At 44.3% G+C, this 144,179-nt stretch overlaps 2 protein-coding genes across 2 annotated transcripts in view; both read right to left on the reverse strand.

Moving 5' to 3' along the window:
• Positions 1 to 3,533: 3,533 nt before the first annotated feature.
• bmerb1 (bMERB domain containing 1) lies at positions 3,534 to 94,202 on the reverse strand. Its single transcript, XM_070856728.1, has 5 exons — positions 94,079 to 94,202; positions 34,903 to 34,976; positions 19,158 to 19,272; positions 18,046 to 18,128; positions 3,534 to 4,192 (listed from the first exon to the last, which is right to left on the reverse strand). The coding sequence occupies exons 1-5, from the start codon at positions 94,180 to 94,182 to the stop codon at positions 4,074 to 4,076; spliced, it is 495 nt and encodes a 164-aa protein (XP_070712829.1). The 5' UTR covers positions 94,183 to 94,202; the 3' UTR covers positions 3,534 to 4,073.
• A 48,298-nt stretch (positions 94,203 to 142,500) lies between these two features.
• The window catches only part of LOC139281604 (mpv17-like protein), a 12,513-nt gene continuing 10,834 nt past the window's right edge, over positions 142,501 to 144,179 (reverse strand). Inside the window, 2 exon segments of the mRNA XM_070901754.1 lie at positions 142,501 to 142,671; positions 142,744 to 142,773. Coding sequence (XP_070757855.1) covers positions 142,501 to 142,671; positions 142,744 to 142,773 — 201 coding nt within the window.

Below are 144,179 nucleotides of genomic sequence, written 5' to 3' on the forward strand. Positions count from 1 at the left end.
AGATAAGGGGCTAGAATTTGCAGTGGCTCACCGCCCGGTTTCTTGGTTTTGGGCGATAACCAGGTCGGCGAGAGTTCCGCCGGCGGTTTCGAGGTACTGCTGGGGAGCGGACCGCCGGCATGCACCATCCACAGATCACCCTGGCGTGATATTTGGCTCAACGGTGACACATCGGTAAGTATAAAAAAAACACCTATGAGAATCAGCAGAGATGGCCGATAGGTGAGTAGCTCTGCAAGAAAAAGGTAAGTAATTGTTTTTTTACGAATTATTTTAAAATTCTGCTGTGGTGATTTAAGTTAAATGGTTCCTGAGAATGTTTTAATGATTTTTTATGTTATGTTTTTTTCTCCTCGTAGGCCCAACCCACAGCATCAGGGTAAATTTTAGTAAATTTATTAATTGCCCATTTTCTTCAGGAAAAGCCCAATCGACCCAAAATTCACCTTTTTGGCCGAGAATCGGGGTGCAACGCCCATTTTCTTTTTGCTGGGCGGATTTTTTTCTTTTTCTTTGGGAAGTTTTTGCCGGTGGCGATAATCTTGGGAATCTTAGAGGTCTTTTGGGCAGCAATTGGGCGCTGACGGGTTGTTGGCAAATTCTAACCCAAAGTGTCATAGGATTGAAAAGCTAGTAAGAGTTGAAACCTAATCAGCTGTGAGCTATCACATGTGTATGTGTGGGGAAAAAGGTATAGGAGAAATAGCTATTGAATCCTTAAGGCAGCGCAAATATAGAGGAAGACTGGAGGAGACCTACAGTCAACAGAACACAACAAAAGACAGCGCCACGGTCACTCAGTGGGATTCTGCTGAGGTTTCAAGGAACAGATGGTCTATCGCCTTGTTAAGTATTATTTCTTTGCACTGGAAGTAAACTACTTAATAAAGCTGTTGTGCTTATTTACAACATACCTGTACCCAGCGTGGTTTGTTGTGGTCACAGACGGGTCTCTTCAGACAGATTTTATAGAACTTAAAGTCCAACCAGCGCGTTTGCCAGCCAATTGAAGGAAGCTGGTCTAATGATGTCATTTGATGACACATCAGCCGGGTTCCTTAATGGGACCGTGCGCAAATTTAGCTTGACATTTTTGCTGTCCGTGTTCTATAGCATTGAGGTTCTGCAAGCACTGCACAAAGGTGCACGGCTGCACACAGGCTCTCCCATGACTCCCTCCACCATATGCTTATGGAGGGAGTCACAGCATGCAGGGAGGTTCTTCCCTTCCAATGGATGAAAGAGACTTCCCCAGGAGAGCAATGCAGCCTGGTTGCTCATTGCACAGGAGGGCACAAGCAGGGATGTCATCAGGAGGTCCTGGCTGTAGTGGCGCAAACCTTTCAATGATCTCATGATCACAAAACGCTACTGCAATGCCACACTCAACCTCATTCTGCTGTGCCACTCATCACATCCCTATCACTCTGCTTTCCCTACCCTACACCTGCACATCCTTACTCACCAAATTACCTTGCACCTCCACCCACCCCTCTCTATCTACATTATCACCTCCCCATCTCACTAGCCACCCCTCACACTCACTCATCTTAGTGCAATCATACAAACTAACAACACATAAGGGTAGGCACTTGGGTATTTTATGCGATGTTCATGTAAATTTTCTGTTAATGTGGTGTCATACATTCAAACCTTTATTTTCAACACTTTGCTTCCTTGGACAGATTTGTGTGCACCTTTGGAAGTGGCTTAGTGAGTTGCAGTGAATGTTGAGACATATTGGTACCCCCCCCTCCCCTGTCCCCGCAACGGCGGTGAGTGTGAAAGGAATGGCTTGGACTCTATAAGTATGCTTTATGGTGTTGGTGTGAGGTGGTGCCAATTTGGCACATCGCATGGCAGCCAGGGTGTACAGCATCAAGTGATATAAATCTGGCCATGGTAAGGTCATCCCTGGCCTCCCAGGTAGCAATGTGGTCGGATGCTGGTGCCCTCTGTCCTGTGCAGCATCAGTTGATTGCAGAGAAGGTTAGTGACGATTGGTGCTGCTGATGTGCCTGGTGCTGCTGGTTGTGGTTGGATTCTGAGGTCCAACGTGCAATAGTTTCAAGGGCACCGATGCGGATGTAATAGATGGCAGGTGAACTTGAGATGATAGAAGCGATCTGTCAATGGTGAGAGCGGTTATTCCAATGAGGTGGCATGGGATAGACACTTTACTCCAAACATTTGCAGCCTGCATAAAGCTCAATCTGTCTTCCAAATGCAGTAAGCCACAGCTTCTGAGCTTGGAAAGTGAACAGCTGTGAGATGGGAGCGTTTATAGCACATTTGCAGCTGTCAAGTAATGAGATGATTCCGTGGTTACACAACTCCCGACCTGCTTACCTGACATGATCCCCGAGCAGCCTGGACCCTGTGGGCGATCTCATAAAATGTAAAAGTGAGTTTAAAATACATCTTAATAGTTTGTTAACAAGGTCATTATGATCTGAACTGCCTCTCCCACTGCTGGGTGTCAGGTCTGTTCAGCGCTGACAGACCCAACAGCTGGGAAAGGCGCGTGGCGGCAGGTTGACAGTGGGGTCCCGACCCGCTGTCAAAACAAAATTTCCCACCTGACCCACCACTGAGCCCCCCCTCCCTGAAAAATTCCCCCAAAGTCTTTTAGTGTGAAGTTGATTTGTCTTTCTCCAACCCCCTAGACAGAACTGCATAACTAAAGTGAATACTGCAGTTACCAATGTATAGTAAAGAAATGCTTATTCCCAAGCAAATAACTTTATTGTGTTCAAGACCTAATCTCACAACTGTTTAATTAGCAACATTTCAACAATTGTACATGTAATTAAAATAGAGCTGCCAAATGGTTAAAAGATTCAACATTAAACCAAGTCAAGATATTAGATTAGTGAACAGGATCTTAAATATACCACTATGAATCAGGAGAGAGACAAAGTTTACTTTCCTTTACAAGTTCTATAGATACATGCAACTGTGCTTTAAACTCCTTCAGGAATTAATTTCAGCACTAGCTAGCCCTCTATTCATCACCTTTCATCAAGCCATCACACCACCTTCTGACAGTTTATATAGCTGGGATAGTGCCACTTGACGTGCTGCTCCCAAAGTTACTTCCGATAGCTTCTGTGCTGAGGTGGTGTGCGGCAGGCAAGAGAAGGAATGGACTATATAAACATAAAGAGTGAAAAACAAAGTTAAGAAAGATCAACACTTTAAAAACTATTTATATGTGCTTTAAGGGACTTGGGGTGAAATTCAGCTTTGGCGGGGTATTTAACGGACGGCTGATCTGCTGGCACCCAGATTGTGTCCCTGCCAAAATAGAATTTCACCCCCCTTGAGCTTTTTAAAGAGACCCCTTTAGTCTCTGAACTTAACTTACTAGATTCTACCAACATCTCTGCTCCACATGATTCTGACAAACCTTGATTTACTTTTATCGTACATTAGTAATACACTTGATTGCAACACACAGAATTAAAGCATATTTTTAACTATTTTACATGACAATCATACATTAATCTCTACTATGCCTCTGTACATTTTTTATATGGGACAGAACATGACTCTGCCCCTGTAAAAGTCGCTGAGTTTAAATTTGTAAAGTTTGTTACCTGCCTTTGTGTAGATGAATGTGCTCTTCTACAGCAAAGTGTTGTGACTGCTTGTGAGGCCCCAGTTGAAATGCCTTGCAGAGTCTGGAGCATCATATTAAATAACCCTGGGAGAGTTGTTCCATGAAAAACCCTGTAAAATCCTCTCTGTAGGTAGGAAAGTGGTATGTCGTATTCTATCATTACCTCTGGAACAATTTCATTAAAACTATTTTATCATCACACATGCCAGGTATAAAACTTCTCACTCTACCAGTGAAAACGTGATGCATTTTCCTTTTCTGCATGCGGAGATTGTGATCCATGCATGAAGGGCAGACTCACTTCAACACTAACAGTGTTTTATCGCAACTCTGAATATGGTAGGTCATAGTCTGTTTGAGCACGGTTACTATTCAGATGTTTCTGAACCATCTTGGGTACGGTTCTCTTTCACAAACACATTATAGACATGTCAGACTTGGATGGTGAGAACTACATAATGCTGCACTGTGTAGTACCACAGCAATCCTTTATTAATGCAATTCCAGCTTTGGTAACAGACGGTTTGTTTAGAGGAGGTTCGGTAACCGTTGACTTCTCTTTTGGCGTCTCTGCAACATTAAAATGATGAAAATAAATCAGTGGGATTTTGTTTCAAGTGCACAATCATTTATCATGTATAAAAAATCAAGGAGCCAAAATCCACGCTGCTTCCGCCATATTCCCACAATAATTCTGGTGGGAGTGCTGTGGAAAGGGCACAAATTAGGTTGAGGATTTCTGTCTGGCCTTGTAGGGCTGGAGCCTCCACCAACCACAAGTAAGGCCATTGATGCAATGGGAACACTCTATCAGGAGTTCCCACATCCCCAGCCTCAGACATTGCATATGCCTAGTGTTAGCCTAGATTTGTAGCATCAGTTACAAACAGCTATTAAACAGCGGTACAACTACAGTAACACCTCAAACAGCTATTAAAACAGAAATACTACAGCCTCTACATAGGATTACAGAAACACAGAAAATAGGTGCAGGAGTAGGCCATTTGGCCCTTCGAGCCTGCACCACCATTCAATAAGATCATGGCTGATCATTCACCTCAGTATCCCTTTCCTGCTTTCTCTCCATACTCCTTGATCCCTTTAGCCGTAAGGGCCATATCTAACTCCCTCTTGAATATATCCAATGAACTGGCATCAACAACTCTCTGCAGTAGGGAATTCCACAGGTTAACAACTCTCTCTGAGTGAAGAAGTTTCTCCTCCTCTCAGTCCTAAAATGGCTTACCTCTTATCCTTAGACTATGTCCCCTGGTTCTGGACTTCCCCAACATCGGGAACATTCTTCCTCTATCTAACCTGTCCAGTCCCGTCAGAATGTTATGTTTCTATGAGATCCCCTCTCATCCTTCTAAACTCCAGTGAATACAGGCCCAGTCAATCCAGTCTCTCCTCATATGTCAGTCCAGCCATCCCGGGAATCAGTCTGGTGAACCTTCGCTGCACTCCCTCAATACAAGAACGTCCTTCCTCAGATAAGGAGACCAAAACGGAACACAATATTCCAGGTGAGGCCTCACCAAGGCCCTGTACAACTGCAGTAAGATCTCTCTATACTCAAATCCCCTAGCTATGAAGGCTAACATACCATTTGCCTTCTTCACTGCCTGCTGTACCTGCATGCCAACCTTCAATGACTGATGCACCATGACACCCAGGTCTTGTTGCACCTCCCCTTTTCCTAATCTGCCGCCATTCAGGTAATATTCTGCCTTTGTGTTTTTGCCACCAAAGTGGATAACCTCACATTTATCCACATTATACTGCATCTGCCATGCATTTGCCCACTCACCTAACCTGTCCAAGTCATCCTGCAGCCTGTTCGCATCCTCCTCACAGCTCACACCGCCACCCAGTTTAGTGTCATCTGCAAACTTGGAGATATTACACTCAATTCCTTCATCTAAATCATTAATGTATATTGTGAATAGCTGGGGTCCCAGCACTGAGCCCTGCGGCACCCCACTAGTCATTGCCTGCCATTCTGAAAAGGACCCGTTTATCCCAACTCTCTACTTCCTGTCTGCCAACCAGTTCTCTATCCACGTTAATACATTACATAGGATATACAGCACACAAACAGGCCATTCGGCCCAATCAGAAAATAGCAGCGGCGTTTATGCTCCACTCGAGCCCCCTCCCGTCTTTCCTCCTCTAACTATCAGCAGAACCCTTTCTCCCGTCTTCCTCATAAGCCTCCCCTTAAAGGGTGGTAATAACAATTCTAGAACCCCCTGGATGTCTAGGGACTTACAGGGGTGGATAAAGAAAAAAAGGAAAGCTTTTGTCATACACTGACGGCTAAATACTGTAGAATCTCTGGAGGAATATAGAAAGTTCAGAGGTGAAATTAAAAAAGGATATTAGGAATGCTAAGAGAGAGCATGAAAAATTCTTGGCAAGTAAAATCAAGGGAAACCCAAAGATGTTCGATGAATATATTAAGAGCAAGAGGATAACTAAATAAAGGGTAGGGCCTATTAGAGATCATGAGGATAATCTGTGTGTGGAGGCGGAAGATGTGGGTATGTTTCCAAATGAATACTTTGCATCTGTTTTCACAAAGGAAAGAGGCAATGCAGATACTGCTATCGAGGAGGAGTGTGAAATTCTGGATGAAATAAACATGAAGGGAGAGGAGGTATTAAGGGGTTTAGCAGCTTTGAAAGTGGATAAGTCCCCAGGCCCAGATGAAATGCATCCAGGCTGTTGAGTGAAGCAAAACAGGAAATAGCAGAGGCTGTGACCATCATTTTCCAGTTTTCTGGCCACAGGTGTGGTGCCAGAGGACTGAAGGACTGCTAATGTGGTACCCTTGTTTAAGAAGGGAGAAAGGGATAGGCCGAGTAATTACAGGCCTGTCAGCCTAATCACAGTGGTGGGAAAATTGTTGGAAAAAATCCTGAAGGACAGGATAAACCTTCATTTAGAAAGGCAAGGATTAATCAGGGACAGTCAGCATGGAAGATTGTGTTTGACTAACCTGATTGAGTTTTTCGAGGAGGTAACCAGGAAGGTTGATGAGGGTAGTGTGTATGATGTAGTGTATATGGACTTTAGCAAAGCTTTTGATAAGGTCCCACAAGGCAGATTGGTCACAATGGGATCCAGGGCAAAATGGCAAGTTGGATCCAAAATTGGCTTAGAGATAGGAAGCAAAGGGTAATGATTGATGAATGTTTTTGTGACTGGAAGGATATTTCCAGTGGGGTTCTGCAGGGCTCAGTACTGGGTCCCTTTTTGTAGTATACAGCAATGATCTAGATTTGAATATAGGGGGTATGATTAAGAAGTTTGCAGATGACACTAAAATTGGCTGTGTGGTTGATAATGAAGAGGATAGTCATCGACTGTAGGAGGATATCAATCTATTGGTCATGTGAGCAGAACAGTGGCAAATGGATTTTAATTCGGAGAAGTGTGAGGTAATGCACTTGGGGAGGGCTAACAACGAAAGAGTATACACATTAAATGATAGGCCATTTAGAAGTGTAGATGAACAAAGGGGCATAGAAACATAGAAAATAGGTGCAGGAGTAGGCCATTCAGCCCTTCTAGCCTGCACCGCCATTCAATGAGTTCATGGCTGAACATGCAACTTCAGTACCCCATTCCTGCTTTCCCGCCATACCCCTTGATCCCCTGAGTAGTAAGGACTTCATCTAACTCCCTTTTGAATATATTTAGTGAATTGGCCTCAACTACTTTCCACAGGTTCACCACTCTCTGGGTGAAGAAGTTTCTCCTCATCTCAGTCCTAAATGGCTTACCCCTTATCCTTAGACTGTGACCCCTGGTTCTGGACTTCCCCAACATTGGGAACATTCTTCCTGCATCTAACCTGTCTAAACCCGTCAGAATTTTAAACGTTTCTATGAGGTCCCCTCTCATTCTTCTGAACTCCAGTGAATACAAGCCCAGTTGATCCAGTCTTTCTTGATAGGTCAGTCCCACCATCCCGGGAATCAGTCTGATGAATCTTCGCTGCACTCCCTCAATAGCAAGAATGTCCTTCCTCAAGTTAGGAGACCAAAACTGTACACAATACTCCAGGTGTGGCCTCACCAAGGCCCTGTACAACTGTAGCAACACCTCCCTACCCCTGTACTCAAATCCCCTCGCTATGAAGGCCAACATGCCATTTGCTTTCTTAACCGCCTGCTGTACCTGCATGCCAACCTTCAATGACTGATGTACCATGACACCCAGGTCTCTTTGCACCTCCCCTTTTCCTAATCTGTCACCATTCAGATAATAGTCTGTCTCTCTGTTTTTACCACCAAAGTGGATAACCTCACATTTATCCACATTATACTTCATCTGCCATGCATTTGCCCACTCACCTAACCTATCCAAGTCACTCTGCAGCCTCATAGCATCCTCCTCGCAGCTCACACTGCCACCCAACTTAGTGTCATCCGCAAATTTGGAGATACTACATTTAATCCCCTCGTCTAAATCATTAATGTACAATGTAAACAGTTGGGGCCCCAGCACAGAACCTTGCGGTACCCCACTAGTCACTGCCTGCCATTCTGAAAAGTACCCATTTACTCCTACTCTTTGCTTTCTGTCTGACAACCAGTTCTCAATCCATGTCAGCACACTACCCCCAATCCCATGTGCTTTAACTTTGCGTATTAATCTCTTGTGTGGGACCTTGTCGAAAGCCTTCTGAAAGTCCAAATATACCACATCAACTGGTTCTCCCTTGTCCACTTTACTGGAAACATCCTCAAAAAATTCCAGAAGGTTTGTCAAGCATGATTTCCCTTTCACAAATCCATGCTGACTTGGACCTATCATGTCACCATTTTCCAAATGCACTGCTATGACATCCTTAATAATTGATTCCATCATTTTACCCACTACTGAGGTCATGCTGACCGGTCTAAAATTCCCTGTTTTCTCTCCCTCCTTTTTTAAAAAGTGGGGTTACATGGCTACCCGCCACTCGATAGGAACTGATCCAGAGTCAATGGAATGTTGAAAAATGACTGTCAATGCATCCGCTATTTCCAAGGCTACCTCCTTAAGTACTCTGGGATGCAGTCCATCAGGCCCTGGGGATTTATCGGCCTTCAATCCCATCAATTTCCCCAACACAATTTCCCGACTAATAAAGATTTCCCTCAGTTCCTCCTCCTTACTAGACCCTCTGACCTCTTTTATATCCGGAAGGTTGTTGGTGTCCTCCTTAGTGAATACCGAACCAAAGTACTTGTTCAATTGGTCTGCCATTTCTTTGTTCCCCGTTATGACTTCCCCTGATTCTGACTGCAGGGGACCTACGTTTGTCTTTACTAACCTTTTTCTCTTTACATATCTATAGAAACTTTTGCAATCCGCCTTAATGTTCCCTGCAAGCTTCTTCTTGTACTCCATTTTCCCTGCCCTAATCAAACCCTTTATCCTCATCTGCTGAGTTCTAAATTTCTCCCAGTCCCCGGGTTCGCTGCTATTTCTGGCCAATTTGTATGCCACTTCCTTGGCTTTAATACTATCCCTGATTTCCCTTGATAGCCACGGCTGAGCCACCTTCCCTTTTTTATTTTTACGCCATGTTGTAGTTCATCCATGCGGTCTCTAAATGTCTGCCATTGCCCATCCACAGTCAACCCCTTAAGTATCATTCTATCCTAGCCAATTCACGCCTCATACCTTCAAAGTTACCCTTCTATAAGTTCTGGACCATGGTCTCTGAATTAACTGTTTCATTCTCCATCCTAATGCAGAATTCCACCATATTATGGTCACTCTTCCCCAAGGGGCCTCGCACAATGAGATTGCTAATTAATCCTCTCTCATTACACAACACCCAGTCTAAGATGGCCTCCCCCCTAGTTGGTTCCTCGACATATTGGTCTAGAAAACCATCCCTTATGACCTTGGAGAGCTTGCCCACAGATCCACAGGCCAGGTGGATAAGGCGGCATACGGAATGCTTGCCTTTATTGGCTGAGGCATAGAATACAAGAGCAGGGAGGTTGAGCTTAAATTGTATAATACACTGGTTAAGCCACAGCTGGAATACTGCATGCGGATCTGGTCACTGTATTATAGGAAGGATGGGATTGCACTGGAGAGGATGCAGGGGAGACTTACGAGGATGCTGCCTCGAATGGAGAATCTTAGCTATGAGGACTGATCGGATAGGTTGGGTTTGTTCTCCTTAGAACAGAGGAGGCTGAGGGAGACCTCATTGAGGTATATAAAATTTTGAGTGGACCTTGATATAGTGGATAGCAAGGGCCTATTTCCCTTGGCGGGGTCAATTACGATGGGGCATAGGTTTAAGGTGGTTGGTGGAAGGTTTAGGTGGGATTTGAGGGGAAGCTTCTTCACGCAGAGGGTTTGGGGGGCAAAAACCCTAACCACATTTAAAAGGTGCTTGGATAGGCACTTGAAGTGCCGTGATCTACAGGGTTACGGACCTCGAGCTGGTAAGTGGGATTAGACTGGATAACCTCTTGTTGGCTGGCACAGATACGATGGTAAGTACTTTAGGGAATCTAATACAGCCAGAGTGATCTCCTGGACTAGTTTCGATCACCTGAATGGGTCGGAGAGAAATTTTCACAGAATTTGTTTCCCCTATTGGCCTGGGTTTTTATCTTTTTTTTTCCCCTCTCCCAGGAAATCGCATGCCTCCGGTTGGGATGGAGTGTAAAGTTTTGCGATACATGGGGTGTTGCAGTTGTATGGGGCGGACTGGTTGGGCCGGATGCTCTTTACCTATCCGCCATTGTTCATTGGTTTCTATGTAACCTTCAGTGCTACTGACCGAGGGCCATGTGGCTCTTTGTCGGCCGGCGGAGGTACGATGGGCCGAAATGGCCGCCTTCTGCGCTGTATGTTTCTAAATGCATCTACACTATTTGCTGCAACCAGTCCCTGTGGTAGCGAGTTCCACATTCTCACCACTTTTGGGTAAATAAGTTTCTTCTGAATTCCTTTTTTGATTTCTTGGTGATTATCTTATATTGATGGCCTCCAGTTTTACTCTTCCCCACAGGTGGAAACACTCTCTTTGTGTCTACTCCATCAATACCTTTCATAATTTTAAGACCTCAATTAGGTCACCTCCTCAACTTTCTTTTTTCAAGCGAACAGAGACCCAGCCTGTTCATCCATTCCTAATATGTATACCCTCGCATTTCTGGTATGGTCCTTGTAAATCTTCTCTGCACCCTCTTCAGTACTTCTATATCCTTTTTATAATATGGCGACTAAAACTGTGCGCAGTACTCCAAGTGTGGTCTAACCAAGGTTCGATACAAGCATAACTTCACTATTTTTCAATTCCCTCTAGAAATAAACCCCAGTGCCTGGTTTGCGTTGTTTATGGCCTTGTTAACTTGTGTCACTACTTTTATTGATTTGTGTATTTGTACTCAGAAATCCCTTTGCTCCTCTACCCCACCCAGACTCTCACCCTCCAAGTAATAAGTGACCTCCATATTCTTTCTACCAAATGTAATACCTCATATTTATAAGAACATAAATAGGAACAAGAGCAGGCCATACAGCCCCCTCGAGCCTGCTCCGCCATTCAATAAGATCATGCGCACATTCAGAGTCTGAACTCTAGGACATAGTCGATGTATTTACTGGGGCGTATGAAAGCATGGGCCTTACGCTAAACATCTGTAAGACAAAGGTCCTCCACCAGCCTGTCCTCGCCACACAGCACTGCCCCCTAGTCATCAAGATCCACGGCGGGCCCTGGACAACGTGGACCATTTCCCATACCTCGGGAGCCTTTTATCAATAAAAGCTGACATTGATGAGGAGATTCAACACTGTCTCCAGTGTGCCAGCGCAGCCTTCGGCCGCTTGAGGAAAACCAGGCCCTCAAACCTACCATCATGATCTATCGGGCTGTAGTAATACCCGCCCTTCTGTATGGCTCAGAGACATGGACCATATACAGTAGACACCTCAAGTCGCTGGAGAAATACCATCAACGATGCCTCCGCAAGATCCTACAAATCCCCTGGGAGGACAGACGCACCAACATTAGTGTCCTCGGCCAGGCCAACATCCCCAGCATTGAAGCACTGACCACACTTGATCAGCTCTGCTGCGCAGACCACATTGTTCGCATGCCAGACACAAGACTTCTAAAGCAAGCACTCTACTCGGAACTCCTTCATGGCAAACGAGCCAAAGGTGGACAGAGGAAATGTTACAAGGACACCCTCAAAGCCTCCCTGATAAAGTGCAACATCCCCACTGACACCTGGGAGTCCCTGGCCAAAGACCGCCCTAAGTGGAGGAAGTGCATCCAGGAGGGCGCTGAGCGCCTTGAGTCTCATCACCGAGTGCATGCAGAAAACAAGAGCAGGCAGCAGAAAGAACATGCGGCAAACCTGTGCCACCCACCCTTACTCTCAACGACTGTCTGTCCCACCTGTGGCTGGGACTGTGGCTCTCGTATTGGACTGTTCAGCCATTTAAGGACTCATTCTAAGACTGGAAGCAAGTCTTCCTCGATTCTGAGGGACTGCCTATGATGATTATTATGATGATGGCTGATCTGATCATGGACTCAGCTCCACTTCCCTGCCCGCTACCCATAACCCCTTATCCCCTTATCGTTTAAGAAACTGTCTATTTCTGTCTTAAAGGTATTCAATGTTCCAGCTTTCCACAGCTCTTTGAGGCAGCGAATTCCACAGATTTACAACCCTCTGAGAGAAGAAATTTCTCTTCATCTCTGTTTTAAATGGGCGGCCCCTTATTCTAAGATCATGCCCTCTAGTTCTAGTCTCCCCCATCAGTGGAAACAGCCTCTCTGCATCCACCTTGTCAAGCCCATTCATAATCTTATACGTTTCCATAAGATCACCACTCATTCTTCTGAATTCCAGTGAGTAGAGGCCCAACCTACTCAACCTTTCCTCCTAAGTCAACCCCCTCATCTCCGAAATCAACCTAGTGAACCTTCTCTGAACTGCCTCCAAAGCAAGGTATATCCTTTCATAAATATGGAAACCAAAACTGCATGCAGTATTCCAGGTGTGGCCTCACCAAAACCTTGCATAGCTGTAGCAAAACTTCCCTGCTTTTATACTCCATCCCCTTTGCAATAAAGGCCAAGATACCATTGACCTTCCTGATCACTTACTGTACCTGCATACTATTCTTTTCATGCACAAGTACCCCCACGTCCAGCTGTACTGTGGCACTTTGCAATCTTTCTCCATTTAAATAATAACTTGCTCGTTGATTTTTTCTGACCTCACACTTTCCAACATTGCACTCCATCTGCCAAATTTTTGCCCACTCACTTAGCCTGTCTGTCCTTTTGCAGATCTTTTGTGTCCTCCTCACACACTGCTTTTCCTCCCATCTTTGTATCGTCAGCAAACTTGGCTAAGTTACACTCAGTCCCTTCCTCCAAGTTGTTAATATAGATTGTAAATAGTTGGGGTCCCAGCACTGATACCTGCGGCACCCCACTTGTTACTGGTTGCCAGCCAGAGAATGAACCATTTATCCCGACTCTCTGTTAGTTAGCCAATCCTCTATCCATGCTAATATATTACCCCCAACCCAGTGAACTTTTATCTTGTGCAATAACCTTTTATGTGGCACCTTGTCAAATGCCTTCTGGAAGTCCAAATATACCACATCCACTGGTTCCCCTTTATCCACCCTGTTCGTTACATCCTCAAAGAATACCAACAAATTTGTCAAACATGACTTCCCCTTCATAAATCCATGCTGATTCTGCTTGACTGAATTTTGCTTTTCCAAATGTCCAAATATTTGTGTTGAATTTCATTTGTCAATTATATGCCCATTATGCAAGTTTATTATATCCTGTATTTTGTTGCAGTCCTTCTCAGTATTAACTATCCCCCCCCCCCCCCCCAGCAATTTGGTGTCATCTGCAAATTTAGAAATTGTGTTTTTGATTCCAAACTGTAAATCATTAATGTAAATTGGGAACAACAGTGGTCCCAGTACTGATCCTCGTGGAACACCACTACCCAACTTCTGCCACTGTGAATAGCTACCCTTTACCCCATCTCTCTGCTTTCTGTCTTAAAGCCAACTAACTATCCATTCTGCAAATTGTCCCCTGACTCCACATTCTCTGACTATATTCATTAGCCTGTTATGTGGTACCTTATTGAAGGACTTTTGAAAATCTAGATAAATTACATCTACTGTATTACCCTTGTCTATTCTCTTTGTACCTCTTCAAAAAATTCAGTGAGGTTGGTCAAGCAAGACTTTCCCTTTTGAAATCCATGCTGACTGTTCATTGTTATATTTTTGGCTTCTAGATGTTCTTCTATTTTCTCCTTTTAGTAGGGATTCCATTATGCTACCACCGATGTTAAGCTGATTGGTCTATAATTCCCTGGACATGTTCTATCCCCCTTCTTAAATATAGTTATTAAGATAGCTATCCACCAGTTCTCTGGCACTACACATTTTTCTAATGAATTATTAAACATGTGTAGTAATGCCTCTGCTATCACGTCCTTAGATTCTTTTAAAATGTGTGGATGCAATTCCTCCAGACCAGGGCTTTTATCCACTTTGCGTTTGATTCGTTTATTTAATATATCCCTTTTTTAATTGAACTGCACTTATCTTATTACGAATCTCATCATCCAATGTCATGTCCACCTGTTCTATCTTCTTGGTAAATATTGAAGCAAAATAATGATTTAATATTTCTGCCATCTCTCTATCGTTACCTGTGGTATTATCCTGTCTATCCCTTAATGGCCCTATTTCCATCCCAATCTTCATTTTCTTATTGATGTGCCTGTAAAAAAATGTACTATTTTGTTTTATGTTGATTTAATTTCATAGTTCCACTTTGCCTTCCTAATTGTTTTTTGACTTCTCTCCTAATATCTCCCTTATCATGCTGTCCCCTGCTGTCTATGTATTTAATGTACAGCTCCCCTGTTTTATTACGGCATTGCTGTACAGACAGTTTAACTAATTTTTAATAGGATTTCCTCTCACTTTCCTTAGCTTCAATTATTCCCTTATGGCTTTATTCATCCATGGAGTCTCATTAGTGTTTAGTTCTTTTTTTTCCTTTCAGCAGAATATATTTTTCTCTCTGTTGAACACCATTTTAAATGTTTCCCATTGCTGTTCTACATCGTTGTTTGCCAATATTGTTGCCCATTTTATTTTCCTAAATTCTATTCTCAGCCCCTCAAAATCAGCATTCCTCCAATTTATTAACCTGGCTTTCGTCATACTTGTGTCCTTCTCAATTATCATCTTAAAATGAATTATATTATGGTCACTATTGCCTAGATGTTCCCCTACTTTTACTTCTCTTATCTGCTCTGGTTCATTCCCCATTACTAGATCCAATAGCGAATCCTCCCTTGTTGGACTTTTTACATATTGGGTTAGAAAGAAGTCCTGTACACATTGTAAAAACTCCATTCCCTTATCCCTTTAGCTACCTCTTCTGTCCAATTAATATTGGGGAGTTGAAATCCCACATGATTATTAGTCAATGTTTTTTACTCATTTCCCAAATTTGTCTTCATATTTCTTCTTCCACCTTCCTTCCACTATTAAGTGGTCTCTCGACTACGCCTATTAGTGTGATTGGTCCTTTATTATCTTTTATTTCTATCCATATGGATTCTATTTTTGTCTTGTTGATAGCTGTGTCACTTTTTCCTACTGCCATTATGTTATTCCTAATAAGTAGAGCTACTTCACTTCCCCCTTTTCCCTCTCTATCTTTTCTAAATATATGCATGGGCCCAAGTTTCGGCTCGAGTTGCTCCTATTTTTTTGGAGCAACTAGTTTATACTATGGAGTATCTTAGAAATCGCAATTCTCGGCATTTAGCTGCTTGTGTTGCACTGCGTTGACTGTGAAACAGGCCTGCTGGACTCGGAGAATCGCGAGGTAAGTTTTAGGCACTTTTTTCATTCAAAAAATAGGTGGTCTTTCTGAGTACGCCGTTCTGGGAGGACATCCGAAACTTGGGCCCTATAATATCCTGCAATGTTTAATTCCCAGTCCTGATTTTTCTGTAGCCATGTTTCAGTAATCTTTATCTCGCAACACATGATTGCCTCCAGCTCCCCTGTTTTATTATGGACACTGTGCATTGCTGTACAGACAGTTTCACTAATTTTTAATAGAATTTCCTCTCACTTTATGTTTACCCATCTTTTTAGACTCCTGTTCTGTAAATCTATTTATTCCCTTGCCATCAATGTCCTCCTTTACTTTATTCTTCCCTATGCTCTCTTTTCCTATTTTGTTTATATTTGGTTACATTTGTTGTCGATCCCTCCCCTCGTGTTACTAGTTTAAAGCCTTGGCACCTCCCTATTTACCCTTTCCGCTTGAACACGGGTCCCATCCTGGTTCAGGTGGAGCCCGTCCCATCGGTACAGCTCCTTCCTCTTTCCTGTCCCAGAACTGGTGCCAGTGTCTCATGAAAAGGAACCCCTCTTTCCCACACCAGCCCTTTGTGTTAATTTTCCCGATCAGTCTGCTTCTATGCCAATTTGCACGTGACTCAGGCAATAATCCAGAGATTATTACCCTCGAGGTCCTGCTTTTTAATTTAGAGCCTAACTCCTGATATTCTTTCAACAGGACCTCCTCCCTGTTCCTACGTATATCATTTGTCCCTACATGGATAACGAAAACTGGATTTACCCCCCTCCCTTTCCAAGTTCCTCTCCAGCCGCTGTGAGATATCCCTTACCCTGGCACCGAGTAGGCAACACACCCTTCGGGATTCTCATTCTTGGCTGCAGAGGACGCTATCTATCCCCCTGATTATAGAATCCCCCATCACTATCACATTTCTAATTCACTCCGCCCACCCCCCCTCCGCTCGGGACAGACTTCTGAGCCACGGTGCCTTGCTCTGCATTGTGGCTGTCCTCCCTGTAGTCTTTGTCCTTGCGTCACAGGTAGCGAACACATCGTACCTGTTGGACAGGACCAGTGTTTGCGAGACCTCCTTCTCAACCTCTCCCACACCCCCGCTACCCAGCTCCCTAACAGTCACACCCTCCCTTTCCTGAACCTGTGCTTTCCTCTGGGGTGTGACTGTACTCGGGATGAAGTATGTGGAGGATAATAGATAGCTGGGCGTGATTACATCTCTTCTCCGGTTTCACATGATTGATTAACCATAATAATCTTCATGTGAGTCCCACAATTAGATTGCAGCCTTGAAATAACTCCAAGATATCCATTATTTTAATAATATTGAACATCATAGGTCATTTCCTTTAATTTTGGATCTGACCTTTTGTCACCTGTAGCTTTTTTGATGGATGACAATGTTGTTCTCCATGTCATCAATGCACATTGGCACACAAAGGAGCAATAATTATAATAATGTATACGTGGCAATCAACACCTGTTTACCAAGAAATTATAGCCAGTATTATAATGTTATAAAACTACACAACACACACAAAAGTGACAGTTACAGTTGGTACATTTATAGTTTTTGTTGAATATTTTTTGAAGTTCTGGGATGCCCAGTACTGCAGAACAGAATAATTTTCTACTTCAGTCAACCTATACTCCATGGCTGTCATCAGGCCAAACACAGACTAAAATCCATTTATTCAACCCCAATAATACTCCTTAACCTCAACCCCAAAAGAACACCCGTTTCCACAACAGTGATTTAAAAAAATATATATATCTTTCACAGTTTGGTATTTCAGCAAAGCTGCTAATTCGTGTAGTGACCAAAATCAAGTCTGTAAGATTCCTAAGTGGCTGCAAATTTTTCAGCTGGTAGTCAGGAGGCCTAATATAGCCTTACCTTAAAAATAGATTTAATGCTGATATTTTCAAGCTGCCAACTTAAATCATTCCAAAGCCCTGCTTACTCATAACATTCTATATATTCCAATTGCAGGTTCAATGTACAGCCTATCCCCCCTACAGAGTGGTAGGTGCATGCAACAGTAAAAGCGGTTAGTGCTGCGTTGATCAACTCCATCAATAATGAGTTGGATAAATATATGTTGTCAATGAAATTGGAGGCTATAGGGTTAGAGGTCACAGGTTCGGATAGTCAAATGTTCCAGGGGAGATGTTGTTTCTTGTGCTGTTCGACCAGGAGTTGGAGGATGTTGTATTTGAAGGTCAGCAGACCATGGTTGAAATGCGATAATGGATGAATATGCTAGAGTTTTACTTGATTATTTTTGAGGATCAGGGAGTATGTCTGTAGAACTTTCCCTCAGGAGATGAAATGGGTGGGTTGGAGTCCAAGACAGTGTAGACTGGACCTGGTCTGTATCAGGACCAGGCCTGAGAGGCTAAATGAGTTATTTTCCTTCCATGTTTTCTAAGGTCCTCACGATCAAAATGTTAATTGGTTTTCAGAACTAGGATAATGCTCGTCATGACTTACCTGTAGGCGCTTTAGTTACATGTTTTAGTGGTCTTAACTTAGATTGGAGAAATTCTTCCATTTCCTTGTCCTCTTCTCTTTCCCTGCAGAAAGCAAGTCATTTTATTACTCTCTCAAAATATACATTGTCAGAATATGTTTTTTTTGTTTGCTTTTGTGGTGAATTTCTATGCTCATTGAGCTGTGGTCAGCCAGGTACTGCACAGTCTCAATGCAGGGCAAAACATCAACTCACACTGAGTTTTAACCCCGATCTTAGCAGAGTGCCACATTTACTATTTCTACAATATGGGAGATCGTAATTAAAAGATTAATTTAGAACTTACCAGCCATCATCACCATGTAATCACGTCTCTGTAATGGATATTAGATCAAACCCTTTTATCTCTGTGTGCCAATAATTTGTCTATCTTGTTACAAATGTTTCATGCTTTCAGATAAAGTGCTTTTAATTTTAACTTTTTACCATTATTCCCTGCTTTCACCTTATTTGCTGATGCACTATTACCGTTAAACTCTCTGTCCCTTCCTGTCACACTCTGCTTTTCTTTAGCCAAATCGCTACATTGCTCAATGGCCTTGACTTTTCTCTTTAAATTTAAAAATTTCCCTTCACCTGAACCCTACACGAGTTATAGATAAAGTACTTACTAGATGACATCTAGAAAAACGTCAAATATTTGTTTTGGACAGAAATGTTCAAACAAGGCATTTTTCATAAGTGATGCATAATTAAAACCATAAAACTCCCATTGTGATGTGATACAGCATGGTGTGCAACAAAGGCATGTGGCCTGAACTGTCTACACATGTATAACTTGCTTCATATTGCAAAGAAGCGCTTTTCTTTTCTCATCTGCTGCTGGTAATCCATCTAAACTTGGCAACAATCAATGGCCTGCACCACGAGATTGAAATCACAGATCTCGGTAGCCAATGCTCTTGAACTATTAAATGAGTGACGTTATCAACAATATTGTTGAGTAGAATAGAACCTCATTTCTCTCCTTTGCTAGTTTAGAACATATACCCCCACATGAGGGGATGAAAGCAAAGAGATAGAAAAAAAAATCATAAATTAACGAGGGACTCCATCAACATCCAATTTTTACCGTAATCTCTCCACCTCTGCATCTTCCACCAGAAAGTCCCTTTTCTCTACTAATTTCTGGATTTTGTGGATCAGTACATCCTCTTTTTGTTTGTCTTCTTTGTATTTTTCCTTTTCTGTAATGAATATTGATTGCAAAGTGAAGTTAAGACTATTTCAATACTGTACTTTAATGCTGACTTCAACTTACTGCGATGGGAATTAATATAAATCTAAAATTGACTGCTCTAAAGCTGATGCAATAATTCATTTTCTTCTACGACCATGGTTGCTAATTTTACAGCCCACACAACTGGTACATCACAGTCTTAATTGATTTTAACCTGAGGCGGGTTTGGGTGGTGTGAGTTAGAAACTCATCCACTGCTCCAGAAATTAGGCCTGGGCTACTTTAATGCATGGGCCTCATTTAAATTCCGCTGGCCAACTTTCTGCCTGGAAATGGTGCACTAGACCAGCTATTAAAAAATGTACTTCAAACATGCTCTTTTAAGTACCCACTACAGAACAAGGGTGTAATACAATCTCATTTGACAATAATAACAATAATTTGAATAAGTAAAGCACATAGCTCATACAAGGTTTTTATTCAACCTCATTGAAGGGCCTGTTGCTTTTCCTGTGCTATCACTGCATCACCTTTGGTGCACTTCCAATTTATTTAAATCTTTTTTTAGAAACTAATTTATTCTTTGCATAAACAGCACAACATTTCCACTACTGCACATTGATTAAAGTATTTGAATCCTTGAAGTGGAAACTTTTAATCGACCTCTGGAAATTTGCACAGCCATTTTCTTTTATATAGATTTCCCGAGTTATATTCTCCAGTACATTAATTTATCCATTTTCCATGAACTATTGCAGCACCACGAATATATAATGCTTTTCTTGTATAACATAACCCCTTTCAAGAGCAAACATTACATTTGGAAATTATTTTTTTCAAGGTTCCAAAGTGACAGCCATCTGGAAGCTAACCACTTAAAACATGATTCTACTGTCAAAACCAATACAATCCCCAAACATTACTACCTATTTAACTCTCTTTCTCTCTCCACAGATGCTGCCTGACCTGCTGAGTGTTTGCAACATTTTCAGTTTTTATTACCACTGATTGGTGTTTGATCACAAGGTCACATTATAATTACGGACAAGGAAAACTATTTAGCCCATCTTAATTCAACCGTCCAGAGAGATCCTGTGTCCATCCACTGCAACATCCAATTGTTTCTTAAATAATTCCAAGGTTTCTGCCTCCATTACTCTACCTGGAAGCTTATTGAACATGTTGATCATTCTAAGAACATAAGAAATAGGACCTGGAGTAGGCCAGTTGACCCTTCAAGCCTGCTCCACCATTCAATAAGGTCAGCGCTGATCTTCAACCTCAACTCCACTTTACCGCACTAACCCTACATCCCTCAATTCCCTTATTTCCCAAACATTTATTGACCTCTACCTTGAATATACTCAATGACTGAGCATCCACAGCCCTCTGGGGTAGAGAATTCCAAAGATTCACAACCATTTGCGTGAAGAAATTTCTCCTCATCTCAGTCCTAAATGGCCGACCCCTTATTTTGAGACTGTGACCTCATGCTCTATCCGTGTAGAGAATTTTTCTGAAATCTGATGCTCAGAAACATGGCTAAGAGATTAGTTTTGTTGTAGCTTTCTACCTCTCAGGATAAACTTCTTAATTTGTGCACTGTTTATCAAAAAGCTCTGGGCTAGAAATTGCGTAGCGCCCGTTTGGGGCGATAACTTTTGCAGGAGCTCAAAAGTATAGCCGGGCGTTAAATATTTGATTCTGCCGGGAACTTCCGCTTTAGCGCTCCAAGAGGGAATTGGAGCGCTAAATTAAGCGCTACCATTTCCCTTAGAGCGCTAAAGGGAGAGAGAGGGGCGGAAGTGGCAGAGCGCTGAGCAACGTTCCGTGCAGTGCTGCCGGTTTTACAGGCTGCTTCCCTCAATTAAAGGGAAGGGCCAATGCTGCGGTCATTGAAGCCTAAGGCTGTGTATGTTCGTTGACGGCACCTACGATATGCCCAAAGCAGTCCCAAGCACTCTTGAGAGAGTGCAGGGCTGAGGAATCGCGAGCTCCAAAGAAATCAAAATGCAGCACACTGGAGCATAATTAAAGTTTGCCTTACCTGACCACCACTGCCTTTAATTAGCGCTCCCCAAGCGGCCAGTCGAGGTGACAACGTCTCCTGCAGCTGCCATTATTGACGCCTGGCAATGCTGCAAGGGACGGGAGCGAATTTTACACCCAGGGCGATAACGGGGCGCTGCACACCAGATGACGTTGCAATCTCCAGGGCGCAAGAGAGCGAGGCGGTAAGTTTTAGCGCCAGCGCAAACCCGCCAGGGTAATTCGCGCCGTCAGTGATTTTGCTGCGCCCGGTTGATAAGCCTTAGCGCCCCTGAATATGCTATTCATTTCCATTCTCTGGATTTAGCCATGTTTCTAATTGTCTATTACACCAGCAGTATAATCCGTACAGATCAAGTTAAACCATATCATTTTGTGGTATCTATCCCCCAGGAGTACTATGATTTTCATTTCCTGAATCATTAACAAATATCAGATCGAGATGAACATTGCCTCTCGTGGCTTCCTGGACACATTGGATGAAGAAGCAGTCATGCACTAGATTACTAACTCTGATTTCCCAGTTATATTAAATTGATTAACCACTCTCAACAAAATAACTTTCTTCTTCTCAATCTCTACATACAGCAAATTGTCCCATTTTTTTGATGCTGACCTGGTGCTCTACAGCATGGCCCAAATGTAAGCTTGGATTTTATAGCTTTAGTGAATGTCTGCCCAAAGTAGATCATGTTGTAGCTTTCTACCTCCCACAGGATCAATTTCTTAATTTGTTCACGGGGGTCAAAATTCGGTTCACCCCGTTTGGGCACGGTAACCGAGGAGAAACGGGACTTCCTGCGGTCGGCTGCAAAATTGGGGTTACCGCCCCCAAGAGGAAGTGGAGCACAGAAGCGGAGTGCCAGGCTGCACCATTGTGGCACGGACCCCGCAAAATGGGCAACGAAAGGCCAAACGTGGTAAGTCGGCAGAGCAAAAAAAACGGCACCGCGCACCTCCCCTTTACTTTTCGCCCCGCGAGCGGAGTGCGACCTAGTTCGCGACCCGCGAGGCTGGTGCTGACATTGCCCGTGGGGTGAGAACGGGTCGCTGTGTTGCCGATGACATCATCATCGCCGGCACAGCGGCCTGGGTCGCTGTCGGATTGCTCCTCCACTAACTCTCGCACAATTTCGTGGGAGCCGGTGGCGCCCCCCCGACCCCCCAGGGTGAGAAATCAGTTAGCGGTTGCTGCCAGGATAGCGGATATTGACAGTGAGGATTCACTGCGTGTGGTCGCACATCAACTGCACATTAAGTGAGTGGTAGCCTTTATGTTTAAGGAAGATCTCAGGACTGTTATGTGGTGCCGGCAGGGCCACGTGGGTGCAGTCTATGGTGCCCCGCACCATCAGGAAACCTGCAATGCTGGCAAAGCTACATGCACGCTCATCCTGCTTCTCTCTGGTGATCGGGAACCATTATAGTCCCTTCTCCTGCTGACGAGAGCCTCCGTGACTTTCCGATGCAGCAATGGATGGCGAACAGTGTGATGTTAGATATGTCTCCTGCTGCAGACTGGAAGGATCTGCTGGCGAAGAAATTGAAGGCCACTGTGAGAGCCGTGGTCACCCTGGTCTGAGGCTGGATGTCTGGTTGCAGGAGGTGGCAGAGTTCTGTGACCACCTCCTTGGTGAATCGAAGCCTCCTAATACATTGCTCCTCACTTAATTGAAGGTAGGAGAAGTGATGTTGGAATAACCTATGGCGGGGGGCGGGGCAAGGATTCCTGTTGAGAGCCCTGATGGCCCTCCTCCTCCCTCTGCACATGTGTTCCTGACTTTCTCGCAGCCTCCGCTCCCTCTGCCATAGATCCTGGAGGGCGAGGCCCACTACCAGGTGGGCCCCCATGACTTTTAGCAAGTGTTGTAGGTTAAAGCTTTTCAGAAATAATTATGGAGTTTTGTACTTGCCAGAACACTCCGTGATACCAAAGATCCTTGAAATGAACAAAGAAAACTCTTGCAGTAGCAGGAAGTAGTACATAAGAACATAAGAATTAGCCCCTAGAGCCTGCTCCGCCATTCAACAAGATCATGGCTGATCTGGCCGGGGACTCAGCTCCACTTACCCACCCACTCCCCATAACCCTTAATTCCCTTATTGGTTAAAAATCTATCGATCTGTGATTTGAATACATTCAATGAGCTAGCCTCAACTGCTTCCTTGAGTAGAGAATTCCACAGATTCACAACCCTCTGGGAGAAGAAATTCCTTCTCAACTCGGTTTTAAATTGGCTCCCCCGTATTTTGAGGCTGTGCCCCCTAGTTCTAGTCTCCCCGACCAATGGAAACAACCTCTCCGCCTCTATCTTGTCGATCCCTTTCATTATTTTAAATGTTTCTATAAGAACAACCCTCGTCCTTCTGAACTCCAACGAGTAAAGATCCAGTCTACTCAATCTATCATCATAAGGTAACCCCCTCACCTCCGGAATCAGCCTAGTGAATCGTCTCTGTACCTCTTCCAAAGCTAGTATATCCTTCCTTAAGTAAGGTGACCAAAACTGCACGCAGTACTCCAGGTGCGGCCTCACCAATACCCTGTACAGTTGCAGCAGGACCTCCCTGCTTTTGTACTCCATCCCTCTCGCAATGAAGGCCAACATTCCATTCGCCTTCCTGATTACCTGCTGCACCTGCAAACTAACTTTTTGGGATTCATGCACAAGGACCCCCAGGTCCCTCTGCACCGCAGCATGTTGTAATTTCTCCCCATTCAAATAATATTCCCTCTTACTGTTTTTTTCCCCCAAGGAATGACCTCACATTTTCCGACATTGTATTCCATCTGCCAAACCTTAGCCCATTCGGTTAACCTATCTAAATCTCTTTGCAGCCTCTCTGTGTCCTCTACACAACCCGCTTTCCCACTAATCTTTGTGTCATCTGCAAATTTTGTTATATTACACTCTGTCCCCTCTTCCAGGTCATCTATGTATATTGTAAACAGTTGTGGTCCCAGCACCGATCCCTGTGGCACACCACTAACCACCGATTGCCAACCTGAAAACATAGAAACATAGAAAATAGGTGCAGGAGTAGGCCATTCGGCCCTTCGAGCCTGCACCGCCATTCAATGAGTTCATGGCTGAACATGCAACCTCAGTACCCCATTCCTGCTTTCTCGCCATACCCCTTGATTCCCCTAGTAGTAAGGACTACATCTAACTCCTTTTTGAATATATTTAGTGAATTGGCCTCAACAACTTTCTGTGGTAGAGAATTCCACAGGTTCACCACTCTCTGGGTGAAGAAGTTTCTCCTCATCTCGGTCCTAAATGGCTTACCCCTTATCCTTAGACTGTGACCCCTGGTTCTGGACTTCCTCAACATTGGGAACATTCTTCCTGCATCTAACCTGTCTAAGCCCGTCAGAATTTTAAACGTTTCTATGAGATCCCCTCTCATTCTTCTGAGCTCCAGTGAATACAAGCCCAGTTGATCAAGTCTTTCTTGATAGGTCAGTCCCGCCATCCCGGGAATCAGTCTGGTGAACCTTCGCTGCACTCCCTCAATAGCAAGAATGTCCTTCCTCAAGTTAGGAGACCAAAACTGTACACAATACTCCAGGTGTGGCCTCACCAAGGCCCTGTACAACTGTAGCAACACCTCCCTGCCCCTGTACTCAAATCCCCTCGCTATGAAGGCCAACATGCCATTTGCTTTCTTAACCGCCTGCTGTACCTGCATGCCAACCTTAAATGACTGATGTACCATGACACCCAGGTCTTGTTGCACCTCCCCTTTTCCTAATCTGTCACCATTCAGATAATAGTCTGTCTCTCTGTTTTTACCACCAAAGTAGATAACCTCACATTTATCCACATTATACTTCATCTGCCATGCATTTGCCCACTCACCTAACCTATCCAAGTCACTCTGCAGCCTCATAGCATCCTCCTCGCAGCTCACACTGCCACCCATCTTAGTGTCATCCGCAAATTTGGAGATACTACATTTAATCCCCTCGTCCAAATCATTAATGTACAATGTAAACAGCTGGGGCCCCAGCACAGAACCTTGCGGTACCCCACTAGTCGCTGCCTGCCATTCTGAAAAGTACCCATTTACTCCTACTCTTTGCTTCCTGTCTGACAACCAGTTCTCAATCCATGTCAGCACACTACCCCCAAACCCATGTGCTTTAACTTTGCGTATTAATCTCTTGTGTGGGACCTTGTCGAAAGCCTTCTGAAAGTCCAAATATACCACATCAACTGGTTCTCCCTTGTCCACTCTACTGGAAACATCTTCAAAAAATTCCAGAAGATTTGTCAAGCATGATTTCCCTTTCACAAATCCATGCTGACTTGGATCTATCATGTCACCTCTTTCCAAATGCGCTGCTATGACATCCTTAATAATTGATTCCCATCATTTTACGCACTACTGATGTCAGCCTGACCGGTCTATAATTCCCTGTTTTCTCTCTCCCTCCTTTTTTAAAAAGTGGGGTTACATTGGCTACCCTCCACTCGATAGGAACTGATCCAGAGTCTATGGAATGTTGGAAAATGACTGTCAATGCATCCGCTATTTCCAAGGCCACCTCCTAAGTACTCTGGGATGCAGTACATCAGGCCTTGGGGATTTATCGGCCTTCAATCCCATCAATTTCCCCAACACAATTTCCCGACTAATAAGGATTTCCCTCAGTTCCTCCTTCTTACTAGACCCTCTGACCCCTTTTATATCCGGAAGGTTGTTTGTGTCCTCCTTAGTGAATACCGAACCAAAGTACTTGTTCAATTGGTCTGCCATTTCTTTGTTCCCCATTATGACTTCCCCTGATTCTGGCTGCAGGGGACCTACGTTTGTCTTTACGAACCTTTTTCTCTTTATATATCTATAGAAACTTTTGCAGTCCGTCTTAATGTTCCCTGCAAGTTTCCTCTATTTTCCCTGCCCTAATCAAACCCTTTGTCCTCCTCTGCTGAGTTCTAAATTTCTCCCAGTCCCCAGGTTCACTGCTATTTCTGGCCAATTTGTATGCCACTTCCTTGGCTTTAATACTATCCCTGATTTCCCTTGATAGCCACGGTTGAGCCACCTTCCCTTTTTTATTTTTAGGCCAGACAGGGATGTACAATTGTTGTAGATCATCCATGCGGTCTCTAATGTCTGCCATTGCCCATCCACTGTCAACCTCTTAAGTATCATTCGCCAATCTATCCTAGCCAATTCATGCCTCATACCTTCAAAGTTACCCTTCTTTAAGTTCTGGACCATGGTCTCTGAATTAACTGTTTCATTCTCCATCCTAATGTAGAATTCCACCATATTATGGTCACTCTTCCCCAAGGGGCCTCGCACAATGAGATTGCTAATTAATCCTCTCTCATTACACAACACCCAGTCTAAGATGGCCTCCCCCCTAGTTGGTTCCTCGATATATTGGTCTAGAAAACCATCCCTTATGCACTCCAGGAAATCCTCCTCCACCGTATTGCTTCCAGTTTGGTTAGCCCAATCTATATGCATATTAAAGTCACCCACGATAACTGCTGCACCCTTATTGCATGCACCCCTAATTTCCTGTTTGATGCCCTCCCCAACATCACTACTATTGTTTGAAGGTCTGTACACAACTCCCACTAACGTTTTTTGCCCTTTGGTGTTCTGCAGCTCTACCCATATAGATTCCACATCATCCAAGCTAATGTTCTTCCTAACTACTGCATTAATCTCCTCTTTAACCAGCAATGCTACCCCACATCCTTTTCCTTTTATTCTATCCTTCCTGAATGTTGAATACCCATGGATGTTGAGTTCCCAGCCCTGATCATCCTGGAGCCACGTCTCCGTAATCCCAATCACATCATATCCGTTAACATCTATTTGCACAGTTAATTCATCCACCTTATTACGGATACTCCTTGCATTAAGACACAAAGCCTTCAGGCTTGTTTTTTTTAACACCCTTTGTCCTTTTAGAATTATGATGTAGTGTGGCCCTTTTTGTTTCTTGCCTTTGTTTACTCGGCCTTCCACTATTGCTTTTTACCTTTCTACCATCTGTTTCTGACTCCATATTACTTTGCCCTATCTCGCTGCATAGGTTCCCATCCCCCTGCCATATTAGTTTAAACACTCCCGAACTGCATTAGCAAATGTTACCCCTCGGACATCAGTTCCAGTCCTGCCCAAGTGCAGACCGTCCCTTTTGTACAGGTCCCACTTCCCCCAGAACTGGTTCCAATGTCCCAGGAATTTGAATCCCTCCCTCTTGCACCACTGCTCAAGCCACGTATTTATTCTAACTATCCTGCTCCCTCTACTCTGATTAGCACGTGGCACTGGTAGCAATCCAGAGATTACTACCTTTGAGGTCCTACTTTTTAATTTAACTCCTACCTCCCTAAATTCAGCTTGTAGGACCTCTTCCCGCTTCTTACCTATATCGTTGGTACCTACATGTACCACGACAACTGGCTGTTCACCCTCCCTCTCCAGAATGCTCTGCAGTCGCTCCGAGACATCCTTGACCCTTGCACCAGGGAGGCAACATACCATCCTGGAGTCTCGGTTGCGGCCGCAGAAACTCCTATCTATTCCCCTTACAATAGAGTCCCCTATCACTATAGCTCTCCCACTCTTTTTTCCACCCTTCTGTGCAGCAGAGCCAGCCGCGGTGCCACGAACTTGACCCAAATAATACCAACACTCTGCTTTGTGTTCGTTAGCCAATTCTCTATCCATGCTAATACATTTCCTCTGACTCCGCGTACCTTTATCTTCTGCAGTAACCTTTTGAGTGGCACCTTATCGAATGCCTTTTGGAAATCTAAATACACCACATCCATCGGTACACCTCTATCCACCATGCTCGTTATATCCTCAAAGAATTCCAGTAAATTAGTTAAACATGATTTCCCCTTCATGAATCCATGTTGCTTGATTGCACTATTCCTATCTAGATGTCCCGCTCTTTCTTCCTTAATGATAGCTTCAAGCATTTTCCCCACTGCAGATGTTAAACTAACCGGCCTATAGTTACCTGCCTTTTGTCTGCCCCCTTTTTTTAAACAGAGGCATTACATTAGCTGCTTTCCAATCCGCTGGTATCTCCCCAGAGTCCAGAGAATTTTGGTAGATTAAAACGAATGCATCTGCTCTAACTTCTGCCATCTCTTTTATCATTTCATCAGGACCAGGGGAGTTGTCTACCTTGAGTCCCATTAGCCTGACCAGCACTACCCCCCTAGTGATAGTGATTATCTCAAGGTCCTCCCTTCCCACATTCCCGTGACCAGCAATTTTTGGCATGGTTTTTGTGTCTTCCACTGTGAAGACCGAAGCAAAAATTGTTGAAGGTCTCAGCCATTTCCACATTTCTCATTATTAAATCCCTCATCTCATCTTCTAAGGGACCAACATTTACTTTAGTCACTCTCTTCCGTTTTATATATCGGTAAAAGCTTTTACTATCTGTTTTTATGTTTTGCGCAAGTTTACTTTCGTAATCTATCTTTCCTTTCTTTATTGCTTTCTTAGTCATTCTTTGCTGTCATTTAAAATTTTCCCAATCTTCTAGTTTCCCACTAACCTTGGCCACCTTATACGCATTGGTTTTTAATTTGATACTCTCCTTTATTTCCTTGGTTATCCACCCCCACACCCACTCAAACTTCAAAATGCTGTCAGATGCGAGTGATTGGTGATGATCCCTTTTAAATAGCATTACTGGAGCCGCCTTCCTGCTGCTGCACGCCACTTGAAGCTGTCATTGTTTTCTCCAGTCCGTAAGTTCATTGACTGTAATGAAGCTGGGAGATTGGGCGTCAAGTGAGCGTTGCACACACACTGACGACACTATCTCCGTAATGGCGAGGTCCGCGGTGATCGCGTTCAGTGGCAGCGCTACCGGCAACACCGATATGGTGTGTGGTACTGGAACTGGCACCAAGTGTCGTCCGAGCTCTCAACAGCGTTTTAGCGTTACGTGTGGCGCAAACCTCTTGAATTTCTCCCCCTTAATATCTCTGAATGTTATATTAATTTCCATTCTTTGGATTTAGCCATACTTTTGACATTCCCACTACATTGTGATTAAGTACTGCTTCAACAGTCTCCAGTTCTAACACTCATATATATATATAGCTGGGCCTCCTCTCACATTCTCCAGTGTCTGCCTGCTCCTGGGGGACAATTTTAACCTAACTTGCCCATCAGGAAACTGATTTTACTGAAGTCAGCAGTCAGTAATATTGGGCGGGGTGTGAAAACTGTGTTTTACTCAATCACATGGGTTTCCCATCTGGCAAGTTAGTTTAAAGTTACCCCCCTGGTCTCTGGTTCATGTATCTCTCTCTAAGTATCTGAGTGTGAATTATTCATAGAATCATAGAAATTTACAGCACGGAAGGAGGCCATTTCGGCCCATCATATCCGCGCTGGCCGACAAAGGGCTATCCAGCCTAATCCCACTTTCCAACTCTTAGTCCGTAGCCCTGTAGGTTACGCCACTTTAAGTGCACATTCAAGTACTTTTTAAAATGTTGTGAGGGTTTCTGCCTCTACCACCCTTTCAGGCAGTGAGTTACAGACCCCCACCATCCTCTGGGTGAAGAAATTTCCCTTCAAATCCCCTCTAGACCTCCTACCAATTACTTTAAATCTCCTCTGGTTCAACCTCCTGGTTGTTGACCTCTCTGCTAAGGGAAATACGTCCTCTATCCAGGCCCCTCATAATTTCATACACCTCAATTAGGTCTCCCTTCAGCCTCTTCTGTTCCAAAGAAAACAAACCCAACCTATCCAACCTTTCCTCATAGCTAAAATTCTCCAACCCTTGTAAATCTCCTCTCTGCCCTCTCTAGTGCAATCACATCTTTCCTGTAATGTGGTGACCAGAATTGCACACAGTACTCTAGCTGCGGCCTAACTAGTGTTTTATGCAGTTCAAGCATAATCTCCCTGCTCTTGTATTCTGTGCCTCGGCTAATAAAAGCAAGCATTCTGTATGCCTTCTTAACCACCTTATCCAACTGGTCTGCAACCTTCAGGGATCTGTGGACATGTAGTCCAAGGTCCATTTGTTCCTCTACACTTCTGTGTGTCCTTCCATTTATTGTGTATTCCAATGCCTTGTTAGCTTTCCCCAAATGCATTACCTCTCACTTTCCCAGATTGAATTCCATTTGTCACTGTTCTGCCCACCTGACCAGTTCATTGATATCTTCCTGCAGTCTACAGCTTTCTTCTTCATTATCAACCACACGGCCAATTTTTGTATCATCTGCAAACTTCTTAATCGTACCCCCTACATTCAAGTCTAAATCATTGATATATACCACAAAAAGCAAGGGACCCAGTATTGCGCCCTGTGGAACCCCACTGGAAACAGCCTTCCTGTCACAAAAACACCCATCAACCATTGCCCTTTACTTCCTGCCTCTGAGCCAGTTTTGAATTCAACTTGCCACTTTGCCCTGGATCCCATGGGCTTTTACGTTAGTGACCAGTCTGCCATGTGGGACATTATCAAATACCTTGCTCAAACATATATGCACTACCCCCATCAACCCTTCTTGTTACCTCCTCAAAAAATTCAATCAAGTTAGTCAGACATGACCTTCCTTTAACAAATCCATGCTGACTGCCCTTGATTAATTATTTTATAATCACTGTTTGAGTTTCTGTAGAAGAGCTTGTGCCAGCCTATGTATCCAGCTGGCAAAGCCATGCCTGAAATCACTTACTGACTGATAATGGGACTTTAATTATCCTCGTCCCATTACCCACAATCATTATTATTGAAGAATGTTCATGGATAATGGGAGACTGATGGGAGCTGGGGCTTCCATCACTTGTGTTAGTGCACAGGATTCCTGCCAGCAAGGTCAACTGGTTCTACACAGCTTATTAATCAACTGATCTGCTGGCTCACAGCTTTCCGCTCCATCCCCCCCCCCATACAGTTCCCTGACACTCCAGCTCTTGGACCGGCCACAGACGAAACATAGCCAGTCAAATGTCAACCTGAAGTGAGCGCCATCAGGATTACACCCTCACCTCCAACAATCTCATCAGTAGTCTCAACCATGCTGATCTCGGCAAGGCTGCTAACTTGCTACACCAACAACAACTTGTATTTATATAGTGCCTTTAACGTAGTGAAATGTCCCAAGACACTTCACAGGAGTATTATGCGATACAAATTCGACACATAGCCACATAAGTAGAAATTCCGGCAGATGACCAAAAGCTTGGTCGAAGAGGTAGGTTTTAAGGAGTGCCTTGAAGGAGGAAAGAGAGGCGGAGAGGTTTGGGCAGGGAGTTCCAGAGCTTGAGGCCTCAGCAGCAGGAGGCACTACCACCAATAGTTGAGCGATTATAATAGGGATGCTCAGGAGGGCAGAATTAGAGGAGCGCAGGCATCTCTGGGGGTTTGTGGGGCTGGAGCAGATTCGAGAGATGGGGAGGGGCGAGGCCATGGAGGGATATGAAAATAAGGATGAGAATTTTGAAATCGAGGCGTTGCTTAACAGGAAACCAATGTAGGATTGCAAATCTATATAATCTGTTTAAATATGCTCCTGTGTGGTTGAGGATTGACATGAAAGTCGGCAAGCTCTTTAAGATGAGCATTGTGTGGGGGTGTTGTGGAAGCAGTTTTGGTTGCGCTCCCTGGTCTGCCAGCTGGAGCGGTAGGTGGGTGTGTGGAGGAAGATGTGAGCCGGGCAATCAGCTGACTGACGGTAGCAGCATCAGCCAGTGTATGGCAGGAATAACGGAGCTTAATGCTGGGAAGAGGCAGAGCAATCGGCAGCCTACAGTGCTTGGACGACTTTCAATTATCTGCTTGGGGCGTCCTCCATTATGACAGATAATTAAGGTTCCAGTGTATTTTATTAAGTTCGCAAGTGCTACAGAATTTGCAAAAATTGACAAACACATAATAAAATTAAAATATTGGAAGGGTGGAAGGGCCTGGTTTAGCCTGCGATGGTGGCTGAAGAAACAAATGGGGTGTAAGTGAAGGGTATAGAAATTGGGTATTATCTGATTGAATAAGAAGTGCTGCTCATGGAATAACACTGCAGCTTACACTGAGCACACAGTAACATAGAAACATAGGAAATAGGTCTAGGAGTAGGCCATTTGACCCTTCGAGCCTGCACCACCATTCAATATGATCATGGCTGATCATGCAACTTCAGTACCCCATTCCTGCTTTCTCTCCATACCCCTTGATCCCTTTAGCTGTAAGGGCCACATCTAACTCCCTTTGAATATATCTAATGAACTGGCCTCAACAACTTTCTGTGGTAGAGAATTCCACAGGTTCAGAACTTTCTGAGTGAAGAAGTTTCTCCTCATCTGGGTCCTAAATGGCTTAGCCCTTATCCTTAGACTGTGACCCCTGATTCTGGACTTCCCCAACATCGGGAACATTCTTCCTGCATCTAACCTGTCCAGTCGCATCAGAATTTTATATGTTTCTATGAGATCCCCTCTCATTCTTCTAAAGTGCAGTGAATATAAGCCTAGTCGATCCAGTCTTTTTTCATATGTCAGTCCTGGCATCCCGGGAATCAGTCTGGTGAACCTTCGCTGCACTCCCTCAACAGCACAGAATGACGTATTAGAAATTATAGGCCTGATTTTAACCTGACAGGAACGATGCGGGCATGAGGTTATGACGGCGGGAGGTGGGGGGGAGCCGGCATTCCAGCCACGTTCCCAACACTTTCTCACCATCCATTTTAACTTGTCTCAATTCAGGTATGGGAAGGCTGCCTGCTTTAATTTAAATGGTGAAGTCTCAACTCAATGAGGTCTTCGGGATGCGCACACCATTTTAACTGCGGGCCCGACCAAGGTCAATACAGGTTTGCAGCCTCCAGCTTTTGCAAGCAACATCCTGGCCACAGGAGGCCTAGGTAAGTTAACTTTTTGTTTTACTTTTTATAGGATACTTGTGCAACCCCTGACCTAAGAACAACATCAGGGCATTCAAATGAGGTCCGGCAGTTAAAAGCTCCTGGGCCTCACAGCGGCTATATTGTTTCTATGTAGCACAAGGCATCAACACTCCACAAACCATGACAGCAGGCAATAAACACAAATTATTCCCAAAGCCCACAAAAGAACAAGGCAGCAATTCTATATAATGAATAGGAATGCTGGAACTTCTTTTAAAGAGAAAACAACCATAATAGTAGGGATGTCTTATCCACTGGTGCAACATGTATATCAGAACTTAATGGACTTTGGGCTTGAAATTGCCCTGCGCCCTGTTTGGAGGTGGTAACCTTCCGGGGCGGGACATTTATCGCCCGGCCCGTAAGTTCCACCCCCGGCGTGGAATTTGGCCCTTCCGCCCCTCAACGGAGGTGGAGTGCTATCGGAGGCGCTCCACGTCGGTGGAGGGGCACTCCTGGGGCGACAGCGTCCCGCTGACATGGCAGAACTCCCCTCCCCTTCAATTAAAGGGGAGGGCCTCTGCCCGCTTTGCAGTCCCTTTGGCGGACATAGCTGGGCCACCATGGACCCCCTCGACCAGGCCAACCATCCAGCGTCCATAGCAGAGTGCCGGGCTGCTGGATGGTGGCATGGTCGAGGCGAGGGCTGACAGAAAAATATGGCGACCCATGGCACAAACGGCCTCCCCTTTAAGGGGCACCCCATCAGCAGATGCTCGCTATCCTCGCTGCTCGCGGGGTAATTTCCCTGGAGGCGCTATCGACCCCTTCCCCTGGGCGATACCCTCGCTGCACCCCATGAGCACCCACCGGAGATGCTAAAGGAGCTATAAAAAAGGGCAATTTCATCCCCTTTGTTTCGGACAGGGTCGAATTTCTCCTTTAAACACACGCAAAGATTGAGATTTTGCACTGGCCCGTTCTATGATGCTGGATGAACGTAAATCCCTCCCACTCGTACATTACAGAATTGCACAGCAGTGACTGAAACGGAGTAAATTATTGGTGTTGCTACATAACTGCACCGTGACAGTTTGGCACCGACACGATGTTCTGTTGTACCGCTGTGAGATACATAGCTGCTGCCATGTCAAATTAGACATTTAGTTAAAGGTAAATATAAGTATTTGTAAGTCATCGCTTTGAAAAGAAAACACAATGAACCCTTTTCCATTTGCTTGAGTTATTTCCCCTGGGTGTATGCTGCAGCATTGGTGTTATCATCTCACATGTTGCTAAACTATCACTTCATTCGCTGTCTGACCTTGTATCTCACGGGACAGTGAGGTCATATTCCGGGGGACAGATAATGCGCATACAAGTTTCCTCAGATGAATTATCCTCCAATGATGTTAGAAGAGTTATCTTAGACTACCGTAAAATGCTACTGTAACTAGATCTGAAAACACTCCGGCCTTTTGTAATAGTATACTGCAGCTTAAGTACAAGTGAGCAGTCTAATCCATCTACCTGTCAACAACTCAGAATACACATGGGAATCCCGGAGTCTCGGGGAAACTTGTTTACGACAGGACTCGACTCACTATCCCCAAGCTACCAATTCTTTATGATTATACAGTGGTTAAAGAAAACTAAAAATCCAAAATGGAAAACAGTGCTGAAGGAAATATTGGCGAAGGTTTAAAGGACGGAATTACCTGAAATTGACACCAATTTCTGGAGCTCCTGCTTTAGATCCATTATATCTTTACACAGCTGAATATCATCCATCCTGCAATTCAACATCACAGAAGTGTTATTAGTCATTTACAGGTAAATCAAAGAGTAATTCAGCATGTCAAGAAAATTATTTAAATATTTTTTCACTTTCAATTTTTTGCCCTTTTTATCTTCATGCTGGAAGCTTTACTGAATGACGAGTTTAACAAAGCCAGTTACACCGTTTACATACAGGAATCCAAGACCAACCAAAAGAAAAAGGGTGATACCCCTTCTGCCAGCCGTGGCTCAGTGGGTAGCACTCTCGCCTCAGAAAGATGCAGGTTCAAGTCCCACTCCAGAGACTGGGGCACAAAATCCAGGCTGACACCTCAGTGCAGTGCTGAGGAAGCCTCTGTTAAACCAAGGCCCTGTCTGCTCTCTCAGGTGGACGTAAAAGATCCCATGGTACTATTTCGAAGAAGATCAGGGAAGTTATCCCCTGTCCCGACCAATATTTATCCCTAAACCAACACCAATAAAACAGATTATCTTGTCATTAATCACATTACTCTTAGTGGGACTTTGCTGTGCACAAATTGGCTGCCTACAATCTAACAGTGATGACACTTCAAAAGTACTTCTTTGGCAGTAAAGTACTTTAGGTCATGAAAGGTGCTATATAAATTCAAGTTCTTTCCTTCTTAAACTAGAATATTAAGGATCAGAAATTGCCCCATCTCTTAAGGCCTGTTACCGCCGGGAATCGGCGGCCAAGCTGTGGAGTGGAATGGCCGCCGATTTTTGGTGGAAAGACGCCATTTTGAAAATTCAGCTCCTGCAGTACCCAGGCGGTGAGCCACTCCCCCCACTACTGCTCCGCTGCTGCCGATCCGTCCTGCGTCCGCCAATGTTCCCCCGATCACAAAATTCTGCCAAGAAAATCTTGTTCCCGCCGCTCAGTGCCACCAACAGCCTTTTCAAAATGGTGGTGCTGCTGCCTTTAAAGGGGCGGACCTAGTGCCGCGATCGACATCTATTTTTTTTGCCGGCCAACCACCATGTCGGGCCGGCAATTATGTCCCCGGGTTCGGCCGAGCCGCCAACAGGCAGCCTGGCACTGCCTCTTGGGTGCCAGGCCGTTAGCCCGGCTGAAACCCTCCCTGGTGACCCAGTGGACCTAACTTAAATAATGGCAGCGGCTCTCCCCTTTAAGTGAAAGGGAAAGACATGGTGACCCACCAGCGCTACGCTGATGAGTGACAGCGGAGGACAATCCACCCACCCCAACTTCCACCCCTCAAGTGTGCGAACTTCCACTCGCTGCCCCACTTCCGATCCCGTTATGACTGACTTCCTGGCCGCTGGGGAAAAAAAGCGGAATTTCGCTCAAGAGGCCACCGTATCCACCACACCAGTAAAAACAGCTGAAACAGGGTAGGTGCGTCCCTTAAGTCTGCATGAAATGCCAGGGAATATTAAAATCAATTAAGATTCATATTAGATTTCTAATTGTGTTTCTGACAAGCACACACACACACACACACGTGCCCAAATAGCTGGTTAAATGCAAACTCAGTCGTATTCTCGTCCTGCTTTGCCGACTATTTAAACCTGCAGCACTCAGTTAAAGCAGCTTTATTATCTCCACACTTATCACCTCCTCGAGCAATGGGAACTTTTACATATTGAAGTGGAATCATTTTGTTTCACATGAGAAATGGTGTTGCCCTCAAGGGTTTGCTCTCAGCTGATGTGATTAACATTGACCCCCGTCCTCTGCTTCCCGCGGGCGATCGACAGAAAATGTTGTTAAAAATGCGCACCTACCTGTTCCTGCTGCACCCCACCAGTGATCCTGGTCCTGAAGCCTTCACTCATTGCGCATCGGAGCACGTGTATGTCTGGACGTCCGTGTTATCTTCAGAATAAATTCACAGGACTACATCGCAAGCTCAAACTGTTGTGACCTTGGTCTCTTTATTCAGACTCCAGAGTGAGGAAGCAGCATGGTGAATCACCGTTTATACCTGTTTGCCCCAGAGTGCACAGGTGACCCCTGGGTCTCCCACAAATGTGCCCCCTAGTGGCAAGTCTTACATTTGGGTAAGGTCTACATACATACATAACATCACTCCTCCTCACCCCCCAAAAGTCTTATTGTGCAAGTTGTTTGCAAGCTGAGGCAATCTGGTGCCCCGTGCCTCTGGATCGATCGCCTAGGTTGAAATCCTGACATGGTGGGTTCATCCTTGTGGCTGACGGCGAGGTTGATTGTGTTAGTGGGTCGCTGGGGTCCAGGTCCTGTCACAGTGGTTCCTGGTTATCCGTCGTTTGCAGTTTGGCCTTGTCCAACTGCTTTACTCGTTAGCCCGGTACATGGTTTCACAATCAAATGCTCCGTGTTCATCACATACACTCCATTCCCTCCCCTTGGCTAATGTGGTGCTAGCGGCCCAACTGGGGCCCTGAACATGGTCTACATCACTTGTTCTGATGTCACATGGAAGGGCCGTGCAATTATGGCATGCGGACGACTCGGTTCTGAATGATTCCGTCTGGTGATTGTGTAGCACCCAGGATAGCCAGGTCTGTAGGGAGTCTACCGTGACACGCGTGGTGCTGGGTTTAGTGATTTGGGCGCTGACCCTGAGGTCTGGCAAGCCCAGGATGGCCGCAGTGGCCTTGAGACTTTCGGTAGTGGCGGGAGGCCTAGTGGTCTCCTTGGGCCGTAGTATGGGGGCCCCGGACCAACAACTGTGTGTAGCCACCCTGCCTTGCTTTGCAACGTTGGGATGGGTCTTTCGTCTCTGCGATGGATAGGTTGCCACATCCCATCTAGCAGTTCACCTTTGGCAGGCAGTAACGTGGGATCCTGGCTGGTCCAGGTCCTAAGCTGGGGGGCCGTTACGGTTGACCACCCGCTTTCTAGCACTTCCACAACCGCGAGTGGGTCTGCAGGCTGCTCCGTTTCCACCCCGGGGTGGGCAACGGTGGCCAACTGAGAGCATGGGTGCCGTTCTCCGTGCCTGGCCCGTGGCGGATCATGTTACATTGCACAGACCGTGTTGGACATTCTCGAAAAATGCATCGATAATGGTGCCTCTGCTCTCCCAAGCTTGTGGGATAAGCAGCTTGTCTGACTCGAGCGCACATTGGGACACTCTTTGGTACGTCTCTTTAGTCCCATGAACACAGGCTGCTGCTTTATTTAACTTATTTGATATATGTTCAATCGTTTGGGGCTCGCCCGCTACTTAGGCTTGCTGTACAATACACCCGACCCCGTGTGATAACACATCACTTGTTACAAGTACTTTGGCAGATACATATACAACTGGTTGGTGTTCGCCTGCTACTTTGGCTTGTTGTAAGGTACCCCCAACCCCATACCATGATACATCATTGGCCGCGAAAGACCGCTCGCAAGGGTTACATGGTGCACACAATTTATTGGAGCGTAATGGGTTCCTGGCCTTCGCCGCGGCCGCTCCTTTACCTTTGCCCCAAACCCAGTCGTCTTCCTTGCTGGGTGACACATTCCTCCGTTCCGTTGCAGCGACCTTCTGTGGTCTGGACGCTCTCTTGTCCCGTGGTCTGGACGCCTTCTCGTCTCGTGGTCTGGTCGCCCTCTTGTCCGTGTCCGTGATGCCGACTGCTGTGATCTAGACCACCACAGGTATTTTGTCTCTGGCGTTGGGAAGACGCATTCGGATCATTTTGGCCGGAGTCCCACTCCACATGGTCGACCTGGAACCTCTTCCATCGTCGCGAAAGGGTCATCGGCTTCGGGTGGTGGGTACCGCACCTGTACCGCTGCTCGGTTGAGCTTTGCCTCCTCGTGGTTGTGATGAGCGGCCTGTGCCTCGGGGATCTGCAAATGGATCTGCACTTCGATGCCTGGTTCAGCTGGAAGTGGGGGTTTGTTTGGCCTTTGAGAAAGGGAGGCCTCGCTCGTCGGAGAAGGTACGCAGAGGTCTTCCCAGTTCCATCGAATCTTCCCCATCCACCTCCTGCCAAGCAGCGTTGGTCCATCACCTGAAACAATCCACAGTGGTAAATCGTACACTGCTCCCTCATGGAATACTCTTATGTCCGCGGTACCAATAACTGGTATCAGTTACTTGGTGTAGGTGCATAGCTTTGCCTGAGTCGGGATCAGCTCAGGTCATAGAAACATAGAAACATAGAAAATAGGTGCAGGAGTAGGCCATTCGGCCCTTCGAGCCTGCACCACCATTCGATAAGATCATGGCTGATCATTCCCTCAGTACCCCTTTCCTGCTTTCTCTCCATACCCCTTGATCCCTTTAGCCATATGGGCCATATCTAACTCCCTCTTCAATATATCCAATGAACTGGCCTCAACAACTCGCTGCAGTAGGGAATTCCACAGGTTAACAACTGTCTGAGTGAAGAAGTTTCTCCTCATCTCAGTCCTAAATGGCCTACCCCTTATCCTAAGACTGTGTCCCCTGGTTCTGGACTTCCCCAACATCGGGAACATTCTTCCCACATCTAACCTGTCCCGTCCCGTCAGAATCTTATATGTCGCTGTGCTTCGTCGCTCCACAGCCTCTCGAAAACCTTCTGGCTCATAACTGATTGACTCACCCCTGTGTCTAGTTCCATGGAGACTGGCGTTAAGTTCAACTTTTAACATTATTGGAGGGCTTTTGGTGGTGAAGGTGTGTATCCCATATACTGCCTCTTCATCCTCAGGTTCAGTTGGCTCGCCTGCTCGTTCATCATGATCCTCGCTGGATCGGTCGTCCCCTCCTGACTCTGCCACGTGTCCGTCAGAGATCATTTGCACATTTGCTGGAGGTGCCCCATTGTTTCACAGCCCTTGCACACATAGGGCTTGAATCTACATTGATGAGCTCCATGGCTGCCCCCGCAGTGCCAACATGGTGCTAATGGATATGTATTCACGCCCCACGACGGACTCTGAGTCATTCTAGGCCTAGGTCTGGCCTCTGCAATCGGGTGGGCCCTGCCCTGTGCCGTTCTGCCTGCTGCAAACATTATTTTGTGCACAGTGCTTGCCGGTGAGCTTCAATTCTGTGAAGATATCTGTTTCGTGTTATCGCTGGTGGATATGAAGGCTTGGGCTATCGTGATGGCCTTGCTCAAATCTAGGCAGACTGCAGTCTGTGAAGAATGACCTTGTGGCCGATTCCAAGCACGAAAAACTCCCGCAACATTTCCCCCAGGATCCTACAAAGTCGCACTGCCCCGCAAGGCATCTTAGGTCGGTGACAAAACTCGCCACGTTCTGGCCCTCGGAGTGACGGTGCGTGGAAAAGTGGTACCTGGCCATCAAGATGCTCTCATTTGGCTTGAGATGTTCCTTAGCAGCGTACACAGCTCTGCGTAAGATTTGTCCGTTATTTTAACCGGTGCCACATACGGTGAGGAGAATCGCCCTGCGCTTGGTCGGCGTCTCAGCCTTGTCCAATTCGTTGGCCACAAAATACTGGTCGAAGTGCTCCACGAAGGCTTCCCAATCATCACCCTCAACAAATCTCTCAAGAATACCAACAGCAGCCATTACCGCATGAAAGTTCTTGATCCGTTACTCGTCGCCAATTTATTATGTTCAGAATAAATTCACAGGACTATATCGCAAGCTCAAACTGTTGTGATCTTGGTCTCTTTATTCAGGCTCCAGAGTGAGGAAGCAGCATGGTAGATCACCTTTTATACCTGCTTGCCCCAGGGTGCACTTGTGACCCTTAGGTTTCCCCACAGGTGTGCCCCCTTACATTTGGGTAAGATCTACATACATACATTACAGTCTGTAAGCTGGAGCCGGAGTCACATGGCTCTGGGCAGCCAATCCAGGTACAGTATTTTCTCAATCAAATAATAATGGGAACTCCGTAAGTATGAGTTCTCATTATTATGATTGAGAAACAACCCCCAAACACCCAAACAAAAATAAAAAAATTGAAAAAATACACCACATATTTAAGATTAATTTAAATTAAAGTTATTAATGTCTTATAAAAATATATATTTTTCCAATTTAAAAAAAAAAGTTTTTTAAATTATGGTTTAAAATAAACTTGCCTTAATGGGCAGGGTTTTTAAACATTAAATGTGTTTTTAAAATCTTCTTTTACTATGTTTTTATATGTTTTAAAACTCTTACACCTGTAAAAGTGGGCTATGCGCCTGCTTTTATCAGGCGCAAGAGTTTGCAGGACATCCACTGGGCAAATACCGCAATCTTGCCCATGTGAATGTCCTGACTGGAGCTTGACAGATCGGAAAAGCCGGTTTTCAGCGCATGCGCATTGCGCGCTGAAAACCAGCTTTTGCAATGCCTTCCCGGGTCCATACGCAGGATTTCGAGCCCATTATCTCCCGAGCTTCGTGATCGAAGAGCAAGCTCACATCTTTTCAGTACCGCACCTAGTTAGAGAGCCAGCTTTCACCCTCCACCTAGCGAGGCGAGAATGCCCCCGGAGCTGCTCCCACTCCATCGCGGCAGAAATCTCGTTAGCATCCAGCCTAATTAGTTGCTGACAAGCATCACTACCAATGGTGGAGCACCTGGGTCTCTATCCCAGCCACCATGTAGGCGAGCCTGCTGTATTCATTAAGTTAGGTATTTCCGGACATGTATCACAGCACTTTGCTCAGGAAGTGTGGTCCAAGTTGCTGCAGTCTCGGGCTCCAATTCATTAGCTGTGATGATGCAATCGCCCCAGTTCTTCAATCTGGTATTTATGTGTCATTTCAATAAAAGTTTATTACGAGTTCAGCTCAATTTTATTTCATGCATTAAAGGATACAGAAATACATCATAAGCTCCCCTGGTAGCTCAGTTGGTAAAGACACTGCACAGTGTAGTACTAAGCCACAAAGACTTGAAAGTCCGAGGTTCAACCCAGCACTAGCTGATCAAGGTAGTAATTAAGGTACTGCATTCCTTGGAGGAATGATGTACAATTGAGTGCAGGCTTGATGGGCATGATGACGTACAAGAGAGTAAATTGCTTATCCCGTGAGCAGGATCTGAATTTCCAATGAGAATATTTACTTGACATCACTGTTGATTAGATGCACAGGAACTCATCCTCAGTAATGTGCTTATTCCTATTAGTCATGGCCAGCAGTAACTGCAATGTGGATTTTTATTGCTATACTAATAGATAAGGGGTGGGAAAATGGCCACTTTTGGGTCCAGACTTGGCGCTGCGCGACCAGCATCCGCCCGTAACAAGAGGCCCGAGGCTTCTGAGTATACTTGACACTGGCGCTGGTCACAACTCTAGGCAGCTGGCCAATGTTCCCTGTCAGCCTCGTGGTCTTGCGCTCTGGAGTTCCCCGCAGCCGGCTCACCGGTTTTTAAATGGGGACAAACCGCGCTTGCGCCATATTTTGAATGGGCCACGCGGCCTCTTAAAAGGGCCGCCCATTCCCCCCAAAATTAAAGGGAACATTGCAGCTCGCCTGAACGAAGACTTCAATTTCAGGCTACCAGCAGCCCCCTTAAGTAAGTCCCAGGAGTGGGGCAGGCCACAGGAGGGGCCTGTGGAGTCGGGGGACCTCTGGCTCCACAGGAACAGTTTTTTTTTTATACATTCTTTTTCACAGCCTACCTTTAGTTGGCAGTCACCAGGCCACTGAAAATTCCTGAGTGGGGCAAGCTGTCGGAGACAGATTTCTAAAAGGGGTCCTCAACAGGCTTTAGGCCCTTCATTTACATATTCAAGGAGCCTGTTTTAGGCATCTGCTTGGGATGTCTAAATAATCAGCCCCATGAATTTAGCAGTGGGACGAATGGCCTAAGCAAATTGAGCGCATGTTGAGGCGATCCCTGCTGAATTGGCATGTTTGGCACCCGTTTTATGCCTGAAAAATGGACACAATGCATTCCAATTTATACCCCACTATCTTCATGGAAAACTGATTGGAATGAATTTCTCTACTGATATTGTATTATCAGTTACAGTAACTCGATTTTCTAACCTGCCAATAGTGGCAAAAATGGACTAGAGTCAAGTGTCAAGGTTTCCCTTCTCCCCAGACACATCGATTGTTAAGCTCCAGGGAACTGAGGGACCGGGGCAGTCTGAAACAGGTCAGGTCAATAACCAAGCAATTTACACCATCCTGTGGAGGCATGATCAGAGAGTAGCAGAGATTACAATAAATTAGACCACTGCAGATTCATTTTCTTTCTTCCTCCTTTTCTGCCAATTTTCTTCTCCCTTTCTCCCCTGAAAGCACTGCCGTTTTGCTAGAAGGTGGTTCCACGAGTGCTGGTCACTGTCCAGTACTTCACAAAAGTAGCCGCTATTTATATGCGAGTCGAAGCAGGGAGCATCAGCCAGCTATTCTACACAGGAGCATCACAGCCAAGCCTCACCCTGCCCTTTTTCAGCATCCAGCTGTGACCTTCCAGCCGGGGCTGCTGGACAGAAATAGAGGCCGGAAGTTTAACATTTGACCCACTGGAAGCACGGAGGTTGAGGGTTGGGGGTGGGGCATGGGGAACCCGGAATTCAGTGCAACACATCTCGCAGTGGCTTTTTAACCCAGTCACTGTATTTGCATCTGACTTCCGGGTTTCCCAACCAATTAGAGTGAGTGGGCGTGATGACGACACGCGTGAGTCGATTGCAACTGCATTATTTAAAGGGACACTGCAAAGATGACAGCTGAAGGATTGTGGAGGTTGGGGAAACAGAGAAACGATCTGGAGTCACAACATGCCGTGCTTTTCAGCTGCGTGCCTGGAGCTGATGCTGCGATGTGTAAGGACCCGCAAAGACATACTGTCCCCTGCTGACAAAAGGAAGAAGCCTGCCAGTGAGCCCAAGGCGTGACTGGAGATAGCTCAGGAGTTGAGCAGCAGTCTGGGACACAGTGCTGGAAGCGCCTCAATGACCTGATGAGATCAGGAAAGGTGAGTACACTGGCACATTCAACTACATCCTGCTGTGTGCATCACACCAACCCCTCACTCTGCCTTCCCTAGCCTACTCCTGCACATCACGCCTCACACCAATGTACCTTCCCATCCCTCTCTGTCTCTGCACTTCCTCACATCTCCATCTGTCCATCCATCACTGACACTCACCCTCATCTTAATGCAATGTCACACCTCTACCTCATAGTCACCCTCAAGAAATGTTGTCCAGCCATCCGTTCGAAACATCCCATTAATCTTACTCATAGGTCTCTTCTTTCCCTTCTTGCAGGAGAAAAGAGCACAGAACACGAGAGAGAGGCAGAGAACCAGAGGTGGCCCTTCCATGCATCGCAACGCTCACAGCTGCAGAGGAGGATGAGCTGGGAATAAGCAGAGTATCGGCATGTCTGCCCATTGGAGATGGGGAGATGTGAGCCTCCCAGCTATTTGGTGACAGAACTAAATAGCACACGGCCAGATGGCATACAACACTCACTTGCGTTGATTTGATGTCAGCAGCCAGTGAAGTATGATCATGTGCATGACGTTCACTTAAAACATTCTTACCGTGACAGTTCTAATGCATGTCTTTAATCTCCCACAGGCCCATCAAATGTCCTCGAGGCGGTGATCCAGGAGGCCACCGCGATTCCTCAGAGGAGGTCACACACTCTAAGGGTGCACCATCACAGGACTCGTGCAGACCATGCACCTGCTCAGATACACTCACTTTGATGGATCTGTGAAGACAGATTGTTGGGCTTTCACCTGGTGTGTCACAACCCACAAGTGAGCAAGAGCAGATGACGGAGTCAGGGACAGCAAAGGAGAGTCCTCGTTGGGGGGCACAGGATGTAATAAACAATGCAGATGCTGAACCTTGAGGGTCATCGACGAAGAGGATAATTCTGGAGCAGCAACAAAAATGTGTGAGGCACTGACAGGCTTTCCAGCAGCATTGTGCACGCTTGCAGAGAGATTGGAGGAGTCTGTCTCAGGCATGAGTGGTACAATGTTGCAAGCCTGTGTGATAATGTGTTTGTCCATGGAAACTTAGCAACATAGAAAATAGGTGCAGGAGTAGGCCATTCGGCCCTTCGAGCCTGCACCACCATTCAATAAGACCATGGCTAATCATTCACCTCAGTACCCCTTTTCCTGCTTTCTCTCCATACCCCTTGATCCCTTTAGCTGTAAGGGCCATATCTAACTCCCTCTTGAATATATCCAATGAACTGGCATAAACAACGCTCTGCGGTAGAGAATTCCACGGTTTAACAACTCTCTGAGTTAAGAAGTTTCTCCTCATCTCAGTCCTAAATGGCTTACCTCTTATTCTTAGACTGTGTCCTCTGGTTCTGGACTTCCCCAACATCGGGAACATACTTCCTGCATCTAACCTGTCCAGTCCATTCAGAATTTTATATGCTTCTATGAGATGCCCTCTCATCCTTCTAAACTCCAGTGAATACAGGCCCAGTCGATCCAGTCTCTCTTCATTTGCCAGTCCTGCCATCCCGGGAATCAGTCTGGTGAACCTCCGCTGCACTCCCTCAATAGCAATAAAGTCCTTCCTCAGATTAGGAGAACAAAACTGAACACAATATTCCAGGTGAGGCCTCACCAAGGCCCTGTACAACTGTAGTAAGATCTCCCTGCTCCTATACTCAAAACCCCTAGCTATAAAGGCCAACATACCATTTGCCTTCTTCACCACCTGCATGCCAACTTTCAATGACTGATGTACCATGACACCCAGATGTCGTTGCACCTCCCCTTTTCCTAATCTGCTGCCATTCAGATAATATTTTGCCTTCGTGATTTTGCCACCAAAGTGGATAACCTCACATTTATTCACATTATACTGCATCTGCCATGCATTTTCCCACTCACCTAACCTGTCCAAGTCACCCTGCAGCCTCTTAGCATCCTCCTCACAGCTCACACCGCCACCCAGTTTAGTGTCATCTGCAAACTTGGAGATATTACACTCAATTCCTTCATCCAAATCATTAAGGTATATTATAAATAGCTGGGGTCCCAGCGCTGAGCCCTGCGGCACCCCACTAGTCACTGCCTGCTATTCTGAAAAGGACCCATTTATCCCGACTCTCTGCTTCCTGTCTGCCAACCAGTTCTCTATCCACGTCAGTACATTACCCCCAATACCATGTGCTGTAATTTTGCACACCAATCTCTTGTGTGGGACCTTGTCAAAAGCCTTTTGAAAGTCCAAATACACCACATCCACTGGTTCTCCCTTGTCCACTCTACTAGTTACATCCTCAAAAAATTGCAGAAGATTTGTCAAGCATGATTTCCCTTTCATAAATCCATTCTGACTTGGTCCGATCCTGTCACTGCTTTCCAAATTGGAAAGCGTCGGCGGCAGTCGGGAGCAGCGTGAGGAGGTGCGTGGAGAGGCGAGCTTGTGCAGCTACAGGGAGAAGGCAAAAAAGTAGAAAGAAACAGAAAGGTGACGTCACAGCCAAAGGGGGTAAGTGATTGGCTGGTAATTGGTGAGTAGTTTTCCTTTTTTCTCTTCTATAACAGTGAGTAAACTTCAGCATTGTTGTTGCCAATTTAAGTGTATCTAAGGGTTAAGTCATGGCAGGAGAGCTTGGTCACGTGGTATGCTCCTCCTGTACCATGTGGGAACTCAGGGACACTTCCGGTGTCCCTGACGACTACGTGTGCGGGAAGTGTGTCCGCCTCAAGCTCCTGACGGTCCGCGTTGCGGAATTGGAGCTGAGGGTGGATTCACTCTGGAGCATCCACGATGCTGAGAATGACGTGAGTAGCACATGTAGCGAGCTGGTCTTACCACAGGTGAAGGGTCCACAGCCAGCTAGGGAATGGAAGACCAGCATGAAGAGCAGTGCAAGGAAGGTAGTGCAGGGGTCCCCTGCGGTTAGCCCCCTGCAAAACAGATACAACGTTTTGAGTACTGTTGAGGAGATGACTCATCAGGGGAGGGCAGCAGCAGCCAAGTTCATGCCACCGTGGCTGGCTCTGCTGCACAGGAGGGCAGGAAAAAGAGTGGGAGAGCGATAGTGATAGGGGATTTGATTTTAAGGGGGATAGGCGTTTCTGCGGCCGCAACCGAGACTCCAGGATGGTATGTTGCCTCCCTGGTGCAAGGGTCAAGGATGTCTCGGAGCGGGTGCAGGACATTCAAAAAAGGGAGGGAGAACAGCCAGTTGTCGTGGTGCACATTGGTACCAACGACATAGGTAAAAAAAGGGATGAGGTCCTACGAGACGAATTTAAGGAGCTAGGAGCTAAATTAAAAAGTAGGACCTCAAAAGTAGTAATCTCGGGATTGCTACCAGTGCCACCTGCTAGTCAGAGTAGGAATCGCAGGATAGCACAGATGAATACGTGGCTTGAGCAGTGGTGCAGCAGGGAGGGATTCAAATTCCTGGGGCATTGGAACAGGTTCTGGGGGAGGTGGGACCAGTACAAACCGGACGGTCTGCACCTGGGCAGGACCGGAACCAATGCCCTAGGGGGAGTGTTTGCTAGTGCTGTTGGGGAGGAGTTATACTAATATGGCAGGGGGATGGGAACCAATGCAGGGAGACAGAGGGAAACAAAAAGGAGACAAAAGCAAAAGACAGAAAGGAGATGAGTAAAAGTGGAGGGCAGAGAAACCCAAGGCAAAAAACAAAAAAGGCCACTGAATATAAAGGGGCTGCAGGAGGGGTCAAAACTAGAAATCATGGTTTAAAAACTAGGATTAAAACACTCTACCTAAACGCACGCAGCATTCGAAATAAAGTAAATGAATTGACGGCACAAATCATTACAAATGGGTATGATTTGGTGGCCATTACAGAAACGTGGTTGCAGGGTGGCCAAGACTGGGAATTAAACATACTGGGGTATCTGACGATTCGGAGAGATAGACAAGAAGGGAAAGGAGGTGGGGTAGCTCTGTTAATAAAGGATGATATCAGGGCAGTTGTGAGAGACGATGATGACATGATAGGTCCAAGTCAGCATGGATTTGTGAAAGGGAAATCATGCTTGACAAATCTTCTGGAATTTTTTGAGGATGTTTCCAGTAAAGTGGACAAAGGAGAACCAGTTGATGTGGTATATTTGGACTTTCAGAAGGCTTTCGACAAGGTCCCACACAAGAGATTAATGTGCAAAGTTAAAGCACATGGGATTGGGGGTAGTGTGCTGACGTGCATTGAGAACTGGTTGTCAGACAGGAAGCAAAGAGTAGGAGTAAACGGGTACTTTTCAGAATGGCAGGCAGTGACTAGTGGAGTGCCGCAAGGTTCTGTGCTGGGGCCCCAGCTGTTTACATTGTACATTAATGATTTAGACGAGGAGATTAAATGCAGTATCTCCAAATTTGCGGATGATACTAAGTTGGGTGGCAGTGTGAGCTGCGAGGAGGATGCTATTAGGCTGCAGAGTGACTTGGATAGGTTAGGTGAGTGGGCAAATGCATGGCAGATGAAGTATAATGTGGATAAATGTGAGGTTATCCACTTTGGTGGTAAAAACAGAGAGACAGACTATTATCTGAATGGTGACAGATTAGGAAAAGGGAAGGTGCAACGAGACCTGGGTGTCATGGTACATCAGTCATTGAAGGTTAGCATGCAGGTACAGCAGGCGGTTAAGAAAGCAAATGGCATGTTGGCCTTCATAGCGAGGGGATTTGAATACAGGGGCAGGGAGGTGTTGCTACAGTTGTACAGGGCCTTGGTGAGGCCACACCTGGAGTATTGTGTACAGTTTTGGTCTCCTAACTTGAGGAAGGACATTCTTGCTATTGAGGGAGTGCAGCGAAGGTTCACCAGACTGATTCCCGGGATGGCGGGACTGACCTATCAAGAAAGATTGGATCAACTGGGCTTGTATTCACTGGAGTTCAGAAGAATGAGAGGGGACCTCATAGAAACGTTTAAAATTCTGACGGGTTTAGACAGGTTAGATGCAGAAAGAATGTTCCCAATGTTGGGGAAGTCCAGAACCAGGGGTCACAGTCTGAGGATAAGGGGTAAGCCATTTAGGACCGAGATGAGGAGAAACTTCTTCACCCAGAGAGTGGTGAACCTGTGGAATTCTCTACCACAGAAAGTAGTTGAGGCCAATTCACTAAATATATTTAAAAGGGAGTTAGATGAAGTCCTTACTACTCGGGGAATCAAGGGTTATGGCGAGAAAGCAGGAAGGGGGTACTGAAGTTTCATGTTCAGCCATGAACTCATTGAATGGCGGTGCAGGCTAGAAGGGCTGAATGGCCTGCTCCTGCACCTATTTTCTATGTTTCTATGTTTCTATATATTGGCTCTAATGAACAAAATGTTGAATCTTTGTGGGTGGAGATTAGAGATAGTAAGGGGAAAAAGTCACTGGTGGGCGTAGCTTATAGGCCCCCAAATAATAACTTCACGGTGGGGCGGGCAATAATCAAGGGAATAATGGAGGCATGTGAAAAAGGAACGGCAGTAGTCATGGGGGATTTTAACCTACATATCGATTGGTCAACTCAAATCGCACGGGGTAGCCTGGAGAAGGAATTCATAGAATGCATACGGGATTGTTTCTTAGAACAGTATGTTACAGAACCTACAAGGGAGCAAGCTATCTTAGATCTGGTCCTGTGTAATGAGACAGCAAAAGTAAACGATCTCCTAGTAAAAGATCCTCTCGGAATGAGTGATCACAGTATGGTTGAATTTGTAATACAGATTGAGGGTGAGGAAGTTGTGTCAGAAACGAGCGTACTATGCTTAAAAAAAGGGGACTACAGTGGGATGAGGGCAGAGTTGGCTAAAATAGACTGGAAACAAAGACTAAACGGTGGCACAATTGAGGAACAGTGGAGGACTTTTAAGGAGCTCTTTCATAGTGCGCAACAAAAATATATTCCAGTGAAAAAGAAGGGTGGGAAGAGAAGGGATAACCAGCCGTGGATAAATGTGAATGTTTAAAAATGTATAGAGACATTGAAGTTGAGAACGTGGGAATTGTATCGGGACAGTATAAGCTAACAAAGAATTCTTGGAGGAATAGCCATGACATCTCAGACTCGAGACTGCGAAATGTTACAACACTAACACGTATTGAAACAAAACCCACAGCTTGCAGAAAAACCTCAAGGTCTTATTAAATCATGTTATTAACCTGAAACATTAACAGAAGGTCTTTGTTTAAAATCAGACCATACTTAGGTCGGCTTATGAGTGGACAAAGGGAAAGAGGGATCAAAAGAGATAGGCTGAACTAGGATGTCACTGTAGCCCTATCTTGTTATCTTTTGCCAAAAATGTATAACCATCGTCCCTTTACAATGTAACGTCACTTTGTCCGTAGGAAGTGAGTGCGTTCGAACAGACTTGCATTCCTTCTGTCTGATAAAGTCCCCGATCGGGATTTGCTTTTTAAATAAAAGCTTGCTTTGTTTAAAGCACAAACGGTATTCGTTTCAGTAATTTTGCTGAACCAGATTGAGGTAAAAGAATCCAGAAATCAACATTTGGTGTCAGGAGTGGGATCTCAACGGACGACTGCCGAAAACTTGCGAATTAAGAGCCAGACTAGCCTTGGACGAGACGAGGAGAAAGTGGCCACTGGAGTGAGTATGATTTCAATACTGCTCCAGTTTCCCCCGGTTTCAAATTTCTGAGGAAAGTTTAGCCACTCGCTGGTTCTCAGGTAGTGTCTGAACGAGATCCAGGACAATCTGGTGAATACCTTTCAAACTTAGAATAGGGATAGAGATAGGGAAATTGCGCGGTGACGCAAACCAAGCGGCGACTTGGAAAGATAGGTTATAGTTAGAGCTAGATAGGGATAGATGATCAATCATGGATCCAAAAATTAATAGGAAAGAAAAGAAACTCTTGTGAGCGTCTGTTTAAATGAGAAATGCTTCTGTGATTTTTACTGTAAAAAAAAAAGCCGGGGAGTTGTGGTTTGTTTTATCTCCACCTACTTTTTCAAACAGAATGAAAGTTTTTTTTAACCCTTCGTAGTGTTGTCCTGAATGTGGGAAGTTTAAGAGTGTGAACCTTATTGAATTACGTATATTCGGATGATAAGTTACGGAGCCAGGAAATGCACAAAGGGTAGGTTTGTTGAGTAAAAAAAAAAGAAAAAATACATGGTCCCGGTGGTTAAAAAAAAGGATTTAACATGCTCACTTACTTGTCGAAAGAAAACATTCAGAGAAGGCACAGCAAAACAACTGGGATGGATTCAAAAGGATTCAAAAAAATATATTATATTAAATAACACGACCTTGAGGCTGGAACAATTGAGATAACGAAAAGCAGTCTACAGCCTACGTGCCAGACTTCTCTCTAGTTATGGAAAAGACAAAAAAAAAAGTAACGTACTAAATAGGTGCTGAAAAAAAATGTTCTGAGATTTTAAATTATGAGAAAAATTCCACTGCAGTCTAAAAAAAAAAAATCGCTCCTGTCCAGTTGGCAGAAAAACTCCATTAAATTAGAGCTTTCATTGACTGATTGGATTTAAACTGCGCAGTGACGCGAAAGGATAGGGAAATTTGTAGACTAAAAGAAATTAAATAAGGCTCATAAGAAATCAAATTGAGAAAATTAGGCTCAGAGGGAATTAAGTAAGGCTTATGGGGAATTAAATACAGGATAGGTGTTCAAGTCAGGTGTGACGTCGACCTCGTATATCACTTGGCCCGTCTAGGCACTGATTGGATTTAAATCACGCAGCAACTCGAAAGGTAGGGCTAGATAAGCGCGCGGCGGCGCGAAAGCGCAGCGGCGTGGGACGTGCGGCGGCGCAAGCGTGCGGCAGAATGAACGTGGGCCGACGCAGACGCGCAGCAGCGTGAAACGCGTGGCGGCGTGGGACGTGCGGCGGTGCGAGCGCGAGGCAGAGTGAATATGGGCCAACGCAGACGTGCAGCAGCGTGAAACGCGGAGTGATGCCGAAGTCAGTGCTGGTTTCAGTAAGTCTGTGTTTATTTTAAGTTTGTTAAATCGCGCGGCGACGTGAACCGCGGGGCGACGCGGAAGTCTGTGTTTATTTTAAGTGTTTCAAATCGCGCGGCGACGTGAACCGCGGGGCGACGCGGAAGTCAGTGTTAGTTTTAGTAAAGTCTGTTTATTTTGAGTTTGTTCAAATCGCGCGGCGACATGAACCACGGGGCGACGCGGAAGTCAGTGTTTGTTTTAGTAAAGTCTGTTTATTTTAAGTGTTTCAAATCGCGCGGCGACGCGAACCATGGGGCGACGCGGAAGTCAGTGTTAGTTTTAGTAAAGTCTGTGTTCATTTTAAGTTTGTTCAAATCGCACGACGACGCGAACGTGTAACGACACGGTAATTATAGTCAGTTTAAATACGAGGGGCAGCGTGAAAATGGGTAATCAGTTGGATAAAACAACGGATGTGGATAGTCCGCTACAAAAGTTATGTGAGGAATTCCCTGAAAGAGCTGAAGACTTTAGAAAATTATCAGGAGATGACCAGTGGCCTCTAGGTGGCACTAGAAGCGTAGAGGTAGCAAAAAAAGCATAGGGATTGTCAAAAATTAAAAGATGCATCACTTCTGTCAAGTTGGCAAATAAATGCTATTAAACTGGGACTCTCATTGACAGAGGGAACACATGTTAAAACTGTAGACGTCTTTAAAAAAAAGAATGTGCGCACGAGAAACTTACTAAGAGATCCTCTGGGACCTCTGAGAAAGGTATTGACCGACTACGTAGTCAAATGGCTGGCTTTGTGTTAACCGAGGCTGATGATGAAATTGATGAGTGGTCACTGACTCAGCACCCAACGGCGCCTCCCGCACCCCCTGGCCCCTTGCTCCAGTCCTCTTCCCAACACCTTCCACCTTACACTCCGGCGAGAGGAGTTAAAAATAACCCCATACCACCAAAGCAACAAACCCAAACTTACTCCTCATCCTCTGATAGCGATTTGGATCCCCAGTTCACAAGCAATATAGCTGAAAGGACCAGATCTCACACTCGAAAGGGCAGAACTATATCTCGATATCACAGACAGTCCCGTAAATCTTCTAGTCAATCTACCAGTCCAAGTTGTGAAAGACATAGCAAACCCCGCCGATCGAGACGCAGAACTGTCAAGCAGTCAGACAGCTCCGAAACATCCTCCGACCTAGAAATGATTTCCAAGATCCCAAAGTCCCGACACCAATTCCCTGTCAGACCAATGCCAAACCCTGAAGCACAACAAGCTGCAGACCACCCCACTATAGATGTCTATGTGATCTTCGAACAACTATTTCAGTTTATAATGCAGAATCAAGGGACCTGTGGGCCTTGGTAAAGCAAACCTTGAGCCCAACTGAACACACCCGATTTCTAACTCACCTAGGATGTGCTACTCATGATGCATTGTTGGTTGCTCACCCTAACGATATCCAGGATCACCTAAACGCTATCTTCAATTCTCTCACCACGACTCTTCAGAAGCCCATCAGTATGGCCACAGTATTAGAAACTAAACCCAAGCGTGAAGAAACTGCCGATTGAAATATACGGGAGTCAATCAGGAGATAATGCCTTCAGGGCAGGGGAGGATTCTCCTCAATTCTGCGCTATCCTACTTCAGTGCCTGCCCTATTCGATTGCTCACGCTATCCGGACAAATAATATGAATTGGGCAGATAACAGTAAAGCCCAGATGGAAAGGGCGGTTAGATATTATTGGCAGGAAAAGAAAGGGGAGGGGGGAGGTGCGCCCCCAACCCGGGTCAAGAACACCCAAATGGCCCGGGCCCTGCTAATTACGGACCGCCCTACTGTCTCCGGCCTGGTATGGGAAGAGGTCGGGGCTGGAAAAGACGAGATGGATGCTTTATTTGTGGGCAAGAAGGACATTGGAATAGAAATTGTCCCTCCAGTCAGCACGAAAAAGGAAGAGGAGGAAGAGGAGGGGGGCAAGGGGGGAGAGGACGGGGATCTTGCACTAACTTCTCCCAGAACAACCCCTTTGGCCAACCGTCCCCCGATTCGTATTGACTACGCAGGGACCCTCCCCGGATGACAAACCGATGATATTGTTAAAAATTCGGAATGAGTGGCAACCCTTCTTGATAGATACGGGAGCCTTCATGTCTTCTGTACAATCAAAGCTTAAACTCCCCGCCTTCACTGAAACACAGGGACTGTCAGGATTCCTGGGACAAGTCTCTACATTCCCGGTGTCAGAACCGGTTAAGATGGGTTACCAGGAAGAATCGGTGGAATATCGATTTGTTATCACAACCAATCTGGACTGTAACTTGATGGCTAGAGACCTCCTCTGCAAATTCCAGTTGCATTTGGAGTGTGGAGATGATGGAATTATTGTAAAACAGGGAACCCTTAAGCGGCAGTATTATACCACTAGAACCCCTCAGTGGTGGTCTCTGGACCTGCCGCAGGCACCCTATCACGTGACCCTAGCATACGATCCCAGTGGAAATGGGAAGACCTCTTCACTCCAGCAATCGATGTCCCCCATGCTCAGAGGCAGAGCAAAACCTCACCTTTGCTTGGGCCAGGCACCAGAGAACAGACCAGTGCAGCACCTGAGGCACAGACCATCCATCACGACTGCATGGCAATGATCCGACTGGAACGATCTAAAAATACCTTCCCAGCTCCAGTGGCAGGACTCCTGGGGAAGAAGATCAATTTCATAGGTACCCTTCCAGCGGTTGTGGCAGAATCGCGGGAGAGAAGGATCAAGGCAGTCGACCTTGAGGACAGAGGCAAGATGGCGTTCCTGCTGCAGCGAGGGGCAGCGTGGTTGAAAAAAGAGCCCCACCACGCTAAAGATTTGGAAGTTATAGTGCGCCAGGCTATAGACGAGGCTGACCCTACCAGCCGGGATGTGCAAATATCTGACTATGTGGATCCTCGTGTGGGCAGAGGACCACTCCCAAGTGGGTTATACTCCCATTGATCCGATTGAGATCCCAGTGCAGGGCAATGTGGACCGGCCCTCTATCCGACAGAACCCACTGAAATCACAGGCAATCCTAAACTGACCTTTCAGCACTGTACTGCAATTAATCCGGCCTGTTTTCTTACTGAGCCACCCCAAGATGAGGAAGAACCCAGTCATGATTGTTTATCTTTAATTTAAGAGGCCACATCAGTCAGGGACGATTTTGTTGATGTACCAATTGAAGATCCAGACTGTATTATGTATGTTGCCGGAATTAATCCAGAAGGTACACGAATCTCAGGATACGCCATAGTAAACCAGGAGAATCAGGTCTTGGAATCTGCCGCTTTTGAAACCGCCTATTCTGCCCAACAAGCTGAACTATTCGCCCTCACCCGAGCCTGTATCTTGGCCAAAGATCTCAAAGTCAATATCTATACTGACTCTAGGTATGCCTTTGGGGTGGCCCATGATTTCGGACAATTATGGAAAAATAGGGGATTCCTAACCTCACAGGGGAATGAGATATCCCATAAGCAACTAGTATCTGATTTGTTGCAAGCCCTCATGCTCCCCAAGCACATTGCCGTTGTTAAATGTACCGCCCACACCACCGGAAAATCCCCGGTTGATATAGGGAACCACTGTGCTGACAAAGAGGCTAAACAGGCCTCTCGTGACCAACAGATGGTAGTGCCCAAAATGATGAGTCAGACTAAAAATCCTGCAAAGGATAAGTTAGCCTCGGAAAAACCAATGCCAACCATCCAAGATGTTATCAAAGCACAGGAGGACGCTCCTGAAAAAGATAAACTGTTGTGGAAATATTATGGATGTACTTATGACAATGTTTCTAAACTCTGGACCACTCCCGCGGAACAGACTTGCATGTCTGACGAGTTGGCTCTATGGGTTATTGAATGTATGCATTTTGCTACTCATTGTGGAGCAAGGACCACGAGTGACACACTTTTGGCTACTTGGTGGCACCCTAGACTCCAGGCGCTCACCCAGAACATCAGTAGTCGTTGCCTGGTTTTCCAGCAACATAATCCAGGGAAGGGAGTCCCCTGTGATTGGGGTAAAACGCCCCTACCCGAAGGTCCCTTTGAGACATTTCAGTTGGACTACATTGAGTTGCAAAAAGTTCAGTGTTACAAATATGTGTTAGTAATAGTAGATGTGTTTAGCAGATGGATTGAAGCCTACCCTACCCTGGACAATAAGGCTCAAACTGTTGTTAAGGTGTTAATGAGGGAAATTGTTCCTAGATATGGTATCTCAGCTCGACTGATGACCACCTATGTTCTTTCTCTGACTCAGGCTCTGCGACTAGCTCACAACCAGGTTCAAGATGCTCACCTCGACCTCCCAGTTTTACCCGAATTGTCTCTCGTGGCACCAGGGAAGTATGGATTCGGAAGGGATTAGAGCCACAATGGGAGGGGCCTTTTCAGGTGTTACTCACTACCCCCACTGCAGCCAAGGTTGAGGGGAAAAGTGCCTGGGTTCACCTGCACCACTGCAAGCTCACCACCCTCTAACGAACCTATTTTACTGGTTATTCTAAATCCTGTTTCTGTTCCAGACTTCCTCTTCTCCATAGCTGAACAAGGCCGTTGGTATCCTAATTGGAACGTGGACCAGTTTGAACTTTTACCCATAGTGATAGACAGCCAGCTACACCGACGGTGACCTGAGAAGAGAGACGGGAAAACTGAACTCTTTTAATCAGCAAAATAATTGGACTATTTATCTGAATCCTGAGCCATAAGATGAAACTGTCTGTATGCCACAGTCTGTATAATAGTGTTGATATGTGACAGTTTCGGCGCATGAGAGGGGAGACAGAGACGAGAGCTCCATGTAAACACCTTTTTGTACATGTCTTATGTTTATGCGCAAAATGGGAACTTTTCTAGATGTTGGGTGTGTTCACATTCCCTATACATTCCAAAGGGGGAATTCCTTTGCGCCCCGTTCCACTAACCCTAACTGAGACTGTCAGATGGATTCAGAGCCAAACTATCACGAGAGGAGGGGGGCCAATACAATACTGCTGAAGCTCTGGAGGGCATCACAGCTGAAATGGTAGCAATAAGGACCGTAGCATTACAAAACCGAATGGCCCTCAATTACCTGTTAGCTGAGAAAGGGGGAACGTGTGCCCTGATAGGATCTGAATGTTGCACTTACATTCCTGATAGTTCAGAAAACATAACCAATCTCGCTGATCACATAAGAAGGAAGGTGAAGAAGTTATCCACACCAGCAGAAGGATCTAGCTGGTTTGATTGGCTATCAGATGGATCTTGGAGATCCTATCTAATTGTTGGTTGCCTTAACCTTTGTTGTAAAGTAATGATGGCAAGGTTAGTAAACCCTCTTGTGGTCAAGGGCTCCCGAGTTATGATCCAACGAACTAAAGAACTACTCGACACTAACAACAATATGATTCAGGAAATAGAGTGTGAACGGATGAATGCGATACTCCTAGAATGATCCTAAGTGTTATCATGGAATGATAAAAGGGGGGAATGTGAATGTTTAAAAATGTATAGAGACATTGAAGTTGAGAACGTGGGAATTGTATAGGGACAGTATAAGCTAACAAAGAATTCATGGAGGAATAGCCATGACATCTCAGACTCGAGACTGCGAAATGTTACAACAATAACACATATTGAAACAAAACCCACAGCTTGCAGAAAAACCTCAAGGTCTTATTAAATCATGTTATTAACCTGAAACATTAACAGAAGGTCTTTGTTTAAAATCAGACCATACTTAGGTCGGCTTATGAGTGGACAAAGGGAAAGAGGGATCAAAAGAGATAGGCTGAACTAGGATGTCACTCTAGCCCTATCTTGTTATCTTTTGCCGAAAATGTATAACCATCGTCCCTTTACAATGTAACGTCACTTTGTCCGTAGGAAGTGGGTGCATTCGAACAGACTTGCATTCCTTCTGTCTGAAAAAGGAGGGAGAGAGAAAACAGGGAATTATAGACCGGTCAGCCTGACCTCAGTAGTGGGTAAAGTGATGGAATCAATTATTAAGGATGTCATAGCAGTGCATCTGGAAAATGGTGACATGATAGGTCCAAGTCAGCATGGATTTGTGAAAGGGAAATCATGCTTGACAAATCTTCTGGAATTTTTTGAGGATGTTTCCAGTAAAGTGGACAAGGGAGAACCAGTTGATGTGGTATATTTGGACTTTCAGAAGGCTTTCGACAAGGTCCCACACAAGAGATTAATGTGCAAAGTTAAAGCACATGGGATTGGGGGTAGTGTGCTGACGTGGATTGAGAACTGGTTGTCAGACAGGAAGCAAAGAGTAGGAGTAAACGGGTACTTTTCAGAATGGCAGGCAGTGACTAGTGGAGTGACGCAAGGTTCTGTGCTGGTGCCCCAGCTGTTTACATTGTACATTAATGATTTAGACGAGGGGATTAAATGCAGTATCTCCAAATTTGCGGATGATACTAAGTTGGGTGGCAGTGTGAGCTGCGAGGAGGATGCTATTAGGCTGCAGAGTGACTTGGATAGGTTAGGTGAGTGGGCAAATGCATGGCAGATGAAGTATAATGTGGATAAATGTGAGGTTATCCACTTTGGTGGTAAAAACAGAGAGACAGACTATTATCTGAATGGTGACAGATTAGGAAAAGGGAAGGTGCAACGAGACCTGGGTGTCATGGTACATCAGTCATTGAAGGTTGGCATGCAGGTACAGCAGGCGGTTAAGAAAGCAAATGGCATGTTGGCCTTCATAGCGAGGGGATTTGAATACAGGGGCAGGGAGGTGTTGCTACAGTTGTACAGGGCCTTGGTGAGGCCACACCTGGAGTATTGTGTACAGTTTTGGTCTCCTAACTTGAGGAAGGACATTCTTGCTATTGAGGGAGTGCAGCGAAGGTTCACCAGACTGATTCCCGGGATGGCGGGACTGACCTATCAAGAAAGATTGGATCAATTGGGATTGTATTCACTGGAGTTCAGAAGAATGAGAGGGGACCTCATAGAAACGTTTAAAATTCTGACGGGTTTAGACAGGTTAGATGCAGAAAGAATGTTCCCAATGTTGGGGAAGTCCAGAACCAGGGGTCACAGTCTGAGGATAAGGGGTAAGCCATTTAGGACCGAGATGAGGAGAAACTTCTTCACCCAGAGAGTGGTGAACCTGTGGAATTCTCTACCACAGAAAGTAGTTGAGGCCAATTCACTAAATATATTCAAAAGGGAGTTAGATGAAGTCCTTACTACTCGGGGGATCAAGGGTTATGGCGAGAAAGCAGGAAGGGGGTACTGAAGTTTCATGTTCAGCCATGAACTCATTGAATGGCGGTGCAGGCTAGAAGGGCTGAATGGCCTGCTCCTGCACCTATTTTCTATGTTTCTATGATAAAGTCCCCGATCGAGATTTGCTTTTTAAATAAAAGCTTGCTTTGTTTAAAGCACAAACGGTATTCGTTTCAGTAATTTTGCTGAACCAGATTGAGGTAAAAGAATCCAGAAATCAACATAACCAAGGAAATAAAGGAGAGTATCAAATCAAAGACTAATGCGTATAAGGTGGCCAAGGTTAGTGGGAAACTAGAAGATTGGGAAAATTTTAAACAACAGCAAAGAATGACTAAAAAAGCAATAAAGAAAGGAAAGATAGATTACGAAGGTAAACTTGTGCAAAACATAAAAACAGATAGTAAAAGCTTTTACAGATATATAAAACGGTAAAGAGTGACTAAAGTAAATGTTGGTCCCTTAGAAGATGAGAAGGGGGATTTAATAATGGGAAATGTGGAAATGGCAGAGACTGTAAACAATTATTTTGCTTTGCTCTTCACAGTGGAAGACACAAAAACCATGCCAAAAATTGTTGGTCACAGGAATGTGGGAAGGGAGGACCTTGAGACAATCACTATCACTACGGAGGTAGTGCTGGACAGGCTAATGGGACTCAAGGTAGACAAGTCCCCTGGTCCTGATGAAATGCATCCCAGGGTATTAAAAGAGATGGCGGAAGTTATAGCAGATGCATTCGTTATAATCTACCAACATTTTCTGGACTCTGGGGAGGTACCAGCGGATTGGAAAGCAGCTAATGTAACGCCTCTGTTTAAAAAAGGGGGCAGACAAAAGGCAGGTAACTATAGGCCGGTTAGTTTAATATCTGTAGTGGGGAAAATGCTTGAAGCTATCATTAAGGAAGAAATAGCGGGACATCTAGATAGGAATAGTGCAATCAAGCAGACGCGACATGGATTCATGAAGGGGAAATCATGTTCAACTAATTTACTGGAATTCTTTGAGGAGATAACGAGCATGGTGGATAGAGGTGTACCGATGGATGTGGTGGATTTAGATTTCCAAAAGGCATTCGATAAGGTGCCACACAAAAGGTTACTGCAGAAGATAGAGGTACGCGGAGTCAGAGGAAATGTATTAGCATGGATAGAGAATTGGCTGGCGAACAGAAAGCAGAGAGTCGGGATAAATGGGTCCTTTTCGGGTTAAACATAGAAACATAGAAAATAGATGCAGGAGTAGGCCATTCGAGCCTGCACCGCCATTCAATGAGTTCATGGCTGAACATGCAACTTCAGTACCCCATTCCTGCTTTCTCGCCATACCCCTTGATCCCCCTAGTAGTAAGGTCTACATCTAATTCCTTTTTGAATATATTTAGTGAATTGGCCTCAACAACTTTCTGTGGTAGAGAATTCCACAGGTTCACCACTCTCTGGGTGAAGAAGTTTCTCCTCATCTCGGTCCTAAATGGCTTACCCCTTATCCTTAGACTGTGACCCCTGGTTCTGGATTTCCCCAACATTGGGAAAATTCTTCCTGCATCTAACCTGTCTAAACATAATAAGAACATACGAATTAGGAACAGGAGTAGGCCATCTAGCCCCTCGAGCCTGCTCCGCCATTCAACAAGATCATGGCTGATCAGGCCGTGGACTGAGCTCCACTTACCCGCCCGCTCTCCGTAACCCTTAATTCACTTATTGGTTAAAAATCTATCTATCTGTGATTTGAATACATTCAATGAGCTAGCCTCAACTGCTTCCTTGGGCAGAGAATTCCACAGATTCACAACCCTCTGGGAGAAGAAATTCCTTCTCAACTTGGTTTTAAATTGGTTCCCCCGTATTTTGAGGCTGTGCCCCCTAGTTCTAGTCTCCCCGACCAGTGGAAACAACCTCTCTGCCTCTATCTTGTCTATCCCTTTCATTATTTTAAATGTTTCTATAAGATCACCCCTCATCCTTCTGAACTCCAACGAGTAATGACCCAGTCTACTCAATCTATCATCATAAGGTAACCCCCTCATCTCCGGAATCAGCCTAGTGAATCATCTCTGTACCCCCTCCAAAGCCAGTATATCCTTCCTTAAGTAAGGTGACCAAAACTGCACGCAGTACTCCAGGTGCGGCCTCACCAATACCCTGTACAGTTGCAGCAGGACCTCCCTGCTTTTGTACTCCATCCCTCTCGCAATGAAGGCCAACATTCCATTCGCCTTCCTGATTACCTGCTGCACCTGCAAACTAACTTTTTGGGATTCATGCACAAGGACCCCCAGGTCCCTCTGCACCGCAGCATATTGTAATTTCTCCCCATTCAAATAATATTCCCTTTTACTGTTTTTTTTCCCCAAGGTGGATGACCTCACATTTTCCGACATTATATTCCATCTGCCAAACCTTAGCCCATTCGCTTAACCTATCTAAATCTCTTTGCAGCCTCTCTGTGTCCTCTACACAACCCGCTTTCCCACTAATCTTTGTGTCATCTGCAAATTTTGTTACACTACGCTCTGTTCCCTCTTCCAGGTCATCTATGTATATTGTAAACAGTTGTGGTCCCAGCACCGATCCCTGTGGCACACCACTAACCACCGATTTCCAACCCGAAAAGGACCCATTTATCCCGACTCTCTGCTTTCTTTGGAAATCGGTGGTTAGTGGTGTGCCACAGGGATCGATGCTGGGACCACAACTATTTACAATATACATAGATGACCTGGAAGAGGGGACAGACTGTAGTGTAACAAAATTTGCAGATGACACAAAGATTAGTGGGAAAGCGGGTTGTGTAGAGGACACAGAGAGGCTGCAAAGAGATTTAGATAGGTTAAGCGAATGGGCTAAGGTTTGGCAGATGGAATACAATGTTGGAAAGTGTGAGGTCATCCACCTTGGGGAAAAAAAACAGTAAAAGGGAATATTATTTGAATGGGGAGAAATTACAACATGCTGAGGTGCAGAGGGACCTGTGGGTCCTTGTGCATGAATCCCAAAAAGTTAGTTTGCAGGTGCAGCAGGTAATCAGGAAGGCGAATGGAATGTTGACCTTCATTGCGAGAGGGATGGATACAAAAGCAGGGAGGTCCTGCTGCAACTGCATAGGGTATTGGTAAGGCCGCACCTGGAGTACTGCATGCAGTTTTGGTCACCTTACTTAAGGAAGGATATACTAGCTTTGGAAGAGGTACAGAGATGATTCACTAGGCTGATTCCGGAGATGAGGGGGTTACCTTATGATGATAGATTGAGTACACTGGGTCTTTACTCATTGGAGTTCAGAAGGATGAGGGGTGATCTTGTAGAAACATTTAAAATAATGAAAGGGATAGACAAGATAGAGGCGGAGAGGTTGTTTCCACTGGTCGGGGAGACTAGAACTAGAGGGCACAGCCTCAAAATACGGGGGAGCCAATTTAAAACCGAGTTGAGAAGGAATTTCTTCTCCCAGAGGATTGTGAATCTGGAATTCACTGCCCAAGGAAGCAGTTGAGGCTAGCTCATTGAATGTATTCAAGTCACAGATAGATAGATTTTTAACCAATAAGGGAATTAAGGGTTACGGGGAGCGGGTGGGTAAGTGGAGCTGAGTCCACGGCCAGATCAGCCATAATCTTATTGAATGGCGGAGCAGGCTCTAGGGGCTAGATTCCTAATTCTTATGTTCTTATGTTCTTAAATGCGTTGTTATTTCATCTTTAGTAATTGATTCCAACATTTTCCCCACTACTAATGTCAGGCTAATCCATCTATAATTACCCGTTTTCTCTCTCCCTCCTTTATTAAAAAGTGCTGTTACATTAGCTACCCTCCAGTCCATAGGAACTGATCCAGAGTCGATAGACTGTTGGAAAATGATCACCAATGCATCCACTATTTCTATGATCATTTCCTTAAGTACTCTGAGATACAGACTATCAGGCCCCGGGGATTTATTGGCCTTCAATCCCATCAATTTCCCTAACACAATTTCCCGCCTATTAAGGATTTCCTCCAGTTCCTCCTTCTCACTAGACACTCGGTCCCCTAGTACTTCTGGAAGGTTCTTTGTGTCTTCCTTCGTGAAGACAAAACCAAAGTATTTGTTCAACTGGTCTGCCATTTCTTTGTTCCCCATTATAAATTCACCTGAATCTGACTGCAAGGGACCTACGTTTGTCTTTACTAATCTTTTTCTCTTCATATATCTATAGAAGCTTCTGCAGTCAGTTTTTATGTTCCCGTCAGGCTTCCTCTCATACTCCATTCCCTCCCTCCTAATTAAACCCTTTGTCTTCGTCTGCTAAATTCTAAATTTCTCCCAGTCCTCAGGTTTGCTGCTTTTTCTGGCCAATTTATATGCCTCTTCCTTGGATTTAACACTACCCTTAATTTCCCTTGTTAGCCACGGTTGAGCCACCTTCCCCGTTTTATTTTTACTCCAGACAGGGATGTACAATTGTTGAAGTTTATCCATGTGATCTTTAAATGTTTGCCATTGCCCATCCATCGTCAACCCTTTCAGTATCATTTGACAGTCTATTTTAGCCAATTCACGTCTCATACCATCGAAGTTACCTTTCCTTAAGTTCAGGGCCCTAGTCTCTGAATTATTGTGTCACTCTCCATCTTAATAAAGAATTCTACCATATTATGGTCACTTTTCCCCAAGGGGCCTCGCACAACAAGATTGTTAATTAGTCCTTTCTCATTACACATTACCCAGTCTAGGATGGCCAGCCCTCTAGTTGGTTCCTCGACATATTGGTCCAGAAAACCATCCCTAATACACTCCAGGAAATTCTCCTCCACCGTATTGCTACCAGTTTGGTTAGCCCAATCTATATGTAGATTAAAGTCACCCATAATAACTGCTGTACCTTTATTGCACGCATCCCTAATTTCTTGTTTGATGCTGTCCCCAACCTCACTACTACTGTTTGGTGGTCTGTACACAACTCCCACTAGCGTTTTCTGCCCTTTGGTATTCCGCAGCTCCACCCATACAGATTCCACATCATCCAGGCGGTTAAGAAAGCAAATGGCATGTTGGCCTTCATAACAAGGGGATTTGAGTACAGGGGCAGGGAGGTGTTGCTACAGTTGTACAGGGCATTGGTGAGGCCACACCTGGAGTATTGTGTACAGTTTTGGTCTCCTAACCTGAGGAAGGACATTCTTGCTATTGAGGGAGTGCAGCGAAGGTTCACCAGACTGATTCCTGGGATGGCGGGACTGACCTATCAAGAAAGACTGGATCAACTGGGCTTGTATTCACTGGAGTTCAGAAGAATGAGAGGGGACCTCATAGAAACATTTAAAATTCTGACGGGGTTAGACAGGTTAGATGCAGGAAGAATGTTCCCAATGTTGGGGAAGTCCAGAACCAGAGGTCACAGTCTAAGGATAAGGGGTAAGCCATTTAGGACCGAGATGCGGAGGAACTTCTTCACCCAGAGAGTGGTGAACCTGTGGAATTCTCTACCACAGAAAGTTGTTGAGGCCAATTCACTAAATATATTCAAAAAGGAGTTAGATGAGGTCCTTACTACTAGGGGGATCAAGGGGTATGGCGAGAAAGCAGGAATGGGGTACCGAAGTTGAATGTTCAGCCATGAACTCATTGAATGGCGGTGCAGGCTAGAAGGGCCGAATGGCCTACTCCTGCACCTATTTTCTATGTTTCTATGTTTCTATGTCCTTCCTTACTATTGCATTAATTTCCTTTTTAACCAACAACACTACCCCATCTCCTTTTCCTTTCTGTCTATCCTTCCTGAATGTTGAATACCCCTGGATGTTGAGTTCCCAGCCTTCGTTCCCCTGGAGCCATGTCTCTGTGATTCCAATTATATCATATTCATTAATTGCTGCCTGTGCAGTTAATTTGTCCACCTTATTACGAATACTCCTCGCATTGAGGCACAGAGCCTTCAGGCTTGTCTTTTTAACACACTTTGTTCCTTTAGAATTTTGCTGTAATATGGCCCTTTTTGATTTTTGCCTTGGGTTTCTCTGCCCTCCACTTTTACTTTTCTTCCTTCTATCTTTTGCTTCTGCCCCCATTCTACTTCCCTCTATCTCCCTGCATACATTCCCATCCCCTTGCCATATTAGTTTAACCCCTCCCCAACAGCACTAGCAAACATTCCCCCTTGGACATTGGTTCCAATCCTGCCCAGGTGCAGATAATCCGGTTTGTACTTGTCCCACCTCTCCCAGAACCGATTCCAATGTCCCAGGAATTTGAATCCCTCCCTTCTGCACCACTCCTCAAGCCACGTATTCATCTGAGCTATCCTGCTATTCCTACTCTGACTAACACGTGGTTCCTGCTGGTGCTGATAGTGTTACTGCTGTTCATCTTGGTCCTCATCTGCGGTCCAGGGTGGAACAGCATAAGCGGCACCCATGCTGATCTGATATATGACAGATGGAAAGTGCGGATCAGACGCACAAACCACCAAAGTAGTGAAAGTGACCTCCAATGTAGTAGAAATCACCTTCAAATTTGTAGCAATCACCTACAAAGCATTGAACGCAAACTGTCAGAACAAGTGCTGTGAGAAAAAGCCTTTCAGTTAGGCAAGGAAGCAGGTGAGAGGTCTCCGTACTTAAGGTATTTTCTGCCTGTCATTTGCTCATCTCCCTCGATTGCCGCTGTACTCTCGCCTTGCTTTCACTGGCGAGATCCAGGAGGCCTGGGAAGCCCGTGTATTCCCGCGTCTCCTGAGGGGGTTTCTCGGCCACAGTCAAATATTCTCCAGTTAAATGCAGAAACCAACGGATCATAGAAACATAGAAAATAGGTGAGGAGTAGGCCATTTGGCCCTTCGAGCCTGCACCACCATTCAACAAGATCATGGCTGATCATTCCCTCAGTCCCCCTTACCTGCTTTCTCTCCTTACCCCTTGATCCCCTTAGGCGTAAGGATTGAAGCTGGCTTCCCGACGCGCTGTTAATTTCACTCGCTTTTTGCAATAAAAACTCCCCCCCCCCCCATAGGAACAAATGTAAACCATTCAATCCCACGAGCCTGCTCCGCCAGTCAATTAGATTATGGCTGATCTGTATCAAATCTTCAATACCAACTGTATCTCCATCTTGACACCCTTATTGAACAAAAATCTATATCTGTCTTGAAAAGTCCAATTGACCCAGAATGTACAGCCTTTTGTGGGAGGAATTCTAGATTTCTACTAGTTTTCGTGTGAAAAGTGTTTCCGGATTAATCTTCTAAATGCCCATTTTAAGATTGTGTCCCTTCATTCTTGATTCCCCCATTAGAGGATAGCAATCAGTAGCAAGAACTCTGCTGATCCCGGGCACTGAGGCCAACTGTTGAACCCCGACTGCCACTTGGCCGATATAGCAGATGTTAATATGCCACAACGGCAGTTAGATGTTCCGGTAACAGATTTATTAATTCTCTAAATGACTGCAATCTAAATACTACTAAAATTCCGAAACTCAGGTTGGTTGTTACTTTCCATGAGCAGCATTTCTCATTTGATTCCGATGATCTGTGGTTAGTCACACAGGCATTAAAATATCATCAGAGGAGAAAAACAGCAGACTTCTTTCTGAAATAATTAAAATGAACCTTGGCTGCAGATCCAGTATTGTAAAGCTTGTAGATGTGCAAACTGGCTACCATGGCAACACTGTTACTCTGTGCTATTTATTTTCTCTCTAATGCCACGCACCAACGGGCAGACAGCAGGACCTCAGCTAATGCCACTCTGTAACTGGCTACTTGGCAGTTTGCAAAGGTTATCCAATATAAATCCTTTGTTTTTTTTTTGTTCCACGTACATGCCACTTCTACAGATGATGCTATATCAAGAAGTACCATCCAGATGTATAAAGAATGCCTGTACATGCTGCATTTCTACATATCACAGTAAGCCACAGAAACTTGGCATTCCCTGCAGTAATCTGTTCAACCTGCGTATCAAGATTGCCCTTTTTCCCCAGTGGAATGATGGCTGGTGTAACCTGTTCCGCCCACCATTCCCAAATGTAGGATCACTTGCTCAACAGCTCATTCCTTCTCGGGAGAATCAGTATCCGGTTGGCCTCTTCGCACTTTGGCATATCAAGTAATCCCCTTCTATCGATCCATGCATTCCAGACAACTAAAACTGTGTTTTTCTCCAATTGCAATTTGCAGTACTTTTAAAGGTCAACTTCATCTCAATTCTAACTCTGGATGTTCAAAGATCATTTAGCCATACAGACACAAGGGTAGAAAACCAAATTCCAAACTCATTCTAACCCACATTGAGTTCATGTGGCAAATACCAAAAGTCGCCCTAATAGCAGCTATAGAACTTTCAAACTGTAACTCAAATGAAAAAGAATTTCCCCAAAGCCCACCAGCACCCGACTGCCGCCCAAAAAACCGCTACGGCTGGGAAGATTATCGCCGGTGCAAACTTCCCCCAAAAAATGTTTTAAATCTGACCAGCGGAAAATATGGGCCCTGCACCCCCAATCTGAGCGAAAAAAGTGCAATTTCGGCTCGATGGGCAGTGCCTAAAGAAAATGGGCGAAAAATAAAAAAATCTATAAAAATTTACACCGCGGCTGCAGGTTGGGCCTAACACGGGAAAAAGAATAAAAATAATTTTTCAAAACACCTAACTAAAAAAAATCAAAAAAACATTGCCATCACACTTTTAAATTAAATCACCCCAACAGATTGGTTTTTTACTATTTATTTTCACAATCACTTACCTTTTTCTTGCAGACCTACTTCATCATCATAGACAGTCCCTCGAAGCAAGGATGACTTGCTTCCATGCCAAAAAGGGATGCGTTCACAGGTGTTTCAATGAAGGACCTAATATTCCAGGTCCTGATATTCCAGGTCCTGAACTACATTCTGAAGGATGGAAGATGCCTGTGCGTGGATTTTTTTAATGTGTGGTGGCCGTTGCACACCAGCCACCACACGGGCTTGACAGAGCTAGGTCTTGGTCCAGTGGCAAGGATTACCCAAGACTGAACCCGCACACATATCGCAGTGTGGGCTGGCCCGTGCTGCCCCTGGGCCCTCGCCTCTTCTGGGCCTGAACTCACGCCTCTCCCGGGTCCTGACCACATCTCTCTCCATTCTCTCACGGTTCCTTCGCCCCGACCTCGCCACTCCTGCTGTACCTGCCCATGCTCCAATCACCGACCTGGACCTTGATGACATCCCTCTTCGCTGCCGTCGCCCTTCTGCACGGGCTCGCGCTGTACCTTGAAGTGGTACGTTGCCACGCTGTCCAGGGGCCTCCACTCGCCGCTCCTTTTATGTCCCCGACCTGCCGCTGATGGTTTCTCGCAGGTCGGGGCCGCCACGCCACGACCTACTTACCTACTGCCCAGCTCTGCTGATCCCCGTGGGTGTTTTAAAAATGTTTTAAATATTTACCTATGGATCCCCGCTCAGCCAAATATCGCACCAGGGCGATCGTAGACATTGCACGCCGGCGGTCCGCTCCCCAGTGGGACTTCGAAACTGCTGCCGTGCCTCAGCTGGGGAATTTTTCGCCGACCCGGTTCTCGCACAAAACGGCCAATACTGCCGAGAAACCGGGCAGGGAAACAGTGCAAATTTTAGCCCTATATAACAAAACTATCACCACGGTGTAAACAGAAGACACAGCGAGGTCACGTAAACAATACTTAGGCAACTTTTAACGCTGATGATATATGACACATGGCTTTAATATTTGTGTAAGTCACTCAACTTTGTTTGTCACATATATATATTGCTATCAATTCTCTGTTTATTTGATACCACGATTGCAGAAATGCAGTAGTCAGTTTGATCTGTACTACTCTTTGCCCAGAATGAATCTGTTCATATGGTCATCAGTATAATTAATTTTACTACAATAATTATAAAACTGTTTAGCCTGAAAGAATTTTGTTCCAAGGCAATAACTACATTCAGCTAATAAATTCAAAACAATCTAAAACTGTTTGCTGTTCTTATTGAATTTGATTGCTTCATTAAACAAGCAGTAAAAGAGTCTAATTAATATGATGAATTTTGTAAGATGCTGCACAATCGCTTTCATTAGGACCAGGGACATACAATGATTCGTTGCCCTAATTACCATGTGTCCTTGCCACTCCAGAAAGTGATTCTCAGGCACTTTGGGCTAGAACCTCCACTTCTGTCCTTATCGCCCAAAAATGGGCGTTAATTCTGGCGTGGGCGGTAAAAAAGGTTTTTCAGATCGCTGGCTTCTCACCCATTCTCAAAACACCTCGTTTATATTTTTGAAAATGGGCGTTACCGCGAGCGATATCAAATGGGCGGTAACGTCAATTTTTTTTGACCTTCTGCCGTAAAGTGTGGCCGTCCTTAGCAACGGCATGGCAATGCTCGATTCCCGCGATTCTGGAGGTCAAGGGTCACCATGACATACGCAGAAGAGGAGACAGAGAGAGAGGGAGCTCAGAGGGACTGAAGGCGTGGCTGGGTGTGGTGTGGCTGCTTTGGGAGGAAGGAGGGAGAATTTAGAGCTTCACGGCAAGTAGGCAAATAAAAATTAAACTGTTACCAGCCACATATTTGACCGAATTTGCCCTATAATGGAGGGAGAGGAGGAGGCATCACAGCACACTGTGGAGACTGAAGCTGGAGGGAGTAGTGAGGTAGGAGAGGAGCACATTGGAGGCCGCAAAAGAGCCAGGAGGTTCTTGGACGAGGCAAATGCCTCCCTCCTGCAGGAGGTCGAGTTACGCTGGAGTGATTTGACACAGGGAGGGCGTGGGAAGCCCACCCCAAAGGTCTACCAGAGGATATGGACCGAGATAGCAGAGATGGTCTTGTCAGTGACCAACGAGGTGCGTGAGGGCTACCAATGCCGCAAACGATGGAACGACCTTGTGGGAGCCACAAAAGGATTACATTGATTTCTATGTACTTATGTATTTATATAATTTGATTTGTAACAGTCATGAGTGACTATCAGCAGATGTGAGGTCTTGCACTTTTACCGGGAATGTTTTACTCAAAGCCTGCGGTCACGGTGTACGTCTTTAGGTAAAGAGTGATAATAATCATAATAATCATGATTACATCTGTCGGTTATGTGTTGTATCAGTGTCTGTGACAGTACCTAGCAATGATATCATGCAATGATCTCATGTCATGTCGTCCTGTCACCTTTTACAGAAGAAGCTATCAACGATGAGGTCCGTGCAGAGGCGAACGGGTGGGGGGGCCACCAGTCCCCAGCGACATCACAGAGATGGAGGAGCGAGTGCTCGCACTTGTGGGGAAGCACCCCTGGACAGCCACGGAAGCATCTGCAGACCCTGAAGTGTTGCCACGTGAGTAAAGCTTACACCATTACGTGATGTAAAGTCAATAGATGCCACACCAACTCATATCCGAACAATCAGATATGATAGATGATTTCTAAAAGTGGCATAGAAATAATGCTGGCCTAATGAAAATCATTGCAATGCACAATGTCTTGATGGTCATGAAATGTGATGTCTGCAATGATTTTGAGAGCGGTGGTGCTTTTGTTGTGCATATGCTGTGTGTAGCGCTGGACTCACCTTGTAACCCTGGCATCCCCTTCTCCTCTAATAACCTCATTTATGTCTTGCAGCTCAACCAGCAGCGCGGCCCCAGGCAAGGCCACAGAGGCCAGAAGGTGGGGGCGCGGGGGCAGGAGTCGGCGGACGATCCTACTACATCTGGTGCTGAGGAGCTCCGATTGTCACCTGTCAATCCACTGGGTCTGTTCTCGACGGATGAGATCGCGGACTTCGAAAAACGTACATCCCCACGCTCCAGAAGCCATTCCACCCCAAGGCCATCTAGTGGTCCTGCGGTCATTCCCGCCTCCACTCTGGAGGGCCGGCCCCAAGCACCTCTCCACAGGGCACCCCATTTGTCCCCAGGACGGCGGAGGCCTCGTGGATGCGACAGGTCTGTTCCACGAGCGCAACATGACAGCAGAGAGATGATACAGTTGTCCAGGAGGACTGTAGACATTGGTGACCAGCTCATCGAAGTATTGGGGGGAATATCCTGACAGATGGCCACCATGACTGAGTACATTTCGCGCATGGCTGAGTCCCTGGATGCGATAGCCAGGAACACTGCTGCCATAGGCCTACCACTGGTCCCCAAGTGCAGCACTCCACCCCTAGGTTCCGCAACACCACTGTGAACGACAGATGAGAGCAAGGACCAAGATCCTGCTTCTGCATCAGAGAATGTTGCCCCCTCGGCACCCCCCCACTCCCGTACCCGTGCAACCAATGCATCTGCCTTCACCCCCCCCAATGAGGCACCGCTTGAGGAGCTCCTGGGCCAGGCGCCGTGGAGCGAGGAGGGGAAGGGGTAGAGGTGGGAGAAGAAGGAGAGGGGGGAAGGAAAGGTGTTGTTTAACGTCATAATGTGAAAATATTGAATTTTTTTGCTGTTTACATAAATTTGAATATGTTTATTAAGCACTCTAGTGTTTGAATGTATCAGCATTTTCTTTGCAATCACTAGCTACGCAGAATTGTGTGTTATGTTTTTAACCTGCAGAATTGCAGTGAAACGTCATTAAGTCTGTGAGGTGCATGTGTGCAGGTGATGGCTGTGTTATATCTCCATCTGGGTGTATGCAATTCGTTGCAATGTATGAGGGCTGGGGACCACGTTCCTGCTTTGCCTTTGTATTCTGTGTTGGTGGACATGTTGAACATGTGATTTATGTCAATGGTGGAAAAAGTGGGTTGCGGGCGGGCGTTGGGTGTTATTGGCTGTGATACTTATGATTTCAGACCAATGTTGGTATTAAACTTTTGTTATTGAACATAACCTTGTTGTGCATTGTCTCAGATAGCTGGACCATTACACACTGGTGATTCCTTACCATGAAAGGGTTAAATACAACTTAACATCAGTCAACGTAAACTTTAACTGGCACCAAGATGATGGGCACCATTGATGTCTGAGCTGCACACACACAGCAGTGTGTCAGCGTTGTCACTCATATCAGCGCTCTTTCAGGCAAATCTTTCAGATATCAGCTTCTCACATAAGAGTGGGATTTAACAAATGCCAGCCACACCACTGGCGTTCGTCCCGGTTAGTTCCACTTTTTGTGGGCGTTTTTTTGAGTGAACGATATTCTGGGTGATATGTGTGGGAGGTGGTGAAATTGACGATGGGCGATCTCCATGGCCGCTAGTTTGGGTAAATATGCTCTTTACGACAAAAAACAGTGGGCGCGTGTTAATATTGAATCTCAGTGTTAATTCCGTGCGGAAAATAACGCTGGGCGATATTATGGGTGTTGAATTCGCGAATTTTGTTGATTCCTCCCCAAAAAAGGGGCGGGCGGTAATATTTTTTCTTGCCGTTAAGCCCATTGGGAAAATAACACTCGCCGATAAGTCTCCTAAAAAAGCCCGTCAGTTTCCATTATGTGCCAAGTTGGGCGATATATGGGCATTATACGTCATTTCAGCGGTAAAACAGGCGTTAAGTGGGCGTTAAGTATACAAAAAAAGTGGCTGTTCTAGCCCATAGTTCTTAAAGATGGGGGGCTTATTTATCATTTACTCTTTGTAAGAGAAAAATTTGGCATTAGGGGTACCAGCGGGACAAGGGTTAAAGTGCTGGTTCCTGCACCGACCCATAAGGAGGTAAAAGGCCTCTCTTTGGCCTTGTACATTCCAGTACCAAGGCTCCAGAAGTTATCAATTCAATAATATTCTGACAGGATACAATGTGAGAACCTAAACAGACATTGATAAGGCCTTGTGAAGAGGCTCGAGGCAGACTCACGGGCACCAAGGAAAATCAACAAATTCTGACCTAATGAAGTCATTCTAGTCACGGCCTAAAGTGGTCACGAGGGTCTTGGCCTGTCAATCCAAAGTAGCACTAATAAGGTAGTCCAATTAGAGAAGTAGCACTGATAAGGTAGTCCAATTAGAGATCTAGGGAGGTCTTACCAGGAAACGGAGGGGTTTTTGAAATGTATAAAAGTTGTATGATTGTGCTGTTCGGAGAGCATCTCCACTCACAGGCGGCTGTGATGAGAAGTGTTCCCGGACATTCGTAATAAAAGATCGTTATACCTTGCCATTCGTCTCTGTCTGCTAACTCCGGGGGCTGTTACGCGGGTTGGGGCGAGCGTCGATCCTCGAAATCAGGGGGCCCACTCGTGGGAGGAGAAGCCTTCCCATTTTCCCCTTACACTCCTCAAATCAATAACAGAGCGATAGCGCAGGAGGCCGACTCAATTTTTGGCGATAGGATGCCGGCATCCTAGCGCCTAAAGATGAAGAAAAAAATCCTGTTGAAAAATTCAATAAACCTGACCCACACTTCCCCACTACTGCAACAAATAAATAAAAGTAGAAAAAGTGACATTTCATCACATACCTTGCACTCCGGACGATATCACCCCGGGATCATCACTGGACCGACTGCTTTCTCCTGCCGGTCTCAGTGCCAGGCGCTACGGCAGGCGAAAAACTGAATTTTGCAAACACAGTGCTACGGAGGGGTTGCACACTTGGTGATGTTGTGAATGTTTAAAAATGTATAGAGACATTGAAGTTGAGAACGTGGGAATTGTATAGGGACAGTATAAGCTAACAAAGAATTCATGGAGGAATAGCCATGACATCTCAGACTCGAGACTGCGAAATGTTACAACACTAACGCGTATTGAAACAAAACCCACAGCTTGCAGAAAAACCTCAAGGTCTTATTAAATCATGTTATTAACCTGAAACATTAACAGAAGGTCTTTGTTTAAAATCAGACCATACTTAGGTCGGCTTATGAGTGGACAAAGGGAAAGAGGGATCTAAGAGGATAGGCTGAACTAGGATGTCACTCTAGCCCTATCTTGTTATCTTTTGCCGAAAATGTATAACCATCATCCCTTTACAATGTAACGTCACTTTGTCCGTAGGAAGTGAGTGCGTTCGAACAGACTTGCATTCCTTCTGTCTGATAAAGTCCCCGATCGGGATTTGCTTTTTAAATAAAAGCTTGCTTTGTTTAAAGCACAAACGGTATTCGTTTCAGTAATTTTGCTGAACCAGATTGAGGTAAAAGAATCCAGAAATCAACAATGTCACTGAGTGGGCGGCGCTAGCACAGCGCAAACTGTCAGTGCCGCCACAAAATCTTCACTGAAGTTCGCGGCAGGAGCTGACAGCGCGGCGCTCGGGCGGGAGGTGCTTAGTGCCATGTTAGTGCCCCTCTGGGGTGCTAACAGGTGGTGCTAACAATCCGAATTTCTAGCCCTTAATGTCTAGTCTTTATTATCAAAAAGCAAAAAGCCATGAGCTATTTTTGTTGTCACTAATAAGTGTTCGAAGTAGACAGCTTGCAAACCCATTAAACACAACTGCTGTTGGAACTATTCTTATACAGCGGGTTGAAACAATGCATCATTGGTGGAGGGAAGAGATGAATGCTTTACTGTTTCACCACTAACTTATATTACTTCCTGCTGACTGGCCATATTACTTCAAGATTCTTCTTTATGTTCTGCTGATGTTAGCACAGATTGTGCTGCAAGGATTTGTTATCCCTTATGAATAAGCTACTAATTATTTCTCGAGGCCCAGTATATTCAAAGAATGCTTAGCAAACCTGGACTCCCGACAAATAGTAAATTCAGAAGTTGAAGTGAAAATGACAGCTTGACAGTATGTTATGGACTCAACATTTATTATACTCCTTTAAGCCACAACATATGTCGGAGTAATCCTCCAAATAAAACCGTTTGACCTGCTTGGAGGTATCAAACCAATACATTTCAGTCAACCCATCAGGAATTCACTTATTGAACTGACCTGATATAACTTTAAGAGCTCTTGCAATGGCTTAATGGAAAACAAAATCATTTGTTAGCACAGCTTAGATACTAGTTATTGTTTTGTGTCAGTAAATTAAGTCGTGGTCCATATCAATATCAATGACATAGAGGGATGAGGTCCTGCAGACAGATTTTAGGGAGCTAGGAGCAGGACGTCAAAGGTATTAATCTCCGGATTACTCCCAGTGCCACGAGCTATATAGAAATAGGAGGTTAGAGTAGATGAATGCATAGCTGGAGAGATGGTGCAAGAGGGAGAGCTTTAGATTCCTGGGACATTGGGGCCGGTTCTGGGGGAGGTGGGACCTGTACAATTTGCACCTCATCAGATGTGGGAACAATTTTCTCGTGGTAGGGAGGGTGGGGGTTAGGGGTGGTTGCGGTGCTAGTGCTGTTGGGGAGGGTTTAAACTAATTTGGCAGGGGGATGGGCACCAGGATGCAGCATTAGAAAGAAAGTGTACAAAAGACAGATAGCACTAGAGTAAGAAATAGTAAGATATTACATGGGGTCAGACTAAGAGAGAATACAAGGTCTAAGATAGCTTTACAGTGCATGTGTGTAAACGCACGAAGCGTGGTAAAATAAGATTGGTAAGCTGCAGGCGCAAATAGTCACATGAATATGACGTTGCGGCGATAACGAAGACCTGGCTCAAAAAAGGGCAACATTGTGTATTAAATATCCCTGGATATAAGGTGTTCAGGAAAGGTAGGGAAGGAAAGAAAGGGGGTGGGGTGGCAGTATTGGTTAAGCAGAATGTTACAGAGCTGGAGAGAGAGGATGTCCTGGAGGGGTCAAGGATAGAATGTATTGGGTTAGAGTTAAGAAATAATAGAGATGCCATTACACCATAAGATGTATTCTATAGGCCACCAACTAGTGGGAAGGATATAGAGAAGCAAATTTGCAGGAAAATTACAGAAAGCTGCATGAACTATATAATAGTGATAATGGGGGATTACAAATGTTTCACCCTTGTTCAAAAAAGTATGTAAGGATAAACTCAGCAAATACAGGCCAGTCAGTTTAATCTCAGCAATGGGGAAGTATTTAGAAACAATAATCAAGGACAAAGTTAACAGTCGGACAAAGTTGGACAAGTGTGGATTAATTAAGAAAAGCCAGCATGGATTTCTTAAAGGCAAATAGTGTTTAACTCATTTGATCGAGTTTTTTGATGAGGTAACAGAGAGGGCAATGCTGTTGACGTGGTGTACAAGGGGTTTGATAAAAGTGCCACATAGTAGGCTTGCCAGCAAAGTTAAACCCCATGGAATAAAAGAGACAGTGGTAGCATGGATACAAAATTGGCTAAGTGATAGGAAACAGAGAGTAGTGGTGAACGGTTGTTTTTCAGACTGGAAGAAGCTACACAGTGGTATTCCCCATGGGTCGGTACTAGGACGATTGCTTTTCTGAATATATATTAATCACTTGGACTTAGATGTACAGGGAAATATTTCAAAATTTGCAGATGACACAAAACTTGGAAGTATAGTGAACAGTGAGGAGGATAGTGATAGGCTTCCATAGGACACAGACAGGCTGGTGGAATGGGCGGACACGTGGCAGATGAAAAGTGCAAAGTGATATACTTTGGTAGGAAGATGTAGGAGAGACAATATAAACTAAAGGGTACAATCCTAAAGGGGGTGCATGAACAGAGATACCTGGAGGTATATGTGCACAAATCGTTGAATGGTGACAGGGCAGGTTGAGAAAGCAGTTAAAAAAGCATATAGGATCCTGGGCTTCATAAGTAGAGGCATAGAGTACAAAAGCAAGGAAGTCATAATGAACCTTTATAAAACACTGGTCCAGCCTCAAATAAAATATTGTGTCCAATTCTGCGCACTGCACCTTAGGAAAGATTTACGAGAATGGTTCCAGGGATGAGGGACTTCAGATACGTGGATAGACTGCAGAAGCTAGGATTGTTCTCCTTGGAGCAGGGATGATTGCGAGGAGATTTGATCGAGGTGTTCAAAATCACGATGGGTCTGGGCAGAGTAGATAGAGAGAAACTGTTCCCATTGGCGGAAGGGTTGAGAATCAGAGAACACAGATTTAGGGTGACTGGCAAAAGAACCAAAGGCGACATTCGAAAAAAAGCTTTTACGCAGCGAGTGGTTAGGATCTGGAATGCACTGCCTGAAAGGGTGGTGGAGGCAGACTCAATCACTGCTTTCAAAAGGGAATTGGATATGTACCTGAAGGAATTATTTTTGCAGGGGTACGGGGGAAGTACGGGGGGAGTGGGACGACCTGAAGTGCTCTTGCAGAGAGCCGGCGCGGGCTCAATGGGCCGAATGGCCTCCTTCTGTGCCGTAACCATTCTATGATTCTAAGTCAAAAGCAAAATTTAGTTTTATGCTACTGTTGTGAAAGTCCAGGGCTTTGTACAGACTCTTGATCCTGCAAATGTTTATTTGTCATTGGATTCAGTGAATTGATTTTGACTCAAATGTCTGGCAGTGGCTTTTGGCATCTATCTTTTTCTTTTGGCAGAGCATTGCTGATTGCAAAATGCCAAAATAAATAAAAGTCATCAGCAATTGGAGAAATCTCAGTAGATATTTAGCAGATGGAAGGGAAGTTGGCAGAAGCTCCATCTTGAGTTAGCTTCTAACACTTCCTGCTGACTGGTCATAGCAGTTGCTGAAATATTGGTGAGATGGAGATAACTCCTATCATCCAGTCAGCTGGAACCCAGAGTGTGCATCTGGCCATGTTATAAGGAGAACAACAACAACAACTTGTATTTATATAGCGCCTTTAACCTAGTGAAACGTCCCAAGGCGCTTCACAGGAATATTATGCGATAAAACAATTTTACACCAAGCCGCATAAGTAGAAATTAGCGCAGCTGGCCAAAAGCTTGGTCAAAGAGCTATGTTTTAAAGAACGTCTTGAAGGAAGAAAGAGAGGTAGAGAGGCAAAGAGGTTTAGGCAGGGAATTGCAGAGCTTGGGGCTTAGGCAACAGAAGGCACGGCCACCAATGGTTGAGCGATTACAATCAGGGATCTTCAGGAGGGCAGAATTAGAGGAGCGCAGACATCTCGGTGGGGGGGAGTTGTGTGGCTGGAGGAGATTACAGAGATAGGGAGGGGCAAGGCCATGGAGGGATTTGAAAACAAGGATGAGAATTTTGAAATCGAGACGCTGCTTAACCGGAAGCCAATGTAGGTCAGCGAGCACAGGGGTGATGGGTGAGCAGCACTTGGTGCGAGTTAGGACACGGGAAGCCGAGTTTTGTCAACTATCCTTATCTTTTGCAAGGACATTGCTTATTGCAGAATGGCAAAATAATAATGGGAATAAATCCTTTTTTCAAAATGCAGTTTTAAAACATGGCATTCTGGTTACTTCGGGACTTAAATTCTGCTTTTGGTACACCAGTGGCACCAGCACATTTAACCTGGCACATTTCACATTGCCAACGCATAGAAAGCACTGCCCTGGGTTTTCTGCTGTCCCCCTCGCGTACATGCAGCTACTGTGCTCCCAGCACGATTTGCATCATGCAATGGGAGCGTAGGGAATTGAATTTCATGGACAAGTGCAGAAATCTGCAGATGCAGCTTCTTCAAGTGACATCTGGACTCCTGTTGCTGGCAAAGTTTGAAATTAGGCTTTTATCAAGCGCCATGGGACATTTGACTAAGTTAAAGGCACTATATAAATGCAAGTTATTTTTGTTGTTTTCGTAGATGTATTAAGGTGAGAAGAGGCAGTCAATTTCTAATGTCTAGGGAGAAGCAAGAACAGTCAGGTTAAGTATTTTGAAAACGTATAAAATGAGCAAATAAACATCCAATCCAAAAAGCAAGCAATGCTCTAATGGCAATAAACCAAATATTACACCAGAAGAGGATTAATCTTATCGAAAGTTTTGGCTGGACTGTTTTAAGACTACTTCCAACTTTTAAGAGCAAACAGCACTGGCCTCCCACCGATGGGGCAACAAATCAATATTTCCCAAGCAGCAAGGAGACCGCCCACCCCGACACCCTAAAATGAATGCACCATGGAGCAGAAGAAGCCTCCAGTGTAGTCCTATTGGAAAACCCAGTCTCGGGCAAATAGTGCATTACAGGCACAAGGCTAAGATCCTGGATTTCCATTTGCCAGTGCATACCCGCGATATTAACAGATGGGAGTGAAATATCAGCCTCTTAATGTTCACTAGAAATTATAGCAAAAAACTGATTGGATTCGCATAGCTTTGACAGTGTGGAGATGCACTATTGGCACAAATACTTGAACTCATTTCTCTTATTTGGAAGGAGGAAAGCATGCCAGGGGATCTCAGAGATGCCGTAATCATGACCATCTTCAAGAAAGGGGACAAGTCCGATTGCGCTAATTACAGAGGAATTTCCCTGCTGTCTGCTGCAGGGAAAGTCATTGTAAGAATCCTTCTCAATCACTTTCTTCCTGAGGCTGAAGAGCTCCTCCCAGAGTCGCAATGCGGATTCCACCCACTAAGGGGCACAATGGACATGATCTTCACCGCATGTCAAATTCAAGAGCAATGCAGGGAGCAGCACCAACCCCTTTGACCTCACAAAGGCCTTCGACACTGTCAACCATGAGGGATTATGGAGTGTCTTCCTCAAATTCGGCTGCCCTCAAAAGTTTGTCACCATCCTCCACCTGATTCACGATGACATGCAAGCCGTGATCCTGATCAACGGATCCACCACAGACCCAATTCACATATGGACCAGGGTCAATCAAGGCTCTTCTCATTCTTCCTTGCTGCAATGCTCCATCTCACCCTCAGTAAGCTCCCCACTGGAGTGGAGCTAATTACAGAACAAACGGGAAACTGTTCAACCTCCGTCATCTCCAGTCCAGATCCAAGGTCATCCCATCCTCTGTCATTGAATTACAGTACGCAGATGACGCTGCGTCTGTGCATACTCGGAGGCTGAACTCCAAACCATCGTCAACACCTTCACTGAAGCGTACGAGGGCATGGGCCTTACACTAAACATCTGTAAGACAAATGTCCTCTACCAACCTGCTCCCACCACACAGTACTGCCCCCCGATTATCAAAATTCACGACGAGGCCTTGGACAACGTGGACCATTTTCCATACCTCGGGAGCCTACTATCAATAAGGGCAGACATCGACGACGAGGTACAACACTGCCTCCAGTGTGACAGTGCAGCCTTCGGTTGCCTGAGGAAGAGAGTCTTTGAAGACCAGGACCTCAAACCCGGCACCAGGCTCATGGTTTACAGAGCAGTAGAGATACCCGCTCTCCTATATGCTTCAGAGACATGGACTATGTACAGCAAGTACCTCAAAGCATTGGAGAAGTACCACCAACACTGCCTCCGCAAGATCCTGCAAATGCATTGGCAGGATAGGCTCAGGCCAACATCCCCAGCATCAAAGCAACCACGTTTGATCAGCTCCAATGGACGGGCCACATCACCCGCATGCCTGACACGAGACTCCCAAAACAAGTGCTCTACTCAGAGCTCTGACATGGCAAGCAAGTCATAGGTGGGCGGAGGAAACGCTTCACGGGCACCCTCAAAGCCTCCACGAAAAAGTGCAACATACCCACTGACACCTGGGAATCCCTGGCCCAAGACCGCTCCAAGTGGAGAAGTATCCGGGAAGGCACCGAGTCTCTTCGCCGGGAGCAAGCGGAGGCCAAGCGCAAACAGCGGAAGGAGCACAGGACAACCCATCTCTACAACCACAGTCTGCCCCACCTGTGACAGAGACTGTAGGTCCTGCATCGGACTCATCAGTCACGTGAGAACTCATTTTAAATGTGGAAGCAAGTCATCCTTGACTCCGAGGGACTGCCTAAGAAGAAGGCATCTTTGGGGTTATATGATGTCATTAGTTCTGTAGCTGTATGTTGTGATTTTGTATCTAGTGTGATCATAGCATGGGCAGACTTAGATTGGAAATTCCATCTTAAACTCAATTACATAAATTTTACTGAATAAACACTGATGCCATGGCTATTTATACAGTAATAGAAATGCAGTACATATAGTTAAACCTGATAAATGAGGTAGGTTATCATGAAATAAATGTAAGATCAAGATTTATATTATCTCAGCTATGAATAGCCAACAGGTAAATAAATGCCACCTTATCGAAAGAGGAGCTGGAGTTCACAACGCTTTGACTACAACTTGTCAGGGGTGGGTTAACTGTCCCCAGTTAGGCACCTGTCTTACTGCTTTATAAACTTGTAAAGATATTTGGCTTAGAATAGAGCCACTTCACCATATGATTTCCCTTACTTAGGCAGCCCACAGTTTCCAAGTATATGGAGGAGTGAGGGGGTAATAACAATTTTCAAGTCACTTCGAGAACGCTCCATCCTTTCAATCCAGACAAATCTCTGGACCAGAAAAATGATTCCAAGAAAATTGCAATGACAAGAAGATTCCTGACTCTATCATCATGAATCACAGAATAAATTCATGTTTCATTCTTCTGCATTAAAGGGTCCTGTTGTACAGCTTTCTTGCTCTTTTCATTTCGTTGCTTTAAGCGTTGAATTACATACATGCTCAGTTGTAGTAAATGGCAGGATCAGTTCTTTTATTCAGACATTCATACTATACAAACCAAGTATGAAAGCTACTGAGACACAAACACTTCACAAGCCAACTTTCTGCTTGTTCCAATTTCTAGTGGCTGCTTGTGAGGTACGCACCTTCCGAATGTCCAGTGTCTAGTGACTAATATGTGTGTGTCAAACTCTCATCTTTATACCAAAAAAGCCTTTGAACTCTTGATTCTTTGCATAGTACATTTAGACAATTAACATGCAGACGATGTAGAATCAAAATGGCATTGTCCTGAAATCACGACTAACTGCTTTCTGAGCTACTATACAAAAACCAGATCATAGTAGCAAAGGTACACTCAAATACTTAACATACAGATAAATGACCAGCTACTCATTATCCTGAAGTCAAGTCTCACTGCCATGAATCGACTCCCGCCATGAAGTACTGTAAACACACAGGTGATCCGATAGACACATTTGAATGGCTACATGGCTCCATATCGTCCAGCAGCCTGTTTCGGTCCAAACATCCTCTGTTTTAATCCAAACTACAATCTTCAACTTTTAACCCTTTCGATTTCTCCAAACTGCGCCGAAGCAAAGCCTTTCAGAAATATAGGCTTGCGCTCCCACAGGTCCCAGTCTGGATCATCTCTCTTTCAGCCACAGTGATCTATCCATGCTTTCCCACTTACATTGTCCATTGTTAAGAGCACAAGTAACGATCTTTAGCTATCCATAGCATGTCCATTAATTGGAAATGAGGTAGCTTATAACATAAAAACACTAAGAGGCTGTTAAGATAGAGCTCTTATTTTATTTTCTATTTAATCACCATAGACAGTGTTTGTTGCGTCATATATTCCTCACAGCTAAACTTTAATGTTTAAATCAATGCCCAACTTTCGCTTCATTATTCTTTTACATTAAATCATAATTATTTCTCATTAGTTTAGAAATAGGTTTACATCAAAAGTGCTATATTTAAATACAATGTGGTAGAAATTGGGAGCCATCTGCGTCTGTTTTCTGGACTCAGGACAGGGCCCAAAAGCACCAATTTCTTGGTGCTGTCTCCCACGCCCCATGCGCGCTTTGGTGGATGCTTCGTGATATAGTGAGGTGTGAGATGCTAGTGATGCCTGGAAGCAGTTTGCAATGTAAACAATTTCTAGCTTCAGTTACAGGTAAGAAGGTGAATACTAAACAAGCTAATTCTCGGTCAGCATTTAGCAAAAGATACACATCTATGAACACATCTCTGCTGAGATGAAAATGAAACATGTAGTCAGGCTGTGGCCAATACATTTTCCAGAAGGAATAATCTTTTCCCTTTCCTCTGATCTCTCCATTGCTGTAAATTATTAATAACTATAGCAAACACTCCACTAACATGGGACATTGCTGAGTCAGTGTGAGCTAACAGTGCTAAAAACCTACTTCGGTTGTGATTAAGTCATGTGGAGCATGAGGCAATTTGATGCAGAAAATTGTAGGTTAACTTGCTTTAATCAGAACAGTCTCCTCCACATTCCTTAAAAACTCACCGAGATTGTTGTTTTAGCCATTGGTAATTTTGCATTATAATTAATCCTATGTGAAGTGGTAGGCATTACACCAATAGTAGCCTTAACACCAAAACAACCGTTCAGCTGGACAATGTAACCATGCAGTAACTTCACCGCACATAGAGTTGCTCTAGCCAATGTCATTACCTCAACTTTATTCCTGTTGTATTAATTTATTTCCCTTGCACTGTTTGGATCAATCATTTGTCCAATACTGTTCGATGAATAACATCATCTGAATGCATTGAACAAAATATCCAAAAAAAGGCAGAAAAACGAAAGGACATAACATAAGAACATAAGAACATAAGAATTAGGAACAGGAGTAGGCCATCTAGCCCCTCGAGCCTGCTCCGCCATTCAACAAGATCATGGCTGATCTGGCCGTGGACTGAGCTCCACTTACCCGCCCACTCCCCGTAACCCTTAATTCCCTTATTGGTTAAAAATCTATCTATCTGTGATTTGAATACATTCAATGAGCTAGCCTCAACTGCTTCCTTGGGCAGAGAATTCCACAGATTCACAACTCTCTGGGAGAAGAAATTCTTTCTCAACTCGGTTTTAAATTGGCTCCCCCGTATTTTGAGGCTGTGCCCCCTAGTTCTAGTCTCCCCTACCAGTGGAAACAACCTCTCTGCCTCTATCTTATCTATCCCTTTCATTATTTTAAATGTTTCTATAAGATCACCCCTCATCCTTCTGAACTCCAACGAGTAAAGACCCAGTCTACTCAATCTATCATCATAAGGTAACCCCCTCATCTCCGGAACCAGCCTAGTGAATCGTCTCTGTACCCCCTCCAAAACCAGTATATCCTTCCTTAAGTAAGGTGACCAAAACTGCACACAGTACTCCAGGTGCGGCCTCACCAATACCCTATACAGTTGCAGCAGGACCTCCCTGCTTTTGTACTCCATCCCTCTCGCAATGAAGGCCAACATTCCATTCGCCTTCCTGATTACCTGCTGCACCTGCAAACTAATTTTTTGGGATTCATGCACAAGGACCCCCAGGTCCCTCTGCACCTCAGCATGTTGTAATTTCTCCCCATTCAAATAATATTCCCTTTTACTGTTTTTTTTCCCAAGGTGGATGACCTCACACTTTCCGACATTGTATTCCATCTGCCAAACCTTAGCCCATTCGCTTAACCTATCCAAATCTCTTTGCAGCCTCTCTGTGTCCTCTACACAACCTGCTTTCCCACTAATCTTTGTGTCATCTGCAAATTTTGTTACACTATAGTCTGTCCCCTCTTCCAGGTCATCTATGTATATTGTAAATTGAAAGGATGTTAAAGTGGATTGGAATTCTTTGTATGGAGATAACTTTCTTTGTTTAAAAGATCCACTGATGATCAGAACCCTTTTATATTCTCTATAGAAGATTGTGGGCTCAAGTCCCACTCCAGGAACTTGAGCACATAAAATCTAGGCTGACACTCCAGTGCAGTGCTGAGGGAGTGCTGCACTGTCGGAGGTGCCGTTTTTCCAATGAGACGTTAAACTAAGGCCCCATCTGCCCTCTCGGGTGGGCATGAGAGATCCCATGGCACTATTTTGAAGAAGTGCAGGGGTTTATCCCCAGTGTCCTGGCCAATATTTATCCCTCAATCAACATAGCAAAAACAGATTACCTGGTCATTATCACATCGCTGTCTGTGGGAGCTTGCTGTCACGATTCCCACATTACAACAGTGACTTCACTGAAACCGTACTTCATTGGCTGTAAAGCGCTTTGTGACATCAGGTGGTCGTGAAAGCAGCTATATAAATGCAAGTCTTGCTTTCTTTCTTATAGAATAGCTTATTTAGAAAGCAGTTTGACTCTTCTCTCTAAGAAATACTAAGTTTGAGCCAACAAGTGTAGTCAACAGCAGCATAGGAAGATGTCTTCAACTTTTGTCCTTGTACCCCGAATAATATGGGGGAAATACATCATTATTCAGAAGCAATCTTTTATTCTGTGAGCTCTAGTTTTACAGTTTGCAGCAATTTTTCTTGGGATAGTCACTAAATTGAAACAATCTTTTTTGTATTCAAAGACAATGGTATGCAATAGTATTCTTAACAATGAACACCTACCACAAATAATTCAAGTTACCAAGCAAAATCAGCAATATTCACTTATTTTTGCACCTCCTCCTCCTACATGCACCCATATATGTTTCTTTTTCTCCCTCCTTTTTTAAGTCTTGTAGTAAGCAGGCAACTTGTTCCGTAACTATCTCATACAAGATGTGCAAGGGTAGAAAAGGTTTCAAAAAGGGATTTTGGTCTGATTGTTGACCACAACCTGAAAGTATTACAACAGTAATTAAATGTACTTCATTATAAACTGAAACAAGTTATTTTAACACTGTATAACTCATAAATAAGGTCACTGTATGCAGTTTTTGGCACCACATATTCAAAAGAACATTGATGCACTGGAGAGAGGTTAGAGAATAGTGATGAGCAGGATTCCAGGACTTAAGACTCTAAAGGGTGGAAATTTGCTTTCTGCCGTCCCTTTTAGCGCCCCGGAAGGGCGGCAATGGCGGCGGAAAGCACTTGCGCCCAGATTCCAGTGCCCCGCTGGGACATTCGTTGCTGGTATCGACGGGGGCGCGGAGCTATACCGCCCGGGAGAGGCGAGTCGATGTGCAACGCCCCAGGTTGCGACACCGACTCGATTTTTGGTTGCTGCCTGACCTGTAGCGCTCCGTAGCGCGCCCTGGTGGAAACACCTGTTGTCAGGTAAGTAATGCCAACCTCAGGTAAGTGTGATTGTTTAAAAAAAATTGTTTTTTTGCGATTTATGTTGTGGTGGTGTGAACGATGTATTAGGAATGTTTTTGGTGGTTTGTTTTCAGGTTTCTGCCCGCCCCCCCAGGGCTCTGCTCCGAGGGCAGCTGTTTAGCTCTGGATTTTCTCCTGCTCACCCAGCCTAGCCCCCAAAGCCTCCCTTAGCGCCCCGCTCCAAACTCCGGGCTCAGCTGATGAATTTTGCGGCGGCTGATGCAAACCATTTTCCGGCGCAAAATTTACCGCACCGCCCAGGACACCGCCCCAACTGAGGCGCAACCGAATTTCCACCCCTAAGTTATAAAGAGAAACTCATAGAAATGAACCTGCTCTCATTGGATATAAACAAGAATTAGAAAGATTACTTAACTTGAACTGGGAGCACAGAACTATAGGAGACAAGCACAAAATTAAGAAGCCTTAAATGAGGCTAAATATTAGAAGGAACTTTCCTGTGCCCCAGAGCAAAGATAAGCATATAATTAAGAACAAGACTGAAGCTATATTGAGTACTGATTAAATACTCCACTGAAACATGATGGGTCCTGCATTGCTGGAGGCAAGGTTGAGAAGAGGAACTGGGCAAAGTTGACTAATGTATCTTATGAGTAAAAGTTATTAGTTAGGCTAATAATTGATTACTTCAGTTAGAAGCTGTGATAAAGTAATCTGTGCATGGCTTGTATAGATATAGGTTTGATAAGTTGAATGGTCCTTTCTCAGTCCATGCATTCTTACATTCTTCCAGGCCTGTTTTAACTTGTGTCCTTCTTGCCCCCTCCCCCACCTGCCCAGTTTTCTTCTCCTTTAAGAAAACCACTTTCCCATTCCCCAGTTGCAGTCTATAGCCTTGTCAATCCCCACATGTTTTGTTGAATTAGCACAGTAAGCCAGTCCAACGATTTGATCTTGAAGTTCCTGTACACTAGCAGTAACATTCTCATTATAGTGTTCGTGAAGAGAGCTGTAAGTCCAAGTATCTGTATTTACAGATTAGCTAAAGCAATAAATTACATATGAAAATTTGATTTTTCCTTGTGTATTACTGAGGCTGCAAGAACCTGCATTCTGCTAGAAGCTGGTATACTCTTCTGAAGGTTAGTCTAGTCAGCACATTAGAACTCCACCCAGCTATTGTATATTCTGTTCTGTACATTTTGGAAGATTAATGTAATGTTTTATAAGCCCAGCCATCTGGTTCCTTTATTATTACAAGATTAATTATTTTCTTCCAACAGCCTCCTATTCACGAGTACAAATGTTTTCTACAGACTGCACTTAGTTTCACAACTGTATGAAAAGCCTAAATTTGGCCTAGATTTTCTACCCATCAACTATGGATCTAATTTTGTAATCTTCTAAACCAGCTCTGTCTCTATATTTCAAGAAATGTATCATGTTTTATTCCCAGACATTGAGGGGCCAAAATTGCCCTCAGCGAGAAATTGGGGAGGGCATTCTGATTTAACCGGAAATTTACTTCCCGTCGGGAGTCAGAGGGAAGAGCCGGAAAATTCGGTTCTTTAACTCTGACATCGCCTCCCAGCGCTTTTGGGATTGGGTCGGGAACAGGCCGGTGTCCATCACCGTCGCGCTGATGCGTCGCAATGTCCCTCCCCTTCACCTAAAGAGGGATGCTGCGAGGCCTAGTGAGGCCTCAGGAGTTGTCTGACAATTAAAACAAAATGGCGACCGCAGCGGTGCGCCCTCCCCTTTAAGGGCGGCCGCACTGCCCAGCCACTGGCAGCTTTCCGCCTCACGAAGCTGTCAGTGGCAGCGACCGGTGGCTGCCGTGCTCTTGCGGGGCAATTTCCCCCGCGGGACGGAAAAGGGGTCGCTGCAGGGCGGTAAGGGGTCGGTGCGCGTCCAACAACGGGTCGGAGCACCGGGCAGGGCGGAAACACGGGGCGCGACGGGAACCCGTTTCCACTCTCCCCGGCCTGGGGACAATTGCGATTGGTCAGCCCCGCCGCCTGCCCCTGATCGCAAAGGCCTTATTGCCCCGTTACTGTCTGATAGGACTTTTGGGGGGGAAATTGCCCTATCAGCCTCTAATAGTTCTGTATCCATTGATTCAGCTCAAGAAGCACATTATCTGTGCAAGTAAAGTACTGCAATTGTTTAACCCACTCTTGGTCACATATATATTTTTAAATACAGCAGTTAATTACAGTGAGTTTGAGTAATTTAATCTTGGCTCCATTACTATAGATATCCTTTCTTCCCTCTTATGCAAATTAGTCATTATGTATTCCTGCATCTTGTACGGTCATGCAGTTTAATAATCTTGAAATCAATCCATTGTTATGGGCAGCCATCCTAATCAAATATTTTAACACTAGACAATTACAATGAACAGAATTTCTTTGAACTATCCATTAAATAATATTTTTAAATGGTGAGAAACTATTAAATGTTGGTGCTCAGAGAGATTTAGGTGTCCTAATACAAGAAACACAGAGAGTCATCATGCAGGTACTGCAAGCAATTAGGAAGGCAAATGGCATGCTGTCCTTTATTACAAGAGTAAGGAAGTCTTTCTACAATTGTACAGTGCTTCCGTGAGACCACATCTGGGGTACTGTGCACAGTTTTGGTCTCCTTATCTAATGAAGGATATATTTGCCTTATGAAGGTTCATTAGATTGATTTCTGGGATGAGAATGTTGTCCTGACAGGAGAGATTAAGTAGATTGAGCCCATATTCTCTGGAGTATAGAAGAATGAGAGCTAATCTCATTCAAACATATTAGATTCTGAGGGGGATTGACAAGATAACTGCAGAGAGATTGTTTCCCCTAGCTGGAGAGTCTAGAACCAGAGGGCATAGTCTCAGGATAAGGAGCCGGCCTTTTAAGACCGAGATGAGGAAGAATTTCTTCACTTGGAAGGTTGTGAATCTTTGGAATTCTCTCCCCCAAAGTGCTGTGGATGTTGAGTCGTTGTGTATATTCAAGGCTGAGACAGATAGATTTTTGGACTCGAGGGGAATCAAGGGATATGGGGATCAGGTGGAAAAGTGGAATTGAGGTTAAAGATCAGCCATGATCTATCGAATGGCACAGCCATGATCTATCGAGGGGTTGTATAGCCTGCTCTTGCTTCTAATTCTTTTAATGTAATGTTCTTCTTAAAAATGGTGTAACTAAAATAGGAACAACCAGAATAAAAGTGGTGATTAAAGTAGCCCTGTCCTCAGCCAAAGATAATATGGGGTCGAGATTCGGTTTCTTACGCCGCCAATTACTACCAGAGAGGGGCGGCTAACGGGTGGTTAAATACTTACCGTTGGTGCCTCCCGCTAAATTTAGTTGGGCGGTGAGGGCAGTGGCAAGACGTACCGCTGCGCGCTCGGCTGCCACCCACATAGTGACGTCATCGAGCGTGCAACGCCCCCTTGCTGCCGCTGCTGCGATATTAGGTGAGTACGGTGGTCTTACTGGTAGGCGTCCGTACAGCCTGTGAAAGGTGGTGGGACATCAGGGATCCCGGGGTAGTAGCGTCCATGGATCAAGGTACGTGGTTATGTTTAATTATTTTTGCATTTAGGTATTAATGGGACCAGTGGGGAAGTGTGGCTGTGGGTGAGGGAAAGGGTTGGAAACTTTTTTCTTTTTTTTTTTAATCGCATACTGGCAGCCTCCCGTTGCGAAATTCGGTCGGCCTCCTGAGATGCCGCTCCATTGGCGCCCGAGGATGAGTGTGCAACGCCACTTTTAGCGCTGCTCTCTCATCTTTGGGTGGCAAAACTGAATTTTGCAGTTTGAGGCGGCACCTACCGCCTGGCGTTAAAATTAGCACTCAGCCGGTGTCACCGCCTCAAAAATGGCGGGACTTAATTTTGACCCCTATACGTCCATGTGATGGTGACCACATAGTGCAGTAATCCGTACCCCAATGAAACACCTCACTAGTCTCCCCACAAATGTTCAGTTGATTAAGACAGTGAGTTGCTGAATCATGCAGATGAATAAGGTCGCAGGTTCAATCCGCTCACTGCTGAATTATCTGATCTCAGCTTGGTGATAAGAGGGGTATTGCAATTGGACTCAACAATCCTGAGTTAGAGAAGGAAAAGCAGATTGTTCTAGATCACTATCCAACAACCTCAGCTGCAAGTCTGTGCAGATGCTGGGTGAAGACAGGAGCAGGGTTGGCCGGGCTGTCTCCACCGTTGCATAGCCTGCCAACATTCACTGTCTAGACTTACACAATGGCCACTTAGATGAGGAGAGTGCGGGTACCTGTGCCCCAACAAGGAATCAATATTTTCAGGAGGGGTGGGGAGAAACTTGGCAGGAATAAAAACAACAGAAAGAAACATTGCAACGTCACCACAGGTAGTATCATCACATCAAAAGGCACACTGACCCTCCTGGGTATTCTCTTTCCCCAACCGCAAAAAGGTTAAGTGATGATCCCTGAATTGAACAGCATTAAACATAAGAACGTAAAAAATAGGAGCAGGAGTAGACCATTCAGCCATTCGAGCCTGCTCCACCATCAACAAGATCATGGCTGATTTTCTACCTCAACTCCACCTTCCCGCACTATCCCATATCCCTTGTTACCCTTACTATCCAAAGAACTATCGATCTCTGTCAACAATTGAGCATCCACAGCCCTCTGGGGAAGAAAATTCCAAAGATTCACAACCATTTGAGTGAAGAAATTTCTCCTCATCTCAGTCCTAAATGGCTGACCCTTATTCTGAGACTGTGACCCCTAGCTTTAGACTTCCCAGCCAGGGGAAACATCCTTCCAGCAATTACCCTATCAAGCCCTGTAAGAATGTTATAAGTTTCAATGAGATCACCTCTCATTCTTCTAAATTCTAGAGAATATAGGCCTAGTCTCCTCAATCTCTCCTCATAGGACAAGCCCCCCATCTCAGGAATCAGTCTGGTGAACTTTTGTTGGACTCCCTCTATGGCAAGTATATCCTTCCTTAGGTAAGGAGACCAAAACAGTACACAATACTCCAGATGTGGTCTCACCAAGGCCCTAATGGGGAATAAGGAAACGGCAGACACATTGGCCGGAATTTTCCGGGGTGTCAGCGAGCGGGATCGGTGGCGGGTTGGGTGGAAAAGTGTTTTCTTTTGACAGCGGGTCGGGAACCCAATATCAACCCGCTGCAATGCGCCGTTTCCAATGGTCGGGTCGGTCAGCGCTGAGCAGACCCAGCGCTGGGCAGACCCAGCAGGCAGTGGCAGGTGACCCAATTAAACTCATCATAATATACTTATTAGACCTTTTAACAGGCTTTTTTACCTTAGTTTTTAACTTCATGGCCACGAGAACCAAGCTGTTCATTGACCACATCTGTCAACCTGAGGCGGGAGTTCCATGGCCATTGCTCCAGCTGATTACTGGACAGCTTCAAATGTACAGTACAAGCTTCCACCTGACAGAGATCAATTTTCTCATGCAGAAGCTGATCCTCACTGTATTTCCATGACAGAAAAGTCTTTCCACAAGTCTCCATCCAGTCTCACTTCATTACCTCACTCACCATCGACAGATCGCTTCTGTCATCTGTACTTCATCTGCCATCTAATCCTTCAACATGGGCGCCATTTATACCGTCTCACCTTGGTCCTCAGAATCAAACCACGATGAACCCCACACCAACAGCACCAACAACACCACCAACCATCTCCACAATCACCAGATGCTGCACAGGACAGAGGGCATCAGAATCTGAGCACATTGCTGCCCAGAAGGCCAGGGAGAGCCTCATCATTGCTAGATTTACACAGTACAACCTGGCTGCCAGATGATGCGCCAAGTTGGCACCACCCCACACCAGCACCATATAGCATCCCTTCAATGACCAACCCATTCCTTTCACACTCATCACGATTACGGGGGGGGTGCCGTTATGTCTCAGCATTCATTGCAATGTCAAAAGAAGTGTGGCCATGTCCCTTTAAAGAAACCGGCTGAAGATGCATCATGAATGACGTCACCAGACCCGCTTCCTCTGATTGGCCCGGGAAACATGATGGGTGGGCCCTATTACAAGCCCTATTAACGTAAATTCATTTTAGGCAGCGAGGTGGAGACAGCAGCGGGCCCACGACCCACCACTGACATCGCCCACCCCGGAAAGTAAATTCCCGGCCATTATTTACAGAATGTTTTTTGTATCTTGTTCCGTGAATAAGATGTCTCTGCCTTGAATGTGTATCAATGTAATCACATTTCTCAAACATCACTTTCTGTTGTACCTGACTTTCAACATAATACCTAGATACACAGCACTAAACTTTTGAGACCAAGTGTGTAATCATTCATAAAACATAGATGTTTCTCATATGTTCAACAAGTATTCGAACGTCTGAGTCCATAGTGTTTCTCCACTAATCTTACACCAGATGGAAAAGTATATCACCTGGAAAACTCATTATCTGATCACATACTTGCTAAACTGTGTAATACTCTTAATGTCAATGAAGGTCTAAACTACTAAATAAAGTCTTTGATTATTCAGGGTCTTAATTCACTAACTCGATCTTGTCCTCACTGTCTAAAATAATCTCCCCATTAAAGCCAAGTAGATTCTCTGCTCCACTCCCACTCTGACCTCTCTGTCTTCGGCTTCCTACACGGTTCCAATGAAGCGCAACAGAAACTCGAGGAACAGCAACTCATCTTTCGATTATGCACTTTACATTGAGCTCAACAATTTCAGATTATAACCACTGCTCCCATTTCTGCTTTTGTCATTTTCAGTTCCTCTAGACCCATCTTTTATTGTCCCATTACCATCCCTTTTTGCCTTGCGCCCTATCACAGATCTTCCCTTTTGTTCTTTCCTCCCCTCCCTCCTTTCCCGGCTTCTGCACTTGCTTAAAACTTGGTACCTCTCTAATTTTCCCAAATGTTAACTCTGTTTCTTTCTCCACAGATGCTGCATGACCTGTTGAGTATTTCCAGCATTTCTGGTTTTATTATTCATGATTAGTATCTGGCATCATATTACAAAGTGCTTCTCAGTATATCTTAAAAATTAGAGAAGCGTACGTGAAGGCATGTCTGAAAGATACAATATCCAGTTCAGACCATGCAGCTGTCCCATTGTTGCAGCCCCAGGTTGTGCTATTAATTATAATTAGATACTGTGCAGTAGAGACATACTTCTGAATGTAAGATGTCAGACCACTTCTGGGAGTGACCAGCCCAAAAGAATACCTACGGCAGGCCTGAAACTTGTAAAAATGTGCATTGCATGTATCGGAACCGTCTGCTTTTGTGTGAGCTGACAAAGATCATACATCTTTCTACCCGCATCCTGTAACTTTGTTTTTTCTGCCAATGTACATTTTAAATAAATAAAATATTCATAAATGCAGCAAACACTCTAAAACAGTAGTCTGGAAATTACTGAGAGTGAAGTTAGCATACAAATGTTTAGCACATGTTTATCAAACTCCTCTCCATTTTAACAGAAGCGTGAACCCTTCTATTATTTTAGGATGACACCACTCCCAGTAATATCCAGGCTTATATGTCCAATTTGACATCTGTTCCACGTTTAAATCTGCTGCAGCATAGCTGTTGTTATCTTTTCTTTCAATCATAATTACAAACTTCTGTGCACTGTCAAAGCCTGAACAGCTAGTTAGCCACATAAGAAGATTATTTCCAACTATATGTGAACATATTCATTATTCATGGGGTCAAATATGTAGATGTTAAATGTGGCTGCTGATTGAGCCAGAATGAAGAATACCATTATTTGAGTTGAGGTATGCATGTATCAGTAAGCAAAGTAACCATTTTAAAACAGTACATGTATCTCCCAGTTGCTTATTTTTTTGAGCATTTTAATTTTCTTTTTAAAGTAAATTTTTTGTGCTCATCTTGGTGAAGAAATGGAACATGTCATCACATTCAGCACTTAACTTAATCTTCCTTCGTTCCCTGTAGGGAAATGCTTGGACTCTACTCAGTATTGAATATATCACAGTGTAGATATAACATTCCATGGTGCAGTAGCTTGATGCCCAATGCACTGCACCATTGTATTACCGTTTACATTTCTGTTTAAAATGTTATTTTGTGGATATAAAACAGTAAACACTGTGCATGTGAAATCTTTAAATATAATAAAGTATGAATAAGAAAGATGGTGCTGCAGAACAATGTTAATGCACCGAACTTCTACAGTATCATGCACTGAATGCTGTATTTTACCTGGAGAAATAACACGCGTATTACGCACATGGTTTTACAGTGAATCAGATGTCCAAATACCTACATAAACCGGAGCTCCGATTCCCTCCTGACCAACACCTCCCGAAGCCGCTGGATTCGTGTCATTTCTATTTCAATTTCATCGGGTGTCATGGTCAAATCAGCCATTGAGATGATGTCAAGCTGATCTGCAAGTGAGAAGACAAGGTGAAGTCACAGCAAATAAACTGGGAAAATTGCAAGATCCAGCCATTCTCATCAATCAAAAAAATCTTGACTGTGTGAGTCAGGAGCCACCAGTTCAGTAAAGTTGACTGACACCAAATCAAAACAGTTTCACCAACAAGCATATATTAAACTGCTAACAGTACATTTTCTTTTGTTAATCAGTGCCGAATGGTTTGAGTAATATAAATCACTATTAGATCGAGGCTGTCATTTTCTTGCTTTGTTACGGAATAAATTAGGTTGTCAAATGATCTATAAGTGCAGGCTGTATTTCCAGGTTAAGATACCACAATTCACATGTAACTTGAATTAATTTGAAGTTTATAATGCGGATACCTGCTTTACAGTGGAACAGGTTATACTGCTGTCAACCAGCTCCACACCACTCTGTATGCATGAAAAGTGCTTTACGCATGAATGTTTTTAAGTTATTTTCTCTTCAGAATATCTATTCTTGAATGAAGGACATTCTTTCAAGCCTCACATAGATCTTTTCCAGGTCATGCTCTTCTGCTGCAGAGAGGAGGGTCAAATAGTTTCCTTGCTGACCGCCACCAACCCTGCTCATTGCTCGATAGCATCCTAGTTCCCTACAAGGGAGAAGCAGGTTTTCACACCAGAATGCTATCAGAATACGGTGTGGCTCAGAACAAGAATTTAGCCACTTGGACTTAGAAATAATGGCCCGGACTTTGCTGTGATAGCATAGGAACAGCTTGCGCCATTCACCTCGCGTACAGCTAACCACAGACTTTTAGCGGGCTTGTCAGAGCAGTACTGCTTTGTTGGAGGTACCCTATTTGGATGAAATGTTAAAGAGAGCCTCCATCCTTTATGTATAGGTGGAATTATCTGTGGGCCCCCACCACTAGTAGGGCCTCACAAGCTGCATTTGTCCATTAATGTAATGGACAGAAAATCGTGGGCAACGTGCCCTAAGCATTTGCCACTTGTGTGGCCTCACTGATGGGCTGCAATTTTGCCACACGCGGCGGGCTCAGTGCAGCCGAGGTAGGTGGCGTGTTGCAACCCCGCTCCTGGCTCCAATCCGGCTTCGGCCACGACTTCCCTTGATCGGGCCTGTTAAGCCCGCCCTGCGAGGTTCCCAACCAATTAAACTGAAGCGGGTCTGATTGCGTCATCAGCCGGTTGCATTAAAGGGACCATGTCCACATTCATTTTGACTGTTCTGCAGCATTGAGATGCTGCAAACACGACACAAAGGTGCAGCGCTGCACCCAGGCTCTCCTCTGACTCCTTCCATATGCAGCCTGGTTACACATTGCACAGGACACAAACAGGGATGTCATCAGGAGGAACAGGCTGCAGTGGCCCAAACCTTTCAATGATCTCAGTGGATCACGTTACTGCAAAGCCACACTCAACCTCATCCTGTTGTGCCACTCATCACACCCCCATCACTCTGTTTTCCCTACCCTTCTCCTGCACATGCTTACTCACACCAACTTACCTTGCACCTCCACCCATCCCTCTCTCTCTAATTACATCCTCACATCCCCATCTCATTAGTCACCCCTCACACTCATCCTTGTCCAATTATACTAACTAACAACACACTAGTGTAGCCACTTGGGTGTTTTATGCAATGTTCATGTAAAATTTATGTTGATATGCTGTCAAAATTGAAATCTTTATTTTCAATACTATGCCTTCTTTGTCTGCACCTTTGGAAGTGACTTAGTGAGTTGTAGCGAATGTTGAGATCTAACGGTTACCCCTCCAACGCCCCCCCTCCCCCCGCCCCACAATTGTGATGAGTGTGATAGGAATGGTTTGGGCATTGCAAGGATGCTTTATCGTGCTGGTGTGGGGTGGTGCCAATCTGTCACATCATGTGGCAACCAGGATGTACAGCGTCAACTGAAGTAAATGTGGCCATGGTGAGGCCATTCTCGTGTGGTCGGGCGCTGATGCCCTGTGCAGCATCAGATGATGGCAGAGAGGGTTGGTGTTGTTGTTGATGCTGCTGGCGTGCCTGGTGCTGCTGGTGTTGGGGCTGATCGTGGTGGACCAAGGTGAGATTTTTTCAAAGGTGCTGATGAAATAGATGGCAGCTGAAGTTGAGATGACAGAAGCAATCTGTCAATGGTGAGAGAAGTTGTTCCAAGGAGGTGACAGTGGATAGAGAGTTTACTCCAAACTCTTCCAAACTGAATAAAAGTCAAACATGTCTTCCAAATCCTGGAAGTTCCAGCTTCTAAAATTGGAAAGTGAACAGCTGTGAAATGATATTTTTTATACCACATTTGCAGCTGTCAACTATTCAGAGCATTTACCTGATGTGATCCCTGAAGGGAACCTCATGATAAAGTTGGAAAAATGGTAAGCACAGGGTAAAATGCTGTTGAAGTAACTTTTAATAAGCTCTTAATCTATCAGAATTGGCTCCCCCATCGCTTGGTGTCGGGTCTGTAAAGCGCAGACAGACCTGGCACTTGGGAAACTGACATGGAGGCGGGTTGACTGTGGGATCCCGACCCGCTGTCAATCTTTTCTATTTTGACATCAGACCCACCTCCACACCCGCTGCCTGAGCACCGGCAAAATCCCGGCCATGGTGTCAGGCCTCAGAAAGACCCAAAATTTCCCATGTAACTATTTGAAGAGGAACAGGAAGTTGCCCTGATGCCCTTGCCAACATTCCTCCCTCAACCAACACAACCAAAACAATTAACTGCGTATTTATTTTTGTGGAATCTTGCTGTGCGCAACCATGGCAACATAACAACAGAGACTAGATTTCAAAAGTAATCATTGGAAGTGAAGCCCTCAGGTGTCCTAAGGTTATGATATGATAATACAAATGCTAGTTTGCCATTTCCTTCTTTTCAAGCTCATTAGTCTTTGTAACTGATGGCGAGAAAAACAGTTCTTAGGATAAAGGTGTACAGAGAATATGCGTGGTTGAAATAGCCTGCTTATGCTGTAAGTGCTAACCATTTGTGTAAAAACAAAGGGTATTAAATGACAATGAGAACCTCAAATGCATCACATTTGGTAATTAAAAGCTAAATGAGGTATTTTGTGTTTCATTTCAATTAAGTGAATGATTTGAATAATTGAACAATTTAAAAGCAAAATCTACATTAACATTATGGGCGTTATTGTATAAAGATTTTAAATTGTTAACCTTGTTTTTGCAATATAAAATAATTTTCACGTTTCTACTGAATTCTGAGTTCATCATTGATTCTCAAATGTATTATTTTATACAAAACTTAAATTTGGAGCAGAATATCAATACGAATCAAGCCATGTACTCAAAAAATAGGAAACATATGAAAGCAAAATACAGATGCAGTCTTGTAAATGGTTGCCGAGATGCACAATGGAAAGCAAAAAATAATATTATCCTTGACAGCATGTTGGATTTTCGTGGCGTTTGTAATTTCAAGATAATGCAGTTAGATAAGCCTCTGCAACATCGAAATAGAATTTCACAAATCCAATGTGTTGAACTGATGTCATTAGAATAATAATTGTATGTCATTTAATAGTAAGCTTAAAAATCCAATTTCAGCAACTGAACATTCATATATAATTCTTGGTGTGACAAACCAACACAGCTTAATAGGGATAAAGAACTGGAAAGTTTCAGTCGTACCTATGCGAGTGTAGTATGGTTTGGTTTAACATTTCAATTGAAAAAAATGAGCCCAAAACGGAATTGGAGGTAGTGTTGGTTCCATTTAATGGCAAGTTTCAGGTAGATGAAACAAAACCACAGTTGTTTGCTGTTACTCTGCATTTTCTTGCTGTGTGGTTACAGAGCAGCAAATACAGAAAGAATTCCTGCTCAGATTGCATGGAACTCATCCAAAGATGGGGTAAAAAATACCATGCTGATCAATAACTCAAACTATTTTAAACATTTATGTCAATAAGTATGTAGTTGAACATTCTTTGTGTAGGATCAGTACAAGCAAATCAGTTCAAGAGATTTATATTCAAATAAATTGCACAAGTGATCAAAGCTACAGAAAGATGTATGCATATTAATGAAAGGTGGGCTCCATTTATACTGTGCAGGACTACTTTATATTAATTTCTCAAACACAGAACACGCAGACAATGTGTGCCTGTGTGAATACCTTTTATGTCAATATGGAAGCACTGGGATTAATATAAATTATAACACTATAATCACCAATTAACATCTTGCTGCAGGTATTCTTTCAGACTATTGTGTATGTCAACAATGATTACCAAAGGAAAGGATTAGATTAAGTATACAGTCTGCAAACATGATTAGCAGAAACAACAAAAGTTGTACTTCATACAAAAAAATTGCACAACAATGACCTAAAGCAGACATAGCAATGCAATCCAATCCCCGAAGTGTCATGTACTATAATTTAGAATAATGTAAATGTGTGCAATCTCAGAATAAAATCTTAACTTGACATGCACACAAAAATTGAGCATTTATAAAACTAATTATATATTTGTTATTTGAAGCCAAGAGTTGGCCATATTTGTACTGACAATTACTATTAATATACAAATCTACCAGAGCAATCAACACTTTCAAAAATGTAACTCCACAGAAACCCATGGTAAAACAACATGAGTCAATAGTAATTAATCATATTCATCATCATCATAGGCAGTCCCTCAAATCGAGGATGACTTGCTTCCACGTCAAAAAGTTCACAGGTATTTCAATGAAGGGCCTAAAATTCCAGGTCCTGAACTAAATCTTGAAGGGTGGAAGATGCCTGTGCATGGATTTTTTTAACGTGTGGTGGCCGTTGCACACCAGTCACCACACGGGCTTGACAGAGCTAGGTCTTGGTCCAGTAGCAAGGATTAACCAAGACGACTGGAGACCAGCTCTGCTGCACAGACCTAGTGCACACACATATCACAGTGTGGGCTGACCCGTGCTGCCCCTGGGCCCTTGCCTCTTCTGGGCCTCGAACTCACGCCTTTCCTTGGCCCCAATCACATCCCTCTACATCCTCTCGCCGATCCTTTGTTCCGACCTTGTCGCTCCTGCTGTACCTGCCCACATTCCAATCACCGACCTGGACCTTGCTGACGTCCCTTTTCACTGTCGTTGCTCTCCTGCTCCAGCACGTGTTGCTCCCTGGAGTGGTATGCCACCACACTGCTACTTCCGCTCCCCGGCCTGCTCCGATGGTGCTCGCAGGCCAGGGGCCACGCAGACTGCTGGGCTAGGCTGCCACGCTGCTCCATCCACGCTTATATTAGCAGCAAAATAATAAGAACATAAGAACATAAGAACATAAGAATTAGGAACAGGAGTAGGCCATCTAGCCCCTCGAGCCTGCTCCGCCATTCAACAAGATCATGGCTGATCTGGCCGTGGACTCAGCTCCACTTACCCACCCGCTCCCCATAACCCTTAATTCCCTTATTGGTTAAAAATCTATCTTTCTGTGATTTGAATACATTCAATGAGCTAGCCCCAACTGCTTCCTTGGGCAGAGAATTCCACAGATTCACAACCCTCTGGGAGAAGAAATTCCTTCTCAACTCGGTTTTAAATTGGCTCCCCCGTATTTTGAGGCTGTGCCCCCTAGTTCTAGTCTCCCCGACCAGTGGAAACAACCTCTCTGCCTCTATTTTGTCTATCCCTTTCATTATTTTAAATGTTTCTATAAGATCACCCCTCATCCTTCTGAACTCCAACGAGTAAAGACCCAGTCTACTCAATCTACCATCATAAGGTAACCCCCTCATCTCCGGAATCAGCCTAGTGAATCGTCTCTGTACCCCCTCCAAAGCCTGTATATCCTTCCTTAAGTAAGGTGACCAAAACTGCACACAGTACTCCAGGTGCGGCCTCACCAATACCCTGTACAGTTGCAGCAGGACCTCCCTGCTTTTGTACTCCATCCCTCTCGCAATGAAGGCCAACATTCCATTCGCCTTCCTGATTACCTGCTGCACCTGCAAACTAACTTTTTGGGATTCATGCACAAGGACCCCCAGGTCCCTCTGCACCGCAGCATGTTGTAATTTCTCCCCATTCAAATAATATTCCCTTTTATTGTTTTTTTTTCCAAGGTGGATGACCTCACATTTTCCGACATTGTATTCCATCTGCCAAACCTTAGCCCATTCGCTTAACCTATCTAAATCTCTTTGCAGCCTCTCTGTGTCCTCTACACAACCCGCTTTCCCACTAATCTTTGTCTCATCTGCAAATTTTGTTACACTACACTCTGTCCCCTCTTACAGGTCATCTATGTATATTGTAAACAGTTGTGGTCCCAGCACCGATCCCTGTGGCACACCACTAACCACCGATTTCCAACTCGAAAAGGACCCATTTATCCCGACTCTCTGCTTTCTGTTAGCCAGCCAATTCTCTATCCATGCTAATACATTTCCTCTGACTCCGCGTACCTTTATCTTCTGCAGTAACCTTTTGTGTGGCATCTTATCGAATGCCTTTTGGAAATCTAAATACATCACATCCATCGGTACACCTCTATCCACCATGCTCGTTATATCCTCAAAGGATTCCAGTAAATTAGTTAAATATGATTTCCCCTTCATGAATCCATGTTGTGTCTGCTTGATTGCACTATTCCTATCTAGATGTCCCGCTATTTCTTCCTTAATGATAGCTTCAAGCATTTTCCCCACTACAGATGTTAAACTAACCGGCCTATAGTTACCTGCCTTTTGTCTGCTCCCTTTTTTAAACAGAGGCGTTACGTTAGCTGCTTTCCAATTCGATGGTTGGATAACTTTCTCAATAGTTGCAAATTCCAGACATATAGTGCCATCAAAATAATTTGAATTATATATAACAAACATAAATAACATGGAAATGAATTGGGCATAAGTAACTGAAGTGGACAATCTGAAAGTACATTGATGTTATCAACCCAATAAAGATAGGAACAGGAATAGGCTATTTAGCCTCTCGAGCCTGTTCCGCCATCCAATTAGATCATGGCTGATCTATACCACAACTGCATTGACCTGCCTTTCTTCCATATCCCTTGATATCCTTACCTAATAAAAATGTATCGATCGGAGTCATGAAAATTTTAATTGTCCCATTGTGAGAGCGAGTTCCAGATTTTCAATAACAACTTGCATTTATATTATATAGGATTATATCGGATATACGACACAGAAACAGGTAATTCGGCCCAACCAGTCCATACTGGTGTTTATGCTCCACTCGGGCCTCCTCCCATCTTTCCTCATCTAAATTTATCAGCATACCCCTCTATTCCCTTCTCCCTCATATGCTTGTCCAGCCTCCCCTTAAATGCATCTATACTATTTGCATCAAGCTCTCCCTGTGGTAGCGAGTTCCACATTCTACCTTTAACATAGTAAAACGTCCCAAGGTGATTATCAAACAAAATTTGACTACCCTTTGTGTGTAAAAGTGCTTCCTGATTTCACTCCTGAACAGCGCAGCTCTAATTTTAAGATATGGCGTCTTGTTCTGGATTCCCCCACTAGAGGAAATAGTTTCCCTGTATTTACTTTATAGAATCCCTTAAGTAATTTGTAATGCCTCAATTAAATCACCCCTCAACTATTTAAATTCAAGAGAATACAAGACAAGTTTATGCAACCTGTTCTACTAACTTAACTGTTTAAGCCCTGTTATCACCCTGGTGAATCTGTGCTTTACTGCTTCCAAGGCCAATATACCTTTCCTGAGATTCGGTGCCAAAACTGAACGCAGTACTCCAGATGGTGTCTGACCAAGGCTCTGTACAACTGAATCTTCACTTTCTCACTTTTGAATTTCAACCCCCTTCAATTCCATGCACTCTTATTTTTTCTAATAATCTCTTGTGCGGAACCTGAATGCCATCTGGAAGTCCATATAGACAATACCATAGACAGTCCCTATCCACCATGTTAGTGACCTTCTCAAAAAAAATCATCATAAATTCAATAATGACTTTCTCTGATCAACTCATACTTATTCAAGTGCTCAATCACTCTGATGATGGATTCCAGTAACTTCCCCACAACTAATAATGACTAACAGGTCTGTAATTACCTGGCTTCTTCCTTCCTCGCTCCTTAAATAATGCAGTGACAATTGAAATTTTCCAATCCACAGGTCCTGGATCTATAGAGCTTTGGAAAATAATGTACTTTCCTCACCTATTGCTTTCAATACCCTGGGTGGAAACCATCAGATCCTGGTAGGCTTGTCTATCTTAAGTCATATTATTTTCTCCATTACCCTTTAAACAAAATTGTATTAAATCCATTAGGTACCTTCCCTTGACTTATTAAGTTTCCTCATACAGCAGCAATTTGTCCTCTTCCTTCACTGTGAAAACAGATACAAAATAATAATTGAACAAGTCTGCCATTTTCTTATGATCCATTATAGTCTCGCTTGCATCTGTCTTTAATGGGCTCACATTCCCTTTTATTCCTCTCTTTCTCTTAATATATTTATTAAATTTTTGCTGTTAACTTTGATATCGCTTGCAAGTTTTTGTTCGTATTTCCTTTTTGCATCTACTATTACTTTCTTTGTATCCCTTTGTTGCTTTTAAAAGCTCTCCCAGCGCACTGGATTTCCACTTTTCCTTGCATTTGCCTTTTCTTTTAGCTTGCTGCTGTCTCTTACCTCACTTTTTTAATACACGAGTGAAGCCTTTGCCTTTTAGGGGGATGTACTGGTTTGTATTTTACCAAATACTTCCCCTTGTTTGTCTGTGGGTTTACTCAGTAACAGTTGGTTAGGTACTTGAAAAGGAAAGATTTGCAGGGCTTTGGGGAAAGAGCAGGCGAGTGGGACTAATTGGATAGCTCTTTCAAAGAGCTGGAACAGGCATGATGGGCCAAATGGCTTTCTACTGTGCTGTATCAATCTATGATACTGTGAGCTATGACATAAGAAAGAAAATAATTGAGTTAGAAGCACAAATTCGGCTAAAAGGGCATGTTTCTGTTAAAGAAACTGGCTATGACTTGAGCATGATTGGGAGCTAAATATTTGAGGTTCTAGCTTCTTTAGAAAGGACAGGGAAATTGGGAAAGGAGGGGGAGTAGCAAGATTGATAAAAAGACACAAGTACCACAGTAGAAAGAAGGGATTTCAGTAAGGTTGATCGTGTAATGGAAACACTATGGGTAGAGTTAAGGAACAGCAGAGGACGCAAGACTCTGGTAGGAGTTGTCTGCAGATCTCCTGACAATAGTGATGTGGTGGGGGGGATGTATCAGAGAAGCATTTGGAAAAATTAAGCTTATTCATGGGATATTTTAATTTCTGGGAGAAGCAAACCAGTTCAAATAGTAAAGGCAAGAATTTCTTGAATATATTCACAACTGCTTTCCAGAACAATTTAGAACTGATAAGTGATGAGTAAGGAATCAGAATTAGTTAACAATCTGACGGTAAGGGAGCATCTTGCAAATAGTGACCATAATACAATTGAATTTGATATTAGCTTTGAGAGGGAGAAGGGAGAGTCACAAACCAAGGTTTTAATTTTAAGTAAGGCAAACTTTGAAGAGCTAAGAAGTAAATTGAGCACAGTAAACTGGGTGGAACTGTTTCTGGATAAACCCACAGATTAACAAGGGGAAGTGCTTGGTAAAATACAAACCAGTATATCCCCCTAAAAGGCAAAGGCTTCCCTCATGTAGTTAACATTTTCATAATGGTCCGGGCATCGGAAACGCTGTTTCAAGACATATTGTATTCCCGGTCAGCTTCCATCCGAGTTACGCGTAGGGGCGTCATGAGTCAGTTGGCGAGGCCGTACCCTTTGTATCCCAGAAGCCAGCTCTGCCCTTCTGGCTGCTGCTGAAACATGGCAGATATAACGCTGTCACATAGGATGAACGCATTATGGGTACTCCTAGAGTATCTTGCGTCGACTTACATGATGCGATGCTTGTCGTCACACACGAGCTGTACATTCATGGCTTTTTCTGTTCCTGTACATCTTGGAATCCTCCAAAGGTGCTTGCAAAGCGATGTGGGTACAATCAATGCAGCCCTGTACCTTTGGGAAGCCAGCAATCCTGGAGAAGGCCACAGCCCTTGCATGTATTGCTTGGGCAGTTGTGGGGAACTTTATGTAGCCATTCTTCTGGGTATATAATGCAACTGTCACCTGCCGAATGCAGACATGTGTTGCATGTTGAGAAATGGTGCACACATCCCCAGTTGTAGCTTGAAACGATCCGGAGGCATAGAATGAAAGTGCAGCTATAACCTTCACTTCAACTGACAAAGCAGTCCTCCTGATGCTTCTAGGTTTCAGGTCACCAACTCACAGATCTCAATTACAACTCCTTTGCGCAAACGCAGCCTTCTGACACAGTCTGCATCACTCAGGTGCAGGTACAAATGCCTGTCTCGATATACCCAACATGGGTAAGGCCTCCTGCCCAACACCCTAAAGGCTCTGATGTTCCTCATGCGGTGACGTCAAATCAATTGTCTCCTCCATAGCACCATGATGCAGAAGGCTTGCACAAGGTATGGCATTGTCAATATTTCCCCCATATTTAAATTTTACCTTTGCAAGAAGCTCAAAATGGCAGGATGGCAGGCAGGACAGGTTCTTTGTTCTCTCTCACCAAAATCTGTACGGATGGACTATACCCAGGTCTTGTGGCTTCTCCTCCCCTTCTCCCCCCCCCACCTCATTGCAGTCTTGTGACTTCTCCCTTCTCTCTCTTCCTCCTCTCCCCTCCTCCCCCAAACTCATTGCAGTCTTCAGAAGCCTTCCGATTGGCACCTCGCTCCCCAGGCTCAGTGCAGAAGGCTTGCAATCAGCACCTCCCTTCCCGGGCTCAGTGTACATAAGCCTTCCGATCGGCACCTTCATCTCTCTTGCCCCCCACCCCACAACCACCCAAACTCATTGCAGTCTTCAGAAGTCTTCCGATCGGCCTTTCCCGGGCTGAGTGCAGAAGGCTTCCAATTAGTCAGCACCTCCCTCTCTCCCCCGGGCTTGTTTTCCAGCTGAGCCCCAAGCCCCTGTGTCTGGGCGCGGGGCTGATTCTGCTGGCCAAAGCTACGACCCTCCAGCCCTGCTTGAAGATATTCGGTGGTAGCATGTAAGTAAGAAAAAAAATGAAAACTTCTGAAATCAAAAAAAATTCCATTTACTATGTTGACAGGTTAAAAAAAAAAGAGCTTTATTATTGATTTTTAGAGTGTTCTTGATTTCCTCCAAAATCTTTGATTAAAAACAATGGCATCTTTCAGCACCGATTTGTCAATGTGCGCTAATTTCTGCTAACTCACCAGAAGGTTTTCGGAAATGGCCTGATACGGCAACCTAGGAGGAAATATTTTTGGCCAAACTGCCAAAAATTATTTTTAAAATGGCGCAGGCATTACGCCAAAAAAAACTCACCTAAAAAAATCGGAACCAACTCAGTTATACCGGCGCAGATCGCAGGGGGAAACTTTGAAAAAAAAATAGGCCAGAAAAAATGACGCGCACCAAAAAGACGGCGCAAATGACCCGGGAAAATTGCCCAATAACTTGTATTTATATAGCTCCTTTAACATAGTAAAACGTCCCAAGGCGAGTATTATGAGATTAAAAAATTGACACCGGGCCACATAAATAGAAATTAGCGCAGGTAACGAAAAGCTTGGTCAAAAGGTATGCTTTAAGGAGCTTCTTGAAGGAGGAAAGAGAGGCAGAGAGGCGGAGAGGTTTAGGCAGGGAGTTCTAGAGCTTGGGGCCTAGGCAACAGAAAGCACGGCCACCAATGGTTGAGCGATTATAATCAGGGATGCTCAAGAAGGCAGTATTCGAGGAGCACAGACACCTCGGGGGGTTGTGGGGTTGGAGAAGATTGTAGAGATAGGAAGTAATGCAAAACATAACCATGGATGAAAAATTAAAACTTACACTGTATTCCATTTAACAGAAGCAAACACAATGGGCAAGTGCGAAATGATCTCTTGTCGAGTTTCAGGTATTTCCTTACTGCAGTCCACTGTGTTCCAAAAGGATCTGGGATTATTCGAGCTGGCCATTTTAAACGTGCAATGTTTGATTGCATGCATAGTAATTCATTCTTCTACTAAATACAAACCAGTAGAAAACAATACTGTCTTCAAGTAAAGCCCTGTATTATTGTTCGATGAAGATGCACAATATTTAAAACTGCACATCTTCACTGAATAATAATTTGTTCCATATTTTGCGTTATGTGTGTAATGTACATAGTGCCGGAGGTCACAACAATCCCTTCAGGGATTCTACTGGGCAGATGGATTATTCATGAAGCGTGCCAACATTTTAAATAGTTAATATTTGTTGACTCAGATTATGCTTCCTACTAATTCAACCCTGCTGAATGCTTTGTCAGATTGACTGTACATTATGTGAATAAGATATTAGAAAGTCATTTGTATGTTTCCATAATTAGAATGTGTGTGTGTATAAATTCAGTTTCCATGCTTACACGAACAGATTTCGTTCCTTATGAGCAGTCAAAATAAATCAACCTGAAACATTAACCAGTGTTTTCTTTTCACAGATGCCGAGGGACCCGCTGTGTAATCCCAGCATTTTTTTGTTTTAACTTCATGTTAAATGCAATAAATATTGTATTTTTATTCCGCTTTGAAACACCTGCCTTGGGGGGCAAGGAACCTCACTGTTTATATCCTCGTAATCAGCCGACCTCCATACCTAAAATTGTAGTTCCCCAATTGTAGTTTATTGTACCATATGTAAGAGAGCATTTTGCAATCTTCGCATGGCGTTCGTATTGTCATAATAGTTTAAATGTATTTGTGTGTATGACCAGAGAGCCGGCACAAATAATTTTAACCTTTTGGCCAAACCAAACATTCGGCATATACTCAGAAGACGTTGTTATTGCAAAAATAACCCATTAAAATAAATGCATTTTAATTGCACTTTTGCATTGCAATAAAACAATTTCAAATCTGCATCTAAGATTATGTTTGTTTCTCAAAGGCACGTTTTGCTACTCAGAAAAACTATCCCGAAGACTTTCATTCCCCATTCCCACGCTTTGTTCATTGCATGGATAGACCTGTACTGCAATCTGTATATTGTTCCCAATGTAACTATCCCTGGGAACGAGGTCCGGGCGGCGGGTGAGATCAAATATTGCCGGTAGATAGTGCAGGATACAGAGATGCTAACCAATAAAAGGTTGCTGGAATACTCGAAACATGCATTCGTTGTACACACCCATCCCAGCCTGCTGCTCCATCCAATGTGCTGTATCGAATCCATTTCCCGCAAGCTTCCGACACCAAAGCACTTCCAATGCACATCAAACCCGAAATGATACTGGGGAAGCTTTGCCCGGCGAGATCCCAGCATAGACTCCTGAGTACTTGCCTTTGCCCGCGGCCAGCCTGCTCCACTCCGTCTCCTCCACTGCCCCGTAGCTTTTCAGCGAGCTCTTGTTATGCAGAGAAACTGCCGGCGATTTCTTCAGCTCCATGGCTCTGCTGGTTGTCTGCAGTGCAGCTCCTCTGCTCCCTCTGTCACTGCTCCGCTCTCACTCCATGCTGCTGCCCCCTGGGGTCCACCTCCCCGCTGATGTCAGCGCTTTGGAAAGGGTGGGGTGGAGGGAAGACCCATGAGCAAATACGCATGTGTCTAGCTGGCAGGGCAGGTACCAACTTCAAGAGCTATTTAAAACAAAAACGTGCTCGGAACAGGGATTAAAGACCAATGTTTACCAAATAAGCCCTTTTTTTGTTTGTGTGTTCCTGGAGCAATTATGACAACCCGGGCATTGGAAGCCTCCTTGCGGCAGAACTGGGTCCATCCATGAAGGCAACTCTTGTCAGACAATTCTCAATACAGCCACAAGGGAAGTGTATCTGGCTGCCTAGCATCCATCACTGCTTATTGATAAAGATACCAAAAACACGGGGTCATTCAATGTTGCGACTTTTAATTGCCTGGGAAATGCAACATTTTCCCACTTATTCGCACCAACTATTATGATCTCTCTAATTTAGTTATCATTAGAGTCAAAACATGAGTAGTTTTGTGCTGTGAACTCAAAACCACCAGATACTGGACCTTCACATATAGCCAGCAGAGTGAGAGGAGACTTTCACTCCATCCGGCCTATATTAAAAATGTATTGGTCCCAAGGCTTTCTAACAACATGAAATTGGACTCCACTTTCCCCTCCAACCAAACCTTACATTTCACCTTATATCTTCATATCTGAATGCATCAAAGTGAACATGACATGACAGCTTCAAAGAAAAAATAAATATTTGTTATCATATATGTTTTATTCTTAGTTCATAATAAAACTAATTGGCCTATATTTCCTCGAGTTTAGAAGAATGAGAGGTGATCTAATTGAAACATATAAATTCTTAAGGGGCTTGACAGGGTTAATGCTGGGAAACGGTTTCCCCTGGCTGGGGAATCTAGAACACTGGATCACAGTTTCAGAATAAGGGGCAGGCCATTTAGGATTGAGATGAGGAGACATTTCTTCACTGAAAGGGTTGTGAATCTTTGGAATTCTCTACCCCAGAAAGCTGTGGATGCTCAGTCGTTGAGTATATTCAAGACAGAGATTGATACATTTTTGGGAACTAAGGGAATTAAAGGATATGACGATAGTGCGGGAAGGTGGAGTTGAAGTAGAAGATCAGCCATGATCTTGTTGAATGGTGGAGCAGGCTCGAGGGGCCAAATGACTTACTCCTGCTCCTATTTCTTATGTTCTTATGTTCTAATGAACAATACATTCTTTGTTCTATTGGTGATGGTCTTAAATTTATGTCAGCTAATTACCAGTAGAAATAGTTTTTTTCTGACTTACCTTATCAAAGCTCTTCATAATTTTGAGCACATCTATCAGATCTTCTCTTAACCTATTTTGTTCTGTTGAAAAGAGCTCCGGCTTCTCTCGGCTCTCCTTAACTAAAGCCTTGCTTCCCCATTCTCATTTTAAAATGTACATTGTTATATGTAAGCATCTTAAAACAAAACACTACATTTCATGAGCATGTAAAACAAAATGCAGAGTGCAACCTGAGCATGTCAAAACAAACTACAGCAATGTATATCGTGCCTTTAACGGAGAAAAACATCCCACAGCACTTGACAGTATGGGTTTTATTTTCCAGTACATTACGTGAGCACCTACACAAAACACATTATATAACATGTGCGCATCCACCACAATAACAACTTACATTTATATAGCACCTTTAACATAGTAAAACATCCCAAGGTGCTTCGCAGGAGTATTATCAGACAAAAAAGTGACATCGAGTCAAAGAAAGGGCTCTCGGGACATGACTAAATGCTTGGTCAAAGAGGAAGGTTTTAAGGATTGTCTTAAAGGAGGAGTTTGAAGTGGAGAGATGAAGAGATTCAGGGAGGGAATTCCAAAGCTTTGGGCTGAGATGGGTGAAGGCATGGCCTCCGATGGTGAGGTGAATTAAGTGACGGATGCACAAGAGGTCAGAGGAATGTAGAGTTCTTGGCGGGTTTGTAAGGCTGGAGGCAGTTACAGCAATAGGGAGGCGCGAGGCTATGAAGGGATTTGAACACAAGTAAGAGAATTATAAAATCGCAGTGTTTGGTGGACCGTGAGTCAATGTAGGTCAACAAGCACATGAGTGCTGGGGGAACGGGACTTGGTGTAAGTTAGGATATGGGCAGCAGAGGTTTGGGTGAGCTCAAGTTTATGGAGGGTGGAAGATGGGAGGCTGGCCAAGAGAGCTCTGGAACAGTCAAGTCTGGAGGTATCAACAGCGTGGATGAGGGTTTCACCAGCAGATGGGTTGCGGCAGGGGTGGAGACAGGTGGTATTACAGAGGCGCAAGTCTTTGTGATGTTGAGGATTATGGGGTCGGCAGCTCAACTCGGGGTCAAATATGACACCAAGATTGCGAATGGTCTGGTCAGCTTCAGACAGTTTCCAGGTCGAGGGATGAAATCAGTGGCTAGGGAACGGAGTTTGTGGTGGAGACCAAAGACAGTGGCTGGAATTTTCTGGGGTCAATGCAGATGCGATTGGAGGTGGGTCAGGTGGGAAAGTTGATCATTTTGGGAGTGGGTCAGGAACCCACTGTCATAGTACCCCCACGTGCATCTCCCTTGGGCATGTCTGTCAGCGCTGCAGCGATACGACCGGCAGAGGCGGGCGACTCAATTTAAAGTATTATTAGCTTGTTCTCAGACCCGTAAAAGTCTATTTAACCTTACCTTTTAAATTTACCTGGATGGCCACAGTAACCATGCTGCTCCCACCTCAGGTTGAACCACGTCTGTCACAACCTGAGGTGGGAGTTCAGTGGCCATTGCTCCAGCTGATTAGTTGACAGCATGAAATGTATTATAAAAGCTCCCACCTGACAGCTGGTCACTTTCCTCAGACAGAAGCTGCTGCTCACTGCATTCCCAGCATAGATTTTGCAGGCTGCAAATCTTTCCAGCAAAGTCTCCAAACAGTGTCACCTCAATGGAAGAACCTCTCTCACTACTGGCAGGTTGCTTCTGTCATTGCTACTTCACCTGCTGTTCCATTATCATAGGTGCCATTTATACTGTTTCACCTTGGTCCTCAGAATCTGACCACAATGAACCTCAACACCAGTAGCACCAACAACAACACCACCATCCTTCTCCGCTGGTCAGAGGACATCAGCACCCGAGCACATTGCTGCCGGGAGGCCAGGGATGGCCTCATCATGGCCAGATTTACTTAACTTGATGCTGTACACCCATATAGCTACCACATTATGTGCCAGGTTGGCACCATCCCACACCAATACCATAAAGCATCCCTACAATGACCAAGCCATTCCTTTCACACTCACCACTATTGCTGGAGGTACCATTATATCTCACCATTTACTGCAAATCAATAAGCCACTTCTAAAGGTGTACACAAATCTGTCCAAGATTTGAAAATAAAGATTTTTATGTTTGACAGCACATTAACAGGAACTTTACATAAACATTGGATAAAACACCAAGTAGCTAGTATTGTGAATCTACTTGTGTGTCATTTTTCTCTTCCGTATGCTTCTGCGAGGCAATAGCCCCGTGGCTTCAGCTGAGGTATAGGCAGCCTACTCACTCCCTTGTTGCCAAAGAGCTGGAGAGCACCTTGCTGCACATGAGGGGAGCCATGAGGACTATGCTAACATCCCTCCTAGAGAAGAGGTCTATGAGCCTCTGCCATCTATTCTCCATAGAGACCATGTGCTCCTGTGAGTGGTGCATTAGCTGTTCCATGTAGGTGGTCATCCTAGCCATGGATGAGTCTACAGTCACCATTGCCTGCAACATGGTAGTACTCATGTTGGAGAAGGACTCCTCCATTCTCTGAACATTTGCAGACATCTGTGTGTGTGTGGGGGGGGGAGTAAAGAGATAAGTTAGATCTGTCATATGAAGAATGGGTACAGATACCATTATGCACATGATGACCATTCAGTGGCTACTGACATCATCATCATCTTGGGCAGCACCTCGGAATCGAGGAAGACTTGCTTCCACTCTAAAAATGAGTTCTTAGGTGACTGAACAGTCCCGTACGAGAGCCACAGTCCCTGTCACAGGTGGGACAGACAGTCGTTGAGGGAAAGGGTGGGTGGGACTGGTTTGCCGCACGCTCTTTCCGCTGCCTGCGCTTGGTTTCTGCATTCTCTCGGCAATGAGACTCGAGGTGCTCAGTGCCCTCCCGGATGCACTTCCTCCACTTAGATGGTCTTTGGCCAGGGACTCCCAGGTGTCGGTGGGGATGTTGCACTTTATCAAGGAAGCTTTGAGGGTGTCCTTGAAATGTTTCCTCTGCCCATCTTTGGCTTGTTTGCCATGAAGGAGTTCCGAGTAGAGCACTTGCTTTGGGAGTCTCGTGTCAGGCATGCGAACAATGTGGCCTGCCCAGCGGAGCTGATCAAGTGTGGCCAGTGCTTTAATGCTGGGGATGTTGGCCTGGTCGAGGACGCTAACGTTAGTGCGTCTGTCCTCCCAGGGGATTTGTAGGATCTTGTGGAGACATCGTTGGTGGTATTCCTCCAGTGACTTGAGGTGCCTACTGTACATGACTGTACTGATATCAGTCCCCATATGAGTTGACTGATGTAACTGTATGATATATAATTCTGTCACCAGGTTGCTGAGATGTCCCTTTCTCTCCGTCTACCACTTCCAGCTGCTCAGCGACTCCAGATATTTCTAAAAGAGCCTCCTCTACTGTTATAAGTTTGCATTGTCATTCAAATTCAATGTGGCCATGGCTCCTTTGAAGAGCCCGGCTGTAAACATGTCATCGATGATATCACCAGACCCACACCACTTAATTGGGCAGGAAAATGCGCAGGGGTGGCTTACTCGGCCCTATTAAGGTAAAGACATTCTGTGGAGTGGGATGGAGCCAGCAACGGGGTCATGACCTACCATGGCCACCGCCTGCACCAGACCTGCTCAGGTAGGGAAAATTCCAGCCAATTACTTTGCTTTTCCCAATGTTTAATAAGAGGAAATTTGCTATCATATGGAGTAGTAGTTGAGGCAAATAGCATAGATGGATTTAAGGTGAAGCTAGATAAATACATGAGGGAGAAAGGGATATCAGGATGTACTGATAGGGTTAGATGAATTAGGATGGTAGGAGCTTCATGTGGAGCACAAACACCAGCATGGACCTGTTGGGCTGAATGGTCTGTTACTGTGCTGTACATTCTATGTCATTCTCTGCTAATACATTGATCTACTGACCCATCATGAACAAAGAGAGTGCGCCTTTACATGTAAAATTATCTAACGTTTCAAATTGGCATTTGAATGTATCTGATGATTATTATAAACATAGATCTGAAATATAAATTAATTACGTATGTTGCTATAAAGGTTCCATCACTGTAAAATTCTTGAATGCTAAAAGTCCATACTTGTGTAACTGTTTGTGTTAGAAGTGACTTCTCAATTTGCCTGTGATCTCCTGCGTTATAGTATTTTGCTAGAGAGAATGCTGTCTGCATGAACTGTTGGTATCAGACATTCAATTGTAATGAAAAAAAGCTGCTTATTACTGCATCTAGGACGTTAATATTGAACAAAATATGGGTCAGTATAAACTAGAATCGCTGCTGTGTATTAACATTCGCATTTCTTTGCAAGCCCACCCCCAAAAACATATACATTAGAAACTAAATTAATAAGGACAGAAATATTTTATGATTATATATAACTATTATGTAATTATGAATGAAAAGCAAATCTGATTGGTTCAAAATGCTTTAGAAAAAACTCTCCAATTTTTAATAATCTCATCAATTGTTCTTAACTGGAAGCGGGGGAAATTTTAACTCCCAAGGACAGGTGGGTTGAGAGCAGATGGGAAATTGTAATATTCTCAAACCCGGCCCCAACCAGTCTCCAACCCGCATCACTACCAGTATTAATGGAGGCAGGTCAGGGGTCAGACAACCAACCGCTCTCAGGAGGTGAGTCGGTCACTAAAATCTTTTAAGGAGACATTTTAGCAGAAATTTTATTTTTAACATTGAGAATTCTGGCAGGTAAAGGAAGGCAACAAGGGCCGGATTCATGAGGTAAGTGCCTTTATTACACTGCTTGTAGGCCAGGAGGAGCAGGATTGTTTCCTAGGCCCAACAAGCTTACCGCCATCAGATTCCCGCAGTGAGCCAAACCCCACCCCCCCCCCCCCCCCACCACCACCAACCCTCGGAGTTACCGTGTGATGTTGAAGGGCCAATCCTCCCGCAATGTCCAATTCACCCCAAACCCCGATGTTCAACCCCAACGATGTACGACGCTGCCCCGTGATGTCAGACTTACTGCTCCCTATCGCTGCTGTTGCTCCTGGAAGTGCTTTGCAAAACATGCCCAACCCATTCCTCTCTTCTCCCCTCCACATCCGAGCCTATCCCCAGTGTTACTCTCTTCCCCTGCCCAAACACCCCACAGTTCCAGTCCTAATCTCACAACCCTTCCAGTCCCATTCTCCGAAACCCCCTGTAGTCCCAGTCTCAATCTCTCAACCAGCACTCTGTCCCCCACCTCCCCCCCCACTCAGTCCCAGTCCATTCTCCAATGCCCCAATGTCCGATACCCCCATGAGGTCCGATCCCTTCGATGTCCGACCCCCCCAATGTCCAACATACCCATGATGTCTGATCCCCCCCATGATGTCTGACTCACCCCCCGCCCCCAATGTCCGATCCCCCCCCACGATGTCTGACCCTGCCCGTGCTGTCGGACTTACCACTCCCCCTCACCACGTTGCTGCCACTGCTCCTGTCTCTGCAGGAAATGCTCTGCAAAAACACGTGCATCCCATTGCATCCCATGCCACCCCATTCATCTCTTCTCCAGCAAATTCAGCAGAATGATACCAGGGCTAAAAGGGTTAAATTATAAGGACAGGTTGCATTCCCTTGTGTATAGAAGATTAAGGGGTTACCTAATTTAGGTGCTTAAGATAATTAAAGAATTTGATCGGGGAGATAGAGAGATGCCATTTCCTCTGATGGGGGAATCCAGAACAAGGGGGCATAACCTCAAAACTAGAGCTGGGGAGATGTCAGGAAGCACTGCTTCACACAAAGGGTAGAGGAAATCTGGAACTCACACCTCCAAATGCAGTTGAAGCTAGGTGAATTGAACATTTCAAAACTGAGATTGATAGATATTTGTTAGGTAATGGTATTAAGGGATATGGAACCAAGGTGGATAGATGGAGTTGAAATACAGATCAGCCACGATCTAACTAAATGGTGGAACAGGCTCGAGGGGCTGAATGGCCTCCTCCTGTTCCAATATTCCCATCCAGGCAACAACATTATGATGAAGGGTTCAAAAAAATGTAATTAATTTGAGCCTCAGGACTAAATGTTTGAACTGATTAATAGGAATAATCACTCACTCGGGCGCAAATTCTGGATTTGCTAGATTTGAAGACAGGTCACCTGCATCACTTGGTATTCTGCAGATCTCTAACTCAATTGAGGAAGTGACTGCTTCCACTTGTACATAAACACCGACAAACGGAAGAATTATAGTCATTCTGTCCTAATAGGAAGGACACAACACAGAAACATATAGAAACATAGAAAATAGATGCAGGAGTAGGCCATTCGGCCCTTCGAGCCTGCACCACCATTCAATAAGACCATGGCTGATCATTCACCTCAGTACTCCTTTCCTGCTTTCTCTCCATACCCCTCTTGAATATATCCAACAAACTGGCATCAACAACTCTCTGCGGTAGGGAATTCCACAGGTTAACAACTTTCTGAGTGAAGAAGTTTCTCCTTATCTCAGTCCTAAATGGCTTACCCCTTATCCTTAGACTGTGTCCTTTGATTCTGGACTTCCCCAACATCGGGAACATTCTTCCTGTATCTAACCTGTCCAGTCCCGTCAGAATTTTATATGTTTCTATGAGATACCCTCTCATCCTTCTAAACTCCAGTGAATAAAGGCCCAGTTGATCCAGTCTCTCCTCATATGACAGTCCAGCCACCCCGGGAATCAGTCTGGTGAACCTTCGCTGCACTCCCTCAATAGCAAGAACGTCCTTCCTCAGATTAGGAGATCAAAACTGAACACAATATTCCAGGTGAGGCCTCACCAAAGCCCTGTACAACTGCAGTAAGACCTTCCTGCTCCTATACTCAAAACCTCTAGCTATGAAGGCCAACATGCCATTTGCCTTCTTCACCGCCTGCTGTACCTGCATGCCAACTTTCAATAACTGATGTATCTTGACACCCAGGTCTCGTTGCACCTCCCCTTTTCCTAATCTGCCGCCATTCAGATAATATTCTGCCTTTATGTTTTTGCCACCAAAGTGGATAACCTCACATTTATCCACATTATATTGCATCTGCCATGCATTTGCCCACTCACCTAACCTGTCCAAGTCACCCTGCAGCCTCTTAGCATCCTCCTCACAGCTCACACCGCCACCCAGTTTAGTGTCATCTGCAAACTTGGAGATATTACACTCAATTCCTTCATCTAAATTATTAACACTTTGCAATGAAGGTCATTATTATTTTTTTTCATTCCAACAAGAATATGAACAGGAAATGAGGTTATAGTTCAATGATCATTTCTTTCTCTCAGCAATAATATAAGGAAACTCAACCATCACAGATCAGTCATTACGATTTGATTGTGCCACGTGAAGAATGAAACCTCAGTCGCAAGCCTTATAATCAAATATTGCTGCACAATTCTATTTAAAAATAAAATAAAAATAATTCACAAGTCTATGGCAGGACAGGACAAACTTGCAATGCACTGAAGCTTGAAATTTCCATTAGAGTAATGTTCCATGAGTTTCCCCTCGCTATCTCAAAGATAAGCCACCTTTTAAACACAGCAAAAACAGTTGATGAAATTCCATGTGCAGACTGTAATGGCAAATTTACTAAGATAGAATAACACCAAGCTATTTATGCATGATAGTCCCAGCTTGGCAATTGCAAGTTACAACTCCCCATGTGTGCTAAGGAACATACCGTTTGAGAAAATAAGATCCAGAAACTGAGAAATGAAAGGAAATACAAGTAAAGCAAATCCTTCCCCAGACAAAAACACACGGCAGTAACTGAATGAGTGATGGTATCTTAAGAAAGTTTCTTAACGAGGGTTAGGGTAGCATAGTGATTACGTTACTGGACTAGTAATCCAGAGGCCTGGACTAAAGATCGGGAGATGTGAGTTCAGATGCCACCATGGCAGCTGGGGAATTTAAATTAAGTTAATTAAATGAACCTGGAATAAAAAGCTAGTATTATAACGGTGACCATGAAACTATCTGATTGTCGTAAAAACCCATCTGGTTCACTAATGTTCTTTAGGGAAGGAAATCTGCCATCCTTGCCCGGTCTGGCCTAGATGTGACTCCAGACCCACAGCAATGTGGTTGAATCTTAAATGGCCTAGCAAGTCACTCAGTTGTATTCCAGTCTCACCACCACCTTCTCGAGGGCAATTAGGGATGGGCTTGCCGGCGACGTCTGCATCCCATGAATGAATTAAAAAAAATAAAAGTCGTAATAACTGCCGCTATTACTAAATAAAGCCGTACAGAGCAAAATATTGATTAATCTGCATCCATAATGAAACCACATATTATAAAGAAAATGTGCATTAGTAAAAAGAATTCACAAACATAGGTCACAGACTCTTTAACAAAAACAAATGATCAACATGCAGAAAAACACTTCAACCTTCTAGAAATTCCACAGCACCGAAAACAAAAGTAAGATGTAACCCAGTTCATTATATACAATCCTCTGTAGATCAAGAAGTTCTCTTTCAACACAGAAGAAAAAGATTGATAATATTATTTAATTATCTAAGATTTATGCACTTTTAAGCTTCATATGTGGCTTTCAAGCATCACATTTTTCCTCTTCCTCCCAAGTTTTGTCCATACTGGCACTGCCACCCACCTGTTTAATTTAAATTTCCTGCCCTCACCCTGACTCTGGAAACTGTGAGAGGGTCAGAATTGCAGTTCACCATCAGGGCATGATTCCCGCTCTGTCATAGTTACAGTGACAGGGAGGGACCATGGATTTTTGGCTTCTAAATATTATGGCTTAAGAAAACAGCACACTAAGGCCATCTTATTTTAACGCTTGCTGAGTTCCCTTCAGTTGACTCTATAAAGTAATTAATCATGCAAGTTCTCGAAAGAAAGTGGGTTTAACCTTTAGTTTGTTCTGTTTTGCTTGTCATAGCATCCGTCAGGAATGGAAGGATGTTTAGAATAATGAGGACAATGCTGAGGGTGTGAGGTTGTGTTTGTTAGCACAGAGCACAGATTGCAGTGCACTATTGGTAGCTGAATGGTTATAAGATAAACTGGTAGATCTTCCATGGCAAGCTCATAGGTAGTTCAGGATGGGGAGTGTGGTATCTGTCGGTTATCATTGCCCTATGAAGCGATCAACCATCACTGTAATACAGTACATTTACTGAAGTGATATATAATTGATGCAAGGTAAAATATTGTATATCTTATAATATCATACATCTTACAGATACTGAAAGATACAGGCCTCACAGATATAATGGGGCAGAATTTCCTCGTTTGCACTTGAGCATTAATTAATCAGCTAGTCGGCGCATAGAGGAAAATTGAGTACAGGATCTCACACTAGTAACGGTTGGAATAACAGGTGAGCTCTGTCATGGGCTTACAGTCTTCCTCGCCTGAATTTCCTCCGTGCTTTGCTCAGACAATTATTTGATGCCCTAATATTTGTAATGCTATTTACCTACTGCTTTACAAAACTTGCTTAAGACTTTGTTTATTCTTTCCTGAAGCTACTTGCATTATCAAAATGGGACCCAGTGTATGAATGCCACAGGTACGTCTGGTGAGATTAGGCACACCAAATAAGCCAGGAGCAGATGTGGGAACCACTTGAGGGTTCAAGCCAGCTTCATGGTCTGGACCTCTGAAACTTCAGGTATCAATTTTTTATTAATTTTTGAAACGGCTCCTTTTGTAAGGCACAGTGAGTCATTGCAGGTGTATGTCAGCAGCTCAATATGAACTTTTCTCTTATTTTACCTCTTCCATTTGAATTGCAGCTCATATCGGGAACTGAATAGAGTAAGAATTTGAACTCCTCCCATTCTGTGACAAGGCATGTTGGTGCTCCAACTTACTGTTGGCTTATTGTGTTAACAGGCAAGATTTTATCACCATTGTACTGCTATAAAATGGAGTTAGTGCTACAAAGCCTCGGGCTAATTGTACCACACAGAATGAAAACAGAGCATTAGATTCTAATCCCTCCATTCTTTGTAGCACAGGCTTTCTTTCCTAAACTATGCTACGATGCAAAGAGGAAGGGCTGGAAAAGCAGTATTAATGTGACACAAAAGCAAAATACTGCGGATGATGGAATCTGAAATAAAAACAGAAAATGCTGGAAATCTCAGCGGGTCAGGCAGCATCTATGGAGAGAAACAGAGTTTGACATTTCCGTCCTCGGACTCCTGCACTGTTCCAACGAAGCTCAACAAGCTCGAGGAACAGCACCTCATCTTTCATTTAGGCACTTTACAGCCTTCTGGACTTAACATTAACAATTTCAGACCTTAACCTCTGCACATATTTTGCTCTTATATATTTTTTCTCTCTCTGTGTTTCCCATGGCAGCAGGTAATTATCTTGCCATTCACATCCTATCTAAAGTAATCATTTTCTAACTTCTATTATTACCATTTCAAGTCGGCCCATCATCCCTTTTGTCTCTCTAAGTTCTCCTGTCTTCCACCCTATCACAGACCTTCCCTTTTGTTCTTTCCTCCCCTCCCCTTTTTCATTCCTCCTTAAGAATCTGTTCTTTTGAACATTAGCCAGTTCTGACAAAGGGTCATCGACATGGAATGTTAACTCTGTTTCTCCGCAGATGCTGCCTGACCCGCTGAGATTTCCAGCATTTTCTGTTTTTATTTATTATTAATATGGCACAGCTAGTCTCACTGATGTTATTTTATCTACGCTTTTTGCAATGATGCAGTGCCTCTTCATATGACTAATAAAAGAATTGCTTACATAAGGTGTGAATTACAGTTGTCAGGTTTCTGAGCCTTGCATGAAAATTAAGTCCTTCGCGTACAGGCTTTCTTTGAAACGTATTGCGTTACCTAGCAACATCATTTCTCTAAATGCAGGTTTGTAGAAAAGTGCGTTGTGCTAGATCCACAAAACAGATCCACAGAAAACAGAAACCCACTCTTCTGCAATGTGTGCAGGACCTTGCATGCTCCAAAGTAATCTTCTCCAAAGGACGCACAGGGGAAGAGGTACAGAACAGCAACATTTTCATGTTCGTACAATTTTATCATCTTTGGCAACCCAAATGAAATTCCCCCCAGTCCTGCTGCCGGAAGAAATTGATCCTAAGTTGGTTTCATGTGATCATTTTGTGTCATGACTCGAACATGCTGATGCACTGATCTGGGTCAGTGCAATTACAAGGGCAGTGAACAAGAGAGATCCACACAAAAAATGTGAATCTCTGGTGCTGTCAGCTGAACATGGGCCAATATTTGCTAGTGGGATTATTATGCAAGACCCATGCATTGGGAATCAACAATACTGCAGTCATGCAAAAGCATTTTGAAAAGTACTGCGAATATTAAATCCAGCTTTGGTTAATATTCATAGAAACATAGACATAGAAACATAGAAAATAGGTGCAGGAGTAGGCCATTCGGTCCTTCTAGCCTGCACCGCCATTCAATGAGTTCATGGCTGAACATGCAACTTCAGTACCCCATTCCTGCTTTCTCGCCATACCCCTTGATCCCCCTAGTAGTAAGGACTTCATCTAACTCCTTTTTGAATATATTTAGTGAATTGGCCTCAACAACTTTCTGTGGTAGAGAATTCCACAGGTTCACCACTCTCTGGGTGAAGAAGTTTCTCCTCATCTCGGTCCTAAATGGCTTACCCCTTATCCTTAGACTGTGACCCCTGGTTCTGGACTTCCCCAACATTGGGAACATTCTTCCTGCATCTAACCTGTCTGAACCCATCAGAATTTTAAACGTTTCTATGAGGTCCCCTCTCATTCTTCTGAACTCCAATGAATACAAGCCCAGTTGATCCAGTCTTTCTTGATAGGTCAGTCCCGCCATCCCAGGAATCAGTCTGGTGAACCTTCGCTGCACTCCCTCAATAGCAAGAATGTCCTTCCTCAAGTTAGGAGACCAAAACTGTACACAATACTCCAGGTGTGGCCTCACCAAGGCCCTGTACAACTGTAGCAACGCCTCCCTGCCCCTGTACTCAAATCCCCTCGCTATGAAGGCCAACATGCCATTTGCTTTCTTAACCGCCTGCTGTACCTGCATGCCAACCTTCAATGACTGATGTACCATGACACCCAGGTCTCGTTGCACCTCCCCTTTTCCTAATCTGTCACCATTCAGATAATAGTCTGTCTCTCTGTTTTTACCACCAAAGTGGATAACCTCACATTTATCCACATTATACTTCATCTGCCATGCATTTGCCCACTCACCTAACCTATCCAAGTCACTCTGCAGCCTCATAGCATCCTCCTCGCAACTCACACTGCCACCCAACTTAGTGTCATCCGCAAATTTGGAGATACTACATTTAATCTCCTCGTCTAAATCATTAATGTACAGTGTAAACAGCTGGAGCCCCAGCACAGAACCTTGCGGTACCCCACTAGTCACTGCCTGCCATTCTGAAAAGTACCCATTTACTCCTACTCTTTGCTTCCTGTCTGACAACCAGTTCTCAATCCATGTCAGCACACTACCCCCAATCCCATGTGCTTTAACTTTGCACATTAATCTCTTGTGTGGGACCTTGTCGAAAGCCTTCTGAAAGTCCAAATATACCACATCAACTGGTTCTCCCTTGTCCACTCTACTGGAAACATCCTCAAAAAATTCCAGAAGATTTGTCAAGCATGATTTCCCTTTCACAAATCCATGCTGACTTGGACCTATCATGTCACCTCTTTCCAAATGCGCAGCTATGACATCCTTAATAATTGATTCCATCATTTTACCCACTACTGAGGTCAGGCTGACCGGTCTATAATTCCCTGTTTTCTCTCTCCCTCCTTTTTTAAAAAGTGGGGTTACATTGGCTACCCTCCACTCAATAGGAACTGATCCAGAGTCAATGGAATGTTGGAAAATGACTGTCAATGCATCCGCTATTTCCAAGGCCACCTCCTTAAGTACTCTGGGATGCAGTCCATCAGGCCCTGGGGATTTATCGGCCTTCAATCCCATCAATTTCCCCAACACAATTTCCCGACTAATAAGGATTTCCCTCAGTTCCTCCTCCTTACTGGACCCTCTGACCCCTTTTATATCCGGAAGGTTGTTTGTGTCCTCCTTAGTGAATACCGAACCAAAGTACTTGTTCAATTGGTCTGCCATTTCTTTGTTCCCCGTTATGACTTCCCCTGATTCTGACTGCAGGGGACCTACGTTTGTCTTTACTAACCTTTTTCTCTTTACATATCTATAGAAACTTTTGCAATCCATCTTAATGTTCCCTGCAAGCTTCTTCTCATACTCCATTTTCCCTGCCCTAATCAAACCCTTTGTCCTCCTCTGCTGAGTTCTAAATTTCTCCCAGTCCCCGGGTTCACTGCTATTTCTGGCCAATTTGTATGCCACTTCAGATTCATCTCTCCTCACTGGATTGCTGGTTGGAGAACTCAGTCCTGGCAGATGAGGGTAAATGACAGAACCAGTGCTACAACTCTATAGCATATCGTTCGCTGACTGAAGCGGAAGTTGCATTGAGAAAGTAACCACAGAGAAGGATGTAACCCAGAGTGTCCTCATTCCCGTTGAAGGTCAATGCAAACTGTGAGGGAATGTAAAAGAGAAATATAAGCAAATGTTAAAGATTATTAGTACTTACATATATATATAAAGTTTTTATTTTTATTTATATAAAGCGAAAGACTTGCATTTATATAGCGTCTTTCACGACCTCAGGATGCCCAAAGCACTTTACAGCCAACAAAGTACTTTTTTGAAGTGTAGTCACTGTTGTTAATGTAAGAAACATGGCAGCCAATTTGCGCACAGCAAGGTCCCACAAACAGCAATGTGATAATGACGGGATAATCTGTTTTAGTGATGTTGATTGAGGGATAAATATTGGCCAGGACACAGGGGATAACTCCCCTGCCCTTCTTCGAAATAGTGCTCTCGGATCTTTTACACATCCACCTGTGAGGGAAGACAGGACCTCAGTTTAACGTCTCATCCTGTAATTGTTTTAAACATCCAATTACACGCTTCTAGAATAGTTTAAAAAGTCACTAGTACACAAAACATAGTACATATTAATAAAGGATATGGCACCCACAGCAGACTGATATCAGTGTGTCCATCTATGAGACTGATAACTGGATAACAGCAAAGAGGTTTGTGGTCATCTCACAAGTGAAGACAGCTCTCATATCCCGCTGCTGACCACAATGTGTTCTATTTATGTGAGATTTATGTGCAGAGCAGATCTCCAGTCATCCTGCTTCAACCTTTGCCACTGGATAAAGGCCTAGCTCTGTCAAGTCCGTGTGGTAGCTGATGTGCAACGGTGACCATGTGCACGTTAAAAAAATCCATGCACAGGCATCTTCCACCCCCTCAATTGGGGTTCAGGACTGGAACATCGGGTCCTTCATTGAAACATCTGTGAACTCATGTGGAAGCAAGTCATCCTTGTTCGAGGGACTGCCTATGACTATTTATGTCTGAACATAAAAAAACATAAATGTAATATGTAAGTTTTCAGCGCTGGTCACTGTCTTGATTTATACTAGTTACAATTACAATGCATACATTTTCTGGTAATTCTTCACACCGATGTGATACAGTATGGATATTGGTAATTAAGTTTTATGTATATCCTTTTAATGCAGCAATGAATAAAAGAAAGAAATAACTTGCATTTATATAGATCCTTTCATGCCCTCAGGAACCCCCAAAGCACTTCACAGCCAATGCATTGCTTTTGAACCATTCTTGCATTCTTCTGCATTTATGTATATAGTTTACTTTTGTTGAAAATAAGAGTTGAAAGTAAGTGTCACTTCTCCCACTTGGAGCGAATTTGCGCATAGCAAGGTCTCACAAACAGCAACAAGTTAAATGCGCAGATAATCTGTTTTTAATTATATTGGCCAGCATTCTGGAAGAATTGCTATTTTTCAAATATTGCCACAAAAGCTTTTACATCCGCTTGAGACGACCTCAGTTTAATGGCCAACCAAAAGATGAGCACATACTTGTAGGCTGACACTTTAGTACAGAACTGAGGGAATGGGCTGCCTAGATTAAGAGCTCAGGTCACTGAAGCGGGTCTTGAATTATCTTATTGCTTGAAACAGCAGTTTTATGTATATATTGTACATAGCATGCTCTCAGTCTTAAACACAGTAAATGACATTTTGAGAACTTTTAAAGTTAATGGATGAAGATGTATTGTTATTTAATTCTCTTATAATAGTGGGGAAAGATAACTCACTTATGGAACTCCCTACCTAACAGCACTGTGGGAATACTTTCACTACATGGAATGCAGCACTTCAAGATGGACAATTTGGGATGTGAAATATCAGCTGATCTTGCCAACGATGCCCCTATCCCAAGAATGAATAAATACAAAATTCCTACAGACCTATGCCCTCTGAAATGTTTGTTTTCCAAGGGGAAGAAGTGACTCTTACTTTCAATTCCATTTTCAACAAAAATAAACTATATACATAAATGTAGAAGAAAGCAAGGATGCTGACATGACATTTTGATCCATCAAACCCACTTCTTACACAGAAATGTACAGTAAACTGAAAAATACAAGAGCAGACTTTTTAAACACACCTTGTATTTATATAGCGCCTTTAACATTGTAAAATGTTCCAAGGCGTTTCACAGGAACATTATCAAACAAAATTTGACACCGAGTCACATAAGGAAAGACTAGTACAGGGAAGAGCTAGGTTTTAAGAAGTGTCTTAAAGGAGGAGAAAGAGGTAGAGAGGCAGAAAGGTTTAGGGAGGGAATTCCACGCTTGTAGGACAGGAGTAGATTGCAGAGATAGGGTGGGCCGATGCAATGGAGGGTTTTGAAACAAGGATGAGAATTTTAAAACTGAGGTGTTGCTTAACCAGGAGCCAATGTAGGTCAGCGAGCACAGGGGTGAAGAGGTGAACATGACTTGGTGCGAGTTAGGATACGGGCAGCAGAGTTTTGAATGAGCTCAAATTTACAGAGGTTATAAGGTGGGAGGCCAGCCAGGAGAGCATTGGAATATTTGTGTCTCGAAGTAACAAAGGCATGGAGGAGGGTTTCAGCAGCAAAGGAGCTGAGGCAGGGGCAGAGTCAGGCGATGTTACAGAGGTAGAGATAGGCGGTCTTAGTGATGGAAAGGAAATTGTTTCGGAAGCTTAGCTCGGGGTCAAATAGGACTCCAAGGTTGGCAACAGTTTGGTTCAGCCTCAGAGAGTGGCAGGGAGAGGGATGGAGTCAATAGCTAGGGAATGGAATTTGTGGTGGGGACCGAAGGCAATGGCGTTGATCTCCCCAATATTTAACGGGAGGAGATTTCTGTTCATCCAATACTGGATGTCGGACAAGCAGGATGACAAATCAAAGGCAGTGGAGGGGTCGAGAGAGGTGGTGGTGAGGTAAAGCTCATAGCGTTGTTGTTCATAGCGAGAGGATTTGAGTACAGGAGCAGGGAAGTCTTACTGCAGTTGTACAGGGCCTTGGTGAGGCCACACCTTGAGTATTGTGTACAGTTTTGGTCTCCTAATCTGAGGAAGGACATTCTTGCTATTGAGGGAGTGCAGCGAAGGTTCACCAGACTGATTCCTGGGATGGCAGGTCTGACATATGAAGAAAGACTGGATCGACTAGGCTTATATTCGCTGCAATTTAGAAGAATGAGAGGGGATCTCATAGAAACATATAAAATTCTGACGGGATTGGACAGGTTAGATACAGGAAGAATGTTCCCGATGTTGGGGAAGTCCAGAACCAGGGCTCTCAGTCTAAGGATAAGGGGTAAGCCATTTAGGACCAAGATGAGGAGAAACTTCTTCACTCAGAGAATTGTGAACCTGTGGAATTCTCTACCACAGAAAGTTGTTGAGGCCAGTTCATTAGATATATATTCAAAAGGGAGTTAGATGTGGCCCTTACAGATAAAGGGATCAAGGGGTATGGAGAGAAAGCAGGAATGGGGTACTGAAGTTGCATGATCAGCCATGATCATATTGAATGATGATGCAGGCTCGAAGGGCCGAAATGCCTACTCCTGCACCTATTTTCTATATTTCTATGTTTCAATGAAACCAGCCTGCAAATAAATATTTATGTACATTTCACATCTGATGATTATTGCAGCAGCTTTCTTCTAGTTCTTAAAGTCTGTATGTAACTGGACAGCCTGTATCAATTATGCATCAGATTTCAGCTAAGGGTAGTCTTTATCCTATAAAAGTAAAATCTATTTATTTCCCAGAAATGTGCATTTAACATTTATTCTGATTTTAATGGGACTGTATGTGGCTTATTACTGTACCATAATCTACCATCTGTAAATTAACCTTGAAAATGAAACATTTAAATATTTTCACACCAAAATAAAGCTGTATAATAGCTGTTGTACAACTCTATAGTTTATTTGCTGAATATTGTGAATGAAAATATGGCCAGTGATTTTGGATGTTTTACATTATATTTTGAATGGAAATGTAACAAAATCATTTGCAAATGTGGGATGAGGGATGTGTGCCCATATTTTGAAAGTTTCAAAAGTAATCGGTTCTCAATTAGATAAATACCTAATTCCAGTTTTCCTACACATGGCACACCCACGATTTCCTGATGTGCACTCACAGCAGGCTAGGCTCCCTGCCGGAACCATGATATTGTGAAATTGGATCTAATGTGTCAGACATTTACATAAGTCAGATAGCTAAGAGAGAACCAAAATTATTAATGTGATTCGCTATAGCTGCTATCCAGTTTATTTAAGAGGTCAGGATCAAGCCAGGTATGGAAAAGACCAATTCAGGAATGCACACAGATATTTATTCACGGGCTGGTTTATACAGTTTGCTCGTTTATTTTTTAGTTTATTGTACATTGGCTATTAGAAACATGGGGTAGATCTTTAACTTGATGCTTGGGTTTAAAACAGCATTGTGGATCAGCCACTTGTTCTAGAAACTGCCTGATTTTTATTTTTATTTTTATTTATATCAATGGAAATGAAAACTGGGCAGCGTCTATAATGGGCAGCCGATCCACAACGGCAAATTTTACGGCAGGAGGCAAGTTGAAAATCTACCCCATTCAATCTTACCCTGAGGCAGAAACATTCAATCTGAATGGTCCCACGTGGCAGACTGGCCAGAAATGTTAAAGCCCATGAGATCCAAGGAAAAGTAGCAAGTTGGATCCAAAATTGGCTCAGAGGCAGGAAGCAAAGGGTAATGGCTGATGGGTGTTTTGTGAATGGAAGGCTGTTTCCAGTGGGGTTCCGCAGGGCTCAGTACTAGGTCCCTTGCGTTTTGTGGTAACTATCAATGATTTAGACTTCAATGTAGTGGACATGAGTAAGAAGTTTGCAGATGATACAAAAAATGGCCTTGTGGTTGATAGTGAGTAAGAAAGCTGTAGATTGCAGGAAGATATCAATGGACTGGTCAGGTGGGCAGAAAAATGGCAAATGGAATTCAATCCGGAGAAGTGTGAGGTAATGCATCTGGGGAGGGCTGCCAAGGCAACAGAATACACAATAAATAATAGGATATTGAAACGTGTAGAGGAAGAGAGGGACCTTGGGGTGCATGTCCATAGATTATTGAAGTTAGCAGGACAGGTAGATAAGGTAATTAAGAAGACATACGAGAAACTTTCCTTTATTAGCCAAGGCATAGAATATAAGAGCAGGGAGGTTATTCTTGAACTGTATAAAACACTAGTTAGGCCGCAGCTAGAGTACTGCATGCAGTTCTGGTCACCACATTACAGGAAAGCTATGATTGTACTAGAGAGGGTACAGAGGAGATTTACAAGGATGTTGCCAGGCTTGGAGAATTTTAGTTATGAGGAAAGATTGGACAGGCTGGAGTTGTTTTCTTTGGAACAGAGGAGGCTGAGGGGAGACTTGATTGAGGTGTATAAAATTATGAGGGGCCTAGGTAGAGTGGATAGGAAGAACCCATTTCCCTTAGCAGAGAGGTCAATAACCAGGGGGCATAGATTTAAAGTAATTGGTAGAAGGTTTAGAGGGGAGTTGAGGAGAATTTTTTCCCCCAGATGGTGGTGAAGGCAGAAACCCTCATCACATTTAAAAATACTTGGATATGCACTTGAAGTGCCGTAACCTACAAGGCTACGGACCAAGAGCTGGAAAGTGGGATTAGGCTGGATAATCTTTTTCAGCCATCACAGACACGATGGGTCAAATGGCTTCTATCTGTGCTGTAAATTTCAATGATTCTATGAATACTGGAGCAGCAGCAGAAGGAAATTATTGCAGCGGCACTGGGTATCCAGAATGAGGAGAGGGCAGCAAGATCCAGCCCCAAGAAGGCAAATCCTCTCAGGACCCTGAGTGTATATAAGTATGTATCCTTTATAAAGATAAAAGATTTACACGTCTGTGCATTCCATATAGATAAATCTACATTGCACCATATAAAAATAATTAACAAAAGATTTCATGTCATAAATGTAAACAACTTTATTTACATTAAATGTATTTCTGTTTGGCCACATTAAATTTCAGTGCAGATAAAACAAGTTTTATGAATGTATTTTTCCATAATTAGGTTATCGCAAAGTAGCATTTCAATATGAAATTTATACAGATTCAAATATTGTTACGTTAATCTACAGTATTACAAGTCAATTTCTACAGGTGTTATTTGCATATTGCTGTTGCCAACATTATTGTAAAGCACAAATGGTATGACCTCACTCATTTTAATAGATTTGAACAAAATACAAAATCTGGGACGTGGTGTTCTGTCTTGTATGCCATATTCACAAGCTTGAATTCCAGCTTGCAATTGTAGCAAAATAGTTCGCTAGAATTTGATCATGTTCTGTCTGGCTTACAAGTTTATTGTATATTTTATAAAGACTAGTCTTTACAAAGATAACTGCATAAGTATTGGTGTTCAGCAACTCATGTTTTCTATACCAAATCTCATGATTTTTAAGATTTTGTCTCATGATTTATGAGACGGTGGGGTTGGTATTACTGAGAACATCATTATGCTGATGTAGAGGAATGTCCATGTCATTCATATTTCTTGGAATGGGGATTTTGGGGGTTGAAAGGGCAAAGATTTTATTTTATGGATGTGCTCCTACAAAGTTTCTCATGATGTGGAAAGTTGTCAGTTCAAGGTTCTTTTAAAGGTGGTGTCTACAAAATCAGCAAGCAAAGCTCCAAGTTCTCCAGCAATTTTCTTTAAATATCCAATGATTCAAAATACAAAAGAGCTGATGTTTCTTGTTTTCTTACTCAAAGTAACTTTGCACGAAGTGCTGTAGATTAGCATATATAAAAATATTTTTCGGATGCAGTTGATTTAACCACGTGCTCGCATAGTTTTCAGTTTCTTCATGAGGACCATGTGAGGAACTATCAAAGTTGATAAAAAATGAAAGTAAATGGGTTTGCCCTGAGTTAAGATGAATTACAAATCCTCCTAATGGTCGTCTTCAAGGTCACTTCTCAGCCTCTTGCCCAGAGCAGCTTTTTGGAACTCAGCATGAATAACATACATGTATTCTGCCTTACCATTAGTGAGGTAAGACAGTATGAAATTTATTAAGGCCTTCCATCTGTGCAATACATCCATTTTTCCAATCTGTACACAGATGGGTCCTTACTACAGCTTGAGTTGGAATGTGCTGATACTTTTAATTGTAAACAGGAAATGGGGGTAATGTGGAGGTCCTATTGAATTTAATGGCCGGACTTAATTTAATTTTTTTGGTCTCTGTTTCCTGGCTGGTTGTTGGGTGAGAAGGCCTGCAGCACAAAGCCGCAGCCATGGATTGGAGAGGAGGGTGGGAGAGAGGGCGAGATTGTGGGGTGGGATCGGGTGGGAAGAGAGTGAGGCTTCAATTAGGGGGGGTGCTTTAGATCGTGGGGCAGGAGACAATTCATGGAGAGGGTGGCAGGCTAGCTGGAGTGGCCGGGGGGAAGAGATCCTACTCCCCTGGTCCACAAACAGTGCTGGAAAGGCACTTACCTGCTGGATCTGGCTGTTCTCACCTCCTTCCAGCTGCCAGGTTTCTAGGTCCCTGGGAAACCTGGCCCGTAGCCATTAAATCTGGTACAATTTGATCACACAGCCTCATTAAAATATTAAATTACTGACCCACCACTTGAGAGCGAGTTAGTTGCCCGCCCCCCCATCCGTCTCCGTTAAAACCGGAAGTTGGAGGTGGGTTGGGGTCAGTATTACATTTTTATCATTTTAACCCCTCGCCACCCTTCTCGCACCCACGTGGGGGGTTACAATTCTCCCACTGTTTCGTGGAATCTCCTGTGCCAAAACAGTTTCTCTTCTGGCACATGCTGCTGGAGTTCTTCCAGTGTCATTGCATGGGTTTGTTCATCAGTGAATATCCGCATCAATGACCAAGTTGTGCAGTATTGCAGCACACGACAAAAAATATGAGCACATAGACTGCCTTATAATGCAAAGTTCTCCTTGAGCAATTGAGGCAATCAAAATTGCTGTTGAAAACACTACGCTATGTTTGATGATACTGCACTTGATTATGACTACACCTTGCTAGTGTTATTGACTTGTGTATAGGAATCACAGACCATGCTTTCAGAATATAATCCCCAAAAGCCAACATTGCAGTCAGTTATTCCATTCAGACAACTTAGATATACCTGACTGGCTAAGAATGAAAGAGTCATTTGTTAACCTTGAAAATGTTACATTCATCTGGACTGCAGGATCCTTTTCTGAGTCATCATCATCATAGTCAGTCTCTTTTCTGAGTATGTAGACCCCATAAACATTGAGGGAAAAGATGCTCTTGTAGCCAACATAGGGTGTTAGTGACTTTATTGCTATATGAATACGATTAACAACATCTGTTATGTATCCCAGCATCCTTTGGGAGCACGGTACCCACGAAGTACCTGCATTCTGGAATCTTATTAAAGGAGCTAAGGTCCCACTTGCTCATTGTACTCAGTACTCAGTTTCATCCTTTATTATGAACGCATCAATTGGCGACGAGGTAATGAACAACCGCGCGAAAATGCAAAGAACAGTTGGTATCCTGGAGAAGTTCTCAGAAAGGGACGATTGGGAGGCCTTCGTGGAGAGACTCGATCAATACTTTGTGGCCAACGAACTGGAAGGGGGCGAGAACACTGCCAAACGAAGGGCGATCCTCCTAACTGTCTGTGGGGCAACAACCTATGGCCTCATGAAGAATCTCCTAGCTCCGGTAAAACCCAACAGCTAAGTCCTATGAAGAATTGTGTACGCTGGTCTGGGAGCACTTAAATCCTAAGGAAAGCATTTTGATGGCGAGATATCGGTTCTACATGTGTCAACGGTCAAAGGACCAGGAAGTGGCGAGCTATGTCGCCGAACTAAGGCGCCTCGCAGGACATTGCGAATTTGAGGGATTCCTAGAACAAATGCTCAGAGACTTTTTTGTACTAAGCATTGGCCATGAGGTAATCCTTCGCAAACTGTTGACTGTTGAAACTCCGAATCTCAGTAAAGCCATAACGATAGCCCAGGCATTTATGTCCACCAGCGACAACACCAAGCAGATTTTGCAAAGTAAGTTTCGGCCAGTACTGTGCACAAAGTAATGTCGTTGTTGAGCATGAATATACATGGTAGAATGTACACGCCGGCTGCTGCTGCACGACCTCAGATAACCCAGAGTCCGCCATCAATCATTAATGCGAGGCAGTTAACACCTTGTTGGCGTTGTGGAGGTGATCATCGGCCCCATCAATGCCGCTTCAAGCACTATGCGTGCAACCGGTTGCAGAACAGTGGGACACCTCCAGCAAATGTGCAGGTGAGCTGCGAACCCTGCAAACCCTGCAAACCATCATGTTGCAGAGGAAGATTGATCCACTGTGGATTAGGCTGAATTGGAGTCTCGTACCGAGGAGGCAGAAGTGTACAGGGTACACACATTCACCATGACATGTCCACCAATAATGTTGAAAGTTGAACTGAACAGAATTCCAGTATCTATGGAACTGGACACTGGTGAGAGTCAGTCCATAATGAGTAAAAAGGCCTTCGACAGGCTGTGGGGCAACAAGGCACACAGGCCCAAGCTCAGCCCCACTCACACCAAACTAAGGACTTACACCAAGGAACTGATCCCTATAATTGGCAGTGCAGAAGTCAAAGTCTCCTATGATGGAGCAACACGAACTCCTGCTATGGATTGTGCCAGGGGATGGCCCCACATTGTTAGGCAGAAGCTGGCTGGGAAAAATCCACTGCAACTGGGACGACATCCGAGCGCTTTCGTCCGTCGACGATGCCTTATGTGCCCAGGTTCTGAGCAGGTTCCCATTGTTGTTTGAGCCAGGCATTGAAAGCTTCTCGAAGGCGAAAGTGAAGATCCATTTGGTTCCCGGTACATGACCCATCCACCACAAGGCACGGGCAATACCGTATATAATGCATGAGAAAGTGGAAATTGAGCTGGACAGGCTGCAGCAAGAAGGCATCACTGCGCCGGTGGAATTCAATGAGTGGGCCAGTCCGATTGTCCCGGTACTTAAAGAGGACAGCACAGTCAGAATTTGTGGGGACTATAAAGTAACGATTAATCATTTTTCTCTACAGGACCAGTACCTGCTACCCAAGGCAGATGACCTATTTGTGACCCTGGCTGGAGGAAAGACGTTCACCAAGCTGGACCTGACCTCGGCCTACATGATGCAGGAGCTGGAGGAGTCTTCGAAAGGCCTCACCTGCATCAATATGCACAAAGGTCTGTTCATCTATAACAGATGCCCGTTTGGGAATCGGTCAGCCGCGGCAGTCTTCCAATGGAACACAGAGAGCCTGCTAAAGTCGGTTCCTCGCACCGTGGTTTTCCAGGACGACATACTGGTTACAAGTTGGGACACCATTGAGCACTTGAAGAATCTTGAAGAGGTTCTTAGTCGATTGGATCGCGTGGGACTCATGTTGAAATGCTCGAAGTGTGTTTTCCTGGCGCAGGCGGTCAAGTTCTTGGGAAGAAGAATCACGGCAGACGGCATCAGACCCACTGATGCCAAGACGGAGGCCATCAAGAATGTGCCAAGACCACAGAACATGACAGAGCTGAGGTCATTCCTGGGACTCCTTAACTATTTCGGTAATTTCCTACCTGGATTAAGCACCCTGCTAGAACCCCTACATACGCTACTGCGCAAGGGAGACAACTGGGTATGGGGGAATTCACAAGAGGCTGCCTTTAAGAAAGCCAGAAATCTGTTGTGTTCAAACAAACTGCTTGTCTTGTATAACCCTTGTAAACGATTAGTGCTAGCTTGCGATGCATCGTCATATGGGGTCGGGTGTGTGTTACAACAGGCTAACGAATCGAGGATTTTGTAACCGGTCGCTTATGTGTCCAGGAGTTTGCCCAAGGCCGAAAGGGCCGACAGCATGATTGAAAAAGAGGCTCTGGCATGCGTTTACGGGGTAAAGAAAATGCACCAGTAGTTATTTGGCCTCAAGTTTGAGCTTGAAACTGACCACAAGCCGTCCATATCGCTGTTCTCTGAGAGCAAAAGGATTAACACCAATGCCTCTGCCCGCATCCAAAGTTGGGCGCTCACACTGTCGGCATACAACTATGTAATCCGCTACAGACTGGGCACAGAGAATTGCGCAGATGCTCTCAGTCGGCTACCATTGCCCACCACCGGAGTGGAAATGGCACAGCCTGCGGACTTGCTCATGGTCATGGATGCATTCGAAAATGAAAAGTCCTGCATTACGGCCCACCAGATCAAGATCTGGACCAGCCAGGATCCTTTACTGTCCTTGGTAAAAAAAACTGTCCTCCATGGGAGCTGGTCCAGTGTCCCAGCGGAGATGCAGGAGGCAATTAAGCCGTTCCACAGGCGCAAAGACGAAATCTCCCTCCATGTGGACTGCCTGTTGTGGGGCAATCGCGTGGTCTTGCTCAAGAAAGGCAGAGATACGTTCATTTGTGAACTGCACAGCACCCACCCAGGCATTGTAATGATGAAAGCCATAGTTAGATCCCATGTGTGGTAGTCTGGCATCAATTCAGATTCAGAGTCATGCGTGCATCAGTGCAACACTTGCTCTCAGCTGAGCAATGCACCCAGAAAGGCACCGCTAAGTTTGTGGTCGTGGCCCTCCAAACTGTGGTTGAGGAACCACGTGGACTATGCAGGTCCATTTCTAGGCAAAATGTTCTTGATTGTCATGGATGCTTACTCAAAATAGATAGAACGTGCAATAATGTCTGTAAGCACGTCCACGGCCACTATTGAAAGCCTACGAGTCATGTTTGCCTCGCATGGCCTGCCTGATGTCCTAGTCAGCGACAATGGGCTGTGTTTCACCAGTGCTGAATTCAAGAAATTCATGATCCGCAATGGGATCAAGCACGTCACAACTGCCCCGTTCAAACCCGCATCCAACGGCCTGGCAGAACGGGCAGTTCAGACCATCAAGCAAAGCTTGAAACACGTGTCGGAAGGCTCCCTGCAGACCCGATTATCCCGAGTGCTGCTCAGCTACCACACCAGACCCCACTCACTCACCGGGGTTCCCCCAGCCGAGCTGCTCATGAAAAGGGCGCTTAAAGCAAGGCTCTTTCTTATCCACCCTGATCTCCATGATCACATGGAGGGCAGGCGGCATCAACAAAGTGTGTACCATGACTGTGCAAATTTGTCACGGGATAATGAGGTCAAGGACCCTGTGTTTGTACTCAGTTATGGACATGGTCCCAAATGGCCCGCTGGCACGGTCAGAGCCAAAGAGGGGAGTAGGGTGTTTCAGGTCAAATTGGCCAATGGACTAACGTGCAGAAAACAGTTGGACATAGAAACATAGAAACATAGAAAATAGGTGCAGGAGTAGGCCATTCGGCCCTTCTAGCCTGCACCGCCATTCAATGAGTTCATGGCTGAACATGCAACTTCAGTACCCCATTCCTGCTTTCTCACCATACCCCTTGATTCCCCTAGTAGTAAGGACTTCATCTAACTCCTTTTTGAATATATTTAGTGAATTGGCCTCAACAACTTTCTGTGGTAGAGAATTCCACAGGTTCACCACTCTCTGGGTGAAGAAATTCCTCCTCATCTCAGTCCTAAATGGCTTCCCTCTTATCCTTAGACTGTGTCCCCTGGTTCTGGACTTCCCCAACATTGGGAACATTCTTCCTGCATCTAACCTGTCTAACCCCGTCAGAATTTTAAACGTTTCTATGAGGTCCCCTCTCATTCTTCTGAACTCCAGTGAATACAAGCCCAGTTGATCCAGTCTTTCTTGATAGGTCAGTCCCGCCATCCCGGGAATCAGTCTGGTGAACCTTTGCTGCACTCCCTCAATAGCAAGAATGTTCTTCCTCAGGTTAGGAGACCAAAACTGTACACAATACTCCAGGTGTGGCCTCACCAAGGCCCTGTACAATTGTAGCAACACCTCCCTGCCCCTGTACTCAAATCCCCTCGCTATGAAGGCCAACATGCCATTTGCTTTCTTAACCGCCTGCTGTACCTGCATGCCAACCTTCAATGACTGATGTACCATGACACCCAGGTCTCGTTGCACCTCTCCTTTTCCTAATCTGTCACCATTCAGATAATAGTCTGTCTCTCTGTTTTTACCACCAAAGTGGATAACCTCACATTTATCCACATTATACTTCATCTGCCATGCATTTGCCCACTCACCTAACCTATCCAAGTCGCTCTGCAGCCTCATAGAATCCTCCTTGCAGCTCACACTGCCACCCAACTTAGTGTCATCCGCAAATTTGGAGATACTACATTTAATCCCCTCGTCTAAATCATTAATGTACAGTGTAAACAGCTGGGGCCCCAGCACAGAACCTTGCGATACCCCACTAGTCACTGCCTGCCATTCTGAAAAGTCCCCATTTACTCCTACTCTTTGCTTCCTGTCTGACAACCAGTTCTCAATCCATGTCAGCACACTACCCCCAATCCCATGTGCTTTAACTTTGCACATTAATCTCTTGTGTGGGACCTTGTCGAAAGCCTTCTGAAAGTCCAAATATACCACATCGACTGGTTCTCCCTTGTCCACTCTACTGGAAACATCCTCAAAAAATTCCAGAAGATTTTTCAAGCATGATTTCCCTTTCACAAATCCATGCTGACTTGGACCTATCATATTACCTCTTTCCAAATGCACTGCGATGACATCCTTAATAATTGATTCCATCATTTTACCCACTACCGATGTCAGGCTGACCGGTCTGTAATTCCCTGTTTTCTCTCTCCCTCCTTTTTTAAAAAGTGGGGTTACATTGGCTACCCTCCACTCCATAGGAACTGATCCAGAGTCAATGGAATGTTGGAAAATGACTGTCAATGCATCCACTATTTCCAAGGCCACCTCCTTAAGTACTCTGGGATGCAGTCCATCAGGCCCTGGGGATTTATCGGCCTTCAATCCCATCAATTTCCCCAACACAATTTCCCGACTAATAAGGATTTCCCTCAGTTCCTCCTCCTTACTAGACCCTCCGACCCCTTTTATATCCGGAAGGTTGTTTGTGTCCTCCTCAGTGAATACCGAACCAAAGTACTTGTTCAATTGGTCCGCCATTTCTTTGTTCCCCGTTATGACTTCCCCTGATTCTGACTGCAGGGGACCTACGTTTGTCTTTACTAGCCTTTTTCTCTTTACATATCTATAGAAACTTTTGCAATCCGTCTTAATGTTCCCTGCAAGCTTCTTCTCGTACTCCATTTTCCCTGCCCTAATCAAACCCTTTGTCCTCCTCTGCTGAGTTCTAAATTTCTCCCAGTCCCCGGGTTCTCTGCTATTTCTGGCCAATTTGTATGCCACTTCCTTGGCTTTAATGCTATCCCTGATTTCCCTTGATAGCCACGGTTGAGCCACCTTCCCTTTTTTATTTTTACGACAGACAGGAATGTACAATTGTTGTAGTTCATCCATGCGGTCTCTAAATGTCTGCCATTGCCCATCCACAGTCAACCCCTTCAGTATCATTCGCCAATCTATCCTAGCCAATTCACGCCTCATACCTTCAAAGTTACCCTTCTTTAAGTTCTGGACCATGGTCTCTGAATTAACTGTTTCATTCTCCATCCTAATGCAGAATTCCACCATATTATGGTCACTCTTCCCCAAGGGGCCTCGCACAACGAGATTGCTAATTAATCCTCTCTCATTACACAACACCCAGTCTAAGATGGCCTCCCCCCTAGTTGGTTCCTCGACATATTGGTCTAAAAAACCATCCCTTATGCACTCCAGGAAATCCTCCTCTACCGTATTGCTTCCAGTTTGGTTAACCCAATCTATTTGCATATTAAAGTCACCCATTATAACTGCTGCACCTTTATTGCACGCACCCCTAATTTCATGTTTGATGCCCTCCCCAACATCACTACTACTGTTTGGAGCTCTGTACACAACTCCCACTAACTTTTTTTGTCCTTTGGTATTCTGCAGCTCTACCTATATAGATTCCACATCATCCAAGCTAATGTCCTTCCGAACTATTGCCTTAATTTGCTCCTTAACCAGCAATGCTACCCCACCTCCTTTTCCTTTTATTCTATCTTTCCTGAATGTTGAATACCCCTGGATGTTGAGTTCCCAGCCCTGATCATCCTGGAGCCACGTCTCCGTAATCCCAATCACATCATATTTGTTAACATCTATTTACACAGTTAATTCATCCACTTTATTGCGGATACTCCTTGCATTAAGACACAAAGCCTTCAGGCTTGTTCTTTTAACACCCTTTGTCCTTTTAGAATTTTGCTGTACAGTGGCCCTTTTTGTTCTTTGCCTTGGGTTTCTCTGCCCTCCACTTTTCCTCATCTCCTTTCTGTCTTTTGCTTTTGCCTCCTTTTTGTTTCCCTCTGTCTCCCTGCATTGGACCAAATCAAATTGCGGTTCACCAATAGCTACGACCAACCCGAAGAAGACACCACCAACTTTGACCCTCCAACACACACACATGTGGCAACTGACATCATGGTTGACCACGAAGCCGAACTCACCATCCCCAGCAGCCCGGCAAGGCCGGTTGCCCAGCAGCCCAGTGAAGAACTAACCAACTCACCCTCAACCTTTGAATTACACGCATTTGTACTGAGACGATCGACAAGGGAGCGCAAAGCTTCCAGATCGTCTCACTTTGTAAATAAGTGTACTATTGACCTTATGGGGGAGTGATGTTATGTATTTAACCCCTTGCAACTTGTTTTTCACTACCACCAGAGGGCCTACCTGTTGGAGTCCCAAGGGATCCCAGCATCCCTTGGGAGCACGGTATATAAGCAGGCCACCTACGAGGTACCTGCACGCTGGAATCTTATTAAAAGGAGCTAAGGTCACACTTGCTCATTACAGACAGTACTCAGTTTCATCCGTTATTATGAACGCATCAACATTCAGGCTGGCAATGGCACAAATGTGTTGCTGTCTCTCTCTGACTCTTTGCATATTTGCAGAAATGGATTAGGCTTTCATCCTTCTGGAACAGTGCAACAGTAATGAAGAAAATAATGGCACTAAAGAATGACAAATCCCCAGGGCCAGATGGTTTCCATCCCAGAGTATTAAAGGAAGTAGGTGAGCACATTGCAGATGTCCTAACTATAATCTTCCAAAGTTCTCTAGATTCAGGAACCATCCCTTTAGATTGGAAAATTCTGCATGTCACTCTGCTATTTAAGAATGGCGAGAGAGGGAAACCAGGGAATTATAGACCAGTTAGCCGAACATCTGTTGTCGGGAAATTGCTAGAGTCTATAATTAAAGATAGGATGACTGAACACCTCAAAACTTTCAGTTGATAAGAGAGAGCCAGAATGGATTTATGAAAGGTAGGTTATGCCTGACAAACTTGATATAATTTTTTGAAGAGGTGACTGAAGTAGTGGACAGGGGAATGTCTATGGATGTTATTTATATGGACTTCCGGAAAGCACAAGCCCACGGAATTGAGGGGACAAAGAGTAAGGATAGTGGGCAGGTACTCAAATTGGCAGGATGTGACCAGTGGTGTCCCGCAGGGATTTGTGCTGGCGGCTCAACTATTCACAATATTTATTAGCAACTTAGATGATGGCATAGAAAATCATATATCCAAGTTTGCCAATGACACAAAGATAGGCGGCATTGTAAGCAGTATAGATGAAAGCATAAAATTAAAAAGGGATATTGATAGATTAAGTGAATGGACAAAACTGTAGCAAATGGATTTCAATTTAAGCAAATGTGAGGTCATCCACTTTGGACCTAAAAACGATAGAACAGGTACTTTCTAAATGTTGAAAATCTAAAAACAGTGAATGCCCAAAGAGACTTTTGGGGTTTCAGGCACATAGATCATTAAAATGTCATGAACAAGGACAGAAAATAATCAAAAAGGCTAATGGAATGCTGACCTTTATATCCGGAGGACTAGAGTACAAGGGGTAGATGATATGGTGCAGCAATACAAAACCCTGGTTAGACCACACCTGGAGTACTGTGAGCAGTTTTGGGCACCACACCTGAGGAAGGGTATATTGACCTAGGTTTACCAGAAAGATACCCAGACTTCAAGGGTTAAGTTACGAGGAGAGATTACACAAATTAAGGTTGTATTCCCTAGAATTTAGAAGATTAAGGGGTGATCTGATCGAAGTTTTCAGGATATTAAGGGGAACAGATATGATAGATAGAGAGAAACTATTTTCGCTGATTGTGAATTCTAGGACGAGGGGGCATAATCCAAAAATTAGAGCCAGACCTTTCAGTAGTGAAATTAGGAAACACTTCTACACACAAGTTTGGAACTCTCTTCCACAAATGGCAATTGATGCTAGATCAATTGTTAATTTTAAATCTAAGATTGATAGCTTTTTGATAACCAAAGGTATTAAGGGATATGGGCAAAAGGTGGGTATATGGAGTTAGGTTGCAGATCAGCCATGATCCCATTGAATGATGTAACAGGCTCAAGGGGTTGAATGGCCTACTCCTGTTCCTATGTTCCTATCCATTACCTCTTGAATAACAGTGGATGTGATACCCTATTTAATCCTCAGAAATCTCCTTCTAATATTTAGAATAAGATTTGGAATAAGACTGTAGCCTGAAGGTTATCAGCTGATGTCATTTGTAATGGGGAACAAAGAAATGGCAGACCAATTGAACAAATACTTTGGTTCCGTCTTCACGAAAGAAGACACAAATAACCTTCTGGAAGTACTAGGGGACCAAGTGTCTAGTGAGAATGAGGAACTGAAGGATATCCTTATTAGGCGGGAAATTGTGTTCGGGAAATTGATGGAATTGAAGGCCGATAAATCCCCGGGGCCTGATAGTCTGCATCCCAGAGTATTTAAGGAAGTGGCCCTAGAAATAGTGGATGCATTGGTGATCATTTTCCAACAGTCTATCGACTCTGGATCAGTTCCTATGGACTGGAGGGTAGCTAATGTAACACCACTTTTTAAAAAGGGAGGGAGAGAGAAAGCGGGTAATTATAGACCAGTTAGCCTGACAGCAGTAGTGGGGAAAATGTTGGAACCAATTAAGGATGAAATAGCAGCGCATTTGGAAAGCAGTGACAGGATCGGTCCAAGTCAGCATGGATTTATGAAAGGGAAATCATGTTTGACAAATCTTCTGGAATTTTTTGAGGATGTAACGAGTCGAGTGGACAAGGGAGAACCAGTGGATGTGGTGTATTTGGACTTTCAAAAGGCTTTTGACAAGGTCCCACACAAGAGATTGGTGTGCAAAATTAAAGCACATGGTATTGGGGGTAATATACTGACGTGGATAGAGAACTGGTTGGCAGGCAGGAAGCAGAGAGTCGGGATAAATGGGTCCTTTTCAAAATGGCATGCAGTGACTACTGGAGGGCCACAGGGCTCAGTGCTGGGACCCCAGCTCTTTATAATATACATCAATGATTTGGATGAAGGAATTGAATGTAATATCTCCAAGTTTGCAGATGACACTAAACTGGGTGGTGGTGTGAGCTGTGAGGGGGATGCTAGGAGGCTGCAGGGTGCCTTGGACAGGTTAGATGAGTGGCCAAATGCATGGCAGATGCAGTATAATGTGGATAAATATGAGGTTATCCACTTTGAGGGCAAAAACACGAAGACAGAATATTATCTGAATGGCAGCAGATTAGGAAAAGGGGAGGTGCAACGAGACCTGGGTGTCATGGTTCATCAGTCATTGAAAGTTGGCATACAGGTACAGCAGGCAGTGAAGAAGGCAAATGGTATATTAGCCTTCATAGCGAGGGGATTTGAGTATAGGAGCAGGGAGGTCTTACTGCAGGGCCTTGGTGAGGCCTCATCTGGAATATTGTGTTCAGTTTTGGTCTCCTAATCTAAGGAAGGATGTTCTTGCTATTGAGGGTGTGCAGCGAAGGTTCACCAGACTGACTCCCGTGATGGCAGGACTGACATAGAGACTGGGTCAACTGGGCCTTTATACATTGGAGTTTAGAAGGATGCGAGAGCATCTCATAAAAACATATAAGATTTTGACGGGACTGGACAGGTTAGATGCAAGTAGAATGTTCCCGATGTTGGGGAAGTCTAGAACCAGGGGACACAGTCTTAGGATACGGGGTAGGCCATTTAGGACTAAGATGAGGAGAAACTTCTTCACTCGGAGAGTTGTTAACCTGTGGAATTCCCTACTGCAGAGAGTTGTTGATGCCAGTTCATTGGATATATTCAAGAGGGAGTTAGATATGGCCCTTACGGCTAAGAGGATCAAGGGGTATGGAGAGAAAGCAGGAAAGGGGTACTGAGGGAATGATCAGTCATAATCTTATTGAATGGTGGTGCAGGCTTGAAGGGCCGAATGGCCTATTCCTGCACCTATTTTCTATGTTTCTATGTTTCTATAACTGCAACTGCAGCTACAGCAATTGGAATCACTGATGAACTCTGAAAATTTTGCACCAGTGCACATTCCTCCAACAGACGCACCACAGGAAGCTTAAACCTTTGTATACACTGCTCCACTCTTAAGTCTAGATATTTGGTACCATAGATCTTCTCTCAAAGGATTCCTCCTGTCATCTTCCTTTATCCCTTTCATCCTGTTCCTTATTTGAAATAATAATGGCTGCTGTGATTAGTGCAAATATTTGCTCTCTTGTCAGGAATCTTTTACTCCACCAGCATGGCCTAAGTTGACTTTTGATTACAAAATGAATATGCTACATAACTATTCAGAAATTCCAGCATGGCTAAGCTAATTAGATCGGCACTTGGTTAGCTGCAGTTTTAGTCCATCAGTGTAAAGCCCTTAATTCCCTGTTAAATACTTGTTGGAACTTGTAAACTAGTGTAACTAACACCCAAATGTATTATTACACCTAAACTGCTAGTTTACACATGGTAATCGATTGGCATTGACATTGGTGTGAGGCAGAATATCAGCTCATTTATTTCGGAAAAAAGTTTTTAAAAATTATCCTATCTATCCTTAGATTGTGGGTTCTCCTCTATATTAAATATTTCAGATTTATATCCTGCAGTGCCATCTCCATGCTGCTGTAAATGGGAGATGAAAATGAACCACACTAAACCACAGCAGCCAAAATAGGCCATCCTGAAGAATACAGGTACCAGGCTATAGTTGGTTATCTGTGAGGAGACATAAATTAGGAGAAAAATGAAAAATGAATATCAAAGTCTTTGGTTGCAACAAAAACATACCTGTACCATAGGCCCATATATCACAGCAGCCTAAAAATAAAACACAGGTTGATATATGAATTAATAAATGGCAGTTTATATCTGTAGTGAATCCATTTTCTGATTTCACCAATAGATTTGGATTAGTGACAGTTCTTTTTGAAAATGACTATGCCTGCTCTGATTCCTTAATTCCGAGTCACATTCAACTCAAAAGGGGTGATTTTATGAATGGACAGTGTTAAAATGAAAAGAGGCAAAATCATGGGCAATGCACCCGCAATTTCCTGATTGTTGCAACCAGCCACTCATAGCGCACATTTGTGTGGTGTTTATTGAACCATTTCTCACTTTAAAACCGGGTGAGACAGTGGGAAACAGTCACAGGAGATTGCTTCTGATGAAATGTTAATGCGAAGACTGAAGAATAAATTTGAAACAATAAATAAGACAGAAACTAATCTTGCAGTGTTTGACAGTGTTATTATACTGCAGTGCAATATGTTTCAGAATGAATTGAAATGTATTCCATTTTTGATTCACCACACAGGGAATTCCTAATCTCAGCTGTGACTCCATAGACAGATGCTCCCTGCAAGGAGGGAGCGGAAACAGAAATTGGCCAGTCACTCCAGTTATAGTTGCAAAATTATAATTGGTATTGGTAGTTGGGCAGAAACAGGTCACGTGCCTATTGTCCCACATGGTGGCAATGGCATGTGGAATGAGGAGGCCTCAGGAAAGAGGAAAAGGAAAGTCAATTAGTAAAGTGGCAAGTAAGAAAATGATGAGTGAAGCTAAAATTTATTTGATATCCAAATTGAACTAAAGTAACATCAGTTTTTGAACTCCACTTTGGCCTTGTACTCAGATTTTATTTAAGTACTGGCTTTACTGGCCGCAGCCAAACTACATTGCAACAAAACAACAACAACTTGTATTTATATAGCACCTTTAACGTAGTGAAATGTCCAAAGGCGCTTCACAGGACTATTACGAGACAACAAATTTGACACCGATCCACATAAGGAGAAATTAGGGCAGGTGATCAAAAGCTTGTTCAAAGAGGTAGGTTTTAAGGAGCGTCTTAAAGGAGGAAAGAGAGGTAGAGAGGTGGAGTGGTTTAGGCAGGTAATTCCAGACTTTAGGGCTGAAGCAACAGAAGGCACGGCCACCAATGGTTGAGCGATTATAATCAGGGATGCACAAGAGGGCAGAAGTAGAGGCGTGCAGATATCTCAGGGGGGGTGTGGGGCTGGAGGAGATTACAGAGATAGGGAGGGGCGAGGCCATGGAAGGATTTAAAAATAAGGATGAGAATTTTGAAATCGAGGCTTTGCTTAATTGGAAGCCAATGTAGGTCAGCGAGCACAGGGGTGATGGGTGATCGGGAGTTGGTGCGAGTTAGGACATGGGCAGCCGAGCTTTGGATCACCTCTAGCTTACGTGGGGTAGAA

Source organism: Pristiophorus japonicus, chromosome 15 (assembly GCF_044704955.1).
Source record: "Pristiophorus japonicus isolate sPriJap1 chromosome 15, sPriJap1.hap1, whole genome shotgun sequence".
Lineage (NCBI taxonomy): Eukaryota > Metazoa > Chordata > Chondrichthyes > Pristiophoridae > Pristiophorus > Pristiophorus japonicus.

Excerpts from the sequence above, each read along its gene's own strand:
- bmerb1 (XM_070856728.1), bottom strand. The coding sequence starts at position 94,182 with ATGGCTGATTTGACCATGACACCCGATGAAATTGAAATAGAAATGACA. Across the intron at positions 34,977-94,078 it reads GAATCGGAGCTCCGGTTTAT|GATGGATGATATTCAGCTGT; the intron begins GTAGGTATTTGG and ends GTTGAATTGCAG. Across the intron at positions 19,273-34,902 it reads GAAATTGGTGTCAATTTCAG|AAAAGGAAAAATACAAAGAA; the intron begins GTAATTCCGTCC and ends TATTCATTACAG.